The 144,179-nt window shown below is 35.8% G+C and overlaps 1 protein-coding gene across 1 annotated transcript; it reads left to right on the forward strand.

The window, feature by feature from the left end:
• Nucleotides 1-93,469: 93,469 nt before the first annotated feature.
• Nucleotides 93,470-94,163, forward strand: LOC110663634 (uncharacterized). The gene has a single exon (XM_021823015.2). The coding sequence runs from the start codon at nt 93,592-93,594 to the stop codon at nt 93,853-93,855; it is 264 nt and encodes an 87-aa protein (XP_021678707.1). The 5' UTR covers nt 93,470-93,591; the 3' UTR covers nt 93,856-94,163.
• The last annotated feature ends 50,016 nt before the right edge of the window (nt 94,164-144,179 follow it).

The raw sequence follows: 144,179 nt of genomic DNA on the forward strand, positions 1-144,179 counted from the left end.
GAATAGACCAATATATCATCTATGAATACCATAACAAACTGGTCGAGGTACGGTCTGAAGATAGTGTTCATCAGATCCATAACAGTAGCCGGAGCATTAGTTAACTCGAATGGCATAACTAAGAACTCATAATGGCCATAGCGAGTTCTGAAGGCAAATTTAGGAATACTCTGCTCTTGTACTTTCAGCTGATAATAACCTGATCTCATGTCAATTTTGGAGAACACAGCTGCACCCCTTAACTGATCAAACAAGTCATCAATGCGGGGCAATGGATATCTATTCTTTATTGTCACCTTATTCAACTATCGATAATCAATACATAAGCGGAGAGTGCCATCCTTCTTCTTAACAAACAACACTGGCGCTCCCCAAGGTGACACACTAGGGCGGATAAAGCCCTTGTCAAGCAGCTCTTGCAACTGCACTTTCAACTCTTTCAATTCTGTAAGTGCCATTCTATATGGTGTTATAGAGATTGAGTCCACACTAGGCATAACATCAATCTCAAACTGCACCTCTCTTTCTGGAGGTAATCCTGGCAATTCATCAGGAAACACATCTGGAAAGTCACATACAGTAGGGATGTCCCTCAGTGCTAGACTCCCCACTTGGGTGTCTATCACATGTGCCAAGTATGCTTCACACCCCTTTCTGATCATTTTTCTGGCTAGTGCAGCCAAAATGATGTTTGATGGCAGTAAATGCCTCTCCCCATGTATTATCACATCACCGTACAGAGGGAGACCAAAAGTGATTATCTTCAGTCTACAGTAAATCATGGTGTGATGCCTGGCTAACCAATCCATGACCAAGATGATATCATACTCTCTGAAGGGCATTTCAATCAAATTTTATAGAAAAACATGTCTTTGGATCACCAAAGGACAGTCCCTATAAATTCTGTTGACCGGGACCTCTTGTCCTAACGGACTAGTTACTAGCACTTCAAAACCCATTTGGACACATGGAATAGCAAGTGAACTGACTATGCTAGCACTAACATATGAGTGGGTTGAACCCGGATCAAACAACACAAATACTTCTTGATCAGAGATAGAAAATGTACCGGCTACAACATCAGAAGTCTCAGCCTTTTCTCGTTGTCTCATCGTGTAAACTCTGGCTAAAGCACTTCCTTGTGCTGACTGACCAACCGTACCCTGACTGCCAGAAGCAGTGCCTCTACCTCTGCCTCTTCCTCGGCCAACAGGTTGTGAACTTATAGAAGCAGGACTCTGAATAGATCCTTCTACAGTCATAAGAGCTAGACCATATTTAGGAGCACTAGTGCAGTCTTTAGCAAGATGGCCCTTGCCTCCACAGTTAAAACAGGCTCCAGTGGCCCAATAGCATTCTTTCCCATGAATCTTGCCACAAGTCTCATAGGGGCGGGTAGGATATGAACCCCTGCTTGACTGCTGACTAGACCTAGGGGGTCTCTGTCCAGAGAATCTACCCCTTCCAAATCTTCCACCTCGACCTCTGCTAGGTCCACCAAATTTGTTCCTCTTCCCAGAAGTACCACCAGAACTTAGCTCTACTGATTTTTCTCCCTTGTCTTTCTCTGATTTCTCAACTTTTTCTGATTTTTCTTTTGTTGGGGTCGCTTCTGATTCAATCCTTTCTAACTCGAGTGCTTGAGAGATGAGCTCTGAGAAGTAGCTATGCCTGAATCCCACAACTTGCATCCTCAAACTAGGCTTAAAACCAGTCTCAAATCTCTTGCATCTTTCCTTGTTGGTAGAAAGGAGACTCCTCGCATAGTGACTTAAGCGAGAGAACTCCCTCTCATATTCTGCCACTGTTCTGTTGCCTTGTTTTAGACTTAGAAATTCTTGTAACTTTTGATTCACATATGTGTCTGGGATGTATTTTTGTCTGAATTCTCTGATGAAGTCATCCCAGGTCAGTATTGGTGGTTCAGCCAAGCTGTGGGGGATGGTCTTCCACCAATCATACGCATCCCCTTGCAGTAGTGACACAGAGTATTCAAATTTCAATTCATCTTGGTAGTGCAGCTTCTTGAACACTCTGTCCATTCTTTCAAGCCATTGCTCTGCCTCAAGCGGGTCTACTGTACCCTTAAATTCAATAGCTCCATACTTCAATAACTTATCATACTGTCTAGCTGGAGGCAGTGGTTGTCCACAGGTGTCTGGGGTGGAGCTTGAGTAGGCATACCCCCAGCCATTTTTTGAAACATTACAGCCATCTGCTATGCAAACTGTGCAGGAAACTGCGGCATTTGTGGAGCTGGTGCTACTGATCCACTGACATTCTGTAAAGCTGGGGCTTCCCCTTGTGCCTCAGCTTCAACAGATTGCTTGACTGAGCAATCCCCTTCTTCTATTTCAGTCTGAAGTTAAGGTATCTCCTGAACAAATAACACAAGAAGATTTCTCTCCATTAGTTCATATTTATGATGTAATGCACTGTATGTAACAAATATGGACATTGAGCAGTTGTACTTAACAAGGAAAGACACAAATTCTCAAGTTAAAACATACTTCAAAAAATTGCTCTGATACCACAAAAATATGCTATACCTTACCCCTCTATAAGGTATAACATGATCCCGTAGAATACCTAATGAACTACCGAACTTCACCCACTGATAACTCATTAATTACCCTACAAGGGATTTTAAAATAATTTTCTTACTTTTGATAAGTGGTGAGTATTTTTTAATAGGTATTAAAACATTTAATTAACGTTGAAAACTAGTTAAAATTTTTGGCTCATTTTATTTTTCCGCAAATTTTATAAAAAATTTCGGCAGAGTGCCGTCTGTATTTTGAGAAAATAGTTCTTCAAATACCTGTAAAAGGCACTTCTAATAATTTATCTCAACAATTTCAACAACTCCACAACAATCCCAACCAATTTCTCAAGTTTCAAAATTCAACAATCATCATTTCTCAATTTCCAAAAATTCAGTAATCAACAAAATACTATCAATCAATTTCATTCAAATTAAAATAAAATATTTCCATTCATATTTCATTAAAGATAAAACAATTTATATACATCATACTAAAAGTTTACATTAGGAAAATCCAAACTAAAATTTATTATAAACTTTATATAAACTTTGTACAAGCTGCTCAAGACCAATTTTACATGTCCATACATTTACGTGCATTACATACATCAAAATAAATATTTACACTCAGGGTATAAATTATACCAGATAACTTCAAAGCAGGTAGCTCCTCTGTCCTCAGCAGTTCACTCTACTGCTCTTCTAGTCTCTATATCTGCAACAGCAATAACAGCCATCGCTGAGTACTAGGACTCAGCGGTGCACAACATACTAAAATAATCTTTATGTAGAGTTTAAATCATATTTACTCAAAAATTGGACTGAATATGAGAATTAATTACAAAACATGAATTATGAGATTTTAATCCAAACAATTTCATTTCGAAATATCAAAACACATTTCATAAAACCCACAGTTATATCATGTCGTTCGAAACAAATATAATCTCAATAGCCAGAGGCTAAGGAGAAGTCACATCATAAGGCTAGCTAGCTCAAATATATGGATATCCATTCAATTTCTTCTTCTACTAGCACACACCTCAACACTTCAGCCAGAGAAGGAATCAAAATTCGAAACTGATTACCCCCACTAGTCATGCTGGTGAGGTGTTCAAATATATGGTCATGACACTGTGGTTTCAAAACTTGTCTTAACAATTTACCAAACATTACCATTTCAAATATACACAAATAACTTTCAACAATTTAAATCAAAAAAATCATAAATACTTCATCATAGTAATGTCACAATTCAATATTTCAAATTATTCAAAACAATATGCAGAAGATAATTTACAAAAATTATACGTTGTGCACAAACCTTAAGCAAGTCACCTCTTGGCCTTGACTCGATTCCTCGAGTTCTTTCCCGGTGTTCCTTTCCACTGAAACACACAGTTTCACAGTGTTTCAGTACCATAACTTAGCATAAATCCAAAAAAAAATTTAAATTCACTTTTACCTAGCTGTAATGTGCTAAATTTGACATTTTTTAAAATTTGTGTTTTGATGTTACTATTCATGACACTATTCAAGTCAATTTGTTGACTTTCTAAGGCTTAATAGGTATGGGAATTCCAACTTCACCCACATACCACATTTTGGTCACTAAATTTGTTAGTTTTGGTTGTTTACTTAAATTCTAAGTCTTTTAGGCAAATTTGCAAATTTTTAGTTTTAGTGTCTTAACTTGCATTGTTCCATTGGTTATTTTTCTATTAGAATTTGGCAAAACTTCCTTCATAGAAAATGTTCCCTATTGTCTTAACTTTATTCTCCTTTTTGGATCACTCCAATTGGAGTTTTGTAGCTCAAGTTATAGCTATTTGAATAATAGTTACCAGATTGGACTTAACCCAGATTTCTGGGCAAATTTTGTATCTGGCAGTTTTAGGTTACCAACTTTTGGTGGCCAAATGACTTGGTTAATCGCATAATTTGGGTTTGTGTTCTTCAAGAAAGTTAATCGCAAAATTTCAGGTCATTTAGACCTGCTTAGCTCAAGTTATGGCCAAATGAACAAACATTTGGTCATTTTTGTACAGGTCAGACTGAGAAAATCCGAATTTGGTCAATTTGTTCACTAGGTTTTGGTCACTTTTTGGGCATGATTCCTGAATTAAATTTTCGTCATTTTGTGTCTATTTTCATTCCCAATTGATCTCATACCAATTGGACTTGTAAATTTTCTATTTTGGCCCCTCAAAGGGACCTTGGTCCTGCTGCCTGCAGCATGATCACATTCAATCCGAATTTGAACTCAATTCCAACACTTCCAACACACTTCATTTCGTCACAAATGACCATTTCTCACCTCAAACTAGGTCAAATACATTATTTCACAATTTCTCACATTTTTTACTCCTGAACCCTAAGTGTCCAAAACCCTAGTTTTCATGTTTAGCTCATTTGATGAAATCTAAATGCATAACTAATACTTATACACTCATTTACACTTAATTACTTCATTTTTTTTGCATCAAAATCACTCAACCCTAGTTCACTACCTCTAGGCCGAAATTCATGTAGGTAGTCCACATACTTGATTTAACTCACTTATTTGTTAATTCCAAGTATAACTTAGCTACTTAAACATAAATTCAAAGAGAGAATGAAGAAAGAATACTAACCTTAATTCTTTGATTTACAATCCACCAATTCTTTCACTTTCTCCTTTCTTCTTCTCCCTCAATCTTCTTTTCTAGTGTAGATTGGAAGCTTTTTAGGGTTTTGGGGTTTATTTTGGAAGGCTAAAATCAAGTTATGTAAGCTTGATGCATTCATCCATGGTGGTTACACATGGTGGTGAGGGAGAGAGGTGCCGGCTTGGTTGGGAGAGAAGACTAAATAATGTTTTTCTTTTCTTCTTTTTTTTATGTATTATAACTCTTTAATTATCCTATAGTTTTAATTTTTAAAAATTAAGTTTATTGCATCATGCTTATGTCACCACATGATGTCATTACTTTTTCAACTTTTCTTTTTCTTTTTTTTTATCATTTATTTTTCCATTAGTTCTTTAATTTAATTTTTGATCCCAAAATTTTCTTTTCTCTGATTTTATTTGATAGTTAGGTCAGGTGTCAGCTCTCGGGATCAATTGACCAAATTGCCCCTCGCCGGTTCAACCCGGTTTGCAAATAATTCAATATTTCTTCCGGTTCCCTAACCTAATTATTTGACTGGCTTAACAATTCTTTTTCATGATTTTCTCTTTTCCACTGTGTTCACAATAGTCTTAAGGACCACGGCATCACATTTTATGGTTCGAAATTTGAGTTTAAATTGACTTCGTAGTCCTTCCCGAGAAGGTCACCCATCGTTGTGACTCTCAGCTCGTTTAACTTCTTATGTTTTGTTTTTCTTATTTATACTTAACTAATTGACAATTACTAATTATTTGTTTTTATGGCTTATCTAGTTGTCTTATGTGTGGTTCTAATTCTCTTAATTATCCGGACCGGCTCCGGTCACCGGTATAGTGAAATATACCAGGCTATACAAATAGGGGTGTTACACACCCACTAGAAATCTATCCAACTAGGATTTTCGTTTCCTACTTTGGAAGTGTGGGGTTCGCTAAGTTAGTGGGAGGACCAATCTAACTAAAGTACCATAATCATTTTTGTTAATTACTTGATACATTTACTAATTAATCTAGTTATTTTCTGTAGTTATTCTTCTGATAATAATGAGCACTCAACAACCACCACCATCCAATATCCTTGCGAGCATACTTGATCACAATAGGATGACAGAACCTAATCTTTCTGATTGGCTAAGAAATTTAAAACTTATCATGAACCTAGAATGTATTGGATATGTTCTAGACTCAAATGTTCTTGGTCCCTTACCTCCAGAGGCCACTTAAGAGGAACATGACACTTTGGATAAGTGGAAGGAGCATGATATGAGAGCCAAGTGTTACATGCTTGCTTCTATGAGTAATGAGTTACAGAAGCAGCATGAGAACATGCAAAGTGCAAGTAAGATCCTCCTTCACCTACAAAAGTTATATGGTGAGCATAGCAGGAATGCTAGGTATGAGATATCTAGGCAGCTATTCCGCATGAGGATGTTTGAGGGACAGAATGTAGGAGATCATGTTTATAAGATGATTTGACTTATTGAGCAGCTGGAACATCTTGACTTTGACATGGATTTCCAATTGCAGACGGATTTGATCCTTCAGTCCCTACCTAATTCATTTGGGAATTTTGTAACAAATTTTCATATGACTAAGCAGGAATACACCTTGGCTGGTTTACTTAACATGCTTATTATTGCCTAAAAGAATATGCTGGGTAATAAAGGAAAAGAGGTAGCTTTGATTGCATTTTCTTCTGCTGGAAAGTCTAACAAAAAGAAGGGCAATAAGAAAAAGAAACCTCAAGTTCCAGAACCTTCCAAGAAAATAGCCAAACAGAAAGGGAAGACCAAAGCTGATGGGGGTAAAGAAAAGTGTTTCCACTGCCAGAAGGATGGGCACTAGAAAAGGAACTACCCAGAGTAAAGGACAAGAAGGATACAACTTCAGAAGGTATGTCTATATCTTGTTATTTAAATGCTGATGATGCTCATAGTTCATCTATAGCTTGGGTTTTAGATACTGGTGCCAGTTCTCACATTTCTTATAATATGCAGGAACTAGCAAATCGTAGCAGCTTGCATGCTAGAGATGTTAGACTCTGGATTGGAAATGGCTCAACTATTGAAGCTTTAGCCATAGGATCTAAATCTTTTTACATGTGTGGACATGTTTTGTGTTTGAATAATATTTTGTATGTGCCTGATGCTTTTAAGAACATCATTTCTATATCTAGTTTGACTATGTTATGAATTTCAATTCACAGATGATGTTTACAATATTTATTTTGGAAATAAATATGTTGGCTCGGGTTATATGAAGGAGCGGAAGCATGAAAGAGATAAGTTTAGATCATTGAATTCAAAATTTTTCTTCTAGAGTCTCATGCATCATGCAAGATTCATTATTTATCTATTTGATTTCAATGATAAACAGCATATTAAAACACTTTTAATATATTTTTGGATCTACATTTGCCATTTAAGATTTTAAAATTAACAGATTAATTCATTAGAACCCTAGATTAAATAAAAAACAAGTGCACTAACCTTTTAATGCACTGTAGTTGTGTTTGGCACCTTTGGGATGCGCCTAGGACACCAAATGTTGTCCCTCTAGCTTGTCCACACCAAGATCACCAATGGCAGTCCCTTGAACAGCTTCTCAAGCCTTTCCAATTAATTAGAAATTTGGTTTTTGCCTTTAAAGATATTATAGATGCATACAGGATACTATAAACGATTTTTAGTATTTTTAATTCAAGAGAATGTTGGCAATTCTCTTTGAATTGATGAAAGATGAAAAGAATAGAGGAAGAACAAGGCAAGGGTGGTGGAACCTTTGGAAGAAATAGTAGATTGCATTTTGTTCTTTCATCCTTTCCCTTATATAGCTAGGTCATCACTTAAAACCCTTGCCACATATCACCTTCTGATTGGCTCTTAGTTTAATTGACCCAATCACATTGTGCCAAGCGTCAAACTTAGATTTAATCTTGACTTTAATCATTTTACATGATTAAAAGACAAATGGCAAGTTTATGTGTAGTGCCATGTGTCACCATCTTATGGTGCCACATGTCACCCTATGAAATGACCAAAATACCCTTGTGTCATAATTTTTAGTTCTCAACCCAAAATAATTATTTCTCTTCTTCTAATCAATTTATATCAAATATAAATTAATTAATTAATCTATATTAATTAATTTCTCATAATTAAATTCATATTTAAACACTTTAAATATAAATTTAACTTATACTATACATGCAATAACCTAGATTTGGTTTTAAGCCATGCTAGGGACTTTGCAATCTAATTGCAAACCAGATCTATTTAATTAATCAATTAAACTCTTTAATTAATTAATTAAATCACATTTAACTTGGTGATTACTTGTGTATGTGTGTAACTCACTAGGCTCATCAGTAATTGGCAATGAGAAATGATATCAACTCTTAATATCATCAAAACTTTTTCTTACCATAAATGATTTCTCTAAATCATTTTATGCACCTCATAAACCATGGTTAACACCTAGCATAGCATGCCATGGCCACTTAATTAGTAATAAGGTTTACCTTAAATGAACCTATAATCATATGTTACCATGCACTAGAATCTCTCTGTTACAAAATCCGAATTCGAGCTGGAGTCATGGTTTATGTCAAACTCCATTTGCTATAAATATTATGTTCTCTTTTAATTTCAGTTCTTGATTAAAAGATTTTCTCATCAGAAACTCTTTTCTAATTAAATCTATCTGTCTTAGTCAGGAACTTAAAACATCAAGAATAATTAAATGAACATAAGATTTTATCCCTATTTACTTAGGGTAACAGATTCTATCTTGATCAACACCTACCTCCATATATAACTAGTAGGAGCCAACACATGCCCATATACCCATACACAGTACAAGTATGAAAGCAGTATCAAACTCAAACCACCTATATGCAAGATAACTGTGCTATCTCAGGTCTAAAGATTATATGCACTGATATGATTTATGACAATAAATTGACAAGAGTAAACTCCATGTGCTTGTCATAAGTGTCACTGGTTCAGCCTACTTATCATGCATAAGTGCCTATCATGTTTGTTATATGGCATGAGACTCACCATTCCATCTTATTTATATCTCATATAAACACCTTGGGAACAAACATGAATACAATCTTTCTAGATAAGTCATGTCCTGTGTGAAGTATCCTCGATTGTGAAGCAATTTACGATACTTTGTGCTATAAATACTGTCACTCATATTCTTAACAACTTAGGAATATAATTTCTAACAAAATATCAATGGACCTTTTCTATTACACATAAATATATTATGTAAACGGAAAAGTAAAAATGCCTTTTATTAATAAAATATGTACAAGATACATACTAAATGATATGCTCTAGGGCATACTACCAACAATCTCCCACTAGTACTAGAGCTATTCATTACAATACTTTAGACCCATCTGAAGGAACGGAAGCGTGAAAAACACAAGTTTATACCATTGAATTCAAAAATTTTCACCTAGGACCACATGCATCATGCAAGATTTATTTTTATCTATTTGATTTCAATGATAAACAACATATTAAAACTCTTTTAATATGTTTTTGGATCTGTATTTGCCATTTAAGATTTTAAAATTAATCAGATTAATTTTAGAACCCTAGATTAAATCAAGAATGATTACACTAACCTCTTGATGCACTGCAGCGTGTCTGCGCCTTTGAGATTCATCTTCAGGACACCAGATGTTGTCCCTCTAGCTTGTCCACACAAAGAACACCTATGGCAGCCCTTGAATAGCTTCTAAAGCTTTTTCTATTAATTAGAAAATCAAGTTCTGCCTTTTAAGAGATTAAAGATGTAAACAGGACACTAGAAACAATTTCTAGTGTTCTTAATTCAAGAGATTGATGGCTAATCTCTTTGAATTGATAAGAGATGAAGAATAATAGAGGGAGGGTTGCAAAAATGGCGTGACAAAGGAGTGTGGCTGCTGGTTGTGTTTTATTTTCTCATAACAACACTTAAATAGCTAGGTTAACACATTAAACCCTTGCCACATGTCACCCTTTGATTAGCTCTAGGTTTAAGTGACCCAATCACATTGTGCCAAGTGTCAAACCTATATTTAATCTTGATTTTAATCATCTTACATGATTAAAAAACATTTGGCAAGCTTATGTGTTATGCCATGTGTCACCATCTCATGGTGCCACGTGTCACACTGCAAAATGACCAAAATGCCCCTGTGTCTTAATTTTGAGTTCTCAACCCAAAATAATTATTTTTCTTCTTCTAATTAATTTATATCAAATATAAATTAATTAATCTCTATTAATTAATTTCTCATTAATTAAATTCATATTTAAACACTTTAAATATAAATTTAACTTATATTATACATCCAATAATCTAGATTTGGTTTCAAGTCATGCTAGGGACTTTGCAATTTAATTGCAAACCAAACTTATTTAATTAATCAATTAAACTCTTTAATTAATTAATTAAATCATATTTAAATAGGTGATAACTTGTGTATGTGTGTGACTTACTAGGCTCATCACTAATTGGCAATGAGACATGATATCAACTCTTAATATCATCAGAACTCTTTCTTACCATAAATGATTTCTCTAAATCATTTTATGAACCTCATAGACCATGGTTAACACCTAGCATAGCATGCCATGGCCACCCAATTAGTAATAAGGTGTACCTTAAATGAACCTATAATCATATGTTACCATGCACTAGAATCTCTCTGTTACAAAATCCCAACTCAAGCTGGAGTCATGGTTTATGTCAAACTCCATTTGCTATGAATATTATGTTCTCTTTTAATTCCAGTTCTTGATTAAAAAGATTTTCTCATCAGAAACTCTTTTCTGAATAAATCTATCTATCCTGGCCAGGAACTTGAAACATCAAGAACAATTAGATGAACATAGGATTTTATCTCTATTTACTTAGAGGAACAGATTCCATCTTGATCAACACCTACCTCCATATATAACTAGTAGGAGCCAACACATGCCCATATACCCATGCACAGTACAAGTATGAAAGCAGTATCAAACTCAAACTACCTATATACAAGATAACTGTGCTATCTCAGGTCTAAAGATTATATGCACTGATATGATTTATGACAAAACAATGACAAGAGTAAACTCCATGTGCTTGTCATAAGTGTCACTGGTTCGGCCTACTTATCATTTATAAGTGCCTATCATGTTTGTTATATGGCATGAGACTCACCATTCCATCTTATTTATATCTCATATAAATAACTTGGGAACAAACATGAATACAATCTTTCTGGATAAGTCATGTCCTTATTATGAAGTATCCTCGATTTTGAACCTATTTATGATACTTTGTGCTAGAAATATTGTCACTCATATTCTTAACAACTTAAGAATAATATTTCTAACAAAATATCAATGGACCTTTTCTATTACACATAAATATATTATATAAACAGAAAAGTGGAAATGCCATTTATTAATAAAATATGTACAAGATACATACTAAATGATATGCTCTAGGGCATACTACTAACACCATCTTCTCAAGATATCGGTCTAACTGAGCTTATGGCATAGGCTTAGTGAATGGATCAACTGGATTTTCAGCTGATGCAATTTTCTGCATGGCTACATCGCCTCGCCCAACTATTTCTCTGATAATGTGGTAGCACCTTTTTATGTGTTTGGATTTCTAGTGAGACCAGGTTCCTTATATCCAAATAGCTTCTTTTTGCAGCATCTGATGCAGCAATATACTCGGCCTTTGTAGTGAAATCTGCAGTCGTACTCTGTTTAGAACTCCTCTAACTGACTGTACCTCCATTACAAATAAACGCATATCCATATGTAGACTTTCTATCATCGATATCTGATTCGAAATCAGAATCTGTATAACCATCCAATTGCAAGTCACCACCTCCATATATCAAGAATAAATCCTTAGTTCTTCTCAAATACTTAAGGATATTCTTGACAGCTATCCAGTGTTCCAAACCTGGATTGGATTGATACCTGCTAGTCAAACTAATAGCATATGCGATATCCAGCCTAGTACACAACATTGCATACATTAAACTTCCAATAGCCAAAGCACATGGAATCCTAGCCATTTTATCTCTTTCTTCAGGTGTCTTTGGAGACATCTCTTTAGAAAGGTGGATACCATGTCTCACTGATAACAATCCTTTCTTGGAATTAAGCATGTTAAACCTCTTTAACACCTTTTCCAAGTATAGACTTTGGGATAAACCAATTATTCTTTTCGCTCTATCTCTATAAATGCGAATCCCAAGACTATAAGTTGCCTCCCTTAAGTCTTTCATGGATAATATATTTAACAACCATACCTTTACAGTTGTCAACATACCTGTACCATTACCTATCAACAGAATATCATCCACATATAAAACAAGGAAAGTGATAGCACTATCACTAACCTTCTTATATACACATGGCTCATCCTCATTTTTGATAAAACCAAATGACTTAATGGCTTCATCAAAACAGATGTTCCAACTCCTCGAAGCTTGTTTTAACCCATAAATGGATCGCTTTAGCTTGCACACTTTGGAACCATCTTGGGATTCAAAACCCCTAGGTTGTTCTATGAAAATGTTTTCTTTAATGTATCCATTGAGAAAAGCTATTTTGACATCCATTTGCCAAATCTCATAATCATAGTATGCAGCTATTACTAATAAAATCCTAATTGATTTAAGCATGGCAACAGGAGAGAAAGTCTCCTCATAGTTGACCCCTTGTGTTTAGCGAAACCCTTTCACTACTAGCCTTGCTTTATAGGTCTCTACCTTTCCATTAGAACCAATTTTCTTCTTGAAAACCCATTTGTTCCCTATAGGTATAATACCTTCAGGTGGGTCAACAAGATCTCAAACTTGATTGTTATACATGAAATCAATCTCAGATTTCATAGCATCAATCCATTTTGAAGAGTCTATATCTGATATAGCTTCTTCATAGGTAAGTGGATCATCTCCATGATCTACTTCTTCATGAGTAGACAACTCTTGTTCTTCTTTATGAACAAAACCATATCTCACTAGTGGGTGAGATATCCTAGTTGATCTACGAGGAATAATTGTAGATGTTTCATCAATGGGTGTAGGTTGACTAGATGGATCTAAATCCATCTGATCTGTTGGTTGGTCAGAATTCTCCAATTCTAACTCTATTTTCCTTCCTTTGCCTCCTTCTTGAACAAACTGTTGTTAAAGAAATGTGGCATCTCTACTTACCACAACCTTTTGTGATGTAAGCAAATAAAAATAATATCCAAAACTATGTTTTGGATATCCAACAAATCGACCCTTTTCTAATATGGTTTCCAATTTATCAATGTTCAGCTTTTTGATATAAGCTAGACAACCCAAAATCTTAACATGCTTAAGACTTGGTTTTCTCCCATGTCATATCTCATAAGGTGTGGAAGATACTGATTTTGATGGAATCCTATTTAGAATATACAAAGCTAATTCTAATGCAAATCCCCAAAAAGAGATTGGCATATCAGTATAGCTCATTATACTACGTACCATATCTAATAGGGTTCGATTTCTCCTTTCAGATACACCATTCAGTTCTGGTGTTCTTGGAGGAGTCAGCTAGGAAACAATGCCATGTTCTCTCAAGTATTTATTAAATTCAGTACTCCAGTATTCACTTCTACGATCTGATCGAAGAGCTTTAATACTTTTTCCTGTTTGATTTTCTACTTCAGATTTAAATTCTTTGAACTTTTCAAAGGATTTATGTTTGTATTTCATCAAATACAAATACCCAAACATTGATTTATCATCAGTAAAAGTAATAAAATAATGAAAACTGCCTCTAGCCATTTCTTTAAATGGACCACATACATCACAATGTATTAGCTCCAAAATATTTTGAGCTTTTAGCCCTTGTCCAATAAAGGGTGATCTAGTCATTTTGTCCTGAAGGCAAGATTCACAGGTTGGAGTTGGTTCAGAACCCAATGAGGATAGAATCCCCATTTTCTCTAGTTTTGCAATCATATCTTCTATAACATGACCTAACCTTAAGTGCCAAATATATTTTGAACTTGATTTAATTTTCATCATGGCTTTGCATTCATTTAGATCACTTGCATTCAATTTGTGTTTATCATTATTCTTTTCTGATTAAATATATCTGTCCTAGCTAGGAACTTGAAACATCAAGAATAATTAAATGAACATAAGATTTTATCCCTATTTACTTAGGGTAACAAATTCCATCTTGATCAACACCTGCCTCCATATATAACTAGTAGGAGCCAACACATGCCCATATACCCATACACAGTACAAGTATGAAAGCAGTATCAAACTGAAACCACCTATATGCAAGATAACTGTGCTATCTCAGGTCTAAAGATTATATGCACTGATATGATTTATGACAATAAATTGACAAGAGTAAACTCCATGTGCTTGTCATAAGTGTCACTGGTTCGGCCTACTTATCATGCATAAGTGCCTATCATGTTTGTTATATGGCATGAGACCCACCATTCCATCTTATTTATATCTCATATAAATACATTGGGAACAAACATGAATACAATCTTTCTGGATAAGTCATGTCCTGTGTGAAGTATCCTCGATTGTGAAGCAATTTATGATACTTTGTGCTAGAAATATTGTCACTCATATTCTTAACAACTTAAGAATAGAATTTTTAACAAAATATCAATGGACCTTTTCTATTACACATAAATATATTATATAAATGGAAAAGTGAAAATGCGTTTTATTAATAAAACATGTACAAGATACATACTAAATGATATGCTCTAGGGCATACTACTAACATTATATGCATGATGGTCTTTATTATTTGGATAATAATGATAAACACAAAATGAATGCAAACAATCTAAAAGAATGCAATGCCATGGTGAAAATCAACTCAAGTTCAAAATATATTTGGCACGTAAAATTAGGTGATTTTGCAGAAGATAGGATTGCAAAACTGGAGAAAATGGAGATTTTATCCTCATTGGGTTCTGAACCTACTCCAACTTGTGAACCCTGCCTTCAGGGCAAAATGACTAGATCACCCTTTGTTGGACAAGGACTAAGAGCTGAAATTATTTTAGAGCTAATACATAGTGATGTATGTGGTCCATTTAAGGAAATAGCTAGAGGTGGTTTTCATTAATTTATTACCTTTACTGATGAGAAATCAAGGTTTGGGTATTTGTATTTGATGAAATACAAACATGAATCCTTTGAAAAGTTCAAAGAATTTAAATTTGAAGTAGAAAATCAAACAGGAAAAAGTATTAAAGCTTTCAATTAGATCGTGGAGGTGAATACTTGAGTACTGAATTAGATGAATACTTGAAAGAGCATGGCATTGTTTCCCAGCTGACTCCTCCAGGAACGCCACAGTTGAATGGTGTATCTGAAAGGAGAAATCGTACCCTATTAGATATGGTATGTAGTATGCTGAGCTATACTGATATGCTAATCTCCTTTTGGGGATTTGCTTTAGAATCATGTTTACATATTCTGAATAGGATTATTAGTTTCTTCCACACCTTATGAGATATGGCATGGAAGAAAACCAAGTCTTAAGCATGTTAAGATTTGGGGTTGTGTAGCTTATATCAAAAAGTTAAACACTAATAAATTAGAAACCAGATCAGAAAAAGGTCGATTTCTTGGATAACCAAAAGAGAGTTTTGTGTATTATTTTTATTTTCCTACATCACAAAAGGTTGTGGTAAGTAGAGATGCCACATTTCTTGAATAGCAGTTTATTAAAAAAGGAGGCAAAGGAAGGAAAATAGAGTTAGAATTAGAGAATTCTGACCAACCAACAAATCAAATGGATATTGATCCATCTAGTCAACCTACACCTATTGATGAAACATCTACAATAATTCCTCACAGATCAACCAGGATATCTCACCCACCAGTGAGATATGGTTTCCTTCATGAAGATAAATAAGAGTTGTTTACTCATGAAGAAGTAGATCATAGAGATCATCCACTTACCTATGAAGAAACTATATTAGATATAGACTCTTCAAAGTGGATTGAAGCTATGAAATCCGAAATTGATTCCATGTATAAGAATCAAGTTTGGGATCATGTTGACCCACCCGAAGGTATTGTACCTATAGGGAATAAATGGGTTTTCAAGAAGAAAATTGGTTCTGATGGAAAGTTAGAGACCTATAAAGCAAGGCTAGTAGCGAAAGGGTTTCGCCAGAGGCAAGGAATCGACTATGAGGAGACTTTCTCGCCTGTTGCCCTACTTAAATCAATTAGGATTCTATTAGCAATAGCTGTATACTATGATTATGAGATTTGGTAGATGGATGTCAAAACAGCTTTTCTCAATGGATACATTGAAGAAAACATTTTCATTGAACAACCTAGGGGTTTTGAATCCCAAGATGGTTCCGAGGTATGCAAGCTAAAGCAATCCATTTATGGGTTGAAACAAGCATCAAGGAGTTGGAACATTCATTTTGATGAAGCCATTAAGTCATTTGATTTTATCAAAAATATGGATGAACCATGTGTATATAAGAAGGTTAGTGATAGTACTATCACTTTCCTTGTCTTATATGTGGATGATATTCTCTTGATAGGTAATGACATAGGTATGTTGATAGCTGTAAAGGTATAGTTGTCAAGTACATTCTCCATTAAAGACTTAGGGGAGGCAACCTATATTCTTGGAATTCGCATCTATAGAGATAGAGCGAAAAGAATAATTGGTTTATCCCAAAGTTTATACTTGGAAAAGGTATTAAAGAGGTTTAACATGCTTGATTCCAAGAGAGGATTGTTACCAGTGAGACATGGTATCCACCTTTCTAAAGAGGTGTCTCCAAAGACACCTAAAGAAAGAGATAAAATGGCCAGGATTCCATATGCTTCGGCTATTAGAAGTTTGATGTATGCAATGATGTATACTAAGTCGGATATCGCACATGCCGTTAGTTTGACTAGCAAGGTTTAATCCAATCCAGGTTTGGAACACTGGATAGCTGTCAAGAATATCCTTATGTACTTGAGAAGAACTAAGGATTTATTCTTGATTTATGGAGGTGGTGACTTGCAATTTGATGGTTATACTGATTCTGATTTCCAATCAGATATCAATGATAGAAAATCTACCTCTGGGTTTGTGTTCATTTATAATGGAGGTGCAGTTAGTTAAAAGAGTTCCAAACAGAGTACAACTACTGATTCCACTACAGAGGCTGAGTATATTGCTGCATCAGATGCTGCAAAAGAAGCTGTTTAGATAAAGAAGTTCATGAAAAAACTTACAGTAGTTCCTTCCATTGAGTCAGCAGTTCCACTCTACTGTGACAACAATGGAGGGTTCATACAGGCTAAGGAACCCTGGTCTCACCAGAAATCCAAACACATAGAAAGGTGCTACCACATTATCAAAGAAATAGTTGGGCGAGGCGATGTAGCCATGTAGAAAATAGCATTAGCTGAAAATTCAGCTGATCCATTCATGAAGCCTATGTCACAAGCTCAGTTAGATCGACTTCTTGAGAAGATGGGTCTAAGATATTGTAATGAATGGCTCTAGTGCTAGTGGGAGATTGTTAGTAGTATGCCCTAGAGCATATCATTTAGTATGTATCTTGTACGTATTTTATTAATAAAAGGCAATTTCACTTTTCTGTTTACATAATGTATTTATGTGTAATAGAAAAGATCCATTGATATTTTTTTAGAAATTCTATTCTTAAGTTGTTAAGAATATGAGTGATAGTATTTCTAGCACAAAGTATCATAAATTGATTCAAAATCGAAGATACTTCACAATAAAGACATGACTTATCCAGAAAAATTGTAATAATGTTTGTTCCCACGGTATTTATATGAGATATAAATAAGATGGAATAGTGAGTCTCATGCCATATAACAAACATGATAGGCACTTATACATGATAAGTAGGCCGAACCAGTGACGCATGTGACAAGCACATGGAGTTTACTCTTGTCAATGCATTGTCATATATCATATCAATGCATATAATCTTTAGACATTAGATAACACAGTTATCTTATGTATAGGTGATTTGAGTTTGATACTGCTTTCATACTTGTACTGTGTATGGGTATATGGGCATGTGTTGGCTCCTACTAGTTGTATATGGAGGTAGGTGTTAATCAAGATGGAATCTGTTGCCCTAAGTAAATAGGGATAAAATCCTATGTTTATTTAATTATTCTTGATGTTTCAAGTTCCTGGCCAGGACAGACAGATTTAGTTAAAAAAGAGTTTCTTACAAGAAAATCTAATTAATCAAGAACTAGAATTAAAAGAGAACATAATATTCATAGCAAATGGGGTTTAACATATATCATAACTCCAGCTCGAATTGGGATTTTGTAATAGAGAAATTCTAGTGTATGGTAACATATGATTATAGGTTCATTTAAAGGTATTCCTTGTTACTGATTGGGTGGCTATAGCATGCTATGCTAGGTGTCAACCATGGTCTATGAGATGCCTAAACTAATTTAGAGAAATCATTTATGGTAAGAAAGAGTTCTGATGATATTAAGAGTTAATATCATATCTCTTTGCCAATTAGTGATGAGCTTAGTAAGTCACACGCGTACACAAGTTAATCACCAAGTAAAATGTGATTTAATTGATGAATTAAAGAGTTTAATTGATTAATTAAATAGGTTTGGTTTGCAATAAGATTGCAAGGTCCCTAGCATGGCTTGAAGCCAAATCTAGGTTATTGGATATATAGTATAAATTAAATTTATATTTAAAGTTTTTAAATATGAATTTAATTATGAGAAATTAATTAATGGAGATTAATTAATTTATATTTGATATAAATTGATTAGAAGAGGAGAAATAATGATTTTGATTTGAGAACTCAAAATTACAACATAAGGGTAATTATTCATTTCACAGAGTGACATGTGGCACCATGAGATGGTGACACATGGCATCATATAAGCTTGCCATTTGTCTTCCTATTATGTAAGATTATCAAAGTCAAGATTATGTCTAGCTTTGACACTTGGCTTAATGTGATTAAATCAATTAAAAATAAGATGCAATGTGGTGATGACATGTGGCAAGGGTTTAAGTAATGACCTAATTATAAAAGGGAAAAGAAAGAAAAATAAACCTCTTCTTCTTTATCTCAAAGGTGCCTCCACTTTTAGAGCTCCCTCTCCTCTTCATCTTTCTCATCAATTCAAAGAGAATTGCTCAAATTTCTTTGAATTAAAATTGCTAGAAATTATTTCTAGTGTCCTATACACATCTACAACCTCTCTAAAGGTAAAACCCCAATTTATAATTGGTTAGCAAGGCTTGAGAAGCAAGATTGGGGGCTGCCCATTGGTGTTCTTGGTGTGGACAAGCTAAAGGGATAACACTTAGGGTCCTAGGTGCTTCCTAAAGGTGCTAATCACATCCTTTGTGCATCAAAGAGGTTAGTGCTCTAACTTCTCTTTTAAACTAGGGTTTAAATAAATTAATTTGGTAATTCACAATCTTGAATGGCAAACATAGATCCTAATACATATTAAAAGTGTTTTAATATGCAATTAAGCATCGAAATTAATTAGGCACATAATGGATGTGGCATGATGCATGAAACCCTAGAATAAAATTTTGAACTTCAATGCTCTAATTTAACAATTTACATGCTTTCGCTCCTTCAATATGTTCTTATATCTTTTGGCAAGGTGGTACACCTTTAAATAATGTCATAATTTTTATATGTCTTTCCTTCTAGAGTGTATTTTGATGATGCCAAAAGGGGGAGACATATCACTAGTGGATGAATAATTCCAAATTTTAGGCTTTAAACATGATATATAAATGATGATTTAGTGGGATACATGTTTTGGGTATACTTATGTGATGCTTCTTGGTAATCCTTTGATACATATTCTGAATTGTTTTTTATATAGAAATGACTTTGCATCTTCATTCACCTAGGACTCATGGCATTGCATTCATTGAGTCAAAGCCTCTTTTATGTGCTCTCCAAATTCTATTTATTAAGGCACAAATTGTTTTTGACAGGGGGAGTACATTAAGGGGGAGAATTTCTGAAAAACACACACTTTACTTGTGCTTAATTTTCCTCATCCACTAATTATTTGTCATCATCAAAAAGGGGGAGATTGTTAGACCTAGGTGTCTTAACCCATGTTTTGATGATAATAAACAATTAGTATACTACTAATATACCTTAGAAGTATTTGTGTTGAGTTTGTAGGCTCTAGATTCAAAATTTTCAAATTGCTTCAAATCAAGGTTAAGCAAGAGCAAGATAAGAAAGCAAATATTTATGGAACCCTATAATTTAATTTTTATTTATTTTATATGTGACACACCATAGCCCCTCTATAGTGTAGCTGAGTAAAATATGTAACACAGTGTGCCGAAGCACTATATCTTATCTCATTGATATTTATCATTTCTTAATTTATTTATTTATGGGTTACTAAGTTAAATTTATATCATTTATTAAAGTTATAAATTAATTTAAGGTTCCAAAATTTTTACAGAAAATCCAGCAGAGTGCCGGCTAAAAATGGAGAAAATAGTTCTTCAGAACCTGTGAAAAACACTCCCAAATATTCAATCATATCCCCAAATCCAAATATTCAACACAATCTCAACAATTTTCATCAAATTCTCAAATTTTCATTCATTCAATTTATACATAAACACTCAAATTTTATTTATGAACACAATTTATAGATAAGTACATTAATTTATAATTACATAAGTTCCAAATATACATGATAAAATAAAAGTCTAATTACAAAAACTTACAAAAGAACAAAATACAAAATGTAGACTAGCGTCCTACCAATGCACTGTAGATATGAGGTAACATTGGACTCTAACAGATCTGGCTCTCACCCAATCTAGGGTCTGCTGGGTTCTCGCTCAATATCTCCAATACCTATGCGTGGCAAAAGCAACGCGCTAAGCAATACTGCTTAGAGGTGCCAATATAAATAAAAATAAACTAAAATGAAATAAATATGCAAAGTGTATGATATTATTTTATACAAACTAATTTTTCTGAAATCAATTATAGTAGTATTAATTCGGTACTTTTTATGTCAACTTTTCAGTTAGTATTTATTAAGATTTATTTTGGTTGCCTAAGTAACCTATAGTAGTCAACTGGACTGGACAAATAGGTAAACTGGCACTGGGTACTAAGTACTTCGGCCCATCATGTTAGTAGTATGCCCTAGAGCATATCATTTAGTATGTATCTTGTACATATTTTTATTAATAAAAGGCATTTCCACTTTTCCGTTTACATAATATATTTATGTGTAATAGAAAAGGTCCATTGATATTTTGTTAGAAATATTATTCTTAAGTTGTTAAGAATATGAATGACAATATTTCTAGCACGAAGTATCATAAATAGGTTCACAATCGAGGATACTTCATAATAAGGACATGACTTATCCAGAAAGATTGTATTCATGTTTGTTCCCAAGTTATTTATATGAGATATAAATAAGATGGAATGGTGAGTCTCATGCCATATAACAAACATGATAGGCACTTATAAATGATAAGTAGACCGAACCAGTGACACTTATGACAAGCACATGGAGATTATTCTTGTCAATGTTTTGTCATAAATCATATCAGTGCATATAATCTTTAGACCTAAGATAGCACAGTTATCTTGTATATAGGTAGTTTGAGTTTGATACTGCTTTCATACTTGTACTCTGTATGGGTATATGGGCATGTGTTGGCTCCTACTAGTTATATATGGAGGTAGGTGTTGATCAAGATGGAATCTGTTCCCCTAAGTAAATAGAGATAAAATCCTATGTTCATTTAATTGTTCTTGATGTTTCAAGTTCCTGGCCAGGACAGATAGATTTATTCAGAAAAGAGTTTCTGATGAAAAAATCTTTTTAATCAAGAACTGGAATTAAAAGAGAACATAATATTCATAGCAAATGGAGTTTGACATAAACCATGACTTCAGCTTGAGTTGGGATTTTGTAACAGAGAGATTTTAGTGCATGGTAACATATGATTATAGGTTCATTTAAGGTAAACCTTATTACTAATTGGGTGGCCATGGCATGCTATGCTAGGTGTTAACCATGGTCTATGAGGTTCATAAAATGATTTAGAGAAATCATTTATTGTAAGAAAGAGTTCTGATGATATTAAGAGTTGATATCATGTCTCATTGCTAATTAGTGATGAGCCTAGTAAGTCACACACATACACAAGTTATCACCTATTTAAATATGATTTAGTTAATTAATTAAAGAGTTTAATTGATTAATTAAATAGGTTTGGTTTGCAATTAAATTGCAAAGTCCCTAGCATGACTTGAAACCAAATCTAGATTATTGGATGTGTAGTATAAATTAAATTTATATTTAAAGTGTTTAAATATGAATTTAATTAATGAGAAATTAATTAATAGAGATTAATTAATTAATTTATATTTGATATAAATTAATTAGAAGAAGAAAAATAATTATTTTGGGTTAAGAACTCAAAATTAAGACACAGGGGCATTTTGGTCATTTTGCAGTGTGACATGGCACCATGAGATGGTGACACATGGGATTACACATAAGCTTGCCAAATGTTTTTTTTTAATCATGTAAGATGATTAAAATCAAGATTAAATAAAGGTTTGACACTTGGCACAATGTGATTGGGTCACTTAAACCTAGAGCTAATCAAAGGGTGACATGTGGCAAGGGTTTAATGTGTTAACCTAGCTATTTAAGTGTTGTTATGAGAAAATAAAAAGCAACCAGCAGCCACACTCCTTTGTCACGCCACTTTGAGGGTTTTTATCTCTTCTTCTTCATCTCTTATCAATTCAAAGAGATTAGCCATCAATCTCTTGAATTAAGAACACTAGAAATTGTTTCTAGTGTCCTGTTTACATCTTTAATCTCTTAAAAGGCAGAACTTGATTTTCTAATTAATAGAAAAATCTTTAGAAGCTATTCAAGGGCTGCCATAGGTGTTCTTGGTGTGGACAAGCTAGAGGGACAACATCTGGTGTCCTGAAGACGAATCTCAAAGGCGCAGACACGCTGCAGTGCATCAAGAGGTTAGTGTAATCATTCTTGATTTAATCTAGGGTTCTAAAATTAATCTGATTAATTTTAAAATCTTAAATGGCAAATACAGATCCAAAAACATATTAAAAGAGTTTTAATATGTTGTTTATCATTGAAATCAAATAGATAAAAATAAATCTTGCATGATGCATGTGACCCTAGGTGAAAATTTTTGAATTCAATGGTATAAACTTGTGTTTTTCATGCTTTCTTTCCTTCAATTGGTATCAGAGCTACTATATTTGCCATTTAGATTGTTGATCACATAATTTAATTGTGTGATTTGATCATGAGATGATTGATCCATTGCTGGTTGGATCAAGAGGTGTGGCGGCATGCTTGATGAATCCAACATGGTGCCCATGGCTTGGGAAGATCATGGTGCGCATGGTTGTTATTAAATTCAGCAATTGTTGCAAGATGAAAGGTTCATCATATGACTAATTAAAATGTTTAATTAGGATTTTTAATCACACAATTAAATTATGATTCAAATCAGAATTTTAAAAATTGTTTGAATGTGATTCAAATCTAAATTTTAAAAGTTGTTTGAATGTGATTCAAATCTGAATTTTTAAAGTTGTTTGAATCATATTTAAATCTGATTTTTTAAAATTGATTGAATAAAATTCAGATCTGATTTTTTAAAAAGTGTTTGAATGTGATTCAAATCTGATTTTTTTAAAAATGTTTGAATGTGATTCAAATCTGAATTTTTGAAGTTGTTTGAATGTGATTCAAATCTGAATTTTTAAATTTGTTTGAATGAGATTCAAATCTGAATTTTTAAATTTATTTGAATCATATTCAAATCTGGTTTTTTAAGTTGAATATGAGATATTCAATTTAATTTAAGTATGTATGTTTTATTTAATTGTTAAATAGTGATATGCATGATGGATGATCATGGACTATAAAAGACCAATGTGATTGGATTTATTTCTTTTATGTTTCTTTGGGATTGTAAATTAATTAATTTATTTTCATTTATTTTGGGCATGTATTATTAAGTTTGTAATAATTTTTGGGTTGTAATTTCATTTATTTAAGTTATTGTAAATTCGCCTTGGTATGCCAAGGATTACTATGTAATATTGGATTGCAAGAAGTTCAAGGAGGTCAACAGCATTGGTGGGACCAGTGGGAGGAATTCAAGATCAAGTGTTGATTATGTACTTCTTCAGCAACTCTTGTAAAATGAATGAATGAAATGCACCTAGGAATGCCCTGATTCAATTCTTGGTGGCTCAGAATTGAATCCCTTAGAAAGTCCATGATCATACCATATTTACTGATTATCCATGAATGCATGAGATGTATGGGAATGTATGCAATTATATGATATATGCATGCTAAATGGATAATGTGCAAAGTGAGACCTTAATAGTAAATAGAATGACCATAAAATCTTCCAAACAAATGATTAAGTTGGAAATGCTATAATTAAAGTAATTATAACATAGGCCCTCCATTGGGGCAATTATTTTAAGAAATTTTAAATAGTTGCATAAGATGCAATTTATTTAAGAGATTTTCTTAAGAATAATTGTTAAGCATGAGATGTTGTAAATATGTAAATAGTTTAGTGGCCAATATTGGATGTACCTGAGGACATTAAAATTATTTGCATAATTACTGGCTTAATGGGATCAACTTAACTAATGCAAGATAAGTCAATAATGGATGTACCTGAGATTTTGAGCATTAGGGGCTAGGTAAAGGATTGAACCTCACATGAGATGTGATGGGCAAAGAGTTTCTCACTTATAGTTTATTGTAATTCCAATAATGGATGTACTTGAGGATGATCAATAGAATTATAAGAATTCAATCACCCACTAGAAATCCATCCAACTAGGATTTCCGCTTACTTTGGAAGTGTAGGATTCGCTAAGTTAGTGGGAGGACCAATTTGATTAAAAGACCATAATCATTTTGGTTAATTACATGATACATTTACTAATTAATCTGTTATTTTCTGCAGCTAATTTTCTCGATAAAATGAGCACAAAACAACCACCACCATCCAATATCCTTGCAAGCATACTTGATCACAATAGGTTGACAGGACCTAATCATTCGATTGGCTAAGAAATTTGAAACTTGTCCTGAACCTTGAACATATAGGATATGTTCTAGATTCAAATGTTCCTGGTCCCTTACCTCCAGAGGCCACACAAGAGGAACATGAAACTTTGGACAAGTGGAAGGAGCATGATATGAGAGCTATGTGTTACATGCTTGCTTCCATGAGTAATGAGTTACGTATAACATGAGAACACGCAGAGTGCGAGTGAGATCCTCCTTCACCTACAAGAGTTATATGGTGAGCACAGCAGGAATGCTAGGTATGAGATATCTAGACAGCTATTCCATATGAGGATGTCTGAGGGATAGAATGTTGGGGATCATGTCCACAAGATGATTCGGATGATTGAGCAGTTGGAACATCTTGACTTTAACATGGATTTCCAACTACAGACGGATTTGATCCTTTAGTCCCTTCCTGAGTCTTTTGGGAATTTTGTGACAAATTTCCATATGACTAAATAGGAATGCACCTTAGCTGGTTTACTCAACATGCTGGTTATTGCCCAAAAGAATATGCCAGGCAATAAAGGAAAAGAGGTAGCTTTGGTTGCATCTTCTTCTGCTGGAAAGTCCAACAAGAAGAAGGGCAATAGGAAAAAGAAATCTCAGATTCCTGGTCCTTCCAAGAAAATAGCTAAACAGAAAAGGAAGACTAAAGCTGATGGTGGCAAAGGAAAGTGTTTCCACTGCCAAAAGGATGGGCACTGGAAAAGGAACTGCCTAGAGTATCTTGCTTCTCTGAAGGACAAGAAGGATACACCTTCGGAAGGTATGTCCATATCTTGTTGTTTAGATTCTGATGATACTCATAGTTCATCTACAGCTTGGGTTTTAGATACTGGTGCCAGTTCTCACATTTCTAATGATATGCAGGAACTAGCAAATAGTAGCAGCTTGCGTTCTCAAGATGTTAGAGTCCGGATTGGCAATGGCTCAATTGTTGAAGCTTTAGCCATAGGATCTAAATCTTTTTACATGTTTGGACATGTTTTGTGTTTGGATAATATTTTATATGTACCTAATGCTTTTAAGAACATCATTTCTATATCTAGTTTGACTAGAAATGGCTATGAATTTTAGTTCACTGATGATGTTTGCAATATTTATTTTGGAAATAAATATATTGGTTCGGGTTATATGAATGATGGTCTTTATTATTTGGATAATAATGACAAACACAAATTGAATGCAAGTGATCTAAAAGAATGCAATGCCATGGTGAAAACCAACTCTAGTTCAAAATATATTTGGCACTTAAGGTTATGTCATGTTGCAGAAGATAGGATTGCAAAACTGGAGAAAATGGGGATTCTATCCTCATTGGGCTCTGAGCCTACTCCAACTTGTGAATCTTGCCTTCAGGGCAAAATGACTAGATCACCCTTTGTTGGACAGGGGCTAAGAGCTGAAAATATTTTGGAGCTAATACATAGTGATGTATGTGGTCCATTTAAAGAAATGGCTAGAGGGGGTTTTCATTATTTTATTACCTTTACTGATAATAAATCAAGGTTTGGGTATTTGTATTTGATGAAATACAAACATGAATCTTTTGAAAAGTTCAAAGAATTTAAATCTGAAGTAGAAAATCAAACAGTAAAGAAGAATAAAGCTATTCGATCGATCGTGGAGGTGAATATTTGAGTATCGAATTTGATGAATACTTGAGAGAGCATGGCATTGTTTCTCACCGACTCCTCCAGAACGCCACAAATTGAATGGTGTATCTGAAAGGAGAAATCGTACCCTATTGGATATGGTACGTAGTATGATGAGCTATACTGATATGCCAATCTCCTTTTGGGGATTTGCATTAGAATCAGCTTTGTATATTCTGAATAGGATTCCATCAAAATCAGTTTCTTCCGCACCTTATGAGATATGGCATGGAAGAAAACCAAGTCTTAAGCATGTTAAGATTTGGGGTTGTCCAGCTTATATCAAAAAGCTGAACACTGATAAATTGGAGACCAGATCAGAAAAAGGTAGATTTGTTGGATATCCAAAAGATAGTTTTGGATATTATTTTATTTGCCTACTTCACAAAAGTTGTGATAAGTAGAGATACCACATTTCTTGAACAACAATTTGTCCAAGAAGGAGGCAAAGGAAGGCAAATAGAGTTAGAATTGGAGAATTCTGACCAACCAACAGATCAGATGGATATAGATCCATCTAGTCAACCAATACCCGTTGATGAAACATCTACAGCTGTTCCTCGTAGAACAACTAGGGTATCTCACCCACCAGTGAGATATGGTTTTCTTCATGAAGAAGAACAAGAGTTGTCTACTCATGAAGAAGTAGATCATGGAGATGATCCACTTACCTATGAAGAAGCTATATCAGATATAGACTCTTCAAAATGGATTGATGCTATGAAATCCGAGATTGATTTCATGTATAAGAATCAAGTTTGGGATCTTGTTGACCCACCTGAAGGTATTATACCTATAGGGAACAAATGGGTTTTAAAGAAGAAAATTGGTTCTGATGGAAAGGTAGAGACCTATAAGGCAAGGCTAGTAGCGAAAGGGTTTCGCCAAAGGCAAAGAATCGACTATGAGGAGACTTTCTCGCCTGTTGCCATGCTTAAATCAATTAGGATTTTATTAGCAATAGCTGCATACTATGATTATGAGATTTGGCAGATGGATGTCAAAACAGCTTTTCTCAATGGATACATTGAAGAAAACATTTTCATGGAACAACCTAGGGGATTTGAATCCCAAGATGGTTCCAAGGTATGCAAGCTAAAACGATCCATTTATGGGTTGAAACAAGCTTCGAGGAGTTGGAATATCCGTTTTGATGAAGCCATTAAATCCTTTGGTTTTATCAAAAATGAGGATGAGCCATGTGTATATAAGAAGGTTAGTGACAGTGCTATCACTTTCCTTGTCTTATATGTGGATGACATACTATTGATGGGTAATGACACAGGTATGTTGACGACTATAAAGGTATGGTTGTCAAATACATTCTCCATGAAAGACTTAGGGGAGGCAACCTATATTCTTGGGATTCGCATCTATAGAGATAGAGCGAAAAGAATAATTGGTTTATCCCAAAGTCTATACATTGAAAAGGTGTTAAAGAGGTTTAACATGCTTGATTCCAAGAGAGGATTATTACCAGTGAGACATGGTATCCATCTTTCTAAAGAGATGTCTCCAAAGACACCTGAAGAAAGAGATAAGATGGCCAGGATTCCATGTGCTTCGGCTATTGGAAGTTTAATGTATGCAATGTTGTGTACTAGGTCGGATATCGCATATGCTGTTAGTTTGACTAGCAGGTATCCAATCCAGGTTTGGAACACTGGATAGCTGTCAAGAATATTCTTAAGTACTTGAGAAGAACTAAGGATTTATTCTTGATTTATGGAGGCGGAGACTTGCAATTGGATGGTTATACTGATTATGATTTCTAATCAGATATCGATGATTGAAAGTCTACCTCTGGATATGTGTTCATTTGTAATGGAGGTGCAGTCAGTTGGAAGAGTTCCAAACAGAGCACGACTGCAGATTCCACTACAGAGGCTGAGTATATTGTCGCATCGACGCAAAGGAAGTCGCTTTGAATAAAGAAGTTCGTGATAGAACTTACAGTAGTTCCTTCCATTGAGTCAGCAGTTCAATTACACTGTGACAAAAATGGAGCAGTCATACAGGCTAAGGAACTAAGGTCTCACCAAAATCCAAACACATAGAAAGGCACTACCACATTATCAGAGATATAGTTGGGCAAGGCGATATAGCCATGCAGAAAAATAACATCAGCTGAAAATCCAGCTGATCCATTCACTAAGCCTATGTCACAGACTCAGTTAGACCGACATCTTGAGAAGATAGGTCTAAGATATTATAATGAATGGCTCTAGTGCTAGTGGGAGATTGTTAGTAGTATGCCCTAGAGCATATCATTTAGTATGTATCTTGTACAAATTTTTATTAATAAAAGGCATTTCCACTTTTCCGTTTACATAATATATTTATGTGTAATAGAAAAGGTCCATTGATATTTTGTTAGAAATATTATTCTTAAGTTGTTAAGAATATGAGTGACAATATTTCTAGCACGAAGTATCATAAATAGGTTCACAATCGAGGATACTTCATAATAAGGACATGACTTATCCAGAAAGATTGTATTCATGTTTGTTCCCAAGTTATTTATATGAGATATAAATAAGATGGAATGGTGAGTCTCATGCCATATAACAAACATGATAGGCACTTATAAATGATAAGTAGGCCGAACCAGTGACACTTATGACAAGCACATGGAGATTATTCTTGTCAATGTTTTGTCATAAATCATATCAGTGCATATAATCTTTAGACCTAAGATAGCACAGTTATCTTGTATATAGGTAGTTTGAGTTTGATACTGCTTTCATACTTGTACTGTGTATGGGTATATGGGCATGTGTTGGCTCCTACTAGTTATATATGGAGGTAGGTGTTGATCAAGATGGAATCTGTTCCTCTAAGTAAATAGAGATAAAATCCTATGTTCATTTAATTGTTCTTGATGTTTCAAGTTCCTGGCCAGGACAGATAGATTTATTCAGAAAAGAGTTTCTGATGAGAAAATCTTTTTAATCAAGAACTGGAATTAAAAGAGAACATAATATTCATAGTAAATGGAGTTTGACATAAACCATGACTTCAGCTTGAGTTGGGATTTTGTAACAGAGAGATTTTAGTGCATGGTAACATATGATTATAGGTTCATTTAAGGTAAACCTTATTACTAATTGGGTGGCCATGGCATGCTATGCTAGGTGTTAACCATGGTCTATGAGGTTCATAAAATGATTTAGAGAAATCATTTATTGTAAGAAAGAGTTCTGATGATATTAAGAGTTGATATCTTGTCTCATTGCCAATTAGTGATGAGCCTAGTAAGTCACACACATACACAAGTTATCACCTATTTAAATATGATTTAATTAATTAATTAAAGAGTTTAATTGATTAATTAAATAGGTTTGGTTTGCAATTAAATTGCAAAGTCCCTAGCATGACTTGAAATCAAATCTAGATTATTAGATGTGTAGTATAAATTAAATTTATATTTAAAGTGTTTAAATATGAATTTAATTAATGAGAAATTAATTAATAGAGATTAATTAATTAATTTATATTTGATATAAATTAATTAGAAGAAGAAAAATAATTATTTTGGGTTAAGAACTCAAAATTAAGACACAGGGGCATTTTGGTCATTTTGCAGTGTGACACGTGACACCATGAGATGGTGACACATGGGATTACACATAAGCTTGCCAAATGTTTTTTTTTTAATCATGTAAGATGATTAAAATCAAGATTAAATAAAGGTTTGACACTTTGCACAATGTGATTTGGTCACTTAAACCTAGAGCTAATCAAAGAGTGACATGTGGCAAGGGTTTAATGTGTTAACCTAGCTATTTAAGTGTTGTTATGATAAAATAAAAAGCAACCAGCAGCCACACTCCTTTTTCACGCTACTTTGAGGGTTTTTATCTCTTCTTCTTCATCTCTTATCAATTCAAAGAGATTAGCCATCAATCTCTTGAATTAAGAACACTAGAAATTGTTTCTAGTGTCCTGTTTACATCTTTAATCTCTTAAAAGGCAGAACTTGATTTTCTAATTAATAGAAAAAGCTTTAGAAGCTATTCAAGGGCTGCCATAGGTGTTCTTGGTGTGGACAAGCTAGAGGGACAACATCCGTGTCCTCAAGACGAATCTCAAAGCGCAGACACGCTGCAAAGGCATCAAGATGTTAGTGTAATCGTTCTTGATTTAATCTAGGGTTCTAAAATTAATCTGATTAATTTTAAAATCTTAAATGGCAAATACAGATCCAAAAACATATTAAAAGAGTTTTAATATGTTGTTTATCATTGAAATCAAATAGATAAAAATAAATCTTGCATGATGCATGTGACCCTAGGTGAAAATTTTTGAATTCAATGGTATAAACTTGTGTTTTTCACGCTTTCGTTCCTTCACATTACACCATCGGTCACAAAGTGTTTCCCGGTGTGCAACAGAATGGCTATTAAGCCATATTAGTCATTAGGCACAAGGCCAAGTATAGTAATCACAATCAAATAACTAAAGGCTATTATATCACAGAATGGCACGAAAGGCCATAAAACACAGAATGGCATGAAGCCATATGTAGTAATGCTAATAGAACCCTATTAGCATGCCAACCTATCCAAACCAATCATTTTAGGCATACTAGGGCATTTTATACAGTTAATTGTATTTTATACAGTTAATTGTTTAATTACTTGTATTTGTGGTGTGGAGGTCACTATTCACTTGACTATTCCCACTCAAAGATTGACTTTTTAATTCATAATAAATTTGTTAAGCCTAAGTTCACCAAGATACCACATTTTGTATTTTATTTTTGTTAGCATTGATTGCCAAACTCAATTCATAGCCCTCTAGGTTTTATTTCAAATTTCCAAAATTTGACGTCTATGTTTATTGTTCCATTGACCTTGCTACAATGAAAATTTGACAAAACTTTCTTCACGAAAGTTATTCCTTTATGTGTCTAGTTTATTTTTCCTTTTGAATCACTCCATTTGGAGTTTTGTAGCTCAAGTTATGGCCTAAATACCATAACTGGCTGGACTGTAATTTTTCCAGAATTTATGGACAGAATCAATTCTAGCAGTTTTGGTGTCCTGACTTTGATGGACCGTTTCATTTAGTTCTGGTCAGAATTTAGAGTTATAGTCTTCATGAAAGTTGTTGTAAATTGTCTAAGCTTTCCATTGATATAAAATTCAGGTCAATTGGACATTTCTACACTGAGTTATGACCAAATGAATAAACACTATTTATTTAGTTATTTTCTAGTGACAGCATATTGGTCACCTGGATTACGTCAATTTTTAGGGCCACTTAGGTTGGTTTTCTGGGCAGGGTTCCTTCACTAAAAATGTTGCATTATGTGTCTACTTTCACCTTCAGTTGGCCTTGTACCATTTGGGGCAACATAGCTCAAGTTATAACCCCATGAACACACTGGACTCAAAGGGTCTAGAATGCAAACCATAAGGCAGCCTAACCATTCCCCTATTTGATGTCACAATTCACTTCAAATTTAGTTCAAACTATACCAAATGGTCATTAATTGACCATTAAAACATCAATTCATGCTCAATTGCATCAACCCCCAATTGTTGGTTTAAAACCCTAACCCTAATTAATCAAGGTCTAAATTTCATGCATTACACCTCCAATTCATGTTCTAATCATGGAAATTATGTCAAGGGCAGCTAGAATACCAATTTAATTCAAAGAAACCATCAAAACCCTAATAAGTCCATAGCTGTCGAAATTGGGGTGACACTTTAGCATGTTTATTTTTTTATGGAATTTCACATGTCCTTGCTCAATTTATCATTCTAATAAGAAATTTAAAGGGAAGAGAAAAGGAATTTGATACTAACCTCTTTTGAAATTTTCCCAAGCTTGAAAAGCTCTTCCTTTTTTCTTCTTTTTGCTGCTTCTAACTTGCCCAAGGTGTAAGATCAATTTTTCATGAAGAGGTTATGAGGTTTTATGGTGTAGTTAGCTAGGATTTGAAGCTTGGGTGAGTGCATCAATGGAGGATTCTCTCTCTCTCTCTCTCTCTCTCTCTCTCTCTCTCTCTCTCTCTCTTTTGGTTTGGCTAGATGGAAGAAGGAGATGTAGATTTTTTTTCTTTTTATTTTCTGCTCATTTAACTCTTTTTAAGTTGGTTTATAAAAGCTTATTTTAATTTGATTGGTGGAAGCTTTTTAAATGACATTATTATGATGTCAAAATTTTTCTTTTCTTTCATTTTCTTTTTTTTCCTTGCCTACTCATTTTTAATAAATTTTCCATAAATATTTGTTTACATTTTATGTCATATAATTTACTTACTTAAATGGACAAGTTGGTCAAAAATTGTCTCCGAAGGCGAAATGACCAAAATGCCCTTCGTTTAGCTTGTTGAGCTAAAATTGCCTGTACCGATTGAATAAATTCTCTAAGCATTTTCTTGGCATTCTAATGCCATCGAAACCTCAATAACTTTTCTCTAGAGTCTCAAAAATTATTTCACAGAATTTCCCTCGGGTTTAGGGCTACTAGCTATCTTCACTGCAACTTCCCGTTAGGTCACCCATCGCCGGGGCACCGGCGAATTTAACTTTGTTGTATTTTATTTTTAAAATTTTTTCTAAATTTTTCTTATAATTATTTGAGTTATTTATGACTCCTCACTTTAGTCTAAATGTAGTTCCAGACATTCTAGCTGTATGGACAAATATTGGTTATCGGTACAGTAGAATGTATGGTCAGGCTAAAGGGAGGATGTTACAGCTCTTCCCCTCTAATTTAAATTTTGTACTTGAAATTTACCTGATGCAAACAGTAGAGAAAACTGTTGCCTCATCATCTCTTCACTTTCCCAGGTTGCCTCCTCGGTGTTATGGTGTCTCCAAAGGACTTTCACCGGTGGGATTTGCTTATTTCTCAGTTCTTTCACTTCCTGAGCCAGGATCCTTATTGGTTCTTCTTCATATGTCAAGTCCGGTTGAATTGCAATTTCCTCCGTGGAGATGACATGTGACGGGTCTGATCTATACCTCCTCAACACAGACATGTGAAACACATTGTGGATCTTGTTCAGCTCTGGTGGTAAAGCTAGTCAATAGGCCACTGGTCCCACACGCTCAATAACTTCATATGGGCCAATGAACCTAGGGCTTAACTTACCCTTTCTTCCAAACCTCAATACTTTCTTCCATGGTGACACTTTGAGCAATACTTTGTCGCCAATTGCATACTCTATCTCTTTTCTCTTCAAGTCAGCATAAGATTTCTATCTATCTGAGGCAACCTTTAAATTAGCCTTTATCAATTTAACCTTCTCCTCAGTCTGTTTCACCAGGTCTGGTCCCACGAGTTTATCTTCACTCAATTCAGTCCAACACACTGGGGTTCTACACTTTCTCCCATACAGTGCTTCATATGAGGCCATTTGGATGCTAGTTTGGTAGCTATTGTTATATGCGAATTCTATCAGTGGGAGGTATCTATCCCAACTCCCCTCAAACTCAATAACACAACTCCTTAGCATATCCTCAAGGACCTATCACATATATCAAATTGTTATTATCATTTCAGTTTAATATTTGTACTAATTCAATAGGTTTCAATGTTTACTTGGATTACTCTTTCTGACTGTCCATCCATCTGAGGATGAAAAGCCATGCTAAAGTGGAGTTGTGTGCCCAAGGCCTCTTGTAACTTCTTCTAAAATCTCGATGTAAACCTTGGGTCTCGATCAGATATGATGGAAAGTGGGATTACATGCAGTCTAACTATCAGATATTGTTCTGCTAACTTCTCTAGTGAGTAGTCAGTTCCAACTGGCAGAAAATGTGCTGACTTGGTCCACCTATCCAGTATCACCCATACTGCATTGTGCTTTTTCTGGGTGAGAGGTAAACCACGGACAAAATTTATAGTGACTCGATCCCATTTCCATTCAGGTATGCTTATAGGCTGTAGCAATCCTGATGGAACTTGATGTTCTGCTTTAACTTGCTGACATGTCAAGCACCTAGAAACATAGTTAGCTATATCCTTCTTCATACCAGGCCACCAATAATAAGGCTTCAGATCATGATACATTTTTATGCATCCCGAGTGCATGGCATAAACACTAGTGTGTGCCTCTTTTAGAATACCGGTCTTCATTTCCCCATTGTTTGGTACACACACTCTTCCTTTGTAGTACAGATACCCATCTGCTTTCACCTCATAATCAGTTTCCTTCCCCTCTGAGATTTTACCGACAATAACCATTAATTTTTCATCTGCCTTCTGCCCATCTTGTATCTGCTGCAGTAGGTTTGGCCTTACTTGCAACTCAGCCAAAATAGCTCCATCTAGAGCTAATGAGAAAAGAGCATTAAGTGATCTCAAGGCTGTAATGGATTTTCTACTTAGGGCATCGGTAACTACATTTGCCTTCCCAGGATGCTAGTCAATCACAAAATCATAGTCTTTTAGGAATTCAATCCACCGCCTCTGTCTAAGGTTGAGCTCCTTCTGGATAGGCAAGTACTTTAAACTTTTATGGTCTGTATATATGTAGCACTTTTCCCCATATAAGTAGTGCCTCCATATCTTCAGTGCAAAGATAATTGTTGCTAGCTTCAGATCATGAGTAGGGTAGTTCTGTTCATATGGCCTTAACTGCCTGAAAGCATAAGTGACCACTTTCTCCTCTTGCATCAATACACACCCTAACCCATTATGTGAGGCATCACTGTAGACCACAAAGTCCTTTCCCGATACTGGCTGTGTTAACACTGGTGCCTCTGTCAACATAGCCTTCAACTTCTCAAAACTGGCCTAACATTTATTATTCTAGTCAAATTTCACTTTCTTGTGTAACAACTTGGTCATTGGAGCAGCTATCAGAGAAAATCCTTTTACAAATCTTCTATAATACCTAGCTAGCCCCAAGAAACTTCTGACCTCAGTTGTACTTCTGGGAGGCTTCCATTCCATCACTGCTTCGATTTTCTTGGGATCTACTCTAATCCCATCAGCTGATACTATATGTCCAAGGAAAGTAATCTCACTTAACCAGAATTCACACTTGGATAGCTTAGCATGCAGCTTCTTTTCTTTTAAAGTCTACAGAACGATCCTCAAATGCTCATCATGTTCTGCTTTATCCTTGGAATACACCAGGATGTCATCTATGAAGACCACTACAAAACGATCTAGATATGGATGAAAGATACGGTTCATAAGGTCCATGAAAGCTGTTGGTGCATTTGTCAGCCCAAACGGCATCACCAGGAACTCATAGTGCCCATACTGGGTCCTGAACGCAGTCTTTGGCACATCTGCATCCTTTACCCTCAGCTGATGATACCACGATCTGAGTTCAATTTTTGAAAATACACCAGCTCCTTTCAACTAGTCAAATAGATCATCAATTCAGGGCAACGGGTACTTGTTCTTCATAGTCACTTTATTCAACTGTCGGTAATTAATGCATAGCCTCAAAGTCCCATCCTTCTTCTTCACAAACAGCATGGGAGCTCCCCATGGTGACACACTGGGACGTATGAACCCCTTATCCAGTAACTCCTACAACTAGATTTTTAGCTCCTTCAATTCAGTGGGTGCCATCCTATAAGAAGTAATGGAGATTGGTGCTGTACTTGGCAATATCTCAATAGCAGATTCGATTTCCTTTTCTGGTGGCAAACCAGGAAATTCTTCAGGGAACACATCAGGGAAGTCTCTTACCATGTGTATGTCACACAAGTCTAGCTTAGCCTGCCTAGTATTAACCACGTGTGCTAAGTAGGCTTCACACCCTTTTCTTATAAATTTTCTTGCAGTGGTGGCTGAGATGACATTGGAGAAGAAATCTGTCCTTTCACCCACAATTGTTATCTCAGTACCCTCATGAAAATCCTCTTCAATCTATAGTCCACTATTGCCTAATGACGTGACAACCAGTCCATTCCTAAAATCACGTCAAACTCATGGAAGGGTAGTTCAATTAGGTCTATCGAGAACTCATACCCTTGAATCCTCAATAGGCAACCTTTGTACACCTTATTCACTACCACACTGTGGCCTAGTGGATTAGTGACCAGAATGTCTTGGTCACCTTCCTCTACTGAGATTCCCCTTTCTACGGGTAGCGTGATGCAAATATACGAGTGGGTGGATCCTGGGTCCACCAATGCATGCACAGGTAAGTTGTAGAGGAAGAACATACCCCTGATGACATTTGGAGCATCCTGCTCCTCCTGAGCTCTCATGGCATATGCTCTGGTTGGTGTCCTTACCTCTAGCCTTTCAGTTGACTCAAATGCAGGACTCTGTGATGTGCCAGCTGCCTCAGTTTACCAGACCTTCTACCCTTTTGAGGTGCAGAGGCAGGCCTATCTGCTTGTGCTGGGGCAGCTATTGTTAGCAGTATGCCCTAGAGCATATCATTTAGTATGTATCTTGTACATAATTTTATTAATAAAAGGCATTTCCACTTTTCTGTTTACATAGTATATTTATGAGTAATAGAAAAGGTCCATTGATATTTTGTTAGAAATATTATTCTTAAGTTGTTAAGAATATGAGTGACAATATTTCTAGTACAAAGTATCATAAATAGGTTCACAATCGAGGATACTTTATAATAAGGACATGACTTATCCAGAAAGATTGTATTCATGTTTGTTCCTAAGTTATTTATATGAGATATAAATAAGATGGAATGGTGAGTCTCATGCCATATAACAAACATGATAGGCACTTATAAATGATAAGTAGGCCGAACCAGTGACACTTATGACAAGCACATGGAGTTTACTCTTGTCAATGTTTTGTCATAAATCATATCAGTGCATATAATCTTTAGACCTGAGATAGCACAGTTATCTTGTATATAGGTAGTTTGAGTTTGATACTGCTTTCATACTTGTACTATGTATGGGTATATGGGCATGTGTTGGCTCCTACTAGTTATATATGGAGGTAGGTGTTGATCAAGATGGAATATGTTCCTCTAAGTAAATACAGATAAAATCCTATGCTCATTTAATTGTTCTTGATGTTTCAAGTTCCTGGCCAGGACAGATAGATTTATACAGAAAAGAGTTTCTTATGAGAAAATCTTTTAATCAAGAACTAGAATTAAAAGAGAACATAATATTCATAGCAAATGGAGTTTGACATAAACCATGACTCCAGCTTGAGTTGGGATTTTGTAACAGAGAGATTCTAGTGCATGGTAACATATGATTATAGGTTCATTTAAGGTAAACCTTATTACTAATTGGGTGGCCATGGCATGCTATGCTAGGTGTTAACCATGGTCTATGAGGTGCATAAAATGATTTAGAGAAATCATTTATGGTAAGAAAGAGTTATGATGATATTAAGAGTTGATATCATGTCTCATTGCCAATTAGTGATGAGCCTAGTAAGTCACACACATACACAAGTTATCACCTATTTAAATATCATTTAATTAATTAATTAAAGAGTTTAATTGATTAATTAAATAGGTTTGGTTTGCAATTATATTGCAAAGTCCCTAGCATGACTTGAAACCAAATCTAGATTATTGGATATATAGTATAAATTAAATTTATATTTAAAGTGTTTAAATATGAATTTAAAGTGTTTAAATATGAATTTAATTAATGAGAAATTAATTAATAGAGATTAATTAATTAATTTATATTTGATATAAATTAATTAGAAGAAGAAAAATAATTATTTTGGGTTAAGAACTCAAAATTAAGACACAGGGGCATTTTGGTCATTTCATAGTGTGACACATGGCACCATGAGATGGTGACACATGGGATTACACATAAGCTTGCCAAATGTTTTTTAATCATGTAAGATGATTAAAATCAAGATTAAATATAAGTTTGACACTTAGCACAATGTGATTGGGTCACTTAAACCTAGAGCTAATCAAAGGGTGACATGTGGCAAGGTTTAATGTGTTAACCTAGCTATTTAAGTGTGGTTATGAAAATAAAAAATAACCAGCAGCCACTCCTCTCTTTTGTCACGCCACTTTGAGGCTTTTCATCTATTCTTCTTCATCTCTCATCAATTCAAAGAGATTAGCCATCAATCTCTTGAATTAAGAACACTAGAAATTGTTTCTAGTGTCCTGTTTACATCTCTAATCTCTTAAAAGGAAGAACTTGAATTTCTAATTAATAGAAAAGGCTTTAGAAGCTGTTCAAGGGTTGCCATAGGTGTTCTTGGTGTGGAGAAGCTAGAGGGACAACATCTGGTGTCCTAAACATGAATCTCAAAGGCGCAGACACGCTGCAGTGCATCAAGAGGTTAGTGTAATCGTTCTTGATTTAATCTAGGGTTCTAAAATTAATCTGATTAATTTTAAAATCTTAAATGGCAAATACAGATCCAAAAACATATTAAAAGAGTTTTAATATGTTGTTTATCATTGAAATCAAATAGATAAAAATAAATCTTGCATGATGCATGTGACCCTAAGTGAAAATTTTTGAATTCAATGGTATAAATTTGTATTTTTCACGCTTCCGTTCCTACAATTGGTATCAGAGCCACTATATTTGCCATTTAGATTGTTGATTATATGATTTAATTGTGTGATTTGATCATGAGATGATTGATCCATTGCTAGTTGCAATGGATGTGTGGCGGCACACACGGTGTAGCCACCATTGGTGGCAGCAACAATGGTTCTTCAAGGTGGCGCAAAGTTTGCTTTTTAATTTATAATTGTTGTATGATCTAAAAGCTCATCATATGTCTAATTAAATTGTTTAATTAAAATTTTAATCACATAATTAAATTATGATTCAAATCAGAATTTTAAAATTTGTTTGAATGTGATTCAAATCTGAATTTTTAAAGTTGTTTGAATGTGATTCAAATCTGAATTTCTAAAGTTGTTTGAATCATATTTAAATCTAATTTTTTTAAATTGATTGAATAAAATTCAGATCTAATTTTTTAAAAAAATGTTTGAATGTGATTCAAATCTGATTTTTTAAAAAATGATTGAATGTGATTCAAATCTGAATTTTTAAAGTTATTTGAATGTGATTCAAATCTGAATTTTTAAATTTGTTTGAATGAGATTCAAATCTGAATTTTTAAATTTATTTGAATCATATTCAAATCTGGATTTTTAAGTTGAATATGAGATATTCAATTTAATTTAAGTATGTATATTTTATTTAATTGTTAAATAGTGATATGCATGATGGATGATCATGGACTATAAAAGACCAATGTGATTAGATTTATTTCTTTTATGTTTCTTTGGGATTGTAAATTAATTAATTTATTTTGGGCATGTATTATTAAGTTTGTAATAATTTTTGGGTTGTAATTTCATTTATTTAAGTTCTTGTAAATTCGCCTTGGTATGCCAAGGATTACCATGTAATATTGGATTGCAAGAAGTTCAAGGAGGTGAAGAGCATTGGTGGGACCAGTGGGAGGAATTCAAGATCAAGTGTTGATTATGTACTCCTTCAGCAACTCTTGTAAAATGAATGAATGAAATGCACCTAGGAATGCCCTGATTCAATTCTTGGTGGCTCAGAATTGAATCCCTTAGAAAGTCATTGATCATACCATATTTATTGCTTATCCATGAATGCATGAGATGTATGGGAATATATGCTATTATATGATAGATGCATGCTAATTGGATAATGTGCAGAGTGAGACCTTAATAGTAATTAGAATGACCATAAAATCTTCCAAACAAATGATTAAGTTGGAAATGCTATAGTTAAAGTAATTATAACATAGGCCCTCCATTGGGGCAATTATTTTAAGAAATTTTAAATAGTTGCATAAGATGCAATTAATTTAAGAGATTTTCTTAAGAATAATTGTTAAGCATGAGATGTTGTAAATATGTAAATAGTTCAGTGGCCAATATTGGATGTACCTGAGGACATTAAAATAATTTTCATAATTACTGGCTCAATGGGATCAACTTAACTAATGCAAGATAAGTCAATAATGGATGTACCTGAGATTTTGAGCATTAGGGGCTAGGTAAAGGATTGAACCTCACATGAGATGTGATGGGCAAGGAGTTGCTCACTTATAGTTTATTGTAATTTCAATAATGGATGTACCTGAGGATGATCAATAGAATTATAAGAATTCAATCACCCACTAGAAATCCATCCAACTAGGATTTCCGTTTTCTACTTTGGAAGTGTAGGATTCGCTAAGTTAGTAGGAGGACTAATTTGATTAAAAGACCATAATCATTTTGGTTAATTACATGATACATTTACTAATTAATCTGGTTATTTTCTCAGATTAATTTTACGATAAAAATGAGCACAAAACAACCACCACCATCCAATATCCTTGCAAGCATACTTGATCACAATAGGTTGACAGACCTAATCATGCGATTGGCTAAGAAATTTGAAACTTGTCCTGAACCTTGAATATATAGGATATGTTCTAGATTCAAATGTTCCTGGTCCCTTACCTCCAGAGGCCACACAAGAGGAACATGAAACTTTGGACAAGTGGAAGGAGCATGATATGAGAGCTAAGTGTTACATGCTTGCTTCCATGAGTAATGAGTTACAGAAGCAACATGAGAACATGTAGAGTGCGAGTGAGATCCTCCTTCACCTACAAGAGTTGTATGGTGAGCACAACAGGAATGCTAGGTATGAGATATCTAGACAGCTATTCCGTATGAGGATGTCTGAGGGACAGAATGTTGGGGATCATGTCCACAAGATGATTCGGCTGATTGAGCAGTTGGAACATCTTGACTTCAACATGGATTTCCAACTACAGACGGATTTGATTCTTCAGTCCCTTCCTGAGTCTTTTGGGAATTTTGTGACAAATTTCCATATGACTAAATAGGAATGCACCTTAGCTGGTTTACTCAACATGCTGGTTATTGCCCAAAAGAATATGCCAGGTAATAAAGGAAAAGAGGTAGCTTTGGTTGCATCTTCTTCTGCTGGAAAGTCCCACAAGAAGAAGGGCAATAAGAAAAAGAAACCTCAGATTCCTGATCCTTCCAAGAAAATAGCTAAACAGAAAAGGAAGACTAAAGCTGATGGAGGCAAAGGAAAGTGTTTCCACTGCCAAAAGGATGGGCACTGGAAAAGGAATTGCCCAGAGTATCTTGCTTCTCTGAAGGACAAGAAGGATACACCTTCGGAAGGTATGTCCATATCTTATTATTTAGATTCTGATGATACTCATAGTTCATCTACAGCTTTGGTTTTAGATACTGGTGCCAGTTCTCACATTTCTAATGATATGCAGGAACTAGCAAATAGTAGCAGCTTGCGTTCTCAAGATATTAGAGTCCGGATTGGCAATGGCTCAACTGTTGAAGCTTTAGCCATAGGATCTAAATCTTTTTACATGTTTGGACATGTTTTGTGTTTGGATAATATTTTATATGTACCTGATGCTTTTAAGAACATCATTTCTATATCTAGTTTGACTAGAAATGCCTATGAATTTCAGTTCACAGATGATGTTTGCAATATTTATTTTGGAAATAAATATGTTGGTTCGGGTTATATGAATGATGGTCTTTATTATTTGGATAATAATGACAAACACAAATTGAATGCAAGTGATCTAAAAGAATGCAATGCCATGGTGAAAACCAACTTAAGTTCAAAATATATTTGGCACTTAAGGTTATGTCATGTTGCAGAAGATAGGATTGCAAAACTGGAGAAAATGGGGATTCTATCCTCATTGGGCTCTGAGCCTACTCCAACTTGTGAATCTTGCGTTCAGGGCAAAATGACTAGATCACCCTTTATTAGACAAGGGCTAAGAGCTGAAAATATTTTGGAGCTAATACATAGTGATGTATGTGGTCCATTTAAAGAAATGGCTAGAGGGGGTTTTCATTATTTTATTACCTTTACTGATGATAAATCAAGGTTTGGGTATTTGTATTTGATGAAATACAAACATGAATCTTTTGAAAAGTTCACAGAATTTAAATCTGAAGTAGAAAATCAAACAGGAAAGAGTATTAAAGCTCTTCGATCAGATCGTGGAGGTGAATATTTGAGTACTAAATTTGATGAATACTTGAGAGAGCATGGCATTGTTTCTCAGCTGATTCCTCCAGGAACGCCACAACTGAATGGTGTATCTGAAAGGAGAAATCGTACCCTATTGGATATGGTACGTAGTATGATGAGCTATACTGATATGCCAATCTTCTTTTGGGGATTTACATTAGAATCAGCTTTGTATATTCTGAATAGGATTCCATCAAAATTAGTTTCTTCCACACCTTACGAGATATGGCATGGAAGAAAACCAAGTCTTAAGCATGTTAAGATTTGGGGTTGTCCAGCTTATATCAAAAAGTCAACAACGATAAATTGGAGACCGGATCGAGAAAAGGTCGATTTGTTGGATATCCAAAAGATAGTTTTGGATATTATTTTTATTTGCCTACTTCACAAAAGGTTGTGATAAGTAGAGATGCCACATTTCTTGAACAACAGTTTGTTCAAGAAGGAGGCAAAGGAAGGCAAATAGAGTTAGAATTGGAGAATTCTGACCAACCAATGGTCAGATGGATATAGATCCATCTAGTCAACCTATACCCATTGATGAAACATCTACAGCTGTTCCTCGTAAAACAACCAGGGTATCTCACCCACCAGTGAGATATGGTTTTCTTCATGAAGAAGAACAAGAGTTGTCTACTCATGAAGAAATAGATCATGGAGATGATCCACTTACTTATAAAGAAGCTATATCAGATATAGACTCTTCAAAATGGATTGATGCTGTGAAATCCGAGATTGATTCCATGTATAAGAATCAAGTTTGGGATCTCATTGACCGCCCACCTGAAGGTATTGTACCTATAGGGAACAAATGGGTTTTCAAGAAGAAAATTGGTTCTGATGGAAAGGTAGAGACCTATAAGGCAAGGCTAGTAGCGAAAGGGTTTTGCCAAAGGCAAGGAATCGACTATGAGGAGACTTTTTCGCCTGTTGACATGCTTAAATCAATTAGGATTTTATTAGCAATAGCTGCATACTATGATTATGAGATTTGGCAGATGGATGTCAAAACAGCTTTTCTCAATGGATACATTGAAGAAAACATTTTCATGGAACAACCTAGGGGTTTTGAATCCCAAGATGGTTCCAAGGTATGCAAGCCAAAGCGATCCATTTATGGGTTGAAACAAGCTTCGAGGAGTTGGAACATCCATTTTGATGAAGCCATTAAATCCTTTGGTTTTATCAAAAATGAGGATGAGCCATGTGTATATAAGAAGGTTAGTGACAGTGCTATCACTTTCCTTATCTTATATGTGGATGACATACTGTTGATGGGTAATGACACAAGTATGTTGACGACTATAAAGGTATGGTTGTCAAATACATTCTCCATGAAAGACTTAGGGGAGGCAACCTATATTCTTGGGATTCGCATCTATAGAGATAGAGCGAAAAGAATAATTGGTTTATCCCAAAGTCTATACTTGGAAAAGGTGTTAAAGAGGTTTAACATGCTTGATTCCAAGAGAGCATTGTTACCAGTGAGACATGGTATCCACCTTTCTAAAAAGATGTCTCCAAAGACACCTGAAGAAAGAGATAAGATGGAAGTTTAATGTATGCAATGTTGTGTACTAGGCCGGATATCGCATATGCTGTTAGTTTGACTAGCAGGTATCAATCCAATCCAGGTTTGGAACATCGATAGTCACAAGAATATCTTTTTGTACTTGAGAAGAACTAAGGATTTATTCTTGATTTATGGAGGTGGAGACTTGCAATTGGATGGTTATACCGATTCTGATTTCCAATCAGATATCGATGATAGAAAGTCTACCTCTGGATATGTGTTCATTTGTAATGGAAGTGCAGTCAGTTGGAAGAGTTCCAAATAGAGCACGACTGCAGATTCCACTACAGAGGCTGAGTATATTGCTGCATCAGATGCTGCAAAGGAAGCTGTTTGGATAAAGAAGTTCGTGATGTAACTTACAAGAGTTCCTTCCATTGAGTCGCCAGCCCACTACACCGTGACAATAATGGAGCATCATACAAAGCTAAGGAACCAAGGTCTCACCAGAAATCCAAACACATAGAAAGGCGCTACCACATTATCAGAGAAATAGTTGGGCGAGGCGATGTAGCCATGCAGAAAATAGCATCAGCTGAAAATCCAGCTGATCCATTCACTAAGCCTATGTCACTGACTCGGTTAGACCGACATCTTGAGAAAATAGGTCTAAGATATTGTAATGAATGGCTCTAGTGCTAGTGGGAGATTGTTAGTAATATGCCCTAGAGCATATCATTTAGTATGTATCTTGTACATAATTTTATTAATAAAAGGCATTTCCACTTTTCCGTTTACATAATATATTTATGTGTAATAGAAAAGGTCCATTGATATTTTGTTAGAAATATTATTCTTAAGTTGTTAAGAATATGAGTGATAATATTTCTAGTACAAAGTATCATAAATAGGTTCACAATCGAGGATACTTCATAATAAGGACATGACTTATCCAGAAAGATTGTATTCATGTTTGTTCCCAAGTTATTTATATGAGATATAAATAAGATGGAATGGTGAGTCTCATGCCATATAACAAACATGATAGGCACTTATAAATGATAATTAGGCCGAACCAGTGACACTTATGACAAGCACATGGAGTTTACTCTTGTCAATGTTTTGTCATAAATCATATCAGTGCATATAATCTTTAGACCTGAGATAGCACAGTTATCTTGTATATAGGTAGTTTGAGTTTGATCGCTTTCATACTTGTACTATGTATGGGTATATGGGCATGTGTTGGCTCCTACTAGTTATATATGGAGGTAGGTGTTGATCAAGATGGAATCTGTTCCTCTAAGTAAATACAGATAAAATCCTATGTTCATTTAATTGTTCTTGATGTTTCAAGTTCCTGGCCAGGACAGATAGATTTATACAGAAAAGAGTTTCTTATGAGAAAATCTTTTAATCAAGAACTGGAATTAAAAGAGAACATAATATTCATAGCAAATGGAGTTTGACATAAACCATGACTCCAGCTTGAGTTGGGATTTTGTAACAGAGAGATTCTAGTGCATGGTAACATATGATTATAGGTTCATTTAAGGTAAACCTTATTACTAATTGGGTGACCATGGCATGCTATGCTAGGTGTTAACCATGGTCTATGAGGTGCATAAAATGATTTAGAGAAATCATTTATGGTAAGAAAGAGTTCTGATGATATTAAGAGTTGATATCATGTCTCATTGCCAATTAGTGATGAGCCTAGTAAGTCACACACATACACAAGTTATCACCTATTTAAATATCATTTAATTAATTAATTAAAGAGTTTAATTGATTAATTAAATAGGTTTGGTTTGCAATTAAATTGCAAAGTCCCTAGCATGACTTGAAACCAAATCTAGATTATTAGATGTGTAATATAAATTAAATTTATATTTAAAGTATTTAAATATGAATTTAATTAATGAGAAATTAATTAATAGAGATTAATTAATTAATTTATATTTGATATAAATTAATCAGAAGAAGAAAAATAATTATTTTGGGTTAAGAACTCAAAATTAAGACACAGTGGCATTTTGGTCATTTCATAGTGTGACACATGGCACCATGAGATGGTGACACATGGGATTACACATAAGCTTGCCAAATGTTTTTTAATCATGTAAGATGATTAAAATCAAGATTAAATATAGGTTTGACACTTGGCACAATGTGATTGGGTCACTTAAACCTAGAGCTAATCAAAGGGTGACATGTGGCAAGGGTTTAATGTGTTAACCTAGCTATTTAAGTGTGGTTATAAAAAGAAAAAATAACCAGCAGCCACTCCTCTCCTTTGTCACGCCACTTTGAGGCTTTTCATCTATTCTTCTTCATCTCTCATCAATTCAAAGAGATTAGACATTAATCTCTTGAATTAAGAGCATTAGAAATTGTTTCTAGTGTCCTGTTTACATCTCTAATCTCTTAAAAGGCAGAACTTGAATTTCTAATTAATAGAAAAGGCTTTAGAAGCTGTTCAAGGGCTGCCATAGGTGTTCTTGGTGTGGACAAGCTAGAGGGACAACATCTGGTGTCCTGAAGACGAATCTCAAAGGCGCAGACACGCTGCAGTGCATCAAGAGTTTAGTGTAATCGTTCTTGATTTAATCTAGGGTTCTAAAATTAATCTGATTAATTTTAAAATCTTAAATGGCAAATACATATCCAAAAACATATTAAAAGAGTTTTATTATGTTTTTTATCATTGAAATCAAATAGATAAAAATAAATCTTGCATGATGCATGTGACCCTAGGTGAAAATTTTTGAATTCAATGGTATAAACTTGTATTTTTCACGCTTCCGTTCCTATAGCTGTAGCAGTCCTCTTCGAATAATTTCTGATCTGATGTTCTGTAGACCCACACCATAAGCAAGCACTACTCACTAGCCAACACTCCCCCTTATGCCACCTCTGGCAGTGTGGACAGGCTACAGAAGCTATTAGGGCTAGTCCCCTGAACACTGTCCCTGGAGAGCTGCCCACTGATGGTGTGGACTGCCCTCTCGTAGGTGTGAACTGTGGTCTGGGCCCTTGGGACTGGCCCTGACCTTGAGGCTGACTTAAACTCTGAATAAGTGGACCTCTGAACTTCTTATTAGGGGCAGAAAATGAGCTGGTCTAACCTTGGTTTCTTTTCTGTTGTCTATCTCTTTTAGTCTGCTCATTTATTCTGACTTTTTTAACTTTCAATGTAGCTTCAACCAATTTTGTGAAGTCTGTAATCCCCAAAGCAGTGATCATTATCTTGATGTTATCATTTAGTCCTTCTTCTGTAACATCCCCACTGTACATATTTTGTATGTTCTATTGCTCCAGTAGTCAAATAATAGTCCAGGCAAGTCAGTATATCTGGAACTACACTTCAGTGATGGTGAACAGACATATAATGATGAAATAAATAAAAAGAAAATACAAGAAAAATCAAACAAAAATGAAAGAGAGAAAACAAAGCTAAGTTAAACGAGTGGCACTACACATGATGGGTGACCTTGCCGGAAAGGCCGTTGCCGACTCCAGGACCCTGGGGAACCCTCTGAATTTAATTTTGAGACACAGATAAAGGTTTATTGTAATGTAATTAACACTAGAAATATCAAAGAAAAATTAATAAATTAGTACAAAGAAAAATGAAAAATCGAGAAACAAATAAAAATCGGTGTTATTGAAAAATCGGGAATGTAACCCAAAGTGGGGTATTTTGGTCATTTGACACCTAGAGTTGCCTTTTGTCCTCAATGTCCATTAAAAATAAATGATATTACACTTAGAAAATGTCATGAAAAATTAAATTGTGATACATTATAAGAATAGTGAAAGAAATGGGGGATAAAATCCAATTTATGAAACTTTGAATAATTAACATTAAAATCCAAGTTAGTGCTCCACTAACTTGGATATTGGGACCCTTATCACAGCCTTGGGATAGCAGATAGCACTCACCATCATCTTCTTCATCAGCCCATTTTACTTTGCCGTAATGAATTCCACCATGGAAATCACAATGGCCACCCCACATGCAACCTCCATGGGTGCATGATCAAGCCATCCTTTCCACTTCTTTCCTTCATTAAAGCTTGCATACTCACCTTGGGGAAGATATTGGCAGCAAGAAAAACAAGATTTAGTGAGGTTTGAAGGAAGCTTTCAAGTGGTAAGTGTCCAAAATCCCTCCCTTGCTTTGGTAAAGCTTGTGTTTAGGTTGAGGTGAGTGTTTTGGTGAAGAGAAATGAAAGAAATAGTGAGAAATGAATTTTTCCATTTTTGGCAGCCATGAACCCTTGTTGAGCTTGAGTTATTTTTACTTCTAATGAATGAAAATGAAGGTTGAATTGTCCAAATGAAAGGTGTAGTAAGTTTGTGCACAAGTATGTACATGTAGTGTTTAGATTAAAGGTGTGAAATGGAACCTTGAAGCCTTGAGCAAACTGCCATGTTTGGCAACCCCTAATAGCATGAAATTGTGTGTGAATATATGTTTATTAATGATATATGTGAATGACAATTTGTAGGCAGCAAGTGTAAGTGATGTTGAAGTATGAATATGTTGAAGTATATGTGTAATAATAACATTGAAGTATGTTGAATTTGGGTGGATGTAAATATTGAAGTTTAATGGTGTATTGTGTGCCTTGTGCACTTGAGTATTCTGCCCAGAATTTTTGCTGGAATTGTGTACAATATATGTATGGAAGTGTTGTTGATTGAATATTGTAGTAATGAGGAGGAGAAGGAACATCAAATTGGGAGTGTATGTGCTTTGTGCAGGTTGTGTATTGGAGGCAGCACCTAAATTAGGCCATAAGTGCCAAACTGTGAACCCAATTGATATGAGGCCAATATGGGGTGAAACTAGACACCAAATAGGCCAACTTTCATGTAGAAATGTTGCCAAATTTCTGCCTAGAAACTTACCTTAAAATTGACCAAATCCGGATTAGTGCATTTGAGGCCTGAAAACTGACCATTTGTGCAGCAGTTAGTGTTTAGGCCATAACTCACTCAAAACAGGTCCAATTGACCTGAAATTTTGACCATGAATAGTTAAGACCTATATCTACAAGTCTTATGAAGACACCAAAGCCCAAAAATGACCAGAACAAAGTCAAATGGCTTGCACAAGTTCGGGCACAAAAACTGCCGAACCAAAACTGACCTAAAAATTGACCAAATTGTGCACTAAAAGTGCAATCTGTCCAGCTTTAGCAAATTGATCATATCTTGGTCTACACAACTCGGAATGATCTGAAATTTTGCCCCGCGTGCAATAAGACATAGAGCTACAATTTTGCTTCTTTGACCAGAAGCTAGAAACCAAGGGAAATAGGACTATATGCTAGACCAATCTAGCACACAAAAATTGAGAATTTGACATTTTGCATACAATGATGCTTGGAGCATTTTGGCAATGAATGCCAACTTGTAAAAATGGTAAATTGCACTATATTGGCAGCACATTGAGAGATAAATTATGACATATTGATGCTAGAAACAACTTGTCCATATTACCTAAAAAGGTCAACATATGCATTGACTTGTGAATTATACAATAGTTAGTAAACTCCAAAGATTGAAGAATTAAACAATTAATTTATAATGTGCCCTAGTTTGCCTAGTTGACTAGTATGGATAGGTTGGCATGCCAATAGGATTCTGATAGCTGTTCTGTAAATGGCCTTATGCCATACTGTGTTTTTACGGCCTATTATGCCACACTGTGACTTTAATAGCCTACGGTTATACATATTGTGTATTTATTTTTGGCTTATCGCCAGATTGACTATATGGATTTTTAGCCACGCTATTTGCACACCGGGAGACACTTTGTGACCGATGGTGTGACGGCCCGAGGTATTAGGTACCCAGTGCCAGTATATCCGTTTATCGATGCAATTCGTGATATAGGCTACACGGGCAGTAATTCAAGTACTATTAAATTCAAATACCTAAATCCAATCTACTGACATACAGCACCACCAAAAATTTGTAAACACTTTATTTACTTTATTTTAGTGTATATTTCTTTATATTTGGCACCACTAAGCAAAATTGCTTAGCGCGTTGCTTTTGTAACGCGTTGGTATTGGAGATACAGCTGGGGAGCCCAGCAGACCTACGGCCGGGTGAGACATCAGATCTGCATAGGAGTCCAAAGTCATCTGCACTGCATTGCATACATGGTAGGACTCAGGATATCTTGTATTTTGTACTTTTTTGTATATTTGAAATTTGGCCCTGTATTTTGTAATGTTATGAAAGCTCTAAGGTTTGTAATATTTTGTACATATTAAATAACATGGAGATTTTCTGTACATATTTAAATTATTATGGACTGTGTTATGGAACTGTTTAATGACTATAAAAGTCTATTGACTTTACTGCGAAATAGAGACTGTGAAATATTTGAGATTTTGATATCATAATATTAAACTATTTTCAACAGGTTTGGAAGGACAGTTTGTCCTAAATATAGACGGCGCCTTGCCAAATTTTTATTACCAGTCTTGAAACACTGATTTTAACAAAGTATGACAATAGTATCAACATGATATGAATATTACATAAATGACTTCTTAAAATCAAATTGAGTTCAAGAAATGAGATAATCATAGACTAGGTGTTCCGGCACGCCGTGTAGCATGCCTTGCTTGGCTATACTGTAGATCGGTGAGGGGTGTTACATTTAGTGGTATCAGAGCACGGTTTATGCGTTTCTGGACCTAGATAGATTGCACATCATGCATTGCATTGTAAGTGTTAAGATGACTCTAATGCAGATCTTTTGATTTGTTTTGTTATTTTGATCAGAATATGGACTCCACATCGCAGAGAGCGGTCGATGAGGAAGTGGAAAGTCATGCTCCATCTATGACTGAACTAGGAGACAGGAGGGAACCTGTTCCACCAGTACCAAATGCATCAGCCACATTTCAACAAATGGCTGAGTTCTTTAGACAGATGGCAGGAGTTATGCCACCACCACCACCTCCACATCAAAAATCTCATATGGAGATACTCAGGAAGTTTGGAGCAGTGGACTTTCTGGGCAAAAAGGAAGATGATTACATCACGGTGAAACTGGTTGGGACAGAATCGAAGAGTCTTGAAACAACTTCATTGTACTCGAGCGAGAATTTGGAAAGGCTGTTGTATCACTCTGCAAGATGATGCATACCGGTGGTGGGATCTGAGAACTAGTGAGGTGCCACCAAAACAGATAACTTGGGATTTCTTTCTCACTGAGTTCAGAAAGAAGTATGTGGGCAGTGTATACTTGGAAGAGAAGAGAAGGGAGTTTATTACCCTACGCGAGACAATGTGATGGCTTAATATGAAAGAGAATTTGTCAGACTGAGCCGCTATGGGCGGGAAATAGTCCCTAATGAGGCAGAGAGATGCAAGAGATTTGAGGAAGGACTCAATGATAACATTAAAGTAATAATTACAGCCTTGGGGATTATAGAATTTGCCAAGGTAGTGGAAGCTGCACTGAAGGTTGAAAAAGTTAGAATGAATGAGCAGAACAGAAGGGACAGACAACAGAAAAGAGGTCAGGGTCAGACCGGTACATCTTCTGCCCCTAGCAAGAAATTCAGAGGTTCGCCTACTCAGAGTTTTAGTAGAGCACCAAGTCGAGTCGATCCACAGAGGCCCAAATCTCGGTTGCACCAAGGAGAGGCCATCCACCCCTTCAATGGCTAGCTCTCGAGAGCAGTGCAGGGACCAGCCCCAACAGTATCTGTTGCTTGCCCACATTGCCAAAAATGGCATAAGGGTGAGTGTTAGAGGATGACAGGTGCTTGTTTACGGTGTGGATCTACAGACCACCTAGTCCGAGATTGTCCACGCAGAACTGCTACATCCACTCTGGTATCAACTGATAGGCCTGCCCCTCCAGCTCCAAGGGGTAGAAGGCCAGGTAAGGCTGAGGCGGCGGTACTTCCACGTAAACACGTGTCAGTGCATGGAGAGAGCAGAAGGCAGAAAACTAGCCAAAGCCTATGCTATAAGGGCACATGAGGAACAGGATGCTCCAGATGTTATCAAGGGTACGTTCCTCCATTATAATACTTCTGTGCATGCATTAGTAGATCCTGGATCTACTCATTCATATATTTGTATCAAGTTGCCCGTAGAAAAGGGAATACGGTGGAGGAAAGTGACCAAGACATCACGGTCACAAATCCGCTAGGCCACGATGTGGTAGTAAACAAGGTGTATAAGGGTTGTCCATTGAAGATTCAAGGGAAAGAGTTCTTATGAGACTTAATCGAATCGCCTTTCCATGAGTTTGATGTGATTTTGGGAATGGACTGGTTATCCCATCATCGTGCAATAGTAGATTGTAAATTGAAGAGAATCTCTCTGAAACCGCGAGAAACGAAGAAATAATAGTAGTGGGTGAAAGGACAGATTTCTTGTCCAATGTCATCTCAGCTACAGTTGCAAGGAGATGGCTGAGAAAAGGGTGTGAAGCCTATCTGGCACACGTGATTGACACTAGGAAGGGTAAACTTGACTTGTCTGACATACCCACAGTAAGGGATTTCTCTGAGGTGTTTCCAGAGGAATTGCCTAGTTTACCACCAGAAAGGGAAGTTGAATTTGCTATTGAGATTATACCGGGTACAACTCCAATTTCAATTGCTCCATATAGGATGGCACCTGCTGAATTGAAAGAGTTAAAAATCCAGCTACAAGAATTACTAGACAAGGTGTTCATACGCCCCAGTGTGTCACCGTGGGGAGCTCCAGTACTGTTTGTAAAGAAGAAAGATGGGACACTGAGGTTATGTGTTGACTCTTCGCGATTAAGCAGTAATGAAGAACAAGTATCCGTTGCCTAGAATTGACGATCTGTTTGATCGGTTGAAGGGAGCCGGTGTGTTTTCTAAGATTGATCTCGGTCGAGGTATCATCAGCTAAGGGTTAAGGATGCAGATGTGCCTAAGACTGCATTTAGAACCCGGTATGGGCATTATGAATTCCTGGTGATGCCATTTGGGTTAACAAATGCTCCAGCAGCATTCATGGACCTTATGAACCATATCTTCCATCCATACTTAGATCGGTTCGTAGTGGTCTTCATTGATGACATCCTGGTGTATTCCAAGGATAAAGCAGAACATGATGAGCATTTGAGAATTGTTCTGCAGACTCTAAAAGAGAAGAAATTGTATGCTAAATTGTCCAAGTGTGAGTTCTGGTTGAATGAGATTGCATTCCTTGGACATGTAGTATCAGCTGAAGGGATTAGAGTGGATCCCAAGAAGATTGAAGCAGTGATGGAATGGAAGCCTCCCAAAAATACAACTGAGATCAGAAGTTTCTTGGGGTTAGCTGGATATTATAGAAGATTTGTAAAGGGATTTTCCCTGATAGCTGCTCCAATGACCAAATTACTACACAAGAATATGAAATTTGACTGGAATGACAAGTGTCAAGCCAGTTTTGAGAGGCTGAAGGCTATGTTGACAGAGGCACCAGTGTTAACACAGCCAATGTCTGGAAAAGACTTTGTAGTCTACAGTGATGCCTCACACAATGGGTTAGGGAGTGTACTCATGCAAGAGGGGAAAGTGGTCGCATATGCTTCCAGGCAGTTAAGGCCACATGAAAAGAATTACCCTACTCATGATTTAGAGTTAGCAGCAATTATCTTCGCATTGAAGATATGGAGGCATTACTTGTATGGAGAAAAATGCTACATATACACAGACCATAAGAGTCTGAAGTATCTGCCAACCCAGAAGGAACTTAATTTGAGACAGAGGCGCTGGATTGAATTCCTAAAAGATTATGATTGTGTGATTGACTACCACCCTGGGAAGGCAAATGTAGTCGCTGATGCTTTAAGCAGAAAATCTATTGTAGCATTAAGATCTCTGAATGCCCAACTATCCTTAACTCATGATGGAGTTATTTTGGCTAAGTTGCAAGTGAAGCCGAATCTGTTACAACAGATACAAGATGGGCAGAAGACAGATGATAAATTAATGGCTGTTATGGGCAAAATCACTAAGGGGAAGGAAACTAAATATGAAGTGAAAGAAAATGGGTGCCTGTACTGTGACACCACTTACCCGTGTACAGTATACCCGAGTAAGCAATGTCAAACGGTGTACCGGCACACTCTAATATACCTTAATTAATTTTTATCATGCTTTTGAATATAACTCATGAAATATAATATATTTGAGCCATTTATCGAAATTATAATTTATTTGAGGTTCCGAAAATTTTGTAGAAAAATCCGGCAGAGTGCCGGCTAAAAATGGAGAAAACAGTTCTTCGGAACCTGTGAAAAACACTTCCAATAACCATATTCAATCATCTCAAACTCCAATATCATCACAAACTCAATATTTTTCAACATCATGTTCTCAATCATCATTTCTCAGGGTACTCATATATAAACAACAAACAAATACTCAAATTACTTTCATACATAACCATAAATCTTCATTATTTACATGAACCTCAAAATACATTACATAAGTTCATTTACATATGAGAAAATAGAAATTAGTTACAAAATACCAAAATGACACCTAGTGTCCTACCAATGCACTGTAGAAGTTGAGGTGACACGGACACTGTGCAGAGCCGCAGGATGGAATCACCCAATCTGCGGTCTACTGGGCTCACGATCAGTATCTCCAGAACCTACGCGTGGCAAAAGCAACGCGCTAAGCAATAATGCTTAGTGGTGCAAATAATAAAATAGAAAGAAATAACAGAAATAAATATGCGTTGAATGTATATGTTTTATTTGTTTTGTATTTGTATATCCATTTATTTCGTTAACTTTGTCCACTTTCATTCATTTAGTTGCCCAAGTAACCTATACTGGACGACTGGACTGGATAAATGGGTAAACTGGCACTGGGTATCTAGTACCTCGGGCCGTCACACCATCGGTCACATATGTATCTCCCAATGTGCAAATGTAACGGCTAACAAGTCAGAATAATATCAGGCACAAGGCCACATCTCAATACAAGGTCAGAATGGCTAAAAGCCATGATATCACAGAATGGCATATTGCCATGTGCAATACTGCTAACTGAACCCTATTGGCATGCCAAACTATCCAAACCAATCTAGTTAGGTATACTAGGGCATTTGATACTTTTGAATTCTTCAATTTTTTAATTTCAAGTTTTGGTATCACTATTCACCTCATTGGTCAACAAAAATGTTGACTTTTTGATAGAAAATAGGTACATTGGTTTTGACACTCCCAACATACCACATTTTGCATTCAAAACTTGTTGGCATTAAGCATTTATACCATTTCTAAGTTTAAACCAAGGAAAGCAGAATTTTCAGTTTTTGTAGCCCAATTTTACTATTCCATTGGGCACTGTTGCAGTAGGAAATTGAGGAAATGGTAAACATGAAAGTTGTTCCTTATTTTGTCTAGTTGAATTTTTTTTTTTGAATCACTCCATTTGGAGTTTTGTAGCTCCAGATATGGTCCAAAAACCACAGCTGGCCGGATTTCAATTCTGCAGAATTTACCAAATCTACAGTACCATGAATAGTGACTGTGACTGCCATTTGGGTTAGGTTCTGGTCATAATTTGGGGTAGGTTTCTTCATGAAAGTTGTTTCTCTATGTCTTAACTTGTTGCTGTAAACATTTCAGGTCAATTGACCATTTCTACAGTGAGTTATGGCCAAATGAACAGTTACTGTTCATTTGGTCATTCTGCAGAATTGGCTTGCAGGGTACCCGGATTGGGGCCAACTTTTGGTCCTCTTGCTTTGGTCTTTTGGGCATGGTTTCTTCAGCAAAAATGTGCCATTATAAGTCTAGTTTCATTTCCAATTGGCCAAACACCAATTGGACCAACACAGCCAAAGATATGGCAGTCCAAGTGGGCTGGAATCACAGCCACCCTGCTGCACTCACTGGGCAGCATACTCATTCACTTTGCCATGCTATATTTCAGTCCAAATTATGGTCAAATCTCCTCAAATGGTCACTAATTGACCATTAGAATGTTCTTTAACAATTTCATAAGCCAAGTCCACATTTTACTCTCAAAACCCTAGTTTCCATTATAAATTTTTACAACATACCTTAATTACTAACTCATTCACTAACCACATGCATACATGCTTTAAACATGATCTCTAATCCACTTTAAGTCCATCAAAACACTCCATCATTGTTCCTTCCTTAGGGCAGCCGAAATCCATGGGCTACATACACTTAACTTTTATTCATTTGGTTCACAAATTCACACTTATTTTGAGTCATTAACATGGAATAAGAAAGATAGGTGTATAAATAGGCACTAACCTCTTGTAGGGCAGAATTTTCCCAAGCTTGACTTCACTTTCTTCCCTTTTCTAGGCTGCCAAACACTCCTCCTTGGTGTGGGTATAATTTTTAGTGAAGAGAGGATAAGGTTTTGAGGTGAAATAAGGTGAGGTTTGGGAGCTTTAGTGAGCTTTCATGGTGGAATGGTTATGGAATTTGAGAGCTACGGGTGGGTTTTGTGAAAGTGATGGCTGCTGGAATTTTTAGGAGCTTTTGCTGTATTCTCATCCATATTTTATTGGTTAATTTAAGTGTTGATTAAATGTGATTGGTGGGTAAGTGTTTAATGACATCATATGATGTCATAATTGGTATTTTCTTCCATTTTCTTTTCTTCTTTTCTCTACTCATTTTCAATTCAATTTTTAGTAATGTTTATTCATATTTTATGTCATAATAATTATTTACTTAACTGGACAAGTCGGCCAAAAATCACCTCTTAAGGCGAAATGACCAAAATGCCCTCTGTTTGGCTTAACGGGTCAAAATTGTCTGTACTGATTGAAAAATTTTTCTAAATATTTTCTTGGCATTCTAATACCATAGGAACCTCAATGACCCTTCTCTGGAGTCCCAAAAATTATTTTATAATTTTTCCTCCGGGTCTAGGGCTCCTAGTTGCGAGAACCGCAACTTCCCTCTGGGTTACTCATCGCTAGGGCACCGACTCGTTTAACTTGGTTGTATTTTATTTCTAAAATTTTTCCTAAATTTTTCTTATTAATATTTAAGTTAATTATGGTTCCTCACTTTAGTTTAAATATTTTTCCGGACGTTCTAGCTGTCCGGACCGACACTGGTCACCGGATCAGTAGAATGTACGGAGTTGCTACCGAGAGGGTGTTACAACTCTTCCCCTCTAATTTAAATTTCGTCCTTGAAATTTACCTGATGCAAACAGTTGAGGGAACTGTTGCCTCATCGTCTCTTCACTTTCCCAAGTTGCCTCCTCGGTGTTCTGGTGCCTCCAAAGCACTTTCACTAGTGGAATCTGCTTATTTCTCAACTCTTTCACTTCCCGAGCCAGGATCCGTAGAGGTTCTTCTTCATATGTCAAATCCGGCTGTATTTCAATTTCTTCCCTGGAGATGACATGTGAAGGATCTGAGCGGTATCTTCTTAACATAGATATGTGAAACACATTGTGGATCTTGTCCAGCTCTGGAGGTAAAGCTAGCCTATAGGCCACTGGACCCACACGTTCAATGACTTCATATGGGCCAATGAACCTAGGGCTTAACTTACCTTTCCTTCCAAACCTCAATACCTTCTTCCACGGTGACACCTTGAGGAACACTTTGTCGCTAACCGCATATTCTATTTCTTTTCTCTTCAAGTCGGCATAAGATTTACATGCATGCGAGGCAACCTTCGATTAGCTTTGATTAGTTTCACTTTCTCCTCGTCTGTTTAACTGTGTCCGCCCCACCGCTTGTCTTCACCCAATTCAGTCCAAAGACACCTGAGTTCTACATTTCCTCCCATACGATTGCTTCATACGGGCCATTTGGATACTAGCTTGCTAGCTATTGTTGTATGCAAATTACGCCAATGGGAGGTATCTATCCCAACTTCCTCAAACTCAATGACACAACTCCTCAAAGATATCCTCAAGGACTCGATATATGTCATGTTATTGTTATCATTTTAGTTCAATATTTGTATTAATTCAATTGGTTTCGATTATTTACCTGGATTACTCTTTCTGATTGCCCATCCGTCTGAGGATGGAAAGCTGTGCTGAAGTGGAGTTGTGTACCCAAGGACTCGTGCAACTTCTTCCAAAATCCCAATGTAAACCTTGGGTCTCGATCAGATATGATGGAAAGTGGAATTCCATTCAGTCTAACTATCTCACTGATATACACCGCTAACTTCTCCCGTGAGTAGTCACCCTAATCGGCGAAAGTGTCGACTTAGTCAATCTATCTACTATCACCCATACTGCATCATGTTTCTTCTGGGTGAGAGGTAGACCACTCACAAAATCCATGGTGACTCGATCCCATTTCCATTCTGGTATGCGTATAGGCTGTAGCAAACCCGATGGAACTTGATGTTTTGCCTTGACTTTCTGACATGTCAAGCATTTAGTCACATAGTCAGCTATGTCTTTCTTCATACCAGGCCACCATTTATGAAGATTATGATTTTTTTACATCTTTGTACTTCCTGGGTGCATAGCATATACACTGGTGTGTGCCTCTTTCAGAATACTGGCCTTTAATTCCCCATTATCTGGTACACACAGTCTTCCTTTGTAATACAGACACCCATCTGCTTTCATCTCATAGTCAGTTGCTTTTCCTTCTGAGATTTTGCTCATAATAGCCATTAGCTTCTCATCTACCTTCTGCCCATTTAAAATCTGCTGTAGCAAGTTTGGCCTCACTTGCAACTCAACCAAAATAGCTCCATCTCGAATCAAAGTTAGACGGGCATTCAATGATCTCAAAGCTGTGATGGACTTTCTGCTCAAAGCATCAGCAACTACATTTGCCTTCCCAGGATGGTAGTCAATTACACAATCATAGTCCTGCAGGAACTCAATCCATCGTCTCTGTCTAAGGTTGAGTTCCTTCTGAGTTGGCAAATATTTTAGACTCTTGTGGTCTGTGTAAATGTAGCACTTTTCACCATACAAGTAATGCCTCCATATCTTCAGTGCGAAGATAATGGCTGCAAGCTCTAGATCATGGGTAGGGTAATTTTGTTCATGTGACCTTAGCTGCCTGGAAGCATAGGCAATCACCTTTCCCTCTTGCATCAATACACACCCTAACCCATTATGAGAGGCATCACTATAGACCACAAAGTCCTTTCCTGACATTGGCTGTGTTAACACTGGTGCCTCTGTCAACATAGCCTTCAACTTCTTAAAACTGGTCTGACACTTGTTATTCCAGTCAAATCTGACATTCTTGTGTAACAACTTGATCATTGGAGCAGCTATTAGGGAAAATCCCTTCACAAATCTCCTGTAATACCCAGCTAGCCCCAAGAAGCTTCTGACCTCAGTTGTGTTTCTGGGAGGCTTCCATTCCATCACTGCTTCTACTTTCTTGGGATCCACCCTAATCCCATCAGCTGACACTATGTGTCCAAGGAATGCAATCTCATTCAACCAAAAGTCACACTTGGACAACTTAGCATACAGCTTCTTTTCTCTCAGGGTTTGCAGAACAATCCTCAAATGCTCATCATGTTCTTCCCTGGTCTTGGAATACACCAAAATATCATCAATAAAGACCACTACGAACCGATCTAGGTATGGATGGAAGATACGGTTCATAAGGTCCATGAATGCCGCTGGTGCATTTGTTAGGCCAAAGGGCATCACCAGAAACTCATAATGCCCATACCGGGTCCTGAATGCAGTCTTGGGCACATCTACATCCTTCACCCTCAACTGATGATACCCCGATCTGAGATCAATTTTGGAAAATACTCCTGCTCCCTTCAACTGATCAAACAGATCATCAATTATAGGCAACGGATATTTATTCTTCACAGTCACTTTATTCAACTGCCGGTAATCGATGCATAGCCTCAAAGTCCCATCCTCTTTCTTTACAAACAGCACTGGAGCTCCCCATGGTGACACACTGGGGCGTATGAACCCCTTATTAAGCAACTCTTGCAACTGAATTTTCAACTCCCTCAATTCAGTGGGTGCCATCCTATAAGGAGCAATGGAAATGGGTGCTGTACCCGGCAGTGTCTCAATAGCAAATTCAACTTCCCTTTCTGGTGGCAAACCAGGCAACTCTTTAGGAAACACATCTGGGAAGTCTTTTACTGTGGGTATGTCACTCAGGTTTGGCTTAGCCTGCCTAGTATCCACCACATGTGCTAGGTAGGCTTCACAGCCTTTTCTCATCATTCTTCTTGCAACTGTGGCTGAGATGACATTGGACGAAATCATCCTTTCCCCACAACTGTGATCTCATTACCCTCAGAAGTTTTCAAAGAAATTCTCTTCAATTTGCAATCAACTATTGCCTGATGACGTGACAACCAGTCCATTCCCAAAATCACGTCAAACTCACGGAAGGGCAACTCAATCAGGTCTGCTAAGAATTCATACCCCTGAATCCTTAACGAGCAACTCTTGTATACTTTGTTCACCACTACACTGTGGCCCAATGGATTAGTGACCAGAATGTCTTGGTCACTCTCCCCTACTAGTATCCCCCTTTCTACGGGTAGATTGATGCAGATGTATGAATGAGTGGATCCTGGATCCACCAATGCATGCACAGATGTATTGTAGAGGGAGAACGTACCCCTGATGACGTCCGGGGCATCTTGCTCCTCCTGAGCTCTCAGGGCATAAGCTCTGGCAGGTGGTCTGTTATCTGGCCTCTCTGGCTCGGATCACAGCCTCTGTGATGGTCCTCTTGCCTCATTTGCCGATTTCCTACCCCTTTGTGGTGCGGAGCAGTGCATGCGCTTGTGTTGGAGCAGCTGTAGTAGTTCTGCGTGGACAGTTCCTTAACTGATGCTCTGTCGACCCACATCTTAAGCAGGCACCAGTCACTCTCCAACACTCCCCCTTATGCCATTTCAAACAGTGTGGACATGCAGAAGATGTTGGGGCTGGTCCCCTGAACCCCATCCTCGAGAGCGCCCACCGATGGTGTGGGTGACCTCTCCTAGGGGTAAAGCGTGGCTGGGCCCAGGATCGACCCTGACTTTGTGGCTGTCCTGAACTCTGTGCAGATGGACCCTTGAACCTCTTCCCAGGTGCAGGAGATGAACTAGACTGACCCGGGCCCCTCTTCTGCTGTCTATCCCTTCTGGTCTGCTCACTAATTCTTACTTTTTCAACCTTTATTGCAGCTTCCACTAACTTGATAAATTCTGTGATTCCCAAGGCAGTGAGCTGGATCTTTATGTTGTCATTTAGTCCGTCTTCAAATCTCTTACACCTTTCAGCTTCATTAGGGACTATCTCCCTTCCGTAGCGGCTTAATCTAACGAATTCCTTCTCATATTCGACCACTGACAGCTGTCTCTGCCTCAGGTTAATGAATTCCCTTCTTCTCTCTTCTAGGTATACAGTACCCACATATTTCTTCTTGAATTCTGAGAGGAAGAAGTCCCAAGTTATTACTTCTGGCTGTACTTCACTAGACACCGTATCCCACCATTCATAGGCATCATCTTGCAACAGAGATACGGCAGCTTCTAGGTTTTGTTCAGGAGTGCAGTGGAGTTGTTTTAAAACCCTGCTTGTTCTGTTCAACTAGTTCTCAGCTGCAACAGAATCATCTTCTCTCTTGCCAAAGAAGTCCACTGCTCCATACTTTCTCAATTTTTCCAGGTGTGATTTTGGTTGTGGGGGTGGGGGTGGTGGTGGTGGTGTTGCTGGCATTACCCCAGCCATTTGTCTGAAGAATTCGGCCATTTGCTGGAACATGACCTGTGGAGGCTGAGCAGGCTCTGCTTGAGCTGGCGGAGCAGGTTCTCCCATACCCCCAGTCTCAGCTGCTGCAGGTGGAGCATGACTCTCCACTTCCTCCTCAACTGCCCTCTGAGATGTAGGGTCTATATCCTATTCAAAATAAGAAAGACAAACAGATCTGCATTAGTGTCACCTCGACTCTTACAAATGCAATGCATGGTATGGACTCAATCTAGGCCCAGAAATGCCTAAACCGTGCCCTAATACCACTAAATGTGACACCCCTTACCCGTGTACAGTATACCCGAGTAAGCAATGTCACACGGTGTACCGACACACTCTAATATACCTTAATTAATTTTTATCATGCTTTTGAATATAACTTGTGAAATATAATATATTTGAGCCATTTATCGAAATTATAATTTATTTGAGGTTCCGAAAATTTTGTAGAAAAATCCGGCAGAGTATCGGCTAAAAATGGAGAAAATAGTTCTTCGGAACCTGTGAAAAACACTTCCAATAACCATATTCAATCATCTCAAACTCCATTATCATCACAAACTCAATATTTTTCAACATCATGTTCTCAATCATCATTTCTCAGGGTACTCATATATAAACAACAAATAAATACTCAAATAACTTCCATACATAACCATAAATCTTCATTATTTACATGAACCTCAAAATACATTACATAAGTTCATTTACATATGAGAAAATAGAAATTAGTTACAAAATACCAAAATGACACCTAGTGTCCTACCAATGCACTGTAGAAGTTGAGGTGACACGGACACTGTGCAGAGCTGCAGGATGGACTCACCCAGTCTGCGGTCTACTGGGCTCACGATCAGTATCTCCAGAACCTACGCGTGGCAAAAGCAATGCGCTAAGCAATAATGCTTAGTGGTGCAAATAATAAAATAGAAAGAAATAACAGAAATAAATATGCGTTGAATGTATATGTTTTATTTGTTTTGTATTTGTATATCCATTTATTTCGTTAACTTTGTCCACTTTCATTCATTTAGTTGCCCAAGTAACCTATCTTTGGGCATCGGATGGATAAACAGGTAACCGCACTTTGGGTATCTAGTACCTCGGGCCGTCACACCATCGGTCACATATGTATCTCCCAATGTGCAACAGAACAGCTAACAAGCTGTAAATAATATCAGGCACAAGGCCACATCTCAATACAAGGTCAGAATGGCTAAAAGCCATGAAATCACAAAATGGCATATTGCCATGTGCAGTACTGCTAACTGAACCCTATTGGCATGCCAAACTATCCAAACCAATCTAGTTAGGTATACTAGGGCATTTGATACTTTTGAATTCTTCAATTTTTGAATTTCAAGTTTTGGTATCACTATTCACCTCATTGATCAACAAAAATGTTGACTTTTTGATAGAAAATAGGTACATTGGTTTTGACACTCCCAACATACCACATTTTGCTTTCAAAACTTGTTGGCATTAAGCATTTATACCATTTCTAAGTTTAAACCAAGGGAAGCAGAATTTTCAGTTTTTGTAGCCCAACTTTACTGTTCTATTGGGCACTGTTACAGTGGGAATTTGAGGAAATGGTAAACATGAAATTTGTTCCTTATTTTGTCTAGTTGAATTTCTTTTTTTGAATCACTCTATTTGGAGTTTTGTAGCTCCAGATATGGTCCAAAAACCACAGCTGGACGGATTTCAATTCTGCAGAATTTACCAAATCTACAGTACCATGAACAGTGACTGTGACTGCCATTTGGGTTAGGTTATGGTCATAATTTGGGGTAGGTTTCTTCATGAAAGTTGTTTGTCTATGTCTTAACTTGTTGCTGTAAACATTTCAGGTCAATTGACCATTTATACAGTGAGTTATGGCCAAATGAACAGTTACTGTTCATTTGGTCATTCTGCAGAATTGGCTTGCAGGGTACCCGGATTGGGGCCAACTTTTGGTCCTCTTGCTTTGGTCTTTTGGGCATGGTTTCTTCAGCAAAAATGTGCCATTATAAGTTGGCTTGCAGGGTACCCGGATTGGGGCCAACTTTTGGTCCTCTTGCTTTGGTCTTTTGGGCATGGTTTCTTCAGCAAAAATGTGCCATTATAAGTCTAGTTTCATGTCCAATTGTCCAAACACCAATTGGACCAACACAGCCAAAGATATGGCAGTCCAAGTGGGCTGGAATCACAGCCACCCTGCTGCACTCACTGGGCAGCATACTCATTCACTTTGCCATGCTATATTTCAGTCCAAATTATGGTCAAATCTCCTCAAATGGTCACTAATTGACCATTAGAATGTTCTTTAACAATTTCATAAGCCAAGTCCACATTTTACTCTCAAAACCCTAGTTTCCATTATAAATTTTTACAACATACTTTAATTACTAACTCATTCACTAACCACATGCATACATGCTTTAAACATGATCTCTAATCCACTTTAAGTCCATCAAAACACTCCATCATTGTTCCTTCCTTAGGGCAGCCGAAATCCATGGGCTACATACACTTAACTTTTATTCATTTGGTTCACAAATTCACACTTATTTTGAGTCATTAACATGGAATAAGAAAGATAGGTGTATAAATAGGCACTAACCTCTTGTAGGGCAGAATTTTCCCAAGCTTGACTTCACTTTCTTTCCTTTTCTAGGCTGCCAAACACTCCTCCTTGGTGTGGGTATAATTTTTAGTGAAGAGAGGATAAGGTTTTGAGGTGAAATAAGGTGAAGTTTGGGAGCTTTAGTGAGCTTTCATGGTGGAATGGTTATGGAATTTGAGAGCTACAGGTGGGTTTTGTGAAAGTGATGGCTGCTGGAATTTTTAGGAGCTTTTGCTGTATTCTCATCCATATTTTATTGGTTAATTTAAGTGTTGATTAAATGTGATTGGTGGGTAAGTGTTTAATGACATCATATGATGTCATAATTGGTATTTTCTTCCATTTTCTTTTCTTCTTTTCTCTACTCATTTTCAATTCAATTTTTAGTAATGTTTATTCATATTTTATGTCATAATAATTATTTACTTAACTGGACAAGTCGGCCAAAAATCACCTCTGAAGGCGAAATGACCAAAATGCCCTCCGTTTGGCTTAACGGGTCAAAATTGTCTGTACCAATTGAAAAATTTTTCTAAATATTTTCTTGGCATTCTAATGCCATAGGAACCTCAATGACCCTTCTCTGGAGTCCCAAAAATTATTTTATAATTTTTCCCCTGGGTCTAGGGCTCCTAGTTGCGAGAACCGCAACTTCCCTCTGGGTTACCCATCGCTAGGGCACCGGCTCGTTTAACTTGGTTGTATTTTATTTCTAAAATTTTTTCTAAATTTTTCTTATTAATATTTAAGTTAATTATGGTTCCTCACTATAGTTTAAATATTTTTCCTGACGTTCTAGCTGTCTGGACCGACACTGGTCACCGGAACAGTAGAATGTATGGAGTTGCTACCGGGAGGGTGTTACATGTACTATAAAGATAGAGTATGTGTACCAAATGATAAAGAGTTGAAAACCAGTATTCTGAAAGAAGCACATGACAGTGTGTATGCTATGCACCCAGGAAGCACAAAAATGTACCATGACCTGAAACTCCAATACTGGTGGCCAGGTATGAAGAAGGACATAGTTGACCATGTAACTAGATGCTTGACCTGTCAACAAGTCAAAGCAGAACATCAAGTTCCATCAGGTTTGTTACAGCCCATAAACATATCTGAATGGAAGTGGGACCGAGTCACTATGGACTTTGTCAGTGGTCTACCTCTCACTCAGAAGAAGCATGATGCAGTATGGGTGATTGTAGATAGGTTAACCAAATCAGCATATTTTCTGCCAGTTAGAACTGACTACTCACTGGAAAAGCTAGCAGAATTATACATCAGTGAGATAGTTAGATTACATGGAATTCCACTTTCCATTATATCTGATAGAGACCCGAGGTTTACATCTAGATTTTGGAAGAAGTTACAAGAATCCTTGGGCACACAACTCCATTTTAGTATGGCCTTTCATCCTCAGACGGATGGACAGTCAGAAAGAATAATCCAGGTAAATTTTGAAACTCACTGAGTTATTGTAAACAATACACTGATAATAATGATAGTAATAACTGAATATGTGTGATAGGTCCTCGAGGATATGCTGAGAAGTTGTGTTATTGAGTTTGAGGGAAGTTGGGAGAGATACCTTCCACTGGCAGAATTTGCATATAATAATAGCTATCAAGCTAGCATACAAATGGCACCCTATGAAGCACTGTATGGGAGAAAATGCAGAACACCTGTATGTTGGACTGAATTGGGTGAAGATAAGCTAGTGGGGCCAGACCTGATAAAACAGACAGAGGAAAAGGTGAAACTGATAAAGGCCAATTTGAAAGTTGCCTCAGACCGACAGAAATCTTATGCTGACTTGAAGAGAAAAGACATTGAGTATGAAGTTGGCGAGAAGGTATTTCTCAAAGTATCACCGTGGAAGAAAGTGTTGAGATTCGGGAAAAAGGGAAAATTAAGCCCTAGGTTTATTGGCCCATATGAAGTTATTGAACGTGTGGGACCAATAGCCTACCGATTAGCCTTACCACCTAAGCTGGACAAGATACATAATGTGTTCCATGTCTCGATGCTTAGAAGATACAGATCAGATCCTTCACATGTCATCTCAGCAGAAGAAATTGTGGTACAACCTGACCTGACATATGAAGGAGAACCAATTAAAATCGCGGCACGAGAGGTAAAAGAGCTCAGAAATAAGACAATTCCACTAGTGAAAATCCTACGGAGACACCACAACACGGAAGAGGCAACATGGGAGAGCGAGGAGACAATGAGACAACAGTTCCCTCAGCTCTTCACATCATGTAAATTTCGAGGACGAAATTTTTATTTAGAGGGGAAGAGTTGTAACATCCCCACTGTACATATTTTGTACGTTCTATTGCTCCAGTAGTCAAATAATAGTCCAGGCAAGTCAGTATATCTGGAACTACACTTCGGTGATGGTGAACAGACATATAATGATGAAATAAATAAAAAGAAAATACAAGAAAAATCAAACAAAAATGAAAGAGAGAAAACAAAGCTAAGTTAAGCGGTAGGCACCACAGATGGGTGATCGCCAGGAAGGCCGTTGCGACTCGAGACCAGGGAACCCTCTGAATTTAATTTTGAGACACAGATAAAGGTTTATTGAAATGTAATTGACACTAGAAATATCAAAGAAAAATTAATAAATTAGTACAAAGAAAAACGAAAAATCGAGAAACAAACAAAAATCGGTGTTACTGAAAAATCGGGAATGTAACCCGAAGTGGGGTATTTTGGTCATTTGACACCTAGAGTTGCCTTTTGACCTCAATGTCCATTAAAAATAAATGATATTACACTTAGAAAATGTCATGAAAAATTAAATTGTGATACATTATAAGAATAATAAAAGAAATGGGGGATAAAATCCAATTTATGAAACTTTGAATAATTAACATTAAAATCCAAGTTAGTGCTCCACTAACTTGGATATTGGGACCCTTATCACAGCCTTGGGACAGCAGATAGCACTCACCATCATCTTCTTCATCGGCCCATTTTACTTTGCCGTAATGAATTCCACCATGGAAATCACCATGGCCACCCCACATGCAACCTCCATGGGTGCATGATCAAGCCATCCTTTCCACTTCTTTCCTTCATTAAAGCTTGCATACTCACCTTGGGGAAGATATTGGCAGCAAGAAAAACAAGATTTGGTGAGGTTTGAAGGAAGCTTTCAAGTGGTAAGTGTCCAAAATCCCTCCCTTGCTTTGGTAAAGCTTGTGTTTAGGTTGAGGTGAGTGTTTTGGTGAAGAGAAATGAAAGAAATAGTGAGAAATGAATTTGTTCATTTTTGGTAGCCATGAACCCTTGTTGAGATTGAGTTATTTTTACTTCTAATGAATGAAAATGAAGGTTGAATTGTCCAAATGAAAGTTGTAGTAAGTTTGTGCACAAGTATGTATATGTAGTGTTTAGATTAAAGGTGTGAAATGGAACCTTGAAGCCTTGAGCAAACTGTCATGTTTGGCAACCCCTAATAGCATGAAATTGTGTGTGAATATATGGTTATTAATGATATATGTTAATGTCAATTTGTGGGCAGCAAGTGTAAGTGATGTTGAAGTATGAATATGTTGAAGTATATGTGTAATATTAACATTGAAGTATGTTGAATTTGGGTGGATGTAAATATTGAAGTTTAATGGTGTATTGTGTGCCTTGTGCACTTGAGTATTCTGCCCAGAATTTTTTCTGGAATTGTGTACAATATATGTATAGAAGTGTTGTTGATTGAATATTGTAGTAATGAGGAGGAGAAGGAACATCAAATTGAGAGTGTATGTGCTTTGTGCAGGTTGTGTATTGGAGGCAGCACCTAAATTAGGCCATAAGTGCCAAACTGTGAACCCAATTGGTATGAGGCCAATATGGGGTGAAACTAGACACCAAATAGGCCAACTTTCATGTAGAAATGTTGCCAAAATTCTGCCTAGAAACTTACCTTAAAATTGACCAAATCCGGATTAGTGCATTTGAGGCTTGAAAACTGACCATTTGGGCAACAGTTAGTGTTTAGGCCATAACTCACTCAAAACAGGTCCAATTGACCTGAAATTTTGACCATGAATAGTTAAGACCTATATCTACAAGTCTAATGAAGACACCAAAGCCAAGAAATGACCAGAAAAAAGTCAAATAGCTTGCAAAAGTTCGGGCACAAAAACTGCCGAACCAAAAGTGACCTAAAAATTGACCAAATTGTGCACTAAAAGTGCAATCTGTCTAGCTTTAGCAAATTGACCATATCTTGGTCTACACAACTCGGAATGACCTGAAATTTTGCCCCGCGTGCAATAAGACATAGAGCTACAATTTTGCTTCTTTGACCAGAAGCTAAAAACCAAGGGAAATAGGACTATAAGCTAGACCAATCTAGCACACAAAAATTGAGAATTTGACATTTTGCATACAATGATGCTTGGAGCATTTTGGCAATGAATGCCAACTTGTAAAAATGGTAAATTGCACTATATTGGCAGCACATTGAGAGATAAATTATGACATATTGATGCTAGAAACAACTTGTCCATATTACCTAAAAAGGTCAACATATGCATTGACTTGTGAATTATACAATAGTTAGTAAACTCCAAAGATTGAAGAATTAAACAATTAATTTATAATGTTCCCTAGTTTGCCTAGTTGACTAGTATGGATAGGTTGGCATGCCAATAGGATTCTGACAGCTGTTCTGTAAATGGCTTTATGCCATACTGTGTTTTTACGGCCTATTATGCCACCCTGTGACTTTAATAGCCTACGGCTATACATATTGTGTATTTATTTTTGGCTTATCGCCAGATTGACTATATGGCTTTTTAGCCAAGCTATTTGCACACCAGGAGACACTTTGTGACCGATGGTGTGACGCCCGAGGTACTAGGTACCCAGTGCCAGTATATCCGTTTATCCAGTCTGGTCAGTATATAGGCTACACGGGCAGTAATTCAAGTACTATTAAATTCAAATACCTAAATCCAATCTACTGACATACAGCACCACCAAAAATTTGTAAACACTTTATTTACTTTATTTTAGTGTATATTTCTTTATATTTGGCACCACTAAGCAAAAGTGCTTAGCGCGTTGCTTTTGTAACGCGTAGGTATTGGAGATACAGCTGGGGAGCCTAGCAAACCTACGACCGGGTGAGACATCAGATCTGTATAGGAGTCCAGAGTCATCTGCACTGCATTGCATACATGGTAGGACTCAGGATATCTTGTATTTTGTACTTTTGTTGTATATTTGAAATTTGGCCCTGTATTTTGTAATGTTATGAAAGCTCTAAGGTTTGTAATATTTTGTACATATTAAATAACATGGAGATTTTCTGTACATATTTAAATTATTATGGACTGTGTTATGGAACTGTTTAATGATTGTAAAAGTCTATTGATTTACTGCGAAATAGAGACTGTGAAATATTTGAGATTTTGATATCATAATATTAAACTATTTTCAACAGGTTTGGAAGGACAGTTTGTCCTAAATATAGACGGCACCTTGCCAAATTTTTATTACCAGTCTTGAAACACTGATTTTAACGAAGTATGACAATAGTATCAACATGATATGAATATTACATAAATGACTTCTTAAAATCAAATTGAGTTCAAGAAATGAGATAATCATAGACTAGGTGTTCCGGCACGCCGTGTAGCATGCCTTGCTTGGCTATACTGTAGACCGGTGAGGGGTGTTACATCTTCAAACCTCTTACACCTCTCAGCTTCATTTGTGACACCCCTTACCCATCTACAGTATAACCGAGTAAGATATGTCACGCAGTATATCGGAACACCCTATTTTATTTCAATCATTTTTTATTCTTCCTAATTTATTTCTTTCATAGTTATGAAGTAAAGTATAATTCATTTAAATCATTTATTGAAATTATAAATTTATTTGAGGTTCCACAAATTTTATAGAAAATTCGGCAGAGTACCGGCTAAAAATGGAGAAAACAGCTCTTCGGAACCTGTGAAAAACACTTCCAATATGTTTTCAATCATTCCCAAACTTCATTTCATCAACAATATATCAATATTTTTCAACAATATTTCCATTTCTCATTCATTCATTTCACATAATATTCATATACAAGTCATAAATAAATACTCAATGTTCCATTCATAAACACAATTTTCACTATTTACATTAATATCAAAACACATTACATAAGTCTTAATTATACATGAGAAAATAAAAGTTTGATTACATAATACCAAAGTGAAACCTAGTGTCCTACCAATGCACTGAAGACGGTGAGGTGACACGAAAACTATGTAGAGCTGCAGATGGTCTCACCCAGTCTGTGGTCTACTGGGCTCTCTATCGGCCTCTCCAGAACCTACGCGTGGCAAAAAGCAACGCGCTAAGCAATAATGCTTAGTGCTGCCAATAATAGAAATAAAAGAAATAACAAAAAATAAATATGCAGTAAATGTTCTGATGTCTTATGCATACCATTTTTCGATAATTATTTATAGTCTTATTTGTTTTGTACTTGTTACATTCATTATTTCATTAAATTTATCCTCTTTCATTTTTGGTTGCCCAAGTAACCTATACTGGATGACTGGACTAGATAAACGGGTAAACTAGAACTGGGTATCAAGTGCCTCGGGCCGTCACACCATTGGTTACATATGTATCTCCCGGTGTGCAATAGAATAGCTAATGAGCTGCAATAAATATTAGGCACAAGGCCAAATATCATCACAATGTCAGAATGGCTAAAAGCCACGAAATCACAGAATGGCATAATGCCATATTCAGTACTGCTAACTGAACCCTATTGGCATGTCAACCTATCCAAACCAATCTTGCTAGGTGTACTAGGGCATGTTACACTTTTAAATTTCACAATTCTTGAAATTGAAGTTTAAGTGTTATTATTCATTTCATTAGTCAACTAAAATATTGACTTTTGTATAGATAATAGGTGGTACATTGGTTCCAATATTCCCAACATACCACATTTTGCATTCTAAAATTGTTGGTATTGGTTGCCAATACCATTTCTAAGCTTAGTGTTGGTTATTCACAATTTTCAGATTTCAAGCACTAAGTTTACTATTCCATTAGTCAATTGTACAGTAGGAATTTGGCAAAATTGTCTTCAAGAAAGTTGTTTCTTATTGTGTCTAGTTACATTTCTTTTTTTGAATTACTTCATTTGGAGTTTTGTAGCTCAAGTTATGGCCTAAACACCATAACTGGCCGGATTGGACAGTATCCAAAATTCTGGACAAAACTGGTTCTGTCAAATTTAATAACCTAAGTTTGGTTGGTAATTTGACTAGGTTATGATCAGAATTTGGATTTATGTTCTTCATGAAAGTTGTAGGTCTATGTCTCAGATTTTTGCTGGTAAAATTTCAGGTCAATTGGACTTTTTTACACTGATTTATGATCAAATGAATAAACACTGTTTATTTGGTCATTTTGCCCAGGCAGAATGCAAGTCACCCAACAATTTTTAGGTCAACTTGGTTTGGTTTTCTGGGCAGGGTTTCTTCACCAAAGTTGTGCCATTATGTGTCTAGTTTCATGTCCAATTGGCCTTGCACCAATTGAACCTCTACAACTCCATTTATAGCTACCTAAACCTGCTAGACTCACACTCAGTCCTGCAGGTCAGCCAAGGCAGCTCAACCAAACTCAAATACCAAGCCACAACTCACTTCATTTCCTCCTCACACACATTCAAATGGTCACTAATTGACCATTACAAGGTTAATAAACTATCACATGAGCAAACCATAGAAATATTCAAGTGTCCAATTTTTTTCATGTTCATACATGCACAATTCTTACATTTCACTTACTTAACTATGTTCAATCACCCATCCACTACCAAAGGCTGCTCATAACCATTTTTCTATCAAGCAAAATCATCAAACCCTAACTAACCCTAGCTGCCAAAATTTGTAAGGTGCACACACACACATGTTTGTTTTATTTTCTTACATTTCCTACACATTTCATGCCATTTAACATGAAGTAAAACAAAAGGAGTAAGAGTTGGACACTAACCTTTAAGTGGCACTTCTTGGACTTGTATAAACCTTAGAATTTCTAATTCTTATGGCTTCCTAAAGTTGCCTTGTGATGTGGGGATGAATTTTTGTGAAAGGATATTAGGATTTTAAGGTGGGATGTAGGGAGATTTCAAGCTCAATTTGAGCAACAATGGAGGAAGAAAGTGTTGGAAGGGTGCCGGCCATGGGAAACAAAGAGGAAGATGATAATTTCTTTCTATTATTTGGTCTTATTTTATATCTCTCTTATCCCTTAATAAAACTTGTTAATCTCCCATTGGTTTAAAAATTTTAATTAAGGTCATTATGACATCATTTATATATATACTAATCTTATTTCTTTTCTTTGCTTCATTTCTTTCACTCATTTTTAATTATTTTCTCATAAATATTAATTCATATTTTATGTTATAATAATTATTTACTTAACTGGACATGTCGGTCAAAAATCATCTCTGGAGACGAAATGACCAAAATGCCCTCCATTTGGCTTAACAGGCTAAAATTGCCTATACCAATTGAAAAATTTTTCTAAGCATTTTCTTGGCATTCTAATGCCATAGAACCCTCAATGACTCTTCTCTAGAGTCCCAAAAATTATTTTATAAATTTTCTCCCTGGTCTAGGGCTCCCAGTTGCGAGAACCGAAACTTCCCATTAGGTTACCCATCGCTAGGGCATTGGCTCATTTAACTTGATTGTATTTTATTTCTAAAATTTTTCCTAAACTTTTCTTATTAATATTTAAGTTAATTATGGTTCCTCACTTTAGTCTAAATATTTTTCCAGATGTTCTAGCTATCTGGACTAACACCGATCACCAGAACAGTAGAATGCACAGAGTTGTTAAAGAAAGGGTGTTACATCATTGGGGACTATTTCCCTTCCGTAGCGGCTTAGTCTAACGAATTCTCTCTCATACTTAGCCACTGATAGCTGTCTCTGCCTCAAACTGGAATTCTCTTCTTCTCTCTTCTAAATACACACTACCTACATACTTCTTTCTGAATTCAGTGAGGAAGAAGTCCTAGGTGATCTGCTCTAGCTGCACCTCACTGGATACTGTGTGCCACCACTGATAAGCGCCATCTTGGAGCAGGGGCACAGCACCCTCCAGGTTTTGCTTTGGGGTGCAATGAAGTTGTTTCAGTACCTGTATGATTCTGTCTAACCAATTCTCAGCTGCCATTAGGTCATCTTCCTTCTTACCCAGGAAATCCATAGCTCTATACTTTCTAATCTTTTCTAGGTGAGATTTCTACTGTGGAGGTGGTGGTAGTGGCATAACTCCAGCCATTTGCCTGAAAAATTTCGTCATTTGCTGAAACATACCCGGCGGAGGCTGTGCAGGCATCTCTGGTGCTGGTGGAGCAGGTTCCCCCCTGCCTCCAATATCAACCACTGGTGGAATATGGCTCTCCACCTCTTCTTCAACTGCTCTCTGTGATGAAGGGTCCATATCCTAATCAAAATAACCAAAAACAACAGATCTGCATCGGTGTTACCTCAAACTTACAAATGCAATGTAATGGTATGTACTCTATCTAGACCTAGAAACCACTAAACCGTGCTCTGATACCACTAAATGTGATACCCCTTACCCCTCTACAGTGTAGCTGAGTAAGATATGTCACACAGTGTGTCGGAGCACTATATCTTATCTCATTGATATTTATTATTTCTTAATTTATTTATTTATGGGTCACTAAGTGAAATTTATATCATTTATATCATTTATTAAAATTATAAATTAATTTAAGGTTTCAAAATTTTTACAGAAAATTCGACAGAGATAGTAAGTTATAACAATATATCTGCCCTAGATGGAAGTAAAGGTATTACTATTGATAGATGTCAATAAGTACCATAATCAAAATAAGTTTAAGATATTAGTGGATTTGAAAGAAATAAGACATAGGGAATGTTGATCTATTGGGATGTATCGTAGTAACTATGCAATATTCTTGATGTTTGTGCTGTAAGCTGCAGATTACAGTACTGACTTGAGATTTATTGTGTAGAGCTACGTACTACCCAATAGTACATAAGGATAAGAATAGTTATAAATGACTTTCGCTCTGGTACAAATATACCAGGATAGAGTTTTATTACTAGAACTTAGTTTGAAAATCCTAATTCAGGATTTAAAACTCTATAATTAGAATATCAAAAGATCATGGTTGCAAGGTAGTGAGAGTTAAAGACTCCATTACCCTAGCATGAATTATAGTACATCAAGAATTGTTATGGGACTAGAGATTTTAACATGGTAAAAATTTAAAAATAACACCTATAGGGCTAAGTCATCCAGTCTCTGAGATGGGGTTTATAGTTGTTTTGATATTGTAATAGATCCTTTACTCAAAGTTTAGTAAGGAACAGTATTCTATTTGTATAGCAGTAATACATAAAATATAATTTTGTACCCCTATAAGAGACAGAATGCTATGGATGATAATTATAACTTATAAAATAGTTAAGAAATGATATTCTACTGATAACAGTAATTCGATAGGAACTAGTTGGCCAAATATTCTTAGGGAGAGCACAATTTTATTGTTCGAATCATAAGGATTAGATTAGAATTCAGGCGAAACTTTTGAATAGCATGGGAAACAGGAGAGTCCGGTAGACTCCCTTCTTAAGATTATAAAATTGTCTATGGTTAAAAAAATAAAGGGTAATGATCACAAACCAGCGGAAAATAAGCTATAGAATATTGATAGATAAAAGAGTTGTGGAAGTAAAAATTAGAATAGTTGGTGCGAATGTAATAAAAAAAACGTTACGAATATTAGTTAAAGTATTGACTAGAATGGTCAGAGGACCAAATCAAAGTAATATTGAAGTATAGTGGATTTATTAGGGATGATAAGAGGTGCTAAATCATGACTCGACAGTCAAGTTAAGGAAAAAGATAAGATTGAGGAATAAAATAATTAAAGTTTAGCTGTGGAAAAAAAAAACAAATAGAACAGTAAGAAATGAGAAAAACATTAGATGAGGAATTGCCACCAGGACAAACAACCTACTTAAGATGCGTAACGATATCTCGAACTATTTTATCAAGAAGGAAATAAGTTAAACAAAAGCAAATAAGATAGTGCAAAATGGCACATAGGCCTTGGTCATAAATGGAGATGGTAAGATAATAGTTATAGACCTATGGCTAAGAAAGAGATAAGCAGTTCATATATGACCAACAATGTCATAAAAAAAAAAAAAAGAGAGAGACTACAAAGGAAAATAATTGCTAAAACAACAACAAGAAAAGATTAAAATATTCTAAACTAAACTGAAGGTTGCATCAAATGATCAGGAGATTTGATAAAAAAAGAGTAAAACTAAGTTCTCACCCATAGGATCATATGAGGTCCTAGAAAGAGTGGATCCACTAGCACACAGATTTGCTTACCTCAAAAATTGAAATGAATTTGAATCTAACTTATGACAGAAGCTCATAAGAAACTTTGCACACGAGGTGAGCAATCGATGAGCAAATATTATTGGTTAAAGTACTAAGGAACCATCATTCAGGCCAGGAAGCTACTTAGGAGCATGAATAGGACATGAGGAGACAGTACCCACAACTGTTCAGAGACTGATACCAGGTAAAATTTCGAGGATGAAATTATTTTAAGGGGGGGAGAATTGTAACACCCCTATTTGCATAGCCTGGTATATTTCACTATTTCAATGACCGGTGTCGGTCCGAACAATTAAAAGGAGTAGAACTGTGTTTAAGATACCTAGTTAAGCCCTAAACACAAATAATTAGTAATTGCCAATTAGTTAAGTATAAATAAGAAAAACAGAATATAAGAAGTTAAACTAGCCAAGAGTCTCAGCGATGGGTGACCTTCTCGGGAATGATTGCGAAGTCGATTTAAACTCAAATTTCGAACAGTAAAATGTGATGCCGCGGTCCTTAGGACTATTGCGAATATAGTGGAAAAGAGAAAATCACGAAAAAGAATTGTTAAGCCAGTCAAATAATTAGGTCAGGGAGTCAGAAGAAATATTGAATTATTTGCAAATCGGGTTGAACTGGCGAGGGGCGATTTGGTCAATTCACCCCTAGAGTTGACTCCTGACCTAACTCTCCAATAAAAACTGAGAAATGAAAATTTTGAAATATAGAATTAAATTAAAGTATGAGAAAAATAAGAGAAAAAGAAAAGAAAAGAAAATAAATTAATGACCTTATCAAGATGACATCATGCATGACTTTATATTTAATTTAAATTTAATTACTTAATTCGACTAAGTCAAATTAAGAGATAAATACACATAAAAAAAAATTATTATCTTCCATTCCCACTTTTCCATCATTTTCTCATCTCCCTCTCTTCCTTCATCTTCCACCATTGTTAAAGAATAAAAAGCTTAAATTTCTTTGGTTCTCTTCCATAAATCCCTCAAATCCCAACCCTAAATCTCACCCTTAGACCTAGATAAACTCTTAGGGAGCAAGAAGGAAAAGAAAAATTGGAAAATTGAAAAGCTCCATATGAGGTAAATCTCTCTCCTAACTTAAATTGATTTATGCTTATAGAATTAACATTGAACAAGTGAAAATAACTTAGAAATTGTGTAAAATCAAATAGAAAATAATTGTTGGGGGACCAAAAAGGAAATTTTAGCCAGCTTGTGTTAGGATTTGATATGAATGAGTTTGATGATTTTGAATGATTATTTGAGATGAATTAAGTGTATAGATGTTGATTATTTACTTTAAATTCATTAATTGAATGAATTGTGTAAGGGTTTGGCACCTAGGGTTTTGGAAGACAAAAATGTGAGAATGTGTTAAATGGTGTGTTTGACCTAGTTTTAGCTGAGAAATGGTCATTTGTGACCAATTGGTGTATGTTGGAAGTGTTAGAACCAAATGGAAATTCGGATTGAATGGCGGCTGTATGCAGGCAACAGGACCAAGGTCCCTTTGAGGGATCAAAACTGAAAATTTACAAGTCCAATTGGTATGAGACCAATTGGGAATGAAAATAGACACAAAATGAAACATTTTTCATTTAGGAATCATGCCTAAAAAGTGACCAAAACCTAGTGAATAAATTGGCTAAATCCAAAAATTCTCAGTCTGCCCTGTACAAACTGACCAAATGAACAGTATTTGTTCATTTGGCCATAACTTGAGCTAGGCAAGTCTAAATGACCTGAAATTTTACCAGTAGACAGATGAGATATAGACCTAAAACTTTCATGAAGAACACAAACCCAAATTTTGCCATTAACCAAGTCATTTGGTCAACCAAATTCAGTGACCTAAAACTGCCAGAACCAGAATTTGCACAGAAATATGGTTTAAGTCCAATCCCGCAGCCATGGTTCAAATGGCTATAACTTGAGCTACAAAACTCCAATTGGAGTGATTCAAAAAGGAGAATAAACTTAAGACAATAAGGATGTAACGATCGGACTCCAACCACTAGAGGAATTGTCCGCTTTGGCCATAAGCCTCACGGTTTTGTCCCATAGGTGGAATGGAGAACTTCCGAGGAGGTCACCCATCCTAGGATTTCTCTCAAGCAAGCACGCTTAACCCTGGAGTTCTTCTAACTCTCCAGGCCATTCTACCAAAAGGTGCCTCTAGTGATTAGTTCCCCCATTTTCTATATCATTACTTTTTGAACCCAATACCATCTCCGTGCTTTGTCGATGTGGGATACGCCTAAGGGACCTTTCTCCCCCCCTTTCAGGACTCAGCGTCCTCGCTGAGGTTTGCTCCACCATCACCCAAGAGGACTCGCGAGTAGCTCTTATACCAATTGTAACGATCGTACTCCAAACACTAGAGGAATTGTCCGCTTTGGCCATAAGCCTTACGGTTTTGTCCCATAGGTGGAATGGAGAACTTCCCAGGAGGTCACCCATCCTAGGATTTCTCTCAAGCGAGCATACTTAACCCTGGAGTTCTTCCAACTCTCCAGGCCATTCCACCAAAAGGCGCCTCTAGTAATTAGTTCCCCCATTTTCTATATCATTACTTTTTGAACCCAAGACCATCTTCGTGCTTCACACCCTATCCCTTATAAGGCACGACATGTTCCCGTAGCATACCTAATGAATTACCAAACTCTACCTATAGATAACCCATTAGTTATGCTACAAATGATTTTAAAACAAATCATAACTTTTTATCTTATCAATTCTTTTGTGGAAAACTACATGAGAATAGTTAAAATTCCATGTAAACATTCATTGGAAATAATAATAGACTAAATATTACAAAAGTTACATTTTCATAAGTCTCAAAGTAAAATACAAAATAGTTACAAACTCAAAATGAGATAGCAATGCAATGCTTTTAAATACAAACTGCTCAATATCCGTACATCCATACATATAGGTACAAAATACATCCAAAGGAATCACAAGGGTATACCTAACGTAAATACCCACAAACAATACTAAAATGCTGCTTTCAAGTCTCTCACTCGGCAGCCTTCTCCTTTCCCTTACCTGCGACAGCATAAAGAAGCTATCGCTGAGTATATCACTCAGTGGTGCACAACTAATAACTTTAAAACTTAAGATAAAACACAATTTGTCAAAGCATATTATAAATCACATTTTTCTTAAGCATGAAAACTTCACAAGAGTTCTAAGTTCATAAGAGCCATTTATTTGAATAACATTGCAAATGAGAAATCATACTTCATAAATCATAATTCACAAAGCATTAGTGTTGCCAACATCAACACACAGTTTAGGCCATGACACAAAATTTCATGATCAGTGCCGTGTTGTACACCACGACAAAGCAATCTCAACCTCACTAACCGTTATTAATGAGGGAAAGGCTAGCTAGCTAATGAGTACTCATGTAGTCTTATCCCACTAACCATTATTAATGGAAGACATAATCAATATCAATTATAAAAACCCAAGTAGTCGTTACTACTGGGGAGTTTCGAAAGGGACTATCATGCTAACTGTGGTTTCAAAATAGTTTTCAAAATTTTCCATTCAACAATCACATTTATAAACTAATAAACACATTTAAATGCATCATAATATCCAAATAAAGGTGGCAACACCTAAATTTCTTAAATGCAAGAGAAAAACGATATTTCAGTCAAAGTAAACTTATTCAAAGCAAACTTATTCAATTTAACACATTCCAAGCAATTTACAAGTTTAAAAACGAAGAAAATGTTGGTTGTGCACAAATCTTCAATAATTCTCCTTCCTTGTTACCTACTTCTCCTTGTCCGTTCAAACTTCTTTTTCTACTGAAAATACACAAATAGAATACCTCAATACTAATCTCAATTGTTGCCAAGAACTCATTACATGCATGTCTAATGCATCCCAAGTTAGCTTTGAAAATTTTAGAATATTTTGGTTTTAGGATAGCTTGGTGCCCCAATCTTTGAACCCAATTTGTACCTAGTTTCGATCATAATTTGATGAGGTGTTCTTCATGAAAATTGTTCATTTAGGTCTTAACCTTATTTTCCTTTTTGAATCGCTTAATTCAGAGCTATGTAGCTCAAGTTATGCCCAAAACACTATTACTGTTCACGTCACTGTTCATGCTGCAGATTTTGTTCTGGCAGATTTATCGATCCAACTTCGTTCAGCAATTTGACTAAGTTAAGTCCATAACTTAGTCTAATGTTCTCCATATGAAATGTTCTACTATGTCTTAGGTTTCCATCGGTTTAAGAATCGCCTAAATCGGAGTTTTCTAGAGAGAGTTATAGCCTTGCAAATTTTACTGTTTATTTGGTCAATTTTAGGTGCCCAGATTCGGTGACCCGAATTCGTTTTGCAATTTGATTGAGTTAAGTTCATAATTTGGCCTAACATTCTTCATATGAAATATTCTACTATGTCTTAGGTTTCCATAGGTTCAAGAATCGCCTAAATTGGAGTTTTTTAGAGAGAGTTATAGCCATTGAAACTTTACTGCTCATATGGCAATTCTGCAGTTTTGCAGATTCGGTAACTCAACTTTGCTCAATAATTTGATTGGGTTAATGGCATAATTTGGGTTTGTGTTCTTTATGAAAGTTTTAGGTCTATATCTCATCTAACTACTGGTAAAATTTCATGTCATTTGGACCTGCCTAGCTCGAGTTATGACCCAAACACTATTACTATTCATGTGTACTGTTCATACTGCAGTTTTTCAAGTTTGGTCAGTTTGTTCACTAGGTTTTGGTCACTTTTTGGGCATGCTTCCTAAATGAAAATTGTGTCATTTAGTGCCTATTTTCAATCCCAATTGGTTCCATGCCAATTGGACTTGTAAAATTTCATTTTTGGTCCCTCAAAGTTGACTTTTGGTCATGCTTCATACCCAATCCGAATTTGGCTTTGATTTAAACACTTCTAACACACTTAATTAGGTCACAAATGACCATTTCTTCCCTTAAACTATGTCAAAGACATCATTTAGCACTTTTTCACATTTTTGGTCTCTTAACCCTAATGTTCAAAACCCTAATTTTTCTCCCATTTGGCTAAAACCCTAGTTTAGGTTCCATATATGTTTTCTTTCATTTTCTTATGAAATTTCATCATAAATTAACTTCATTCCAAGCTTATACAACTAATCTAATATGAAAAGAAAATTACGTATTGTTGATTTCTTTCCAACTTCACTTTTCTTCCAATTCTTGTTCTCCTTGCTTTTAATCTCTCAATCAAAGATCTCTTTGATGTTTTCTTTTAGTGGGCTATGGAATTTATGAAGGGAATTTAAGGGAATTAAAACTTGGGAGGGGAAATCAATGAGGAAAAGAAGTGGAAGAAGAAGAGAAAAAGAGAGAGAGAGAGAAAGAGAGAGGAGAGGGTGGTGGCCCCTTATAAAAAAAAAAAAGAAATGAAGAAGACATTTGCCTTCTTATTTATATATATATATACATATATATATATACATATACATATATATATATACATATACATATATATATATACATATACATATATATATATATATATATATATATATATGTATATATTTATCCCCAAAATTAGCTTATTAAAATTATAAATTTTAATTCTGTCATATATATATATATATATATACATATATATATGTATATATTTATCCCCAAAATTAGCTTATTAAAATTATAAATTTTAATTCTGTCATAAGGATAATTAAACTTATATTTTTATTCCCTTTTTTTTTTACATTTACACTTAATTTTTTTCTTTTAATTAAATAATTAAATTTAACTATCAAAATCCTATAAGTCTTTCATTTTAATTTTATCATAATGAAAATGAAAGTTTAAGTTTTCATTTTTTAAATTTTCCTTTACATATTTTTTTACTTGAATTTTTCTTCAATTTTTACCCCATAATTCAATTCATTAATTTCATTTAATTTAATTGACATTTTGTCAAAAGTCAACTCTTGAGGTGAATTGACCAAAATGCCCCTCATCGGGTCATAATCCTTCTTTTTATAATACCCGATAAGTCCTTAGTTTTTTTTTTGTTCACTAGAATTTTTATTGTGTCTATCTCAATTAATTTTCTATTTATTTTTGATCCTCGAGGTGTCTTTGAATAGTATTAGTCACAGACAAAAATGATACTATTCATAACTCGGAGGTTCGGGGTGTTACAAGAGAACATTTTCTATGAAGAAAGTTTTGCCAAATTCTAACAGTAAAATGACCAATGGAACAGTGCAACTTAAGACACCAAAACTGAAAATTTGCAAATTTGCCTAAAAGACTTAGAATTTGAGTAAACAACCAAAACCAATAAATTTAGTAACTAAAATGTGGTATGTGGGTGAAGTTAGAATTCCCATATCTATTAAGCCTTAGAAAGTCAACAAATTGACTTAAATAGTGTCATGAATAGTAACCCCGAAACACAAATTTTAAAGAACGCCAAGTTTAGCATATTAAAGCTAGGTATAAGTAGAGTTGAATTTATTTTTGGAGTTATGATAAATGGTGATACTGAAACACCGGGAAAAAACCCGAGGAATAGAGTCAAAGCCAAGAGGCGACTCACTTAAGGTTTGTGCACAACTAACTATTTTGTTACTTTTCACTTCTAAATTGATTTGAACAAGTTTATTTTATGATTTATAATTTTGTTGTGTTGAGGATTTTAATTTGTTCAATGAAATTGTATAAATTAAATGTAAATTTTTTTATGCATTTAAGGATTTATTGTATGGTTTTAAGAGTCGTAAATTTTAAGTTTGATGTGTTGCCAACCTTGAGCATGAATTTATGATGATTAAATATGTTGATGATTTGTAAACACTTTATAAATAGAAATTATTTTGAATATGATTTGAAACCACAGTTGACATGGCAAAATATGTTGTGAATTCTCAGTAGCTTGTCTAGTGAGATATCTCCTCCACTAGATGGGGCGAGTTTCTTTCTCTCTGGCTTGCCAGTTGGGGAAGAGTTCGAATGAGTACTCATATATACTAGCTAGTCTTTGTTCCTCCCTTTTAGCCTCGGTTATTGGGAGAGTGTAAAATGTCGTGGTGTACAACACGGCATCTATTTGAATTTTGGGTCATGGGTTCAACTGTGTGAATTATTGGCAACGCCCTTTAAATTATGCATAATTTTATAAATTGTGATTGAAATAAATAATTTGTCAGTGATTCAAAACATTTTTGTATTGTTTCAGAATTTAAAAAAAATGTAAATAAATAGTTACTATTTAATCAAAATGTTATTCAAATAAATAATTTGCATGAATGAAAATTTTGATTTCTGAAGGTCATGGATTTTGAAGAATTTGAAATTTTAAAATTCTATTTGTTATGAATTGTCAAACATAATTTGTATTAAGTTTTGAATTATTAGTTTGTGCACCACTGAGTTCACCACTCAGCGATAGCTTTGTATGCTGTCGCAGGTGAAAGCAAATATATAGAGCAACTGAGTGAGGTTACTGAAAGACACGGTGAGATTATCCTCAGGTATATCATAGGTATATCCTTGTACTTTAGATTTTGATGTAATTCTATAATTATATGTATGAAATTTACTTTGAGCAGTTGTACCAACTCTTTTGTAATATATATATTTCGATTGTAATCAAATAGAAATTATTGTAATATTATTTTGAGATTTTATATACTTATAAAGTTTTACACTATTAAATTTTAATGCTCCCATGAATGTGAAAATTAATTTGTTTACCTCAATGAGATGTTTTAATATTTGATTTAATTTACACTGTGTATTGAGTGGTTTATGTGGATTTGTGAAATGAGATTGAATAATGGAGTAGGGATTGAGAAATTTATTGGGAGTGTCTTTATTTTCAGGTTTTGAAGAACTGTTTTCTCAAAATATAAACGGCACTCTGCCGAAATTTTTGTAAAAATTGAGGAGATTTTAAATATCTAAGAATTTAATTTATGTTTGGACTTTAAATAAAGGTTTTTTAAATTTTGAAAAAATTTTACCCACCAATTTAAAAATGAACGAAAATTGTTTTAAAATCCCTTGTAGTATATTTAATGGGTTATCAGTAGGTGAAGTATGGTAATTCATTAGGTATACTACGGGAACATGTTCCATCGTACGAGGAGTAGGTGTGACAATACATATTCACCATTACCTGCTAGTTCAGGTGGAACTTATAGGTTCAAAGATACCTATCTAACTATAAAGAACAATTCGCTATAAATGATAGTAGGGAACAATAATATTTTGATGGTCAAGTTAGGAAGGAGTTACAGGAAGGATAATGCATGGTGAATTGCCTGAGTTCCATAAAATGAGTTGTAGGTTAATGCTGTAGTGTGATATTATATGTTGTATGTGTCAGTGGAAACTAATTGCAAAGTTAAAATTTTGAAAGTAATAGAGATAGCGATCAAGTTAGGATTAAGAAGTAAAAAAGTTACAATTAACGTTGATCGGATAAATATCTTCAAAGGAAAAGGCACAAGGCGAGGAAAGATGGAAAGAAATGGTATGAGAGAGACACTAAGGAATGTTTAGGACAAGTTATGCTAAAATGGCAAGCTAAAAGAGTTATGGAGCCTCAGTCTAAGTGCCAATGTGTCAAGAAGTACATTAGATAGTAAGAAGTTTCAAACAAAAGTCAAGGAACATTTGGCTTTTGGATGGAACTTTATACAGCTGGTTACCTATGAGATAGGTAGGGCTTGGTACAGGGACCTGGTTAGTGGTGTGAAGTAAGTGAAAAGTTCACAATATCATGGAAATAAGAAGTACAGGTGCTTTAGCGCAGAGAAAGTCTTACTAAAACTTCAATGGCCAATAGAATCAGTAATGACACCGGGTAAGGTACGTGTAAAAGTAGTTATTTCAGAAGGGCACTTCATGACACTTTGTAAGCAGACAATATGAGTCACATCTTTGCATTGCAGGAATTAGTAGTAGAACAGGTTCGATAGCATATGTAGAGTTTGAGGAGTAATGAACAACCACTTTCTTTTCCTTGACCCTTTTTGTTTAAAAATTCGAAAATGAATTTTTCTTAAGGGGGGAAGATTGTAATAACTTGAGTTTTAAAAATATAAATTTTATATTCTTATATGGTATTTAAATATTATTTTAATAGTATTTAACTAATTTATAATTTTTGTGAAACCCCCATTTATATACTCTTAATATTATTTCTAAACATATTTTATAAATTATTTAATAGTCTAATTTAATTAGAATGATTAGTTTTAAATATTAATATTTAATCAATTAACAATATATAGTATTACATTATTTCTAACCTTGGTTCTAAGATTGATTTAATTATTATTAATTTAATTATTATTATTATTTTTTTATCAATATCATTCATTGTATTTTCTTTATGGTTTAATTTTTCATTTATAGTATTTTGGGACTTACTAGAAAAACATATAAAAGATCAAGGACTTATTTGAATTTTTTTTCAAGAATGAATCTAGACAAATGCTTGTCCAGATTCATTCCCATATTAAAAAAAAAAAATCAGCAGCATTTTTTTTCTCTCTCCCCCTCTCTCTCTCTTTCCCTCCTCTTTCTGTCACTCTCCTTCTCCCTCTCTTTTTCTTATGGTTGGTGAGCCACCAGCCACCATGGATGGCCGGCGAGGAGTCCCCCCACCTTGGGCGATACTGGCAAGCCACCAGCTGGCCGGAGCAATGCTAGGAAGTGGCACAAATGGAGGAATTTCCTCCTTCAACGTGCGCACAGGGGTGGAAACTTTCCAACACAATTTCGACTTCATCCAACGTCCGATCAAGGCGATTTAGGTAGAGTTGAAAAGCTTATTCTAAGAGCTTTCTTTTGATACTAATTTTGCAACATTTGGTGGTCGGATGAGTGAGATATGGAGGAGAAAGTTTTTGGTTTTCCAAGCTTTCTGATCAGATCTAGGATGATCTGATCGTTGGATTGACAATCCAAGGCCACCGATGGACTCAACACATAGAGACCTTCGAGATGGGATCGACCACACTCTGATCGAATGCCATTTGAAAAAGGCAATCATCGGATAGTATAGATTGCTTATGACATTTTTTACTTTTTGACATCCGAAAATTAAATATAATTATATGATAATTATTAATTTTTTTTGGGCTTCATTTAGGTGTAATCAGATTGATGATAGGTCATCGGTGCTCGGGATCGAGTTTTGGGCAGATCTGGCTGCCTAGCGACCTGTCCCTGAACATAGTCAATATTACAGTCGATCCCAACATTTTTAGACATACCGGATGCATTCCAAGTAGCAGAATTTGCAAAGGTAGTCCCAAACTTAAGTTGTGTAATTTTTATTTTAGTTAAGCTAGCTGATAAATCTATAAAATATTTTTGGCTTAGTAAAATTAAGTAAAATAATTTTAATTAATACAAGGATGATATAGAGGACCTCCAAGAATATTTTATAATTTTTGAAGTGCTAAACTAATTATTTAGACTGTAGAGGAGTTAGAAACCCAGGCTAGAGTTTGGAGGATTAGACCTAGAGTAGGATTCATTTAGGCCTCGGATGGGCATTATAATTATTCTTGTGGGCCTAAGGCCCTGTGTTGTTATTGTTGGTTGAATTTTCTTGCAGGGAGTTAGGTCTAATTATAGGGGAAACTCTACCAAAATTTCAGTAAGATATTAGGATTTATTTTGATTCTATGATTTAAATTAATTATTTAATTTTGTTAGTCTTTTTGATAGAGGTCATTGTGTATATTTAGGTGATCAGTGTTGGCCATCTTTTCCTTCCAGTCAGACTAGCTGCAGTTTAGTCGACCAGTCTATGAGTTGAATATTGATTATTTTTGCAATTTCAATATTAATTATATATCTGTTATGCTCATGCATTTTATAAATATTTAATTATGCAAATGTATAGTTAATATATTAGGAACATTTTGATTACTGCATATTTAATTATTGCTATTTATTTACAATTGCCACCCTGATGATAATTTGGAGCCCTGTGCGTGTGTCGGCATGCATGTGGTATAATATTGGTTATGAATAGGACGGGTAGAGTGGTTGGAGCTTCACTCACTATGAACCGATCCTTTTTGTGGATAAGTTGGGGTGAGTATAACTTTGAGTTAATCTCGCTAACCCCTGTATTAGATTATTAAGCGAAAGTCTGGCTTCAATTAACCTCGCTGGCAGGTACAGTATTAAGAGAGCTGTATAGAGGATGAATTTCCATATATATATATATATATATATATATATATATATATATTGATATGATACACTGGGTGTGTGAGTAGCTCTAAATCAATATATATATTGATATGATACACTGGGTGTGTGAGTAGCTCTAAATTAACTTCTCGTGCAAATATTGGGTGAATTACTTATTTTACGTGTTGGATGTGCATTTCATGGTAGGATTGTATTAGTCTTAGATAGTTATAAAAATTACATTTATAATCAATATCTAAACTCTCTGAGTCGAACACTCATTCTTATTCAAATTTTTTTTCCAGGTTGCAGGAGGAGCGTGTTTATTTCTTCGAGTCCAACCTACATTTTTTCTCCACAGGTTGTATTTCTTAATTTAATAATTTCTTGTGTCTACTTATTTATTTATTTAATTATCTGTTTAATAACTAGAACTTCACTGTGATATTGGGTTATATACTTATGATATTAATTAATGAAAATTTATTACGATATTAAATAGTTTATACATGATGGGTATCAGAGTTGAGCTGAGCTCCCCTAGTTTTGGTTTTTGGTAGTTATCGGATGGGTTAGCCCAAATAAAAATATAATATTTTATTTTATTTACATGTTAGGCCTTAATTTTAGCACTGGTTATAGATTTGGCAACAGTAACACTTATTACAGGTCTCAGGGGTTTTATATTAGCTCAAGTCCTAGTGCCGACCCGACCGGTGGAATCGGGTCGTGACAAATTTTATCTAATAGACTTAAATTTATCATAATTGAAATGAAATATTAATGTTTATTAATCATTTCAATAAATTTACTTTTAATTTTTTTATAAATAAAAATGATTTTTGAAAATAAGAAAATATTATTATACTGATTGTGGTAATTAAAATTGTTTTATATTATTATTTTATTATTTTATTCTTATTATTTTAGGCATTATTAATTTGTTTAATGAAAATTATTAAAAAATAAATTATTTTATAAAATAAAATTATGATTAAAAATTTAAATTTAAATTATTATTTAAAAATTTTAATGAAATAATATTGACCCAACATATTTCTTCATCTTTTTTAATAATAATAATAATAATAATAATAATAATAATAATAATAATAATAATAATAATAATAATAATAATCACATGGGTAAATAAACAAGATAAAAGAAAGAAACATAAAAATCAATTTATTATTATTATTATTATTATTATTATTATTATTATTATTATTATTATTATTATTATTATTATTATTATTTTGACTCAAAATAATAATAATAATAATAATAATAACAATAATAATAATAATAATAACCTCATTAGTATTTTTCTAATGAAAATAAATAGTATATTAATGCTTTACACTTTAGTTAATTAAATTTATAATGATTGATTAAAAAAATAAATCACCTACTCAAAATAATAATAATAATAATAATAATAATAATAATAATAATAATAATAATAATAATAATAATAATAATAATAATAACCTCATTAGTATTTTTCTAATGAAAATAAATAGTATATTAATGCTTTACACTTTAGTTAATTAAATTTATAATGATTGATCAAAAAAATAAATCACCTCATTTTTAGTTAAAAAATTGTATATAAAAAAATTTTAATATAGTTTTAAAATATATTACTTGTTATGAAATTTAATAGTTAAAATTTTAATTCAAGAATTATAAGTAAAACTTAAATTTATATTTAAATAGGATTGTGAAAGTTTAATTGTAACACCCCTATGTTCGGTAATGTGTTCTATTGTTCCGGTGATCAGTGTCTGTCCGGACAGCTAGGATGCCTGGAATTATATTTAAATATTAGTGATGAGACATAAAATAATGAAATACAATAAAAGAAAATATAAGAAAAATTAAGAAAAAATAAAAGAGAAAAAAAAAATGAAAATAAGTTAAACGAGCCAAAAACCGTAACGATGAGTGACCGCACCAGGAAGTTGCTGCGTGGACAGTTGACTAGCCCTAGACCGTGGGAAACCCTGAAAAATATTTTTAAGACTTAAATAAACATCTATTGAAGTATAAATGATATTAGAAATGTCAAAAAAAAATTACGTAATTAGTACAAAGAAAAACGAGAAATCGAGAAACCGACAAAACTCGGTGTTATCGAAAAATCGGGAATGCAACCCAAATAGGGGCATTGTGGTCAATTGACACCCCGAGTTGCCTTTTGATCTTAATTTCCATGAAAATAAAGTGATATTAAATAGTGAAAACCCCATGAAAAATGAAATTGAAAATGAGAAGTATAAATAAGGAAAATTATGGGTAAGATTTGGAATAACTAAAAGTTGGATTAAACTAATATTTAATTTTCATTAGTGCTCCACTAACCTCAATCTTTGGACATCTAAAGGGGAACTTGGAGATCCAGAAATTCATCTTCAACCTCACATTGCAAACCAGCCAAAAGCTCCCAAGAAGAATCCTCCATTGCCGTCCACACACTAAGCTTTAATCCACCATGATTAAACCATAAAAACCTCAAGTGCCTTCATTAAAACTTGACCACCACACCTTGCGCAGCACTTAAGGAAGAAGAAAGAAGGAATTTGGTGGAGTTTTGAGGAAGTCCATAAGAGGTAAGTGGCCATTTCTTCATCCTTTCTTTGTTAAACTTTGAGTTGATGTTGTGGTGAGTTGATTTATGGAAGAAGTTTTGAGGTTTGATGAATTATTGGTGATGTACCATTTCGGCAGCCATGAAATTTAAAATGTTTTGCTTGTTTTTACATGTAAATAATGGGAAAGTATGTTGATTAATATTATAAGATATTGTAGCCAATGTGTATTAAGTATATGTGGTGATTGAACAAATGATCTTGAAGTTGAACAAAGTAAGGGAAACTTTGGTAAATTGGAGCATTTCAGCAGCCTTTAGAAGGTCATAAGGAATGCTTGAATTCATGAAGATTATTTGATAAAATGTGATTTTAAAGTTGCTAACTATGTATGTAATTTATTAGTGAAATTATATGTTATGATTAGGAGTGTTTATGTGTATATATTATTGGATTTGGACTTTGTGAATTATGATTGCATTTGGTGTATTGTGAAGTTGTTGTATTCTGTCCAAGTTGACCTATAATGTAAAGAAATGAATGGTTATGGTTAGTATCAAATGCAGAATGGTTTGGAGAAGTGAAGATATAGTTGGTGAATGTGTGTTTGATTTGGTGTTTGAGAGGCATGTAGAGGACAATGTGCAAATGAGCCTATAACCCTAAATGTGTGACTCCAATTGGTATGAGACCAATTGGAGGTGAAACTAGGTACAAAATGTGCCAACTTTCATGAAGAAAGCCTACCTAAATTCTGTTCAAAAAGTGACATGAGAATTGACCAAATCCGAATTAGTGACTTTGCAAACCTAAAAATTGACCATTTGGACAGCAGTCAGTGTTTTTGCCATAACTCACTCAAAACAGGTCCAACTGACCTGACATTTATACCATGGATAGCTTAGACATAGAGCTACAACTCTTATGACACCAAAATCCGAAATGACTTGCATAAGTTCGGGTATAAAAACTGCCAGAATCGAAAATGACCTTAAAATGACCTAAGTTGCCATTTTAGTGCAATCTGACCAGCAATAGTAAAATGACCATAACTTAGTCTAGTAAACTCCAAATGACCTAAAATTTGTGGCAAAAGTTCACTAAGATATAGACCTACAAGTTTGTAAGTTAGACCAGAAATCGAAAACTGAGGGAACTAGGTCATCCGACTAGGTCAAAATAGCATGCCGAAATCTGATAAATTGCAATAAATGCAATACACTTGGAAATAATTTTGGTAACATGTATCAACACTAAAGGACTATAAAATGTGACATATTGGTAACATTAAAATTTATTCCCCTAGAGTGCATTAAGGGTCAACATTATAGGTTGACTAAGGAAAGTAATAGTATTAAATAAATTAATTATTGAACCTTATTGTTAAAGACAGTTTAAAATGAGTACTGAAACACTTTAAATTGTGTGTTTCAATTAGCAAAGACTCAGGGAAGGGAAAAGAAACACTGAGTCAAGGCCAAGAGGTTACTCTTCAGAGGTTTGTACACAACAGTATTTCTTTTAAATTTTCAATTGAAATAAATATTGATAAATTGTATGTTATTGCTTTAATTGTGAAAAAATTATTTGAATGGAAATTTAATGGATACTTATTGCTTGAAAAATATTGTAAATGGTTTGAAATCATAGCTATCATGTATATTGATTGAATTCCTCGCTAGCTTGTCTAGTGGGACGAATTGGCTTTGAATTCCCTCTCTGACTAAAGTGTTGTGGTGTGTGTCAGCTGAGGACGAATAGGATGAGTACTCATATTATTGCTAGCTAGCTATGTTATTCCTCATTAGCCATCGGCTTTTGGGACGAATTGGACTTTGGATTCATGATTAAGCTGTGTGTGTGATTTATTGATATTTATTGTGATATTGTGAAATGGAGTTTAATTCTTTATGACATTCACTGTCTTTTGAATTTAACTATGATTTTAAGTATCCACAGTTCATATGATTTATGGTTTATGGTTTTAAATTGTATTTTCTTAATGTTGTGCACCACTGAGACATTGGCTCAGCGATAGCTTTCATTCTTTGTCGCAGTAGACAGACAGACAGAGAAGTGAGTAAATTTGCTTGTGCTATATTTTGAGATTTCGCCGGGTATATTGAGTATATCATATTTTGTAGTTTTTGTTGTAATGTATGTGCTCTGTATGTATATATTGTATTTGGTCTTGAGCAGTTTTAAACGAAAATTGTAAATTATTTTGGCCTGTAAAAATATTGTGATATTATTTATCTTATCTCAGTTTTTGGAAACACTGGAAAATTGATGTTGAATTGAGTTGAGAAGTTTATTGTGTTGAACTATTATTGGAGTTTGAAATTGAAGAAATATATTGAAAGTACTTTTTACAGGTTTTTGAAGAAATATTTTATTCAAAATACAGATGGCACTCTGCTAAAATTTTTACAGAAATTATTGATATTTTAGATTTGTTAATTGGTTTCACTTCAGTTAAAAAAAAAATTTAACACCCGTCAAAAGTGCTCACCACTATAAAAAAAAAATAAGAAAAGGTTTAAAATCCTTTGTAGTGTATTTAATGGGTTATCAGTAGGCGTAATTTGATAATTCATTAGGTATACTACGGGATCATGTTATGCCTTACGGAAGGGTAAGGTGTGACATTAATTAAATAGGAAATAAAAATAATTAAATTTATTTCAAATATTTATAATTAAAATTTAACAATACATATAGTTAATAATAACATTATTATGTTAAAAATAATTTTTGCCTGTTGATAGTTCTCTACTCATTTATATATTTATATAAACTGAAGTTTTTCTTTAAAAAACAAAAAAAAAATTAATTACGAAAATTTATGCAAAGCTAATTGAAAATTTTAATCAATGTTGTACTTTCATTTGATTTTCACAAATATTTAAAAAGGTTATGGTGAAATAGAAATAAAAATAAATTATCTTGATGATTATTTAGTATATAAAATTTACCAAAGAATTATTTATTTATTAACCTCGCATCTTTTTAGTTTCATCTTTCCCCTGTGGAGTCAAGAAAACGAGCGGCATGGACTTGAAAGCAGGAAGAACTAAGTGGTTTTGAGCTCCCATACTTCAGCCAACCAAAGTGTGATCAAAACCCATTATGCCCTCATATAATTAATTTCACAAAGTGGCTATGCAAGGGTAGGAGAGTCATTCCATTGAAAAAACCATTTGCTTTCTCAATTACAGCAGCTCTAAAAACCACTGGCGTCCAGTGGTTTCTCCAAAAACTTGAGGCAACAATCTAATCTTCCTCTATAAATATACCAAGCATCAATAAATTAAATCAATCAGGTTCATCAAACTGAAAACTATTTTCTACACTGATTGTGAATTGTGAGTCTCAAATTTGTGATATTTACTAGAAAAAGAAAGGGAACTGAAAGATGGGTTCTGCAGTGAAAGCTTGGATGGTTGCAGCCAGCATTGGAGCTGTGGAGGCATTGAAGGACCAAGGGTTTTGCAGATGGAACTACACCATAAGGTCACTGCACCAACGTACGAAGAACAACCTGAAGACAATATCTCAAGCCAAGAAGTTTTCTTCTTCATCTGGTGCTGTAGTATCTGATAAAGTAAGGGAATCCAGGCAGGCAGAGGAGTCTCTGAGGACAGTCATGTACCTGAGTTGCTGGGGTCCTAACAACTGAGGCGCCTCTTCATACCTTTAGAGTCTTGGCATGTACAGAATTTGAAGATTTGGTTCTATGGCCACAACTACCACAACTAAGTCCCTTGAGAAGAGAAGAATGATCATTAATTCTGAGCAAATTTAGGACAGAGATGATCGACTTTTTGTAACTTGTAGAGAACTATAATTACAGCTATGTTGGATGCGATTTATAATGATTGAGAATATATTGCAATTAGGGATGATTTTGTACATTATATATGATTGGAATGTAAGCATTTTGGGATCTGTCGGGTAATTTTAGTAGACATTAATATTTCACTGTTATATTAATATTTTATTCCTAATTTTAAATTTATTTTATTTTTTTAGTTTTAGTATCAATAATCTCTTATATGTTAAGTATTAATCAATGTTGCCATGATTTTTTGGATTTAAGATCTGATTCGCCCGGTGATTATTTGATAGCCACTTCAACACTTAATTAGTAATTGAGCATAATCGCTTTTTATCAATTTAATTACCGTTGTATTTTACTTTGAACTCGAGGTAATCTTTCTATCTAGATTATTTCTAACCTCTCTTATTACTCAGATTCTAGTCCATGGAAACTTGAGAATTCTAATCCATGGAAACTTGAGTATGCTCAGTTGATCTAGCCTATAGAGATTGATTTTTAAAGCTAGGCTATATCACTAATTATGGTAAATATAATAAAACTTTAATCATTTTATCAATACACATTTTCTTAAAAAAAATCAATATAAATCAATTTAATATAAAAATATAAATTAAGTTTAATTATAAGTAAAATATAATTCTGCCCAATGTCTTAACTTAGAGGTTTTTTTTTTATTTTTTTAATGCAAATTAAAAAAAATAATTTTTAATAAAAATATAAATAAAATTTAATTTTAAGTAAATAAGTAATATTTATTTTTATAATAATTTAATTTTAAATTTGTTAAAATATTATTAAATAATTAAATTAAATTGATTTAAATTGTATTAAATCTCATTAATATTATATTTTCTTATACTAAAAGAAAGTATTATATTTTAATTGAATCTCATTATAAATGTAACGAACTAAGTCGGGAGCCGTTACCAGCACTAGAGATCGAGTCAATTTAAAACTGTCGAAACTCGTAGTAAGGTTAAAAACTTGTTAAGTATACACATGTTCTTGAATCTCACAATCTAAGTTTATTCCAAACCATTACACTTTAGTTTTTTTCATTCAAACTTAAACATTTATAACATTAATGTTAGTTCAGAATTCGAACCTTTAATACATAGAAAATCACTAAAGCTTAATTAGTTCATACATATATACTTGCATGAGTTAGTTTAAGTTTCAAACATGCATAATTACAGTTCTTATATTTAGGTAAAACATTAATCAAATCCTAAGTACAAGCACAATACCTATCCATTTACAATTTACTTATCCATCTAAACACACAACATACATATAAACACTCTCCTGCTACTCTTGCTGCTCAAGCTCCAAAGAACTCTTATATTCCTACCCTCCTGCACCTAGGGTTAAGGGAAAAGGGGTCAGCTTACACAAGCTCAATGAGTAAACTAACCAATATAATTTCAATTTATCATCCATTTCATACCTGTGCAATGCAACATTCCAATGAGTTTGCACAGTATAAACACTTTACATAGGATAGACTTATCACTAGTGACTCCTTTAATCTAATGTGTTTGACTCGTATAAAGGCTCCTCAGGACTTTTGCTTAATATATCCATTGTGTCCAACTCATACAAAGGCTCCTCAGGACTTATGCTTAAAACATGATATAAATCATGCACCAGGGGCATTGTAAAGATCTCCCCTTGGATTTTATGGATTCATAACATACATAAAATAACATAACATAGTCATAACCATGAGGGGAGTCAGTTGATTATTCAAAATCCATCGTGCACCAATAACAATTATGTAATTATGCAGCATATTCATGTTCTATATACATACATCCTAAATAAATATGACATAATGCATGAGGATGATTGTAAATTAAATTTAAAAAATTTACATTTATTAAAGTTAGAATTACTCACCTCTTATAGCCTATCAACCACCTAACTCGAACTGTAGCTATCCTCATATCCTTAACCTTTCGAGTTTATTAAGTCTGATCCTATAATATCGAACCCTAAAGACTTATACAAGGTTCCAAAACTCTATACACATAATAAATATCTTATTTTAGGCTCTTAAAAATTATGAAACCGGGTTTTGGCACTTTAGAAAAGAAAGGAGAAAAAGTTGGGTAGTACCTATTTCAGCTGCCAAAGTCTTAGGCTTTAAATAGCCCTTTTTGTCTGTATCGACTACGGCTGCTGAAGTCTTGGACTTCGGCTGCTGAACCTGGAAAGTTTTCAAATTTTCTCGAGAAACTGCATACTTCAACTACTGAAAATATGGTTTTTGGCAACCAAACCTGAGATTTTCCAAAATTCCCATGTAGAAAACCTATAAAATTTTGCTCCCTTGAACACCCTAACTCACTCAAAAGTTCTAAAACTCATACCAAACATATAAACAAGTCTCTAGGGCCTAAAATAACTTGAAATCATGCTTAATTCCCACTTATGTTAATTAAAAACTAAAATCCTAGGTTTTTCCCGAACCCAACTTAATATATTCAAGGATTCCCTCAAATTCATTAAGGGAAACTAGCCATTTAAGGCTTATAAGACTTAAGCATGGCTAAACTAATAATAAACATGAAATTTCTATACAAAATCATAAAACTCTAACCCTAACATACATAAACTTCCCAAATTTCATCATAAACACAGCTTCACATGAAATTGAAGTTATAAAAACCAAATTCCCCCTTGACTTACTTAGATCTACCTATTAGATCAAAAAGAAAAGAATGTTACCTATTTTCTTGGAGTTTGGAGGTGAGAGAACTTAAGACCCAAAGCTTAAATCTACTATCCCAAAATTCTGAATGGAAAAATCCTCCTTCAAACTTTGAAAATGTCAAGGAAATCTCCTCCAAACCCTCCTTGCATGCTCTAACAGTTGAGAGAGAGGGAAGAAGAGAAAAACCTAAGTGTTTTAGCAGAAACATGAGCTTTGGTCCTATTTATACCCTTGTCAGTCGAGGCACTTTTGGCTACCGAAAGCCATGCTTTCAACTGCCAAAAGTCATGTTGTATACAATGGACACTTGAGTTCTTCACTTCCTTTCTAACCTAAACTTAGGTCCTCCTAAGACCTATACATAACCAAAAACATACATTTATACAAACACACACACACACACGCACATGTATATATATATATATTCACATCATATCGCCACTCCCTTGTCAGTGGAATTTTAATTTTCACCAGAATATTCTATCAAGGATAGATATTCTGATATTGAAAAATAGTGGGTATTACATTCTTCCCCCTTTAAAACATTCATCCTCAAATGTTAAAACAAATTACATAATAAACATAACATATATAACATACCTAGAAAAGGTGGAGATATTGTTGTATCATGGAGTCACGATTTCCCACATGTACTTTTCCATGTTGTGGCATTTCCATAACACCTTAAACATGGGTATCTCCTTATTCCTCGGCTTTTTTATTTGAGTATATGCAATCTAGCTCAACATAAGAAAGATCTTTCAAAATTTCTACGCCTGGTTCACTTATAACCTAGCTTGGATCTGATACATACTTCTGCAACATAGAAACATGGAACAATGGATGGATTCTCTCCATTTCTGATGGCAAAGCTAACTTATAAGATACATTTCTAACCTTTAGTAGCACTTCATATAGTCCAATATATCTTGATGCTAGTTTGTCTCTCTTTCCAAACCGGATGACACCTTTCATGGGACATACGTTTAGAAGTACCATGTCCCCTTCTTGGAAAACCACTTCTCTCCTATGGAAATCTGCATAGCTTTTCTGTCTACTAGTTACTGTCTTCAACCTTGCCTTGATTAAAGTTGTGGCCTGATTGTTAATTTCCACCAACTCTATTCCTACTAAGGTTTTTTCATATACTTCTTCCCAACACACAGGAGGCCTAAACTTTGATGCATGAACAAAGGCAAATCCGATGGGCCATGCACAAGAGGAGGTTTGGCTAGCCCATTATGAAGCTTTGAATGATTTTCTAATAATAAACAATGGGCCAATCACAAGAGCCAAGCTGAAACAATTGAAAGCCTAAGTTCAGATGTATGCACAAAACCATATCACATGCCAACTTGGATCAAATTCAACTAAGGGCTTAAAGGACCAGCAAACATGGATGGATGAAGGCACAAACCAGCCCAAGTTAATTAATTTAATTGAGCCTTATGGGCCTAATGCATAGGCAGGTTTGTTGGTGGGCTAATGGACCAAGACTTGTAATTTATTGGTGGGCCAATAGACAAAGACTTGTAATCTAGTTAGGATTATTTTCTTTAATTATTTCTTGCTGATGCCGAATTCCCTTAGGAATTAATGTCAATTAGGACTCTTTAAGTTAGGATTAGTTTTATAAGTCTCCTTAATCTTTTAGGACTTTGTTCTGGTTGGTTTGACTTAACCAACTTAGATAGGAATTATTCTATCATTAGGACTCTTTATAAAGGGGAAATATGAATTCTAACCCCTATAAATATGCTCAGCCGAACTCCATAAACATCAGATTTGAGAATTGATTTTTTCCTTTGATAAATTTCAAATTAAAGTGAGTTAATAGCTTTCTTTAATTTTATGCTAAGGTAGTTAATTGTTTACTTAAGGTTTTAATCTTAAGTTAACAACTCAGCTTCCTATTTAATTTATTCTTAATTGCTACTAAATTGGGGTTAAGGTTTAGAATACCTTAGAATCAATTAGGTTAAGCCAATTAAGGTGAATTAACAAACCAATCAATTGCTTGAGGTGTTTGAAGTAGGAGCAAGAATATCAAAGGCTGATTCGGCTATCTTGAGTAAAGATCTTTGGTTGCATCATCTTGGTATCAGAGATTTGGCTCAAGAATCAAGTAATTACGTATCCCTTCTAATTTTATTTTTGTTCCTTTTTCAAATTTTGCTATTCTTGTTTTCTTCTATTTTCTTGTTCTCTTATGTGTGTGCGAATTGATCTCCATCAATTTCTTCAAGTTGTTAGGTGCTGCTTTACATTAAGTTTCTGTTCTTGTTCCTTTTATTCAGTTTATATATATATATATTAGAAAAAAAAATGAAAATTGAAGATTGTTTGTTTCCATTAATTGTGCACATACACCAGATTACAATTAGTGCATGATTTGTGATTTGAGCATTGAATCAATTTGCAAATTATCATCCAATTCTTATTCTGATTGCATCAACACAAACCTGAACCAATTCGCACACGATAAATTCATATCAACTTGAATTTTTTTGTTTGAATTTAATCTGAATAATTTTCATTAATTGGTATTGGTTAGTGTTTTTCTTTTACAGTTTTCTTTTCCTTTTCTTAGCCTGATTTGCATCCCATACATCGAATTAAGTGACCAATTGGTTCTGTTGCTTAATAATCTTGCATGCTTAATCCCTTCATCTAAGTGTGCACATATCATTGTGTTCAACAATTCTTAGGATTCGCAAATTTTAGGTTATTTGCATTCCAATTTTTGTTTGTTGATTTAGGGTTAATTCTTATGTAAATGATTGACTACCAAATGTATAAAATGCAAAAAAAAGCTTGAGAGGTAAAAGGCTGAGTGGTGAGTTCAATTGAGGGTAAAAGCCAATTGAGTGAAACATGAGCATATTACTTGTAAGGTTTTCTTTATCTTATTTGTCCCAGATCAGAAATCATGGATACACAAGAGAGTGAAACAGCTGCTCCAGATATGAAATTGTTCATGAAAGCCATGCAAATGCAAATGAAGTGAATAATTTTGAAGTTTGATGCTGTTAATGAAAAGTTAGAGACACAATAAGCACAAATTCAAATTTGCAAAGTGGGGCGCATAGAGGTAGGTCCATTACCAATCGGCCAGCCACTCAAACTCTGGTAGATAACTCAAGTGATGAAGAGGAGGATGTAGATGATAATGGTACTGTTGCTCTAAATGATGGGAGCAAGACCAAGTTTGGTAAAGACAAAAATCTTGGTAGTATTAAGATGAAGATTCTCGCATTCTATGGGAAAAATGATCCTGATGCATATATGGAGTGGGAGAGGAAGGTGGAATGTATCTTTGAGTGCCACAATTATTCTAAAGAAAAGAAGGTGAAACTAGCTACCATGGAGTTTTGTGACTATGCCTTGTTTTGGTGGGATCAGCTAATCACCACCAGAAGAAGAGCTGGACAAAGACCCATTAGAACATGGGAAAAGATGAAGAAAGTGATGAGAAAGTGTTTTGTACCTCACATTATTTTCGTGATTTGCATATTAAATTGCAAGGTCTAATGCAAGGGAGCAAAAGCGTGGAGGAATATTTCAAGGAGATGGAAATCACGATGATTCAAGCTAATGTAGAGGAAGATAAGGAGGCTACAATGGCGCGACTCTAACTAGAATGAATAGAGATATAACCAACATTGTGGAGTTGCATCATTATGTCGAATTGGAAGACATACTTCACATGGCAATCAAGGTGGAAAAACAACTCAAAAGGAAGGGGAAAACCACTACATTATATTCGTTCAATCAATCATGGAGATCGAATCAACCTTTCAATAAATCAAAGGTTGAAGCAACAAATAACAAGGCTGCCCCAACTCAAAAGGATGATAAAACTAAAGCCGAAAGGAGTGACAATGGTAAAAACAAAGATGTTTCTACCCAAAATAGAAATATCATATGTTTTAGGTGTTGGGATTTGGGCATATTGCTTCTCAATGCCCAAACAAAAGGACTATGGTTGTGTTTGATGGGGAAGTGCTAACTGAGAGTGAAGGGAAAATAGTGATGAGATGCCCCTTCTTGAATATTGTAACAATGTAGAAACACATACTAATATTGAGTTACTTGTATCCCATTAGGTTTTGAATTCACAGGTCAAAGATGATGATGATGGCATGCAAGCTCAAAGAGAAAATATCTTTCATACTTGTGTAATTGTTAATATGAAGGGTTATAGTTTGATAATTGATAGAGGTAGCTGTGTGAACATGGCAAGTAACTTGCTTATTGATAAACTGAAATTACTAACCATGAAGCATCCACATTCATATAAATTGCAATGGTTGAATAATGGAAGTGAATTGAAGGTGATAAGGGAAGTTACATTGATGTTTAGCATTGGGCAATATAATGATGAAGTAATATGTGATGTTACTCCCATGCATGCAAGCCATATACTACTTGGTAGGCCATGGCAATTGATGAAAGCCATATCATGAAAGGCACATCATGATGGATACCTGAATAGGTATACTGTTGAGAAAGATGGGAGAAAGCACATACTAATTCCCTTGACACCAAAGCAATTGATGGAGGACCAGTTGCGAATCAAGCAATCCTATGATGAGCTAGAAACGAGTGAGGCCGAAAAGAAAAAAAAATAAAGAATGAAAATTTGAGTGGTAAGAAAAAGAGTGAAAAGGAGGGGAAAGATGAAGATAAAAAGAGAGAGAATGGAGAGAGTGGATTTGGTCCTATTGAAAATAGAGAGATAAAGGGGAGTTTTTACACACAAAAAAAAAAGATTTGATAAGGAAAGGCTTTGATTGTAATTAGGTTTATAATTGTAGAAAGGCTTTGATTGTAATTAGGTTCAAAGAAAATCTTTTTATTGCTAATGACTTATCCAAGCATTTGCCTGCAAGTGTTGTTTCTTTGATACAAGATTATAAGGATATATTTCCTAATGATTTGCCATAAGGCTTGTCACCAATTAGAGGTATTGAGCACCAAGTTAATCTTGTTCCTGGAGCTGTAATTCCCAATAGACCAGCTTATAGAAGCAATTCAGAGGAAACAAAAGAATTACAAAGGCAAGTAGATGAGCTATTGGCAAAGGGGCACATAAGGGAGAGCTTGAGCCTATGCGCTGTACCAGTTCTTTTGGTACCTAAAAAGGATGGTTCTTAGAGGATGTGTGTTGATTGTAGAGTTGTCAACAAGATTACAGTAAAGTACTAACACCCCATCCCTAGACTTGATGACATGCTTGATGAATTAAATGGTGCTTGCACATTCACTAAAATTGATCTTAAAAGTGGATACTATCAAATTTGAATTAAGGTAGGTGATGAGTGGAAAACTGCATTTAAAACTAAATTCGGACTATATGAATTGATGGTAATGCCTTTTTGCCCAACTAATGCACCTAGCACGTTCATGAGGCTAATGAACCATGTCCTGCATAATTTTATTGGAAAATTTATTATGGTGTACTTTGATGATATATTGATTTATAGCAAAACAATGGATAAGCATATTGAGCATTTAAAGGTTGTATTTGATGCATAGAGAGAGGCGAAATTGTTTGCTAACATTGATAAGTACACTTTTTGCATGGATGAAGTAATCTTTCTTGGTTATAAGGTAAGTTCTAGAGGAATAAGGGTTGATGAAGAAAAGATAAAAGTAATTAAAGAATGGCCGATTCCTAAGAATGTAAGGGAGGTAAGAAGCTTTCATGGACTGGCAAGCTTCTACTAAAGGTTTGTTAGAGATTTTAGTACTATTGCGACACCCTTAACTCAAATAATAAAGAAACATATAGGTTTTAAATGGGGTAAAGAACAAGAAAATTCATTTAATGCACTTAAAGAAAAACTTTATTTTACACCTTTGTTGCTGTTGCCTGATTTTAATAAAACTTTTGAGATTGAATGTGATGCTTCTTGGAAAGGTATTGGTGCTGTTTTAATGTAGGATAAGAGACCAGTTGCATATTTTAGTGAGAAATTGCATGGTGCACAGCTGAATTACTCGACCTATGACAAAGAATTCTATGCCTTGGTGAGTGCTTTGGAAACACGGCAACACTACTTGCTGCCTAAAGAGTTTGTCATGCATACTGATCATAATTCATTGAGACATCTTAAGGGTCAAAGTAGGCTGAATAAAAGGCATGCTAAATGGGTTGAATTTATTGAATCATTCCCCTATGTGATTCAATACAAGAAAGGTAAGGAAAACGTGGTTGCTGATGCACTATCTCAAAGGTATGCTCTAATCTCTACACTTAGTTCCAAGTTATTGGGTTTTGAACATATCAAAGAATTATATGTTAATGACCATGATTTTTCCAATGTTTTCCATACATGTGAGCATTCAGCCTCTAAGGACTTTTATAGACATGATGGGTTTATTTTTAAGAAAGGTAAACTATGTATACCCATTAGTTCAATTAGAGAATTATTGGTTCAAGAGGCTCGTAATGGGGGATTAATGGGACACTTTAGCATAGATAAGACCTTAAGCATACTGCATGAACACTTTTTCAGCCTAATATGAGAAAAGATGTTGAAAGAGTTTGTGCACGTTCCATTCCTTGTAGTTAAGCTAAATCAAAAGTACAACCCCATGGGTTATACATGCCACTTCTTGTTCCAACACATCCATGGGTTGATTTGAGTATGGACTTTGTATTAGGGCTGCCTAGAACAAGAAAGGGACGTAATGCTATATTTGTAGTAGCATTAGTTTTCTAAGATGGCACACTTTATTGCATGCCATAAGACTGATGGTGCTACTAATATTGCCAATTTGTTCTTTGATCATGTGATTAAATTGCATGGCATACCTAAAACTATTGTTAGTGATAGGGATGTCAAATTTTTAAGTCACTTTTGGCATGTTTTATGGGCTAAATTGGGTACTAAGTTGCTTTTCTCTACAACTTGTCACCCTTAAATGGATGGGCAAACTGAAGTGGTAAACCGAACTTTAGGAACTTTATTAAGGACAATGGTGAGAAGTAACATTCGGTCAAGGGAGGAGTTTTTACCATTTGTTGAATTTACATATAATCATAGTGTGCATTCTTCTCATGGGTATGGTTCTAATCCACTAACACCTTTGGATTTGTTGCCTTTACCTTTGCATGAGATTACTAATTTAGATGGGCAAAAAAAGGTTGATCTGGTGAAGGAAATTCATGAGAAAGCATGAGTATAAATTGAAAGAAAAAATGAAAGGATTGCGCAATATAAAAACCAAGGGAGGCACCAAATTCAATTTAAACCTGGTGATTGGGTTTAGTTACACTTGAGCAAGGAAAGGTTTCCATCCAAAAGAAAGTCAAAGCTAGATGCTAGAGAAGATGGTCCATTCAAAGTGTTGGAAAAGATTAATGACAATGCTTACAAAATTGATTTTCTGGGTGATTATAATGTTAATGCAACTTTTAATGTTTCTGATTTGTCCCCTTTTGATGATGCAAATTTACATTCAAGGGTGAATGCTTTTGAGGAGAGGAGGAATGATGCAAGATCAAAGGCAAATCTAATGGACCATACACAAGAGGAGGTTTGGCTAGCTCATTATGAAGCTTTGAATGATTTCCCAATAATAAACAATGGGCCAATAGCAAGAGCTAAGCTGAAACAATTGAAAGCCCAAGTTCAAATGTATGCATAAAACCATGTCACATGTCAACTTGGGCCGAATTCAACTAAAGGCTTAAAGGACCAGCAAACATGGATGGATGAAGGCACAAACTAGTCCAAGTTAATTAATTTAATTGAGCCTTATGGGCCTAACACATAGGCAGGTTTGTTGGTGGGCCAATGGACCAAGACTTTTAATTTATTGGTGGGCCAATAGACAAAGACTTGTAACCTAGTTAGAGTTATTTTCTCTAATTATTTCTTACTGATGCCAAATTCCCTTAGGAATTAATGTCAATTAGGACTCTTCAAGTTAGGATTAGTTTTACAAGTCTCCTTAATCTTTTAGGACTTTATTCTAGTTGGTTTGACTTAACCAACTTAGACAGGAATTATTCTATTATTAGGACTCTTTATAAAGGGGGAAATCTGAATTCTAACCCCTATAAATATGCTAAGCCGAACTCCATAAACATCAAAATTGAGAATTTAGTTTTTTCTTTGATAAATTTCATATTAAAGTGAGTTAATAGCTTTCTTTAATTTTATGCTAAGGTAGTTAATTGTTTACTTAGGGTTTTAATCTTAAGTTAACAATTCAGCTTCCTATTTAATTTGTTCTTAATTGCTACTAAATTGACCATACTAGGCTAGATAAAGTCCGTAATGAGAGTATTAGAGAAAAGGTAGGAGTGGTGCCAATTGAAGATAAGTTGAGAGAAGGGAGATTGAGGTGGTTTGGTCATGTAAAGCGTAAACATACGGAGGCTCCAGTTAGACAAGTAGAGCACATTAGGTTAGAGGATAGAAAGAAAAAAAGGGATAGACCTAAATTGACTTGGAGGAGAGTAGTACAACATGACCTAGAAACATTACACATTTCTGAGGATTTAGCCCAAAATCGTTCAGAGTGGAGAAAGCGAATCCATATAGCTGACCCCAAATTTTTGGGATAAAGGCTTAGTTGAGTTGAGTTGAGTTGAGTTGAGTAATTGCTACTAAATTGGGGTTAAGGTTTAGAATACCTTAGAATCAATTAGGTTAAGCCAAATAAGGTGAATTAACAAAACAATCAATTACTTGAGGCGTTTGAAGCAAGGGCAAGAATACCAAAGGCTGATTCAGTTATCTTGTCACACCTTACCCCTCTGTAAGGCATAACATGATCCCGTAGAATACCTCATGAACTACCGAACTTTACTTACCGATAACTCATTAGGTACCCTACAAGGGATTCTAAAACAATTTTCTTATTTTTGACAAGTGGTGAGCATTTTCTAGTAAGTACTTAAAACATTTAATTAAAATTAAAACTACTTATTATTTTTGGTCCATTTTAGTTTTTCACAAATTCTATAAAAATTTTGACAGAGTTTCCTCTGTATTTTGAGAAAACCGTTCTTTAAATACTTATAAAAACCACTTCTAAAAATTTTTCTCAACCACTACTTCAATTTCATACTCAATCCCAATCAATTTCTCAACACATTTATCAACTTTCAAATTTCAAATCCACTATCCAACGATCATCAAGATATTAGCAATCCATTTCATTCAAATTAAATAAAATAGTTGTACTCATATTTCATTAGAGACAAAATAATTTATATACATTCTTACAAACTTTACATCAAAAGAAATACAACTAAACTTTATTACAAATTTCATATAAATTTTTGTACAAGCTGCTCAAAACCCATTTACATGTCCATACATTTATGTGCAATATATACATCAAAAGAAATATTTACAGTTAGGGTATAAATTATACCCGAAGACTTCAAGCTGATGACTCCTCACACCTCAAGATCACGCTGCTCCTCTAGTCTCTCAGATTCTGCGATAAAGAATAGAAGCTATCGCTGAGTATTAGGACTCAGTGGTACACAACATACTAAAATAATTTTTATGCAAAATATAAATCACGTTTATTCCAAAAATTTGACTAAACATGAACATTAAACACAAAACATGAATTATGAGGTTTTAATGCAAACCAAGTTCATTTCGAAGTATCAAAACACGTTTCATAAATCCCACAGTTAGATCATGCCATTCGAAACAAATAGAATCTCAATAGCCAAAGGCTAAAGAGAAATCACATCACAAGGCTAGCTAGCTCCAATATATGGATATCCATTCACATCCTCTTTTACTGGCACACCTCAACACTTCTCCAGAGAAGGAATCAAAATTCGAAACTAATTACCCCCACTAATCGTGTTAGTGAGGTGTTCAAATATATGGTCATGATACTGTGGTTTCAAAACTTATCTTAACAATTTGTTAAACATTGTCATTTCAAATATACACAATAACTTCCAACAATTTAAGTCAAAACATCATAACTAATGTCACAAATAAATTCTCAATAATTCAAAGCAAATGTAAAATACATATTTCATTCACTTTATCAACACATTTTAAAGCATAGTGATGTTGTGCATAAACCTCAAATGAGTCGCCTTTTGGCCTTAACTCGACTCCTCGAGTTCTGTCCCAGTATTCTTTTCCACTGAAACACACAATTTTATAGTGTTTTAGTACCATAATTTAACATAAATCCAAAAATAAATTTAACTTCACTTATACCTAGCTCTAACGTGCTAATTTCAACGTTCTTGAAATTTTTGTGTTTCGGGTTACTATTCACTACACTATTCAAGTCAAATTGTTGACTTTTTAAGGCTTAATAGGTATGGGAACTCCAACTTCACCCACATACCACATTTTGGCCATTAAACGTGTTGGTTTTGGTCATTTTATCAGAGCTTAAGTCATTTTGGCAAAATTGCCAATTTTTGGTTTTGGTGCTCCGAAGTTGCACTGTTCCATTGGTCAATCTACTGTTGGAATTTGGCAAAACTTCCTTCATAGAAAATGTTCCTTATTGTCTTAAGCGTATTCTCATTTTTGGATCACCCCAATCGGAGTTTTGTAGCTCAAGTTATAGCCAAAATATAGTTACTGTTCACGTGCACTGTTCATGCTGAGATTTTGGTTCTGGCAGATTTTTGGTCCAACTTTGTTCAGTAATTTGATCAAGTTAAGATCATAATTTGGTCTAACTTTCTTCATATGAAATGTTCTACTATGTCTTAGGTTTCCATCGGTTCAAGAATCACCTAAATCCGAGTTTCCTAGAGAGAGTTATAGCCCTTCAAACATTACTGCTCAAATGGAATTCTGCAGAATCGCAGGTACAGTAACTCAACTTTGCTCAATAATTTAAATGGGTTAATGGCATAATTTGGGGTGGTTTTCTTCATAAAAGTTTTAGATCTATATCTTATCTAATTGCTGGTAAAATTGCAGGTCAATTTGACCTGTCTAGCTCGAATTATGACCAAATGAACAGTTATGGTCAGTTTGGTGCAGTGGCAGCCTGCTCTCATTTCACTTTGGTCAATTGGTTCACCAAGTTTTAGTCAGTTTTTGGCCATGGTTCCTTAATGAAAATTGTGCTATTTTATGTCTATTTTCATCCCCAATTGGTGGTATATCAATTGGACTTGTAAAATTTCCGTTTTGGTCCTTCAAAGTTGGTTTGGTCATGCTGCCAGCAGCATGACCATTTGACCTACGAATTTGGTTTTCATTCCAACAATTCCCACACATCTCTTTTGGTCATTATTGACCATTTTTCATCTCATAATAGACCAAAGTCATCATTTAAGCATTTCTCCAAAATTTGGTTCACAAACCCTAGCATTCAAACCCTAATTTCACTACTTTGTTGCCATTAACAAATTCAAAATTCCAAACTATCATCATTCAACTAATTAAGTCTTTTAAACTCATTTTAACTCATTTAATTCATGCAATTCATACTCCCTTCAACCAGGCCAAAATTTCAGCAATGGTCCTTCCCCATATTTGTTTCATTTAATCAAGTTCTAAGCTCACTTAAATACCTAAACATGCATTTGAAGTAGAAAATTGAAAGTTAGCACACTAACCTTTGCTTTGGATTCTAAATCTTCAATTTTCCTCTCATTTTCTTCTTTCTTTCTTGTGCTTAAGTTGAGATTGCAAGGTCTAGTGAGGTATTTAAGGGAGTTATGTAGTTTGGGTGAAGGAATTTAAGCTTAGATGTAGGCTTAAATGAAGGATTTTCATGGAGGGTTTATGGGGGAAGGATGGGGCGGCAACCAAGGGAGAAGAAGACCTTTTTCTAAATTTTTTTTTCTTTTGTTTTCTTTATCTTTATCCCTTTTTGAAAACCAAAATTCCCAATTTAATAAAATAATTTAATTAATCTTTTATGACATCATTCATGATGTCATCACCTTTGACTTTTCTAACTTCTTTCTTTTTTTTTTCTATTTATTTTTTTTCTATTAGTTCTTTAATTTAATTCTCGATTCCGAAATTTTCTTTTCTCCGATTTTATTTGACAGTTAGGTCAGGAGTCAGCTCTCGGGGTCAATTGACCAAATTGCCCTTCGCCGGTTCATCCCGGTTTGTAAATAATCCAATATTTCTTCTGGCTCTGTGACCTAATTATTTGATTGACTTAACAGTTCTTTTTCATGATTTTCTCTTTTCCACTATGTCCATAAGGGTCCTAAGGACCGCGGCGTCATATTTTACGGTTCGAAATTTGAGTTTAAAATGACTTCGCAGTCATTCCCGAGGAGGTCACTCATCGCTGTGACTCTCAGCTCGTTTAACCTCTTATGTTCTATTTTTCTTATTTATAGTTAACTAATTAAACATTACTAATTATTTGTGTTTATGGCTTCTCAAGTTGTCTTAAGTGTGGCTCTAATCTCCTTAATTGTCCGGACCGACACCGGTCACCAGAACAATGAAATATACCAGGCTATACCAATAGGGGTGTTACATATCTTGAGTAAAGATCTTGGGTTGCATCAAACTTTCTCCCATACAGAGCTTCATACGGTGCTATTTCAATGCTAGAGTGATAACTGTTATTGCAAGCAAACTCAATTAGAGAAAGGTACTTTTTCCATGATCCTCCAAAGTCAAGTACGCATATTTTCAGCACATCCTTCAAAGTCTGTATGGTCCTTTCTGACTATCTATTTGTTTGATAATGAAAAGCCATGCTAAAGTCTAACCAAGTGGTTAACTCATTTGAAGATAGTGCCAAAACCTTGATGTGAACTATAGTCCTCTGTCAGAGACTATTATCACCAAGGCTCTAAACAATCTTATTATCTCTGCCACGTACACTTAAGCCAACTTATCCATAGAATAGTTAGCTCTAATAGGAATGAAGTGAGTTGTAAGACCCCTCACCCGACTACAGTGTAGCAGAGCGAGGTGTGCTACATTCGATGCCTGAGCACCCTATTTTATCTTACTTTATTCCTTTAATTATTTTCAAGTTATTATCTTTTAATATCAATTATTTTTCGACGGAGAAACTAACGGAGTTTTCCTTATTTTATTAAATATTAACGTGATTCACTATTCACCTATTTGAAATTCAACAATATTTTCAAATAAAAATATCATCATTTCATGCATCATCTACATATTTCAATTCCATATTCAAATCCATACAATTTCATTTATATCCATTTCCATACATTCCCACTCATGCTCAACTCATATATGAAAGTTTTCAATCTTCATTAATTGACATAATATACAATTTAATCACATATGAACTAACCGATTTATTAATTTACATCACATATCTATTAATTATATTTTCATAATTTACATTACAATACTATAACTAAGCATTTTATACAACATACAAATTATGACCTATATGGGCCCTATCTACATGCATTGCTGAGGAGGTGATAACCTTGAATACTTCAGACACTTCTGCAGATCAGAACTTCAAAATCTCTGTTTAATATTCACTGAGTTTTACCTTTAATACCTGTGAGAGGAAACAAATCCATCGCGCTAAGCATTGCTGCTTAGTGGTGCAATAATATAACAAGAAAATAATATACAAAATACAAATGAAAATAAAATATGGTTAAGATAATTTAGATCTAATTATGCATCAATAAGATTTCTACAATTTAATATCCCTTTTTTTTTTTTTTTCTAATTTAGTCCTCTTTGGAGGTGCTTAGTTCATAAGGTTACAGTAATAATATACAATATACTAATATTCTAATAGCATTATTCTTAACTTAATATTATTATGAAAGGTACATTTGTAACATTTATTTAAATTATATTTCTATTATTAATCTTTTTGTATCATTTAATTCAATACTTTCTAAGTTATCTTAAATTATTTCATAATAATTAAAGTTCCCAGTGCATTCAATAACCAGTTCATTTCAATTCTTTCTAGCATTTTATTAATCGTTTTCTTTGATGATTTTGAGCCTCATTTTATTGTAATCATTCTTGTTCTTTATCTTGATATTTAATTTCCTTACTTCCTTTAATAATCAATTTAATTACATTTATACTTTTCCATGCCCAAGTAACCTATACAAATTGACTGGACTGGATAAACGGGTAAACTAACACTGGGTACCAGGTACCTCAGGCCATCACACCATCGATCATAATGTGTCTCCTGGTGTGCAGACAGAATGGCTAATAAGTCATAAAAGCAATAAGGCATAAAGCCAAGTATAACATCATAATAAGTATAGCAATAGGCTATCATATCATAGAATGGCATGAAGCCATACGCGGTACTGCTATCAGAACCCTATTGGCATGCCAACCTATCCAAACCAATCACATTAGGCCTACTAGGGCATATTACAAAGTTATTTCTTGAATATTTGTAATTAACATGTAAGGTTACTATTCATTTAGTCATTTAAGTCAGAATATTGACTTTCTCATATATAATAGTTACATAAGTTTTAATCACATAGATTTACCACATTTTGGTTCCCAAAAGTGTTAGCATTAGTTGCCAATCCATACTTCTAACCAATGGAAAATAAATCAAAAATTTCAGTTTTTGGGTGCTAGAGTTCACTATTCATTAGGCCATTCTACAGTGAGACTTTGGCTAAGTATTCTTGATCAAAGTTGTTCTTTACTGTGTCTAGTTATATTTCACTTTTTGAATCACCCCATTTGGAGTTTTCTAGCTCAAAATATGCCTCTTTGAGCAAGGCTGGCTGAATTGGTATCTATCTAGAAATTCTAGGCAGAATACCATTATGCCAGATTTGGTAGTTCAATTTTAGCCAATAATTTCATTTGGTTAAGTCTAGAATTAGAGTTTGTGTTCAACATAAAAGTTGTTCTAAATTGTTTAAGCTTTTCATTGATATAAATTTTAGTTCAATTGGACCTTTCTACCCTGAGTTATGACCAAATGAATGAACACTATTCATTTGGTCATTTTGCCTAGGCAAAATTAGTGCTACCCGGATTTGGTTAATTTTTAGGGCATCCTAAGTTTGGTTTCTGGATAGGTTTCCTTCATCAAAGTTGTGCTATTATGTGTCTAATTTCATGTACAATTGGCCTTACACCAATTGAATCTACACAACTCAAGTTATAGCTACCCAAATATGCTGGACTCACATCCAGACCTACAGTGTACATTGGACAACATACATAACCTCAATTCCCTTAGCATTATTCACTCAATTTCCTACTCAAACATGACCAAATGGTCACTAATTGACCATTACAACCTCTTTTCACTAATACATAAACAAAATCCAAATTTTGGTGCCCAAACCCTAACTCTAACAATTTCAATTCTCTATATACATACAATCCATGAATTAAAACACCAAAATCATGTTCAATGGCAGCTATACATAACTATTATGCAATCAAATTGATGAAACCCTAGGTATCCTAAGACTGCCAAAATTTCATGGGGCAAGTTCATGCATCCTTAATTCATTTTTCATCAAATTTTCAACTTAACTCAACTTAAATTCATGCTTAGAAAAGAGTGGAAGCAAGAAAATTAGCACTAACCTCTTGGATGAATTTCTACCCATCACTTTCCTTCACGTTCACCTCTTCTAATGGCTGCCCAAGTCTAGCTCTAGTGGTAGGGACAAATTTTTATGAAGGGAAGATGAGGTTTTGAGGTGGTTTTGGTAGAGGTTTGGAAGCTTGGTGAAGCTTCAATGGTAGAAGAGAGGGAGCTGGTTCGTTTGTGAAGAAGAAGCAGATTGTTTGTTCAATTTTTCTTCCCATTTTACTCATTTTAAGTGATTTAAAGACATGTGTCACAATGTGATTGGGTGGGGGCATTTTGATGACATCATGTGATGTCATAATTCCCAATTTCTTTCATTTTTCTTTCCTTTTCTTTTCTACTCATTTTTAATTAAATTTTTAGCAATATTTATTTACATTTTATGCCATAATAATTATTTACTTAACTGGACAAGTCGGTCAAAAATCATCTCCAAAGATGAAATGACCAAAATGCCCTCCGTTTGGCTTATTGAGCCAAAATCGTATGTACCGATCTAAAAATTTTTCTAAATATTTTCTTGGCATTCTAATGCCATAGAAACCTCAATGACTCTTCTCTGGAGTGTCACACTTTACCCCTCTGTAAGGCATAACATGATCTCATAGAATACCTAATGAACTACCGAACTTCACCTACCGATAACTCATTAAGTACCCTATAAGGGATTTTAAAACCATTTTCTTACTTTTTATAAGTGGTGAATATTTTCTTACATTTAATAGAAGTTTAAAAACTAGTTCAAATTTTTGTCCATTTTATTTTTATGCAATTTTTTTGGAAAAATTTCGGCAGAGTGCCGTCTGTATTTTAAGAAAACAGTTCTTCAAAAACCTGTAAAAACACTTCCAATAATTTTTTTTTATCAAACTTACTACTACCTTAACACAATTCAACATCATTTCTCAATTCAATTGTCATAAAAAAAATATTCAATAATTCCATTCATTTTTCATTAAAGTAAAAATAATTTACATTCATCAACCAAACTTTACATTAGCAAAACCAAAATAATATTATTACAAACTCTATACAAACTGCTCATGACCAGTTTATACATGTGCATACATTTACATACATCAAAATAAGTATTACAATCAGGGTATAAATTATACCTGATAAAACTTCAGGGTTGTAGCTCCAAGATCCTCAGCAGCTCACTCTACTGCTCCTCTAGTATCTATATCTGTGACAGTAATAACAGCCATCGCTGAGTACTATGACTCAGTAGTGCACAACATACTAAAATAATATTTATGCATAATTCAAATCACATTTATTCAAATATTGAACTGAACATGAAAAACAGATACAAAACATGATTTATAAATTTTTAGTCCAAATAATTTCATTTAGGAAGTCTCAAAATGAATTTCATAAAAACAAACAGTTAAATCATGCCATTTGAAACAATATTCATCTCAATAGCCAGAGGCTTATGAGTAATCACAAGGCTAGCTAGCTCAAACATATGGATATCCATTCAAATTTTTCCTTCTAGTGGCACACACCTCAACACTTCAGCCAGAGAAGGAATCAAAATTCAAAACTAATTTCCCCCACTAGTTATGCTAGTGAGACATTCAAATATATAGTCATGACACTGTAGTTTCAAAACTGTCTTAGCAATTTACTAAACATTTATTGCCATTTCAAACATATAGAAGTAAACTTTCAACAATTTAAGTCAAAAGCATAATAAACATTTCAATACAATTGAGTCACAATTTAATATCTCAATTCATTCAAAACAATTTGCAGAAGAAAATTTACAGAAATTCTATGTTGTGCACAAACCTTATACGAGTTGCCTCTTGGCCTTGACTCGATGCTTCGGATTATTTCCCAGTATTCTTTTCAATTGAAACACACAGTTTCACAGTGTTTCAGTATCATAATTTATCATAATTCGAAAAATAATTTCAAATCTATTTATATCTAACTTTAATATGCTTAACTTGACGTTCTTTAAAATTTTTATTTTGGGGTTACTATTCATGATACTATTCAAGTTAATTTGGTGACTTTCTAATGCTTAATAGGTATGGAAGTTTCAATTTCACCCACATGCCATATTTTGGTTACCTAATTTGTTAGTTTTGGTTGTTTTCTCAAATCCTAAGTATTTTAGTCACAAATTTCAAATTTTCAGTTTTGGTGTCTTGTTTTTTACTGTTCCATTAGTCATGTTGTTGTAGTAATTTGGCTAAGTTTTCTTCATAAAAGTTGTTCCTTATTATCTTAATTTTATTTTCTTTTTTGAATCACTCCATTTGGAGTTTTGTAGCCCTAGTTATGGCCATTTGAACATGGCTGGCCGGATTTGGTGTTACCCAGAATTTTTGGCAAATTCCTGGTTATTGGCAATTTTTGTGGGTTGATTGTAGGTGGTTTTACAAATAGGTTTTAGTCAAAATTTGGGTTTCTTTTCTTCATAAAAGTTATAGGACTATGTCTCAGCTTTCTTTCGGTATAAAATTCAGGTCATTTGGACCTTCCTAGACCAAGTTATGGTTATTTACGTAACTACTGTTCATTTAGTCATTTTTGTACAGGTCAGTTTGCCCAATTCCAGATTTGGCTTAATTGTTTACTAAGTTATGGTCACTTTCTGAGCATTATTCCAGAATGAAAAATGTGTCATTTTGTGTCTAGTTTCATTCCCAGTTGGCCTCACACCAATTGGGTTGGTAAATTTTCAATTTTGATCCCTAAAAGGGACCTAGGTCAAGCTGCCTGCAGATTGACCCTCACCAATCTGAATTGGAACTTGGTTCCAACAATTCATACACACCACAAATGGTCACAATTGACCATTTCTCAACTCAAATAAGGTTAATAACATCAATTGACCAATTCTCAACTTTTTCTCTAATTTTTCACAAGCTCAAAACCCTAGCTAATGCAATTTAAAGTGTGTATTCATGTTTTATACACCTAATTCATCTCAATAACCATTCAAAACCATCAAACTCATTCATATCAAACCCTAACTCTAGCTAGATGAATTTCATGTTTGATCCCTCAATAATTGTTTTTGTTTGATTTTAAGTTAATTTCTAGGTTAAGTGAACTAAAAGCACAAGTATTAAACTAGAATTTCAAATTAAACTATTAACCTCAACTTTGATGTTCCACTTCCTCAATTATTTCCTTTTCTCCTCCCTTTTTCTTCTTCAATCCTCTTGTCTAGTTGAGATAGCAAGCTTTTTACAGTTTAGGGTTCACTTTGTGAGGTTGAAATCAAGTTATGCAAGCTTGGTTAATTCATCCATGGTGGTCATCTATGGTGTTGAGGAAGAGAGCACTTCAGCCAGCTCTTTGGGGAAGGAGAAGTGATTTTAGTTTTTCAAATTTTTCTTTCTTTTTATGTATAATTAAATCAAATTTGACTTGGTCAAAAAGTGTGGGAAAATTAAAATTAATTTTGACATCATTCATGATGTCATCAAAGTGATGTAATAAATCAACTTTTAATTCTTTTTCTTTTTCCTTTATTTTTAATTTAATTCCTGATTCTAAAATTTTCGTTTCTTTGATTTTATTGGACATTTAGGTCAAGAGTCAGCTCTAGGCGTGAATTGACCAAATTGCCCCTCGCTGGTTCAATCCAATTTGCAAGTTATTTGATATTTCTTTTGGATCCCTGACCTAATTATTTGGCCTGCTTAACAATTCTTTTCTGTGATTTTCTCTTTTCCACTATGTTTGCAATAGTCCTAAGGACCGCGGCGTCACATTTTATGGTTCAAAATTTGAGTTTAGACTGACCTTGCAGTCATTCCCGAGAAGGTCACCCATCGTTGTGACTCCCGGCTCATTTAACTTCTTGTGTTCTGTTTTTCTTCTTTATAGTTAACTATTTGGCAATTACTAATTATTTGTATTCAGGGCTTATTTAGGTGGCTTAGATGTGGTTCTACTTCTCTTACTTGTCCAGACCGACACCGGTCACCGAAATAGTAAAATATACCAGGCTATTCAAATAGGGGTGTTATAATTCTCTCCCCCCTTAAAATAAATTTCGTTTCGAAATTTTACCTGGTATCAGTTTCTGAACAGCTGTGGGTGCTGTCTCCTCATGTCCTCCTCTCGTTTCCAAGTAGCCTCCTGGCCCGAATGATGGTTCCACAGCACTTTCACTAATGGTATCTGCTTGTTTTGTAGCTGCTTCACCTCATAAGCCAGAATGTCTATGGGTTCTTCCTCATATGTGAGGTATGGATTTACTTCAATTTCTTCTATTGGTAGTACATGAGATGGGTCAGATCTATACCTCCTTAACATCAACACATAGAAGACATTATGTATCTTCTCCAATTCTAGAGGTAGTGCCAAACGGTATGCCAAAGGACCCACTCTCTCCAAAACCTCATATGGCCCAATGAAACGAGGACTCAGTTTCCCCTTTCTGCCGAATCTCATAATTTGCTTCCAAGGAGAAACCTTGAGGAATACTTTGTCACCCACTGCATATTCAATATCCCTTCTCTTCAGATCAATATAGGACTTCTGACGGTCTGATGCAGCTTTGAGTCGATCTCTGATCAATTTGATTTTCTCCTCTGTTTGCTGAACAATTTCTAGCCCAATCAACTTTCTTTCACCTTTCATCCCAACACAATGGGGTTCTGCATTTCCTGCCATACAAAGCTTCATATGGAGGCATCCCAATGCTTGATTGGTAGCTGTTGTTGTAAGCAAACTCAATCAAAGGCAAGTGTGTATGCTAACTGCCCTCAAACTCAATCACACAATCCCGTAGCATGTCCTCCAAGATTTGAATTACTCTTTCAGACTGGCCATCTGTCTATAGGTGGAATGTCGTACTGAAGTTCAATATAGTTCCTAGGGCTCTCTGAAGACTACCCCAGAATCTAGAAGTGAACCTAGGATCTCTGTCTGATACGATGGATACTGGCACTTCATGCAGTCTTACTATCTCATCAATGTACAACTTGGCCAATCTTTCTAAACTGCAGTCCATCTGGATAGGCAGAAAATGAGTAGACTTGGTCAGTCTGTCAACTATAACCCATACGGCATCATGACTCTTCTGTGTCCTCGGAAATCCCATCACAAAATCCATAGTTATTCTCTCCCATTTCCATTTCGGTACTGGTAGTGGATGTAACAAACCAGCTGGTACTTGATGCTCTGCCTTCACTTATTGACAAGTTAGGCATTTGGAAATAAATTTTGCTACATCTCTTTTCATACCCATCCACCAGTAATGCTCCTTTAGCCTCTATACATTTTGTGCCACCAGGGTGCATAGCAAAAGGAGACTCATGTGCTTCCTTCACAATGATCTGTCTCAAGTCAACGTCATTAGGAATGCATATTCTGCCCTGATGCAGCAATAGGCCGTCATCCCTCACTGAGAATTTAGGTTTCTTGCCCTGTCTAACTTCCTCTAATAGCTTCTGATACTTCTGATCATTCTGAGCAGCCATTTTAATTTGATCAATCAACACTGGCTATACATGCCATGCAACTATTGTCTGCCCCTCATCATTAATTTCTAAGCTGGCATGCAATACTCTCAACACATGTACCATAGACAAAGAAGTAACCCGTAGACTCGCCATAGTCTTACGACTTAAGGCATCAGCTAGAACATTAGCTTTCCCTGGCTGATAGTCTATCAGACAATCATAGTCTTTTATCAACTCTAACCATCTCCTCTATCTTAAATTCAACTCCTTCTGAGTGCCCAGATACTTCAAACTCTTATGATATGTGTAGATGTAGCACTTTTCCCCATACAAATAGTGTCTCCAGATCTTAAGAGCAAACATAATAGCTGCCAGCTCCAAGTCACATGTCGGATAATTCCTCTCATGCGGTTTCAGCTGGCATGATGCATAGGCAATGACATTCCGCTCTTGCATCAGTACACAGCCAAACCTATTGTGAGAAGCATCGCTGTAAACTATGTATTCTTTACCCGAGGTAGGTAAAATAAGGACTGGAGCTTCAGTCAAACATCTCTTCAATTCATTAAAACTCTATTGGCATTTATCCATCCACTGAAATTTCACATCTTTTCAGAGTAGCTTAGTCAATAGAGATGCCAACATGGAGAACCTTTCACAAATCAGCGGTAGTATCCAGCTAAACCCAGAAAACTGCGAATTTCAGTGATATTTCTGGGTGGCCTCCAATTAAGGACAGTTTCTATTTTACTTGGATCTACCTTGATGCCCTCTACCGATACTACATGCCCCAAGAAGGATATTTCCTTCAACCAAAATTCACACTTCGACAATTTGGCATATAGCTGTTTCTCCCTCAAAGTCTGCAGTGCAATCCGTAGATGTCTATCATGCTCCTCTGCACTCCTCAAGTAGACCAATATATCATCTATGAATACCACAACAAAATGGTCGAGGTATGGTATGAAGATAGTGTTCATCAGATCCATAAACACAGCCGGAGCATTAGTTAACCCGAATGGCATGACCAAGAACTCATAATGGCCATAGCTGGTTCTAAAGGCAGTTTTAGGAATACTCTGTTCTTGTACTTTCAGTTGATAATAACTTGATCTCAGGTCAATCTTGGAGAATACAGCTGCACCCCTCAATTGATCAAACAAGTCATCAATGCGGGGAAATGGGTATCTATTCTTTATTGTCACCTTATTCAACTGCCGATAGTTAATACATAACCGGAGAGTGCCATCTTTTTTCTTAACAAACAACACTGGCACTCCCTAAGGTGACACACTAGAGCAGCCCTTGTCAAGTAGCTCTTTCAACTGCACTTTCAACTCTTTTAATTCTACTGGTGCCATTCTATATGGTGCTATCGAGATTGGGTCCACACCAGGCATAACATCAATCTCAAACTGCACTTCTCTTTCTGGAGGTTATCCTGGCAATTCATCAGGAAACACATCCGAAAAGTTACATACTGTAAGGATGTGCCTCAGTGTTGGACTCCCCACTTGGATGTCTATCACATGTGCTAAGTATACTTCACAACCCTTTCTTATTATCCTTCTGGCTAGTGCAGCCGAAATTATGTATGATGGCAGTAACTGCCTCTTCCCATGTATTACCACATCAACGTACAGAGGGAGACCAAAAGTGACTGTCTTCAGCCTACAGTCAATCATGGCGTGATGCTTGGCTAACCAATCTATGCCCAAGATGGTATCATAATCTCTGAAGGGCATTTCAATCAAATCTGACAGAAAAGTGTGGCCTTGGATCACCGAAGGACAATCTCTATAGATTCTATTGACCCGAACCTCTTGTCCTAACGGACTAGTTACTAGCACTTCAAAATCCATTTTGGCACACGGAACTGCAAGAGAACTAACTATGCTAACACTAACATATGAGTGGGTTGAACCCGGATCAAACAATACAAATACATCTTGATCAGAGATAGAGAATGTACCAGCTACCACATTAGAAGTCTCAGCCTCTTCCCGTTGTCTCATTGTGTAAACCCTGGCTAGAGCACTCCCTTGTGCTAACTGGTTAATAGTACCCTGACTGCCAGAAGTATTGCCTCTACCTCTGCCTCTTCCTCTGCTAACTGGTTGTGAACCTCTAGTAGCAGGACTCTGAATGGATCCTTCTGTAGTAGTAGGAGCTGGACCAAATCTAGGGGCACCGGTGTAGTCCTTAGCAAGATGGCCCTTGACTCCATAGTTAAAGCAAGCTCCTCTTACCTAATTGCATTCTCCCCCATGAATCTTGCTATAGGTCTCACAGGGGTGGGGAGGATATGAAACCCTAGTCGACTACTGACCAGATTTAGGGGGTCTCTGTCTAGAGAATCTGCCCCTTCCAAACCTTCCTCCTCTACCTATGCTTGGTCCCCCAAATTTCTTCTTCTTTCCGGATGTACCACTTGGACTTTACTCTACTGACTTTTCCCCTTTATCTTTCTCTGATTTCTCAGTCTTCTCTGATTTCTATTTCACTGGGGTTGCTTCTAATTCAATCCTTTCTAACTCAAGTGCCTGAGAGATGAGCTCAGAGAAGTTACTGTGTCTGAATCCCACTACTTGCATCCTCAATCTGGGCTTCAAACCGGTCTCAAATCTCTTGCACCTTTCTTTACTAGTGACAGGAACCTCCCAGCATAGTGGCTTAAGCGGGAGAACTCCCTCTCATACTTTACCACTGATTTATTCCCTTACTTCAGACTCAGAAATTCTTGTAATTTTTTATTCACATATGCATCTAGGATATATTTCTGTCTGAACTCTCTGATGAAGTCATCCCAGGTCAATACCAGTGGTTCTGCCAAACTGTGGGTGGTGGTCTTCCACCGGTCATACGCATCCCCTTGCAACAAAGACACTAAGTATTCAAATTTTAGTTCATCTGAGCAGTATAGCTTCTTAAACACTCTATCCATTCTCTCCAACCACTGCTTTGCCTCTAAAGGGTCCACTGTACCCTTAAACTCTATAGCCCCATACTTAAGTAGCTTGTCATACTGCCTGGTTGGAGGCTGTGGTTGCGCCACAGGTGTCTGAAGTTGGGCTTGAGTAGGCATGCTTCCAGCCATTTGTTGGAATATCGCAGCAATCTGCTGGGCAAATTGTGCAGGAAACTGTGGCATTTGTGGGACTGGTGCCACCGACCCACTGACATTTTGGAGAGTTAGGGCTTCCCCTTGGGCTTCAGCCTCTACAGACTGCTCAACATAGCGATCCCCTTCTTCCATTTCAGTCTGAAGTTAGGATATCTCCTGAACAAATAACACAAGGAGATTCCCTTCGTTAGTTCATATTTATATTGTAATGCACTTTATGTAACAAATAAGGACATTGAGCAGTTGTACTTATCAAAGAAAAGACACAAATTCACAAGTCAAAGCATACTTCAAAAATTTACTTTGATACCACTAAAACATGTCACACCTTACTCCTCTGTAAAGTATAACATGATCCCATAGAATATCTAATGAACTACCGAATTTCACCTACCAATAACTCATTAAGTACCCTACAAGGGATTATAAAACCATTTTCTTACTTTTTAGAAGTGGTAAGCATTTTCTTACATTTAATAGAAGTTTAAAAACTAGTTTAAATTTTTGGCCATTTTATTTGTACGCAAATTTTTTGGAAAAATTTCGGCAGAGTACCGTTCGTATTTTAAGAAAACAGTTCTTCAAAAACCTATAAAAACACTTCCAATAATTTTTTTTTTATCAAACTCACTACTACCTCAATGTAATTCAACATCATTTCTCAATTCAATTGTCACCAAAAATAATATTCAATAATTCCATTTATTTTTCATTAAAGTAAAAACAATTTACATTCATCAACCAAACTTTACATTAACAAAACCGAAATAATATTATTACAAACTCTATACAAACTGCTCATGACCAGTTTATACATATGCATACATTTACATACATCAAAATAAGTATTACAATCAGGGTATAAATTATACCCGACAAAATTTCAGGGTTGTAGCTCTAAGATCCTCAGCAGCTCACTCTGCTGCTCCTCTAGTCTCTATATATGCGACAGCAATAACAGCCATCGCTGACTCTATGACTCAGTGGTGCACAACATACTAAAATAACATTTATGCATAATTCAAATCACATTTATTACAATATTGAACTGAACATGAAAAACAGATATAAAACATGATTTATAAATTTTTAGTCCAAACAATTTCATTAAGGAAGTCTCAAAATGAATTTCATAAAAACACAGTTAAATCATGCCATTCGGAACAATATTCATCTCAATAGCCGGAGGCTTATGAGTAATCACAAGGCTAGCTAGCTCAAATATATGGATTTCCATTCAAATTTCTTATTCTATTGGCACACACCTCAATACTTCAGTCATAGAAGGAATCAAAATTCAAAACTAATTTCCCCCACTAGTCATGCTAGTGAGGAATTCAAATATATGGTCATGACACTGAGGTTTCAAAACTATCTTAGCAATTGTAACATCCTCACTTTAGCTAGTCCGTACAGTCTACTGTTCTGGCGACCAATGTTAGTCTGGGCAACTAGAATGTTTAAAATTATAATTAGACTAGACTGGGGAGTTATAAAAAACCCAAATAATGCTCATAAAAATCAAGGAAAATTTTTAGGAATGAAATGCACTAAGGTTAAACGAGACGAAACCCCAGTGATGAGTAACCCGAAGGGAAAGTGACGGTGAAGGCTATTAACAACCCTAGACCCGGGGAAAACTTCATAAAATAATTTTTGGGACCTCAGGGAAGGATTATTGGGGTTCCAATGACAATAAAATGTTAAGAAAACACAAGAAAAAATTTAATCAATCAGTACCCACAATTTTGGCTTGTTAAGCCAAACATAGGGCATTTTGGTCATTTCATCTTCAGAAATGATTTTTTACCAACTTGTTCATTTATGTAAATAAATTATATGACATAAAATATTAACAAATATTGATGAAAAATTATTTAAAAATGAATAGGAAAAGAAAGAAAAGAAAATGGAAGTAAATTAGCTTTATTACATAAGCATTATGTAAGCATGAGGTAATAAAAATTTTTGGCCAATCAAAAATCAATAAATACATTCATAATACATAAGAAAGAGGAAAAAGAAAGTCAAAATATGGAAACAACCATCTGCTCTCCCTCTTTCCTTTTTTGCCGCACCATAGTTCCACCATGGTCAAGCTTACCAAAGCTTGATTTCTTTGGTTTTTACCCAACTAAAGCCTAAGTTCCCAACACAAAAACTTGCTCTTTCATCTTGGTGAATCTTTTGGGAGCAAAAAGAAGTGTAAAATAAGAACTCTTGCAAGATTGAAATTTACTCCATTAGAGGTTAGTGACTAAACTTGATTTTTATCTTTTAATTCATGTTGAAAGAGTGGTATTTGATGCAAATTTACAAGAAAATTTAGTAAACATCATGTGTATGTCTTGCTTAAAATTCTATCAACCTTGAACTTGGTTGAGTTTTCAATATTTCTTAGAATTAAAATGATATTGTGGCTGCCCTTAACACTAATATATTGATTAGGAAGGTGAAGTGCAAGTAATGCAACAATCTAGAATGGTGGAGCTAGGGTATGGACCCAAATTAAGACTTTGTTCATGTATTTGGTGAAAGAGAGTTTTAATGGTCAATTACTGACCATTGGGCTGTGTGTGAATAAGAAATAAAGTGGTTTGTTTAGTGGGAATTGAAGTTAGTGTGGTTGCAATTGGTGACCTGCAGGACTGGGCATGAGTGCAGCAGGTTTAGGCAGCAATAACTGGAGTTGTAGAGGTTCAATTGGTACAAGACCAATTGGAAATGAAACTAGACACATAATGGCACAACTTTGATGAAGAAAGCATGCCCAGAAAACCAAACCAAGTTGACCTAAAGATTACCCTAATCTGGGTGACTTGCATTCTGCTTGGGCAGAATGATCAAATGAACAGTATTTATTCATTTAGTCATAACTCAGTGTAGAAAGATCCAATTGACCTGAAATGTTACCAGCAAATATCTGAGACATATATCTACAACTTTCATGAGGAAACCTAACCCAAATTTTGACCATAACATGTTCAAAAGGTGACCTGCAATCACTGCAAAAACACTGTAGATTTGATCAGTCCAGAAAATCTGGGAAGTTGGCAATCCGGCCAGTTATGGTTTTTGGGCCATAGCTTGAGCTACAAAACTCCAAATGGAGTGATTCAAAAAAAGAAATGTAACTAGACACAATAAGAAACAACTTTCATGTTGACAACTTTGTCAAATTCCCACAGCAAAAATGACTAATGGAACAGTAAACACAAAGCTTGAAATCTGAAAATTTTGAATAATTAACATTAAGCTTAGAAATGGTATTGGCAACCAATACCAACAATTTTAGAATGCAAAATGAGGTATGTTGGGAATATTATAACCAATGTGCCTATTATCCATGCAAAAGTCAACATTTTTGTTGACTAATAAAATGAATAGTAACACCTAAACTTGAATTTCAAGAATTGTTTAATTTAAGAGTGTAACATGCCCTAGTACACCTAGCAAGATTGGTATGGATAGGTTGGCATGCCAATAGGGTTCTGTTAGCAGTACTGCATATGGCTTCATGCCATTCTGTGTTTTATGGCCTCCCGTGCCATTCTATGGCTATGTTGGTGGCTATAATAGCCTTTGGCTATGTTGGTTGAGTTGTTATACTTGGGTTTTATCCCTGATAATTATTACAGCTTATTAGCCATTCTGTTGCACACCGAGAGACACAATGTTACTGATGGTGTAATGGTCCGAGGTACTTAGTACCCAGTACCAGTTTACCCATTTATCCAGTCCAGTCGACTAGTATGGGTTACTCGGGCAATGATAATAAATCTTACCAAATTTAATCGAATAATACTGCAATAAATGACAGAAATTAAGTCTACCTAAAATGTAAATATACATTATGCATATTTCTTTTCTTTTAGTTATTTTATTTTATATTGTCACCACTAAGCAGAATTGCTTAGCGCGTTGCTTTTACCACGTACAGGTACTGGAGACATAGCTGGGGAGCCCAGCAGACCTCAGACCGGGTGAACTTTCAGAGCTACATACTGAGTCCAGAGTCACCTCTCATTTGCAGTGCATTTGGTAGGACATTAGGCCACTTTTGGTATTTTGGTATTTTGTATTTTGTAAACTTTTGTAAGCTATATTATAAACTCATGTAATTATGCTTTTGATGTAATTATCTATGAACTATGTTCAGTAATAAATGTGAGTATTTCTTATTGAATTGAGCATGATATGAATGAATTGAATTTTTGAAATATTGATGTCATTTGAGAAATTGTAGAAAGATGTTGGTGGTTGACTGAGATTGAAATTATGATTATATTGGAAGTGTTTTTAACAGATTTAGAAGAACTGTTTCTCCAATTTACAGCCGGCACTTTGCTGAATTTTCTATAAAATTTACAAAAAACTCAGATTAATCAAAATTATAAATAAATGAATTAAAAAGGGTAAATTGTAATTAAAAAAAAAATGATTTGGTGCTCCGACACACTGTGTGGCATATCTTGCTTGGCTACACTATAGACGGGTAAGGGGTGTCACATTTTAGTGGTATCAAAGCATCGGTTTAGGCATTTCTGTGCCTAGATAGAGTGCATACCATTGCATTGCATTTGTAAGTGTTGAGGTGACATTGATGTAGATCTATTTGTTTTGTTATTTTGATCAGGATATAGCTTCTCAAAGAGCAGTTGATGAAGAGGTGGAGAGTCGTGCTGCACCAAGGGTTGAATCTGGGGGCAGAGGACAATCTGCTCCACCAGCAGCTGAGGCACCTGCCCAGCCTCAGTTTACATTATTTCAACAAATGACTGAGTTTTATCGACAAATGATGGGGGTAATTCCACCACCACAACCACAGCCACAAACTCCACCAGCACCACAAAAGTCTTATCTGGAGAAACTACGAAAACATGGGGCTATGGATTTCTTTGGGAAGAAGGAGGATGATCCCATGACAGCAGAAAATTGGTTGGATAGAACAATCAGAGTACTGAAATAGTTTCATTGCACCCCCGAGCAGAACCTGGAGGGTGCTGTATCCCTACTTCAGAATGATGCATACCAGTGGTGGGACACAATAACCAGTGAGGTGCAACAGGATCAAATCACCTGGGATTACTTCCTAACAGAGTTCAGGAAGAAGTATGTAAGCAAAGTGTATTTAGAAGAAAGAAGAAGAGAATTTATCAGTCTGAGACAGAGGCAACTATCAGTGGTAGAGTATGAGCGAGAATTCGTCAGACTGAGCCGGTATGGGAGGAAGATAGTCCCTATAGAGGCAGAAAGGTGCAGAAGGTTAGAAGAAGGGCTCAATGACAATATCAAGGTTATGATAACAGCATTGGAGATTACAGATTTTGCTGAATTAGTAGATGCTGCATCGAAAGTAGAAAGAGTCCGAATAAATGAACAAAATAGAAGGGAAAGATAGCAGAAGAGGGGTCTAGGTCAGTCCAGTTCAATCTCTGGTCCCAGTAAAAAGAGTAAGGGTCCTTCTGCTCAGGGTTCAGGACAACCACAAGGTCAGGGTCAATCCCAAGGGCCCAGACCACAGTTCACACCTAGGAGAGGCCAGTCCACATCATTTGTGACACCCCTTACCCGTGTACAGTATATCCGAGTAAGCAATGTCACACGGTGTATTGGCACCCTCTATTTTACCTTAATCAATTTTTGTCATAGTTTTGAATATAGTTTATGAAATATAATTTATTTAAGCCATTTATCGAAATTATTATTTATTTGAGGTTTCGAAAATTTTAAAGAAAATCCGGCAGAGTACCGGCTAAAAATGGAGAAAATAGTTCTTCGAAACCTGTTAAAAACACTTCCAATATTCATATCTCATCACTCTCAAACTCCAATATCAAAATCTCAACATTTTTCAATTTCATTTCTCAATCATTCATCTCAAGTGGTAATCATGTATAAAACACAGATAAACATTCACTTTTCCATTCACAAACACAGTTCTCATTATTTACATGAAAATCAAAATACCAAAATAAAAATTACATATGAGAAAATAAAAATTTAGTTACAAAATACCAAAATGAAGCCTAGTGTCCTACTAATGCACGGTAGATGGTGAGGTGACACGGACACTGTGCAAAGCTGCAGGATGGACTCACCAAGTCTGCGGTCTACTGGGCTCACGATCAGTATCTCCAGAACCTACGCGTGGCAAAAGCAACGCGCTAAGCAATGATGCTTAGTGGTGCAATAATAAAATAAAAGAAAATAGCAGAAAATAAATATGTATTGAATGTATATGTCTTATTTGTTTTGTATTTGTTATATTTATTTATTTCTTTAACTTTGTCCATTTTCATTCATTTAGTTGCCCAAGTAACCTATCTTTGGACGATCGATCGATAAACGGGTAACCGCACAGGTATCAAATACTCGGGCCACACCATCGGTCACATATGTATCTCCGGTGTGCATCGTAATACTAACAAGTCAGAATAACAATAGGCACAAGGCCAAGTCCCAACACAATATCAAAATGGCTAAAAGCCATAAAATCACAGAATGGCATATTGCCATGTGCATTACTGCTAACTGAACCCTATTGGCATGCCAAACTATCCAAACCAATCTAGTTAGATATACTAGGGCATTTGATACTTTTGAATTCTTCAATGTTTGAATTTTAAGTTTTGGTGTCACTATTCACCTCATTGGTCAACAAAAATGTTGACTTTTGGATAGAAAATAGGTACATTGGTTTTGACACTCCCAACATACCACATTTTGCATTCAAAACTTGTTGGCATTAAGCATTAATACCATTTCTAAGCTTAAACAAAGGGAAGCAAAATTTTCAGTTTTTGTAGCCCAACTTTACTATTCCATTGGGCACTGTTACAGTGGGAATTTGAGGAAATGGTAAACATGAAAGTTGTTTCTTATTTTTTCTAGTTGAATTTCTTTTTTTGAATCACTCCATTTGAAGTTTTTTAGCTCCAGATATGGTCCAAAAACCACAGCTGGCCGGATTTCCAATTCTGTAGAATTTACCAAATCTATAGTACCATGAATAGTGACTGCCACTGGCTTGTTGGATGGGTTCTGGCCATAATTTGGGGTAGGTTTCTTCATGAAAGTTGTTTGTCTATATCTCATCTTGTTGCTGGAAAAATTTCAGGTCAATTGACCATATCTACAGTGAGTTATGGCCAAATGAACAGTTACTATTCATTTGGTCATTCTGCAGATTCTGGGTGCAGGGTATCCGGATTGGGGCCAACTTTTGGTCCACTTTCCTTGGTCTTTTGGACATGGTTTCTTCAGCAAAATTGTGCTATTATAAGTCTAGTTTCATGTACAATTGGCCAAACACCAATTGAACCTACACAGCCAAAGATATGGCAGTCCAAACAGGCTGGACTCACAGCCTCATTTCTGCTGTCTTTAGGCAGCCTACACATTTCACTTTGCCATGCATTAGTTCACTTCAAATTATAATTAACTTGCCTCAAATGGTCACTAATTGACCATTAGAATGTCGATTAATCATTTTATAAGCCAAGTCAAATTTTTACTCCCCAAAACCCTAATTTCCATTTCAATTTACCCATACACCTTAGTTACATAGCTTAAACATCATTTCTAGTCCACTCTAAGTCCATTAAAACAATCAAAATCATTCCTTCCTTAGGGCTGCCGAAATTCATGGTAAACATAGGAAAAGAGAGATTTAGGTATAAATAGGCACTAACCTTTAAGTGGCACTTCTTGGACTTGTCTTCTCCTTAGAATTTTTACTTCTTATGGCTGCCTAGAGTTACCTTGTGATATGGGGATGAATTTTTATGAAGGGATATTAGGATTTTAAGGTTAGATTTTGGGAGTTTTCAAGCTCAATTTGAGCAACAATGGAGGTTTGGGCAAGGCAAGGGTTTCGGCTGGTTGGGAGGATGAAGATGGCTGCTGTGTTTTTTAATTGTTTTGGTCTTCATTTATCTCTTTTATTAGTTAGTTAATTGGTTGTTTAAATGTGATTGGTTATAGCTTTTAAATGACATCATCATATGTCATAATTTGCTTTATTTTGGTTTTTCTTTTCTTTTCATCACTACTCATTTTCAATTTAATTTTTAGTAATGTTTATTCATATTTTATGTTATAATAATTATTTAATCAACTGGACAAGTCGGCCAAAAATCACCTCTGAAGGCGAAATGACCAAAATGCCCTTCGTTTGGCTTAACGGGTCAAAATTGTCTGTACCGATTGAAAAATTTTTCTAAATATTTTCTTGGCATTCTAATGCCATAGGAACCTCAATGACCCTTCTCTGGAGTCCCAAAAATTATTTTATGAATTTTTACCCGGGTCTAGGGCTCCTAGTTCCGAGAACCGCAACTTCCCTCTGGGTTACCCATCGCTTGGGCACCGGCTCATTTAACTTGGTTGTATTTTATTTCTAAAATTTTTACTAAATTTTTCTATTTAATATTTGAGTTAATTATGGTTCCTCACTTTAGTTTAAATATTTTTCCGAACGTTCTAGTCAGGACCGACACCGGTCACAATAAAGAGAATGTACGGAGTTGCTACCGGGAGGGTGTTACAACTCTTCCCCTCTAATTTAAATTTCGTTCTCGAAATTTACCTGATGCAAACAGTTGAGGGAACTGTTGCCTCATCGTCTCTTCACTTTCCCAAGTTGCCTCTTCAGTTTTGTGGTGCCTCCAAAGCACTTTCACCAGTGGAATCTGCTTATTTATCAACTCTTTCACTTCTCAAGCCAGGATCCGTAGAGGTTCTTCTTCATATGTCAAATCTGGTTGTATTTCAATTTCTTCCCTGGAGATGACATGTGAAGGATCTGAGCGGTATCTTCTGAGCATGGACACGTGGAACACATTGTGGATCTTGTCCAGCTCTGGTGGTAAAGCTAGCTTATAGGCCACTGGACCCACACGTTCAATGACTTCATATGGGCCAATGAACCTAGGGCTTAACTTACCTTTTCTTCCAAACCTCAATACCTTCTTCCACGGTGACACCTTGAGGAACACTTTGTCGCCAATCGCATATTCTATTTCTTTTCTCTTCTGGTCGGCATAAGATTTACATGCATGCGAGGCAACCTTCAGATTAGCTTTGATTAGTTTCACTTTCTCCTCAGTCTGTTTCACCAGGTCTGGCCCCACCAGTTTGTCTTCGCCCAATTCAGTCCAGCACACTGGAGTTCTACATTTCCTCCCATACAATGCTTCATACGGGGCCATTTGGATGCTAGCTTGGTAGCTATTGTTGTATGCAAATTCTGCTAGTGGAAGGTATCTATCCCAGCTTCCCTCAAGCTCAATGACACAACTCCTCAGCATTTCCTCAAGGACTTGACATATTTTTCATGTTATTGTTATCATTTTAGTTCAATAATTGTATTAATTCAATTGGTTCAATTGTTTATCTGGATTACTCTTTCTGATTGCCCATCCATCTGAGGATGGAAAGCTGTGCTGAAGTGGAGTTGTGTACCCAAGGATTCATGCAACTTCTTCCAAAATCTCGATGTAAACCTTGGGTCTCGATCAAATATGATGGAAAGTGGAATTCCATGCAGTCTAACTATCTCACTGATGTACAATTCTGCTAATTTTTCCAGTGAGTAGTCAGTCCTAACTGACAGAAAAGTGTGCTGACTTTGTCAATCTATCCACTATCACCCATGCTACATCATGTTTCTTCTGGGTGAGAGGTAGACCACTTACAAAATCCATGGTGACCCGATCCCATTTCCATTCAGGTATGCGTATGGGCTGTAGCAAACCTGATGGAACTTGATGTTCTGCCTTGACTTGCTGACATGTCAAGCATTTAGTCACATAGTCAGCTATGTCCTTCTTCATACCAGGCCACCAATACTGAAACTTTAGATCATAATACATCTTTGTACTTCCTGGGTGCATAGCATATACACTGGTGTGTGCCTCTTTCAGAATACTGGCCTTCAATTCCCCATTATCTGGTACACACAGTCTTCCTTTGTAATACAGACACCCATCTGCTTTCATCTCATAGTCAGTTGCTTTTCCCTCTGAGATTTTGCTCATAATAGCCATTAGCTTCTCATCTATCTTCTGCCCATCTAAAATCTGCATGAGGTTGGCCTCACTTGCAACTCAGCCAAAATAGCTCCATCTCGAATCAAAGTTAGACGGCATTCAATGATCTCAAAGTTGTCATGGATTTTCTGCTCAAAGCATCAAGAACTACATTTGCCTTCCCGTGATGGTAGTCAATTACACAATCATAGTCTTCGTGAACTCAATCCATCGCCTCTGCCTAAGGTTGAGCTCCTTCCGGGTTGGCAAGTATTTTAGGCTTTTGTGGTCCGTAAATGTAGCACTTTTCACCATACAAGTAATGCCTCCATATCTTGATTGCAAAGATAATTCTTGCAAGCTCTAGATCATGGGTAGGGTAATTTTGTTCATGTGGCCTTAGTGCACTGGAAGCATAAGCGACCACTTTCCCCTCTTGCATCAATACACATCCTAACCCATTATGAGAGGCATCATCAGAGACCACAAAGTCCTTTCTCGACACCGGCCGTGTTAACACCGGTGCCTCTGTCAACATAGCCTTCAACTTCTCAAACTGGTCGACACTTGTTATTCCATCCAAATCGACATTCTTGTGTAATGACTTGGTCATTGGAGCGACTATTAAGGAAAATCCCTTCACAAATCTCTGTAATACCCAGCTAGCCCCAAGAAACTTCGACCTCGGTTGTATTCTGGGAGGCTTCCATTCCATCACTGCTTCTATTTTCTTGGGATCCACCCTAATCCCATCAGCTGACACTATGTGTCCAAGGAATGCAATCTCATTCAACCAGAAGTCACACTTGGACAACTTAGCATACAGCTTCTTTTCTCTCAGGGTTTGCAGAACAATCCTCAAATGCTTATCATGTTCTTCCTTGGTCTTGGAATACACCAAAATATCATCAATAAAGACCACTACGAACCGATCTAAGTGTGGATGGAAGATATGGTTCATAAGGTCCATAAATGCCGCTGGTGCATTTGTTAGGCCAAAAGGCATCACTAGAAACTCATAATGCCCATATCGGGTCCTGAATGCAGTCTTGGGCACATCTACATCCTTCACCCTTAACTGATGATACCCTGATCTGAGATCAATCTTAGAAAATACTCCTGCTCCCTTCAACTGATCAAACAGATCATCAATTCTAGGCAATGGATATTTGTTCTTCACAGTCACTTTATTCAACTGCCGGTAATCGATGCATAGCCTTAAAGTCCCATCCTTCTTTTTCACAAACAGCACTGGAGCTCCCCATGGTGACACACTGGGGTGTATGAACCCCTTATCAAGCAACTCTTGCAACCGAAGTTTTCAACTCCTCAATTCTGGGTGCCATCCTATAAGGAGCAATGGAAATGGGTGTTGTACCGGCAGTTGTCTCAATAGCAAATTCAACTTCCTTTTCTGGTGGCAAACCAGGTAATTCTTCAGGAAACACATCTGGGAAGTCTTCTACTGTGGGTATGTCACTCAGGTTTGGCTTAGCCTGCCTAGTATCCACCACATGTGCTAGGTAGGCTTCACAGTCTTTTTTCATCATTCTTCTTGCAACTGTGGCTGAGATGACATTGAATAAGAAATCTGTCCTTTCTCCCACCACTGTGATCTCATTACCCTCAGAAGTTTTCAAAGAAATTCTCTTCAATTTGCAATCAACTATTGCCTGATGACGTGACAACTAGTCCATTCCCAAAATCACGTCAAACTCGTGGAAGGGCAACTCAATCAGGTTTGCCAAGAATTCATACCCCTGAATCCTTAACGGGCAACCCTTGTACACTTTGTTCACCACTACACTGTGGCCCAACGGATTAGTGACCAGAATGTCTTGGTCACTCTCCCCTACTAGTATCCCCCTTTCCACGGGTAAGTTGATACAGATGTATGAATGAGTGGATCCTGGATCCACCAATGCATGCACAGGTGTATTGTAGAGGGAGAACGCACTCGATGACGCCCGGCATCTTGCTCCTCCCGAGCTCTAATGGAATAAGCTCAGCGGTGGTCCGTATCGAGCCTCTCTGGCTCGCTCTGAGCAGCCTCTGTGATGGTCCCACCGTCAGTTGCGATTTCCTACCCCTTTGTGGTGCAGAGCAGTGCATGCCGCTTGTGTTGGAGCAGCTGTAGTAGTTCTGTGTGGACAGTTCTTCAGTTGATGCTCTATTGACCCACACCTTAAGCAGGCACCAGTCACTCTCCAACACTCCCCCTTGTGCCACTTCAGACAATGTGGACATGCAGAAGATGCTGGGGCTGGTCCCCTAAACCCCATCCCTGGAGGGCTGCCCACTGATGGTGTGGACTGACCTCTCCTAGGGGTAAACTGTGGCCTGGGCCCCTGAGACTGACCCTCACCATGTGGCTGACCTGAACTCTGTGCAGGTGGACCCTTGAACCTCTTCCCAGATGCAGGAGCTGAACTAGACTGACCTAGGCCCCTCTTCTGTTGTCTTTCCCTTCTGGTCTGCTCACTGATTCTTACTTTTTCAACCTTTATTGCAGCTTCCACTAACTTGGTAAATTCTGTGATTCCCAAGGCAGTGAGCTGGATCTTTATGTTGTCATTTAGTCCCTCTTCAAATCTCTTACACCTTTCAGCTTCATTAGGGACTATCTCCCTTCCGTAGCGGCTTAATCGGACGAATTCCTTCTCATACTTGGCCACTGACAACTGTCTCTGCCTTAGATTAATAAACTCTCTTCTTCTCTCTTCCAGGTATACAGTACCCACATATTTCTTCTTGAATTCTGAGAGAAAGAAGTCCTAAGTTATAGCTTCTGGCTGCACTTCACTGGATACCGTGTCCCACTATTCATAGGCATCATCTTGCAACAGAGATATGGCAGCCTCTAGGTTTTGTTCAGGAGTGCAGTGGAGTTGTTTTAAGACTCTGCCTATTCTGTTCAACCAATTTTCTACTGCAACAGAATCATCTTCTCTCTTGCCAAAGAAATCCACTGCTCCAAACTTTCTTAGCCTTTCCTGGTGTGATTTCTGCTGTGGAGCTGGTGGTGGTGGTGGTGGTGCTGGCATTACCCCAGCCATTTGTCTGAAAAACTCGGCCATTTGTTGGAACATGGCCTGTGGAGGCTGAGCAGGCTCTGCTTGAGCTGGCGGAGCAGGTTCTCCCATACCCCCAGTCTCAGCTGCTACAGGTGGAGCATGACTCTCCACTTCCTCCTCAATTGCCCTCTGAGATGTAGGGTCCATATCCTATACAAAATAACAAAGACAAACAGATCTGCATTAGTATCACCTCGACTCTTACAAATGCAATGCATGGTATGGACTCAATCTAGGACCAGAAACGCCTAAACCGTGCTCTGATACCACTAAATGTGACACCCTTTACCTGTGTACAGCATATCCGAGTAAGCAATGTCACACGGTGTATCGGCACCCTCTATTTTACCTTAATCAATTTTTGTCATAGTTTTAAATATAGTTTATGAAATATAATTTATTTAAGCCATTTATCGAAATTATTATTTATTTGAGGTTCCGAAAATTTTAAAGAAAATCCGGCAGAGTACCGGCTAAAAATGGAGAAAACAGTTCTTTGGAACCTGTTAAAAACACTTCCAATATTCATATCTCATCACTCTCAAACTCCAATATCAAAATCTCAACATTTTTCAATTTCATTTCTCAATCATTCATCTCAAGTGGTAATCATGTATAAAACACAGATAAACATTCACTTTTCCATTCACAAACACAGTTCTCATTATTTACATGAAAATCAAAATACATTACATAAGTTTAATTACATATGAGAAAATAAAAATTTAGTTACAAAATACCAAAATGAAGCCTAGTGTCCTACCAATGCACGGTAGATGGTGAGGTGACACGGACACTGTGCAGAGCTGCAGGATGGACTCACCCAGTCTGCGGTCTACTGGGCTCACGATCGATTCTCGGAACTCACGCGTGGCAAAAGCAACGCGCTATGCAATGATGCTTAGTGGTGCAATAATAAAATAAAAAAAAATAGCAGAAAATAAATATGTATTGAATGTATATGTCTTATTTGTTTTGTATTTGTTATATTTATTTGTTTCTTTAACTTTGTCCATTTTCATTCATTTAGTTGCCCAAGTAACCTATCTTTGGATGATCGGATCGATAAACGGTAACCGCACTGGGTATCAAGTACCTCGGGCCACACCATCGGTCACATATGTATCTCCGGTGTGCATCGTAGCAGCTAACAAGTCAGAATAACAATAGGCACAAGGCCAAGTCCCAACACAATATCAAAATGGCTAAAAGCCATAAAATCACAGAATGGCATATTGCCATGTGCAGTACTGCTAACTGAACCCTATTGGCATGCCAAACTATCCAAACCAATCTAGTTAGGTATACTAGGGCATTTGATACTTTTGAATTCTTCAATGTTTGAATTTTAAGTTTTGGTGTCACTATTCACCTCATTGGTCAACAAAAATGTTGACTTTTCAATAGAAAATAGGTACATTGGTTTTGACACTCCCAACATACCACATTTTGCATTCAAAACTTGTTGGCATTAAGCATTAATACCATTTCTAAGCTTAAACAAAGGGAAGCAAAATTTTCAGTTTTTGTAGCCCAACTTTACTGTTCCATTGGACACTATTACAGTGGGAATTTCAGGAAATGGTAAACATGAAAGTTGTTCCTTATTTTGTCTAGTTGAATTTCTTTTTTTGAATCACTCCATTTGGAGTTTTGTAGCTCCAGATATGGTCCAAAAAACCACAGTTGGCCGGATTTCCAATTCTGCAGAATTTACCAAATCTATAGTACCATGAACAGTGACTGCCACTGCCTTTTTGGATGGGTTCTGGCCATAATTTGTTTGTCTATATCTCATCTTGTTGCTGTAAAAATTTTAGGTCAATTGACCATATCTACAGTGAGTTATGGCCAAATGAACTGTTACTGTTCATTTGGTCATTCTGCAGATTCTGGGTGTAGGGTATCCGGATTGGGGCCAACTTTTGGTCCACTTGCCTTGGTCTTTTGGACATGGTTTCTTAAGCAAAATTGTGCCATTATAAGTCTAGTTTCATGTCCAATTGGCCAAACACAAATTGAACCTACACAGCCAAAGATATGGCAGTCCAAACAGGCTGGACTCACAGCCTCATTTCTGCTGTCTTTAGGCAGCCTACACATTTCACTTTGCCATGCATTAGTTCACTTCAAATTATGATTAACTTGCCTCAAATGGTCACTAATTGACCATTAGAATGTCCATTAATCATTTCATAATCCAAGTCAAATTTTTACTCCCCAAAACCATAATTTCCATTTCAATTTACCCATACACCTTAGTTAGCACACTAATTCATTATCCATGTAGTTATATAGCTTAAACATCATTTCTAGTCCACTCTAAGTCCATTAAAACAATCAAAATCATTCCTTCCTTAGGGCTGCCGAAATTCATGGTAAACATAAAAATAAATTTCATTCATTTAATTCACAAATCCTCACTCACTTTAAGTCTTTAACATAGGAAAAGAGAGATTTAGGTATAAATAGGCACTAACCTTTAAGTGGCACTTCTTGGACTTGTCTTCTCCTTAGAATTTTTACTTCTTATGGCTGCCTAGAGTTACCTTGTGATGTGGGGATGAATTTTTGTGAAGGGATATTAGGATTTTAAGGTTAGATTTTGGGAGTTTTCAAGCTCAATTTGAGCAACAATGGAGGTTTAGGCAAGGCAAGGGTTTCGGCTGGTTGGGAGGATGAAGATGGTTGCTGTGTTTTTTAATTGTTTTGGTCTTCATTTATCTCTTTTATTAGTTAGTTAATTGGTTGTTTAAATGTGATTGGTTATAGCTTTTAAATGACATCATCATATGTCATAATTTGCTTTATTTTGGTTTTTCTTTTCTTTTCATCACTACTCATTTTCAATTTAATTTTTAGTAATGTTTATTCATATTTTATGTTATAATAATTATTTAATCAACTGGACAAGTCGGCCAAAAATCACCTCTGAAGGCGAAATGACCAAAATGCCCTCCGTTTGGCTTAATGGGTCAAAATTGTCTGTACCGATTGAAAAATTTTTCTAAATATTTTCTTGGCATTCTAATGCCATAGGAACCTCAATGACCCTTCTCTGAAGTCCCAAAAATTATTTTATGAATTTTTACCCGAGTCTAGGGCTTCTAGTTGCGAGAACAGCAACTTCCCTCTGGGTTACCCATCGCTTGGGCACCGGCTCATTTAACTTGGTTGTATTTTATTTCTAAAATTTTTACTAAATTTTTCTATTTAATATTTGAGTTAATTATGGTTCCTCACTTTAGTTTAAATATTTTTTCGAACATTCTAGCTGTCCGGACCGACACTGATCACCGGAACAGTAGAATGTACGGAGTTGCTACCGGGAGGGTGTTACACCATCAGTGGGCAGCTCTTCAGGGACGGTGTTCAGGGGACTAGCCCCAGCATCTTCTGCTTGTCCATACTGCCAGAAGTGGCATAAGGGGGACTGTTGGCGAGTGACTGGTATGCTTATGATGTGGATCTACAGAACATCAGATCAAAAATTTTCTGAAGAGGACTACTACAGTTGCCCCGACACAAGCTGATAGGCCTGCCCCTGTACCTCAAAGGGGTAGGAAGCCTGGTAAATCTGAGGCAGCTAGTCCATCACTAAGGCCTGCATCTGAGTTAGCTGAGAGGCCAGAGGCCAAAGTACCTGCCAGAGCCTATGCCATCAGAGCTCAGGAGGAGCAAGATGCCTCGGATGTCATCAGAGGTATGTTCTTCCTCTACAACACATCTGTGCATGCATTGGTGGATCCAGGATCCACTCATTCATACATCTGCATCAAACTACCCATAGAGAGGGGAGTTTCAGTAGAGGAGAGTGATCAAGATATTCTGGTCACAAATCCACTAGGCCACAGTATGGTAGTGAATAAGGTGTATAAAGGTTGCCCGTTGAGGATTCAGGGGTATGAATTCTTGGCAGACCTAATTGAATTGCCCTTCCATGAGTTTGACGTGATTTTGGGAATGGACTGGTTGTCACGTCATCAGGCAATAATTGATTGCAAATTGAAGAGGATTTCTCTGAAAACTTCTAAGGGCAATGAGATTACTGTTGTGGGTGAAAGGATAGATTTCCTGTGCAATGTTATCTTAGCCACAGTTGCAAGAAGATTGATGAGAAAAGGCTGTGAAGCTTATCTAGCACACGTGGTTGATAATAGGCAGGCTAAGCCGAATCTGTGTGATATACCTATAGTAAGAGACTTCTCAGATGTATTTTCTGAAGAATTCCTGGTTTACCACCAAAAAGGGAAGTCGAGTTTGCTATTGAGATAATGTTGGGTACAACACCAATTTCTATTGCTCCTTATAGGATGACACCCACAGAATTGAGAGAGTTGAAAATTTAGTTACAAGAGTTGCTTGATAAGGGGTTCATATGCCCCAGTGTGTCACCATGGGGAGCTCTAGTGCTGTTTGTGAAGAAGAAGGATGGAACCTTGAGATTGTGTATTGATTACTGGTAGTTGAACAAAGTAACTGTGAAGAATAAATATCCGTTGCCCAAAATTGATGATCTATTTGATCAGTTAAAGGGAGCTTGTGTATTTTTAAAAATTGATATCAGATCAGGATATCATCAGTTAAGGGTAAAGGATGCAGATGTGTTAAAAACTACATTCAGAACCCGGTATGGGCATTATGAATTTCTAGTGATGCCGTTTGGGTTAACAAATGCACCAGCAGCATTTATAGACCTTATGAACCGTATCTTTCATCCATATTTAAATCGGTTTGTAGTGGTCTTTATTGATGATATTCTGGTGTATTCCAAGACCAGGAAAGAACATGATGAACATTTTAGGATTATTCTGCAAACCCTGCGAGAAAAGAAGCTGTATGCTAAGTTGTCCAAGTGTGACTTTTGGATGAGTGAAATCTCCTTCCTTGGACATATAGTATCGGCTGAGGGGATTAGAGTGGATCCTAAAAAGATAGAAGCAGTGACGGAATGGAAGCCTCCCAGAAATACAACTGAGGTCAGAAGTTTCTTGGGGCTAGCTGGGTATTACAGAAGATTTGTGAAGGGGTTCTCTCTTATAGCTGCTCCAATGACCAAGTTATTGCACAAGAATGTGAAATTTGGCTGGAACGATAAGTGCTAAGCCAGTTTTGAGAGGCTGAAGGCTATGTTGACAGAAGCACCAATGTTAACACAGCCAGTGTTGGGAAAAGATTTTGTGGTCTACAGTGATGCCTTACATAATGGGCTAGGGTGTGTATTAATGCAAGAGGGGAAAGTGGTTGCCTATGCTTCCAGGCAGTTAAGGCCACATGAGCAGAACTACCCTACTCATGACTTGGAGTTAGCAGCAATTATCTTCGCACTGAAGATATGGAGGCATTATTTATATGGTGAAAAATGCTACATCTATACAAACCACAAGAGTCTAAAATATTTGCCAACCTAGAAGGAGCTCAATCTTAGACAGAGGTGATGGATTGAGTTCCTAAAGGACTATGATTGCGTGATAGATTACCATCCTAGGAAGGCAAATGTAGTTGCTGATGCCTTGAGCAGAAAATCCATCACAACTTTAAGATCACTAAATGCACGTCTGTCCTTAGCTTAAGATGGAGCTATTTTGGCTGAGTTACAAGTGAGGCCATACCTGCTACAGCAGATACAAGATGGGCTGAAGGCAGATGAAAAATTAATGGCTATTGTGGGTAAAATTCCAGAGGGAAAGGAAACTGATTATGAGGTGAAAGCAGATGGGTATCTGTACTACAGAGGAAGAGTGTGTGTACCAGATGATGGGGAACTGAAGACTAGTATTCTGAAACAAGCACACACTAGTGTTTATGCTATGCACTCGGGAAGCACAAAAATGTATAATGATTTGAAGCCTCATTATTGGTGGCCTGGTATGAAGAAAGATATAGCTGACTATGTGACTAAGTGTTTGACATGTCAGCAAGTTAAAGCAGAACATCAAGTTCCATCGGGATTGCTATAGCCTATAAGCATACCTGAATGGAAATGGGACCGGGTCACCATGGATTTTGTTAGTGGTTTACCTCTCACCCAAAAGAAGCATGATGCAGTATGGGTGATAGTGGATAGATTGATGAAGTCAGCACATTTTCTGCCAGTTAGGACTGACTACTCACTGGAGAAGCTAGCAGAATTGTATATCAGTGAGATTGTTAGACTGCATGGAATCCCACTTTCCATCATATCTGGTCGAGACCCAAGGTTTACATTGAGATTCTGGAAAAAGTTGTAAGAAGCCTTGGGCACACAACTCCACTTTAGCACAGCTTTTCATCCTCAGACGGATGGACAGTCGGAACGAGTAATCCAGGTAAACCTAAAAACTAATTGAATTTTCACAATTAATAAATTGAAATGATAGTTACAATGTGAATTATGTGATAGATCCTGGAGGATATGCTGAGGAGTTGTGTCATTGAGTTTGAGGGGAGTTGGGATAGATACCTCCCACTGGCAGAATTTGCATATAATAATAGCTACCAAGCTAGCATTCAAATGGCCCATATGAAGCATTGTATGGGAGGAAGTGTAGAACCCCAGTATGTTAGACTAAATTGGGCGAAGATAAGCTGGTAGGACCAGACCTGGTGAAACAGACTGATGAGAAAATGAAGATAATCAAAGCTAACTTGAAGGTTGCCTCAGATAGACAAAAATCTTATGCCAAGTTAAAGAGAAAAGAGATAGAGTATGCAGTTGGTGACAAAGTGTTTCTCAAAGTCTCACCGTGGAAGAAAGTACTGAGGTTTGGAAGAAAAGGTAAGTTAAGCCCTAGGTTCATTGGCCCATACAAAGTCATTGAACGTGTGGGACCAGTGGCCTATCGGCTAGCTTTACCACCAAAACTGGATAGATCCATAATGCATTCCATGTGTCTATGTTAAGAAGATACCACTCAGACCCTTCACATGTCACCTCCATGAAAGAGATTGAAATCCAATCGGACTTGACATATGCAGAAGAACCTATACGGATACTGGCTCGAGAAGTGAAGGAACTGAGAAATAAACAAATTCCACTAGTGAAAGTACTTTGGAGGCACCATAATACCGAGGAGGCAACTTGGGAAAGTGAAGAGACGATGAGGCAACAATTCCCTCAACTGTTTGCATCAGTTAAATTTCGAGGACGAAATTTTTATTAAAGGGGAAGAGTTAAAACATTCTCACTTTAGCTAGTCCGTACAGTCTACTGTTCTGATGACCAATGTCAGTTCGGGCAGCTAGAATGTTTGAAATTATAATTAGACTAGAGTGGAGAGTTATAAAGAAACCAAATAATGCTCATAAAAATCAAGGAAAATTTTTAAGAATGAAATGCACTAAGGTTAAACGAGCCGAAATCCCAGTGATGAGTAACCGGAGGAAGTGACTGCGGTTCATTAACAGCCCTAGACTAGGAAAACTTCTTGAAATAATTTTTGGGACCTCAGGGAAGGATTATTGGGGTTCCAATGACAATAAAATGTTAAGAAAACACAAGGAAAATTTAATCAATCGTTACCCACAATTTTAGCTCGTTAAGCCAAACGGAGGGCATTTTGGTCATTTCGTCTTCAGAGATGATTTTTGACCAACTTGTCCATTTATGTAAATAAATTATATGACATAAAATATGAACAAATATTGATGAAAAATTAAATTGAAATGTGGTAGAAAAGAAAAGGAAAGAAAAATGAAATAAAAAGCCAATTTTGACATAATGTGATGTCATTAACATACCCCAACCAATAAAAATTTGACAAGCCTTCTTAAACCACTTAAAAGAGTCAAAATGAAGACCAAAATCACTAAAATTTCCAGCAGCCCTCACCTTCACAAATGCTCACCCGTAGCTCTCAAATCCCATAGCCAAACTTCCATTGATTTTCAACCAAAGCTCACTTTCTCTCTTCTTTTCACCATAAACCCTAAACCCCTTTCATTAAAAGTTGTCCACTCATCTTAGGGAAGTGTTTGGCAGCCTAGAAAGTGAAGGAAAGTGAAGTTTTGAGTGGGGAAAAATCTGCCCTAATCAAGGTTAGAACATGTATGAAGTTTAAAACTCATTAGTTCCATGATCTATGCTTGTAATGAATGAAAAATTGTGAAATAATGAAACAAATCCATGTGTAGCTCTACCAAAGAATTTAGGCAGCCCTATGGGAGATTGAGGTTGATTGTTTGATAAGCTTAGAATGGTTGGAAATCATGGTTATGATATTAATATGCATGGAGACTTAAGTAAGTATGTTAATCAAAGTGTATGAGTAATGAGTTTGGACATTAGGGTTTGTGTAGGTGAAATTGTGACTTAGCTTAGGAAATGGTTAGGGAACTTTTTAATGGTCAATTAATGACCATTTTAGGTAGGTTGACCCTAATTAGAACTGAAAAATTGGATGGCAAACTCAAGGTGAAAACTGCCCTATGGACAGCAGCATAGGGACTGAAATTTCAGTCCCTTTGCACTGCCATAACTTGGGCAGTGGTAGTCCAATTGGTGTTTGGCCATTTGGACATGAAACTAGGCTTATAATGGCACATTTTTGCTGAAGAAAGCATGCCCAAAAGACCAAAGCAAAGGGTCAAAACCCAGCCACAATCCGGAACCCTGAAACTGAATTCTGCAGAATTTGCCAAATGAACAGTAACTGTTCATTTGGCCATAAGTCACTGTAGATTTGGTCAATTGGTCTGAAATTTTTACAGCAACAAGTTAAGACATAGACAAACAACTTTCATGAAGGAACCTACCCCAAATTATGGCCAGAACCCATTCAACCAAGTGACTCAAGTCACTGTTCATGCACTGTAGATATGGTAAAATTCTGCAGACTGCATATCCGGGCAGCTTGGGTTTTTGAGCCATATCTGGAGCTACAAAACTCCAAATGGAGTGATTCAAAAAAGGAAATTCAACTAGAAAAAATAAGAAACAACTTTCATGTTTTACATTTCTTCAAATTCCAACAGTAACAGTGTCCAATGGAACAGTGAAGTTAGGGCACCAAAACTGAAATTTTCTGCTAGTGTGGGTTACACTTTGAAATTGCAAAACACTTAATGCCAACAAGTTTTAAACACCAAATGTGGTATGTTGGGAGTGCCAAAGTTGATGTACACATTTTTATGCTAAAAGTCAACATTTTTGTTGACCAATGATGAATAGTAACACAAAAAAGTTGAAATTCACAAATTGACGGTTAAGAGTTTCAAATGCCCTAGTATACCTAACAAGATTGGTTTGGATAGTTTGGCATGCCAATAGGGTTCGATTAGCGATCTTGCACATGGCAAAAATGCCATTCTGTGATTTCATGGCTTTTAGCCATTCGACTTTGCATTGAGACTTGGCCTTGTGCCCGATATCATTTACGACTTGTTAGCCGCTCATTTGCCGGAGATGCATATGTGACCGATGGTGTGACGGCCGAGGTACTAGGTACCCAGTGCGGTTACGTTATCCATCCGATCGTATAGTGTAGGTTACTTGGGGCAACCAAATGAATAAAAGTGAACAAAGTTAATGAATTAATGAATATACCAAGATCAAACAAAGAAAGCATACACATTGTATACACATTTATTTTCTTGCTATTTTCTTCTATTATATTATTGCACCACTAAGCATTATTGCTTAGCGCGTTGCTTTTGCCACGCGTAGGTGCTGAGACCCGATCGTGAGCCCAGTAGACCACGCATGGGTGAGGCCATCCGATTACGCTCGATGTCCGTGTCACCTCACTACCTGCAGTGCATCGGTAGGGCACTAGATGCCATTTTGTCATCTTGTAATTAACTTTTTATTTTCTCATATGTATTTAGGATTTATGTAATGTATTTTGAGGTTCATGTAAATAATAAAGATTTATGGTTATGTATGGTATTAATTTGAGTATTTAATGGTTGTTTATATATGAGAACCCTGAGAAAGGGATGTTTTGAAAACTGAAAAGGTTGTTGAGACCTGAAATTGACAAATTACTGAGATATTGATATTGAGTTTTATTGATGATATTGGAGTTTGAGATGATGAAATAAAAATATTGGAAGTGTTTTTAACAGGTTCCGAAGAACGATTTTCTCCATTTTTAGCCGGTACTCCGCCGGATTTTCTTAAAAATTTTCGGAACCTCAAATGAAATAATACTTTTGATAAATGGTTAAAATAAATCATATTTCATAAATTAATTTCAAAAGCATGACACAAATTAAGTAAGGTATATTAGAGTGTGCCAGTACACCGTGTGGCATTACTTATTC

The sequence above is a fragment of the Hevea brasiliensis genome, chromosome 3 (genome assembly GCF_030052815.1).
Source record: "Hevea brasiliensis isolate MT/VB/25A 57/8 chromosome 3, ASM3005281v1, whole genome shotgun sequence".
NCBI lineage: Eukaryota > Viridiplantae > Streptophyta > Magnoliopsida > Malpighiales > Euphorbiaceae > Hevea > Hevea brasiliensis.

Coding starts and splice junctions, on each gene's coding strand:
- LOC110663634 (XM_021823015.2), top strand. CDS start 93,592: ATGGGTTCTGCAGTGAAAGCTTGGATGGTTGCAGCCAGCATTGGAGCT.